The 144,179-nt window shown below is 33.0% G+C and overlaps 4 protein-coding genes across 8 annotated transcripts; 1 reads left to right on the plus strand and 3 right to left on the minus strand.

The window, feature by feature from the left end:
* The first annotated feature begins 5,400 nt into the window (after positions 1 to 5,400).
* On the plus strand, positions 5,401 to 117,817 carry LOC143064432 (UPF0415 protein C7orf25 homolog). 2 transcript variants are annotated; one of them, XM_076237251.1, is made up of 7 exons: positions 5,401 to 5,519; positions 11,147 to 11,311; positions 104,905 to 105,160; positions 111,884 to 112,741; positions 114,041 to 114,225; positions 116,184 to 116,264; positions 117,481 to 117,817. In XM_076237251.1, exons 1-7 carry the CDS (start codon positions 5,406 to 5,408, stop codon positions 117,577 to 117,579), a joined length of 1,758 nt encoding a protein of 585 aa, XP_076093366.1. In that variant the 5' UTR covers positions 5,401 to 5,405; the 3' UTR covers positions 117,580 to 117,817. The 2 variants fall into 2 exon arrangements, with proteins under 2 accessions (XP_076093366.1, XP_076093368.1); XM_076237253.1 differs by lacking the exon at positions 5,401 to 5,519 and adding an exon at positions 6,664 to 6,786.
* Positions 53,066 to 55,201, minus strand: LOC143064434 (uncharacterized). The gene has a single exon (XM_076237255.1). The coding sequence runs from the start codon at positions 54,261 to 54,263 to the stop codon at positions 53,244 to 53,246; it is 1,020 nt and encodes a 339-aa protein (XP_076093370.1). The 5' UTR covers positions 54,264 to 55,201; the 3' UTR covers positions 53,066 to 53,243.
* LOC143064433 (uncharacterized) lies at positions 68,489 to 71,289 on the minus strand. The gene has a single exon (XM_076237254.1). It carries the CDS (start codon positions 69,730 to 69,732, stop codon positions 68,692 to 68,694), a length of 1,041 nt encoding a protein of 346 aa, XP_076093369.1. The 5' UTR covers positions 69,733 to 71,289; the 3' UTR covers positions 68,489 to 68,691.
* A 17,613-nt stretch (positions 117,818 to 135,430) lies between the features above and the next one.
* Positions 135,431 to 141,765, minus strand: LOC143064435 (uncharacterized). 4 transcript variants are annotated; one of them, XM_076237259.1, is made up of 5 exons: positions 141,692 to 141,765; positions 140,955 to 141,032; positions 139,196 to 139,336; positions 136,884 to 138,398; positions 135,431 to 136,805 (listed from the first exon to the last, which is right to left on the minus strand). In XM_076237259.1, exons 2-5 carry the CDS (start codon positions 141,007 to 141,009, stop codon positions 135,721 to 135,723), a joined length of 2,796 nt encoding a protein of 931 aa, XP_076093374.1. In that variant the 5' UTR covers positions 141,010 to 141,032; positions 141,692 to 141,765; the 3' UTR covers positions 135,431 to 135,720. The 4 variants fall into 4 exon arrangements, with proteins under 4 accessions (XP_076093374.1, XP_076093373.1, XP_076093372.1 ...); XM_076237258.1 differs by having other exon boundaries at positions 135,431 to 136,820; XM_076237257.1 differs by having other exon boundaries at positions 135,431 to 136,853.
* Between the last annotated feature and the right edge of the window lie 2,414 nt (positions 141,766 to 144,179).

The raw sequence follows: 144,179 nt of genomic DNA on the forward strand, positions 1-144,179 counted from the left end.
CTTTTTAGAATGCTTACCCCAGAAATTCTTCACTTAACTTGTAGTACTATTGAACAGCTATTCATTAGGGCAGCATCTATAATTCTTAGCCATAAATTACTACCGAGACAATGGGTCGGAAAGTGGGTATCAACAGTGCGTATTTGATCGCATCTGGATTTCTTTATGTTTTGGACGAACATTTAGGCATTTAGGAATGCTTACCCCAGAAATTCTTTCCCCTCCCGCTGCAGTACTATTCAATAGCTATATATGAGAATAGGGTCTATAATAAAGCCTCGCCATACAAACTGCCAAGGCAGTGAGTTTGAAAGGGCGTGACGACAAGCGTTTTTCCCCATGATATATGACTTTTTTTCTGTTTTACGGACGAAATTTTAGGCCACAAAGAATGCTAACGCCAGATATTATTTACCCTCACGTTGTCGTTTTATCCAACAGCTATTCATTAAGTCAGCGTCAATAGTCCTTACTCATAAATAACTACCGAGACAATGGGTCGGAAAGTTGGTGTCCCAAATGCGTATTTTCTCGAATTTGGCTTTATTTCTATGTTTCGGAAGAAATTTTCGGCTTTTAAAAATGCTTACCCAAATAAATATATTACCCTCACGATGTAGTAATTTCCAATAGCAATTTATTAGGGCAGTCTATAATCCCTTGCTATACAGAACTGCCAAGGCAATGAGTTGTAAAGTGGTTGACCTGAATGCGCATTTTATCAAATTTGAATTATTTTCCGTGTTGCGGACGAAAATTTTGGCTTGAAAGAATGCTTACCCCAGAAATTGTTCACCCTCAAATTGTAGTACTACTGGACAGCTATTCATTAGCACAGCGTCTATAATTCCTAGCCATAAATTACTACCGAGACAATGGGTCGGAAAGTGGTATCAACAGTGCGTATTTGATCGCATTTGGATTTCTTTATGTTTTGGACGAACATTTAGGCATTTAGGAATGCTTACCCCAGAAATTCTTTACCCTCCCGCTGCAGTACTATTCAATAGCTATTTATGAGAATAGCATCTATAAATCCTCGCCATGTAAACTGTCAAGTCAGTGGGTTTGAAAGGGTGGACGCCAATGCGTTTTTCCCTGTTTTACGGACGAAAGTTTAGGCCATAAAGAATGCTAACGCCAGATATTATTTACTCTCACGTTGTTGTTATTTCCAATAGCAATTCATTAAGTCAGCGTCGATAGTCCTTACTCATAAATAACTACCGAGACAATGGGTCGGAAAGTTTGTGTCCCAAATGCGTATTTTCTCGAATTTGGCTTTATTTCTATGTTTCGGAAGAAATTTTCGGCTTTTAAAAATGCTTACCCCATAAATACTTTACCCTCACGATGTAGTCATTTCCAAAAGCTATATATTAGAGCAGTCTATAATCCCTTGCCATACAGAACCGTTGATGCAATGGGTTGGAAAGTGGTTGACCTCAATGCGCATTTTATCAAATTTGACTTATTTTCCGTGTAGCCGACAAAATTTTCGGCTTTAAAGAATGCTTATCCCAAAAATGTTCCCTACTCATGATCACACTGTATATAGTACTATTGAACAGCTATGCATTAGGGCAGTGTCTATAATTCCTAGCCATAAATTACTACCGAGACAATCGGTCGGAAAGTGGGTGTCCCCAATGCGTATCTTATCGTATTTGGCTTTATTTTTATGTTTTGGGCGTAAATTTAGGTATTTAAGAATGCTTACCCCAGAAATTCTTTTACAAGACAAGACAAGACAATTTATTACAGGTCTCCTCCTATAGTACCTACCCATACAAAACTGCAGAGGCAGTGGGTTTGAAAGGGGTGACCCCAATGCGGGTTTTATTCTTCAAATATGATTTTTTTCCCGTTTCACGGACAAAATGTTTGGCCTTTACGAATGCTCAAGCCAGATATTCTTTACTCTCACGTGGTAGTTAAATCCAATAGCTATTCATGAGGGCAGCGTTTATAGTCCTTAGCCATTCAGAACTACTGACACAAAGAGTCGGAAAGTAAATGTCCCCAATGCGTATTTTCTAGAATTCGGCTTTATTTCTATGTTTACGAAAATTTAGGTATTTAAGAATGCTTACTCCAGAAATTCTTTACCTTCCCGCTGTAGTGCTATCCAATATCTATTAATTGGAGCAGAGTCTGTAATTCATAGCCATACAGAACGTCTCGGTAGTGGGTTGGAAATTGATAGACACCAATGCGTACTTTATCAAATGTTACTTTTTTCCGTGTTGTGGACGAAATTTTCGGACTTTAAGAATGCTTACCCTAGAAATTCTTTATCCTCACGTCAGTAGTAATATCCAATAGCTATTCATGATAATAGTGTTCATAATCCCTAGATAACAGGGCCGTAACTACATGGAGGCAAATGAGGCATGTTGGAAAAAAAAAAAACCCCAAAATGAACAAAAATATTGTCTTCATATCAAATTGTTTTCACGGAAAATGTCTTGCAAGAAGCTAGTTCTCTTAAATCTCTGATGTCGCCCCTCAATAACAGAACTATCAAGACAATGGGTTGGAAAGTGGATGTCCCAAATGCGTATTTTATCGAATTTAGCTTTATTTACATGTTTTGGACGAAGTTTTTAGCCTTTAATAATGCTAACCCTAGTAATTATTTACCCTCCAGCTGTAGTATTATCCAATAGCTATTTATTAGAACAGAGTCTTTAACCCCTAGCCATACAAAACTGCCGAGGCAGTGGGTTAGAAAGTGGGTGTCCCAGTTTCAACTAGATGTTGTATTGTCGGTCTACCATAAAAAAAAAAAAAAAAAAAAAAAAAAAAAAAAAAATTCACATCAAAATTCTTTATTTTTAGTCGATCGTTAATGTCATCATGATTTTTTGTTTTTATTGTAACTTGATGCTAATTACAAAAACGTTAATATATGAGTTAGAAATCTGCAAACTAATTTAAAAGCTAGCATTTTGTTAATGGGATATGAAAATCTTTAATTTTCTATATGAATCTTGTTTTCGACAAAAAGAATGATTTGAAAGAAAAATAAAATGGTCGCTCAACACGACAAACAATATATATATGCAAGCGAAATCATAATTAAATCATGAAACCAATATTCAGAGACCTTAAAATTGTCTTGGTTACAACAATAATGTAATTTCACAGTAATTTTTTACTTCTCTTAAAAATGAAATACCCTTTTAAGTGTGATCCAATTCCATATCACCACAGCCAACAGTTATACATAAGCAGTTAAACAGGAACATTTATATTGACATGTTATATATAACCATCTAACATTGTTGGGTTATGTTTAGACGAGTTATATATAACATACTGTTCCCAGGTTAAAGCAGGGACACATTTACGTGTACACATATGTCTCTGGTTAAACCTGGGGCTATCATAGTCCCAGGTTAAACCAGGCGCGTAGCTACGTTTACGTCAAAACGCCCGGGCGTACACTTGAATTTGGAGAAGAAAAAAATATTTTAATTTAAATAAATTAAAAAGAACTGGTTAAAAGCACATCAGCCTTGTAAATCTCTCCTCAGACAGTAGCTTTTAATTGCAAATAAAACTGACGACATTTACTTTTCAATCAAATGCCTTATGGTACCGTTTTATATTTGTTCATTTTCCTGTCAAGGTCCGAATCTACTGGGTATTGTACTTTGTTTCCTTTTGTTTAAAGCATTTCATTATCTGCTGAGTTCTACAATGTATATGTGGTTTGCATTTTTATCGAGCCTGCGACATCTATGTCGCGAAATCGAGACATAGCAATCGTAGATTTCGTTGGCGTCGTCACCATTTACTTAGGTTTAGTATGTGGTTAAAGATTTTTTTAAATATCATTACTTTTGTCAAACCTTCATGAAATTTTACGTAAGTTGGACAGAAACTTGTTGTGATCAAAAGACAAAAAATTATATATATAATATTTTTAATTTTCCTGTATTTAACTGATTAAAAGGAAAACCTGTTTGAAGTTAACAAGTAGATACAGTCTGTGGTAAAAGTTTGTTACACACCAAATACTTTGTCAAACCTTCATCGATTTTTATGAGTCTTTGGCAGAAGCTTTTTTATGATTAATGTCTGAAGTAAAATTTTGAAGTATTTTTTTTAACTTTTCAGTTGACAGACGAACTTATCTTTTCGCATTTAACAGACGGTCTGGGATTATTATTTTTTACATGGTAAATTTGAAAACCGTTATAGATTGTCATGAAAATCGGACAGAAGTTAATTTCGCGGGAATTAATCCCAGGCGAGAACCAGCATTCCATGGAACCCTTTAAGAATTTTCATAATACACCTGAACATCTATGCAAATTAATTACTTCATGTCATTAACGAAATTTGCACACACAAGGGGTTTTGATCGAGTGCGGCTCCTTTTATATATATTTTAAAGTAACTGCTTTGGACATTTTCTCTTAAACCACTGACCATTAGATTCCAAATCAACACAATGAATAAATTAAACACAAGAGATAAACAAATTAGACTCCAAAGTATGTTGCTATTGATGAGTTTTTAATGACGGGAATGGTATCTCATTCTCAATAACTCGTTAGGTTCAGGGGGCCTCGGCCTCTCGAACCCACAACCAGTTGATGATTTAACCTGGACCCGATTGTGGCTCTCAAACCTCTCGTCGAGGTTTGGGCGTACACTTGAAAATAGCCTAGCTACGCCACTGTAAACAAACTCATACATGCTAGCTACAGATTGATTTTTATGTAAAATATGACTCTATATATGGAAAGAGACACTGAGTTCATTGATTTATTATACGCTTGTTTACAATTTGTGTTGTGAAAAAATACAATGTCGTGAATTGAATGAAATTATACATAGATGTAACACACAGGCACTTGTGTCGATGTAACACTTTCGATGTATTTCGGAAGTTAGAAATAGCGGCGTTATCATGGTTATTCGACATTCCGATATCTAACCGGCTGCTAGCAGTCTTTGATATTCAAAATGTGTTTACTTGAAATCATAGAAAATTCAAATATTTCATCACATTCAAAGCATGATTAATCATCTTCAATGGGAGGCAATACCTTTTTATGTTAACCTGTTTGGCCTTTTTCAAGGCAGTGTTGTGTTAAAATCTGAGATAAATTTAAACTGTTAAATGTTTTCAACCCATTATGCTAATTGTTTTCAGTATTCTTGAATTGTTGTTAACTGTTTTGGCCAAAATCAAGGCGTTGTTATAATGTTAACGGACCCCCTATTGCCCTCTCCAGAGACATATATATGTCTCTGCCCTCCCTCATTTTCGTACATTCGTACATTGCAAAGAAAAATTATATGTCGATCCCGGAATCAACAATTGACCCTTTTCGGTTCAACTTTTATAAATTTGATTCTGTCGACTATGCGTTTGACATTAGGTAAATATGCCTTTTGCAGAAAACCTTCTGTCTAACATCTGTGAATGTTGCAACCAAAACATTTTGACTGAAGAGATAATTCTTTTTACAATTTCTGGTTCTCTTAAGGAAAAAAAACAAGTATATATATTGACTTTTAAATTTCAGTGAACCTCATTTTCAAGTTTGCTAAAACCTAAGGCATGTCACCAACGCGGAATGTAAACATAGCTTTTTAAACCTTGGCCTTGCTACATAATACTTTTATATACAGTTAACTCTCGTTGTCTCGAACTCGGTTGACTCGAAATATCAGATGAGTCGAAGTTTTCACGTGGTCCCGAACTTTATTCCATACAAAAGTAAGTAATTCGACTCCTAATGAGTCGAAATTGGATGAGTCGAAATTTCGGTTGAGTCGAACTAAATTTACGGTCCCAAGGTTAACAAAATCATTCAAAATTCATTTTTTATCTCGAACTAATACACATATGTCAAAACATGACCTCCAGGATTTAAATGGATTGAATAGCTAATCTGACTTACACACGTGTGTAATTAAATTTCCGGTCACTGACCGCTGTATTGATTTATGACATGCTATTTCCATGAATTTTTACCTAAGATTATCTTTTATAGAATTTTGACAAATAATCAGTGATACATTGTTAATGTTCATGAAAAAGTATTTAAAATGTTTACAAAACAATTAATTTGTGATTTACACTAACGAGCTTGGGTGTGTATCAGGTGAGGATTATGGCTTCCGTTGATGATCACCTAAAAACTACTCAAACTGCGTCTTTAATCTTGTTATATTTTCTTTTGAAAAGAAAGAGTGAGATAAAACAAAATGAATAGAAATCAAAATTTTCTTAAATCTCTTGTATCCGAGAATAAACAATTTTGTCAGCTATAACCGACCTGAATAACGAAATTATCGAATGGAAATTACTCTCTTGGAAAAGCCATAGGATTTTTTTTTATTGAAAAAATTGAATAAATAAAAGTAATGTCATCATAATAATAAAAGACTGTGACATACAAATACATCGATCTGATACTAGAATATCGATCCCCTTGCCATATTCATCCGGATTTATTTTAGCTTTACCAAGCTAAGCAAGAGTTGTGTCCCTTAGATTGTCGAACTTCCGGTGTTTGTTTGAGTCGAACTACGTGTATCTCGAAATATTTCTCTGGTCCGGCTGACTTCGACATAACGAGAGTGGACTGTATAATCTAATTTACAGTGATCTGGAAGGATTTTTTCTCAATGGGCCCAGGACCCCCCCAAAGATAATTTCAAAGGGCCATTTAAAAAAATGATGGGCCATGTTGTCAAATGAGTGGGCTATTTGAATTGACTACAGTAAAAAAAAAGAGTATATTTCAGATAAGACAAAATGTAAGAGGTGGTGGTACTTACCTTTATGATAATAATTAAGATTTTGTTCCTGTGATTTTATTAGGGCCCCGCCGACTAAGGCGGGTCGCCCTATAGTGATCAGTCTGTCCGTCCGTTCGTCTGTCCGTCCGTCCGTCCGTCCGTAACACTTTAACTTTGTGTCCGCTCTATATCTTAAAAACCGTTATGATTTCAAAGTTTATACTTGACATCCATTTTAACCAACACCAGAGGGTGTGTCATGATGTATGTAAAACTTCCTAGGTCAAAGGTCAAGGTCAAAAACTTGAGTTTCAGTTGACAACCCTGTGTCCTGTGGTGAAGATCGTGTCCGCTCTATATCTTGAGAACCGTTATGATTTCAAAGTTTAAACTTGACATCCATTTTAACCAACACCAGAGGGTGTGTCATGATGTATGTAAAACTTCCTAGGTCAAAGGTCAAGGTCAAAAACTTTAATTTCAGTTGACAACCCTGTGTCCTGTGGTGAAGATCGTGTCCGCTCTATATCTTGAGAACCGTTATGATTTCAAAGTTTATACTTGACATGTATATGAACCAACACCAGAGGGTGTGTCATAATTTATGAACGACTGCCTAGGGCAAAGTTCAAGGTCAAAAACTTTGGTTTCAGTTGACAACCCCATGTCCTATGGTAAAGATTGTGTCCGCTCTATATCTTGAGAACCGTTATCATTTCAAAGTTTATACTTAACATGTATATAAACCAACACCAAAGGGTGTGTCATAATTTATGTGCAACTGCCTAGGTCAAAGGTCAAGGTCAAAAACTTTGGTTTCAGTTGACAACCCCATGTCCTATGGTAAAGATCGTGTCCGCTCTATATCTTGAGAACCGTTATCATTTCAAAGTTTATACTTGACATGTTTATAAACCAACACCAAAGGGTGTGTCATAATTTATTTACAACTTCCTAGGTCAAAGGTCAAGGTCAAAAACTTTGATTTCAGTTGACAAACCCATGTCCTATGGTAAAGATACAATTTTTTAATGCACATTATTCACAGCGGGGCCCACAGAGATGGCTCCCATCTCAATGATATCTAGTTGATTTCAATTTCAATGAATATACAATAACTTCTTCCAAACCGGACAACATTTAATATAACCTTTGTTTACAATGTTAAAACTGGTACTGTTGCCTTGTTCATGTTCTTGTTTTTTTTTACATTAAATTTGGATCTTCGTCGATACCATACTTATTTCAGACGCTTTGTATTTAGAGGACGTTTCTGGCATTTCCTCTGCACGTCTTGTATTATTATTACTTCATCACGATGACAAGAATAACAGTAGAGAGTATCATTAATTGATAGAACAGAACAATAATTCACTGAAGGCATGGTTACAAAATGTCAAAACGAGCCAAAGATAAAAAAAATGACAAGAACAGTTAAGCTCCTTTTTTGAAGACAAAAACTATATTCATGAAAAAGCTTTTGGGTTTTCAATCGAAATAATAGTAAGCTAAGCTAACTTAAATGATTATGATTAGAGAAAAAATCTTGTCTGTACTAGCCAAATTTCAAATTTTAAAGTTGTTCATCAAAAAATATATCATGACTGATGGTTAATTACGTTTTTTTGATAATCACTTATACTGCATGGTTCTATTAATACCATAGAAAACACCCGTGACGTCCCAAAAATATATAGGTGCTCCTATCATTTGAGGAACATTACACAGTTGTGTACACACACATGGCGGCACGGAACATAATATAGTACGATAGGAAATACATTTGACAGTATCTAAACGTTTTGAAATGAAGTGAAAAATATCTTGCACCACGTGGGCCCTTACATTGGTCACTCTATGTGCCATTTCTGGTCGATATGCACTACAGGCGCAAGGTGCACGTCCTTCCCGATCACTGAATTTAGCAATTAACGTTCATCATAAGGTATTGAAAAATATGGCCGTGTTTACACATCAAAATTTACTATGAGTACAGACAAACTGGTACATCTAGTAAAGTTTAAATGCATGGCAGGAACTAGATATATAAAAGTTATATGTAGAGTGGGGCGCACATATTCGCCGGGGCACAATTTCGCTCTTTTATGATTTTGAGGTGTAAAAACATCAAAGGATGACTGAAATGGAAGAAATATACCGGTAAATCATATTTTTATAACAAATATGATTATTTTTTAAACTGAGACAAAATTGCGGCACCTACCGAAAATTTTTTAAGGACCGAAAAACTGACAACGATTTTTCGGCAAATTTCCTGAAAAAAAAACAAGATATCAAAGAAGTATTTCTAAGTGATTCTTTGACTTAATGCCCTAAAGTTCAAATCTTTAAAATGTCTGCTATTCATCTATAATGAAATTGATTTGATAAATAGTGTTTAAAGCTGCGGTTATTTGGTTTTAAATAGATGTGTAAAAATGGCGAATATGTGTGTCCCATTGACAAAACATCATGAAATTTCAAACACTCTTTAATCTAACTTTTCAGATGATTATTTTCAAACAAACACGTTCATGACGTTTTCAAGCTTAAAAATATTTTGCATTTGAAGTTATCTTCATATAGAAATATCAATATACTTCAAAAACATTTAGACCTGAACATAAACTTTAGAAAATATGGAAAGATGTGGCGAAAATGAGCACCCCACACTTTAATCCATTTATTGCATTAAAAATGTCGTGTTCCTTTCCAAATAGCTTGTCAAAAATCGTTTATTTTTGTAAATTTTCATGCAATCGTCCGCCATCTAACTACCGATCGGTACCGGACCAACTATGACCAAAATCCGTATTTTTACAATAATAACTACGGACGCATGGATGGAACAGCTGACAGAAGAATATTGATCTTAAAAGTGACAACTATGCATTCCACGGGCATTAACAGACTTTTGGTTACATCTAATTGATTAGTGTATATAATTCCATATAATTTATTTTTCTTTACTCTGAAACTATAATACTAATTTAATTTATAATGGTCCAGCTTAACTTTGTATATATCGTTTGATGAGAAACACTAAATTTCATACACAAGATAGTTTTTAATTAAATTGTAATTGATATATCATAATTTCTTTACCTTTTGACATAAAGAAAATAGTCTTTTTAGTGCTAGATATTTAGTTGGTAGTTTCTCACAAGAACCTAAACTTAAACAACTTTGAATTTGAACTGTTACTTTAATTGTATACTCAGATATGAATTGAACACTATAAAAAGAACATTTTTTACATATGACCCTTTATACTATAGTAAAATCCAAGCATTGTTGCCCAGCACGCGAAGGAGAACTTCTCTTTCAAATCACTCCACTTCTCCCCATCAGTTTCAGAAAGAGAATTCACTTCTCCCTATGATTCTGAAGTAGTGTTAGCCCTGCTGGTATCTATGATGAGTTTAATTATAACGTCCCAGATGTATTCAATGGTTCAATGATGTTTGTTGCTATCTGTCAGATTTTATTTTATTTGTTTTATCATTTTGTCATGAATCAGGCTATTCGTTTTATCCTTGTAATTGGTCAACAATTTTGTCATGTCTATGCATTTTAAAGCTGATTGTACAGTATAAGTTTTCTCATTGAGGGCAGTACAGTGAACTAAATGCTGAAATTTCATTTGCACTTAATTGACTTAATAGCAATCTTTATTTTTACAGTATTTTTTTTTTACTGACATCAAACATTGCCCTTTTATTGTTCTTGCCAGCAGCACTAATGATTTTCAATTAACGTATATTTGTAGTTTAATACTTATTTGTTTTAATTTTAAACAGACAAATATTTATTTGATATCCACAATTCAGATTGACTTACATCATGTACATGTATATATATTTTCTATTTTCCATGTCCTGTATATACATAAAATATTTGCCACTGGAGATAGTGAAAAAAAATGTCTACACTCTACAACATGTACATGTATATAGACATACTTGTTTTTGTACTATACATGTACTCAAATGACTGATCATGCTGATTAAGGTCTTAAAGTTTCCATGATATAGTCAGCAAAATTGCTTTATTAGACTTCAATTTGATTTGAAATTGGTCAAATTAATGATTTAAAAAAAAGTCTTTTGGCAACTGAATTATACATGTAATAATTATATTTCTCTTTTATTTATTTGACATGTTTAAACAACATGATATTTGTGCAAAATTAGTAACCTTCTTTTTTTCAGACATACTACAAAAAACACTACAACTAATTCGATTTCTAAAAACATTGATAAGAAACTTTCCACAGCACCTCACATCTTTGTTCAATGGAATATCAAATAGGGTCAGTGCAGAAATTAGTTATTCACCTTACCTATTTTAATTTTATTTCTTGTGTATATGTTCACAGATGGCTACAAGTATTGTCCCATCATCTTCCACTGGCATAGAAGAACTACTGGATATTTACATTGAGAATGCAGAAAGTTTGATCACACAGTCCCAGCAACTTGATGTAAAAGATGCAAAGAAATTAGAGAAAAAGTGTAGATCTGAACTGAAATATCTTCACTCGGTAAGTCAGATTTTTTTTCACATAGATTTACATACATCCATCTTGTCTGAAGTAAAAATTCATGTGTATGCATGTACATGTCTTGTTTGAAAGTCAGGATTCATTCAATGTTTGAAAGTCATAATTCATTCACATATATATCTTCATTCTGAAAGTCATATAGAGTTTATTCACATACATCATGTACATTGTTCATATACATTTTTTATTTGAAAGTTAGAATTTATTCACATATATCTGACATGTGGATATCCCAAAAGGGTTACTCAGAATATACCATTGAAGGGACTTTTTCCCATATGAAAATTTGAAGATTATTATTATAAAAAGAAGGTAAATGATATACATGATATAGGCAACTACATTGTACAAGTTTAAAGCTGATTTAAATATTTAGGAACTTGTTATTGATTAGATTTATCTCCCATTGAATGGCTATCAAAAAGAAAATACCAATATTAAAATGTTCAGATACTGGACTGTTTTATAATGGTATTTTTCACTTATTATATCTTGTCTGCAGTACAAGAGCTATTAACAGGGTTGTTGTTTAAAAAGATGTGATGATATTAATCACCATACAGACATACACAGATATATATCTACTTATAAAATGAGTTATACAGGTAGTTGTGACATTGGAAAACTATCACATCAGTATGATGTAAATGAATAAATAATAATAAACACAGCACTTGGCAGAGGGCATGGCTATACACACACAAACAAGAAAATTAGAATTGTGTTCTGAAAGGCATGGTGAAATAAGAAATATGCATTGCATGATGTAGGAATGTATCTTATCACAGGTCAGGAGTTGGTTTCACAAAACAACTTATGATTGAGATTGATCGAAAGTCATGAACAATTCAGTATACTTACGATAAATCTTAGTTGTAAAATGTTTTGTGAAACCAACTCCAGAAGTCTAGATTAGATCAAAGTTGAAAGTTAAAACTTTATTGATGCTATACAGACCATTTGACACAGCAAATCTTCATGAAATAGTTTATTTAATCATCATTAACATGATTAAAAGTGGTGAATTTGTTTTTAAAGTCATACAATTTTGGTCAAAAGTGTTCTAGAGAAAATTATAATGGACATTATAGCTTAGCTTATATATAATTAATAGCTTTGATAAGTCATTAAATAGGTATGGATTGGCCAATCCATGAGTAGGTAGAATTCCACATGGTCTGGATTGTTTCCCCATTACCATCTTCAGGTTTTTCAATAATGATGATGGAAGCCATGTTTTTTTTTTTAGTATAGATAAGTATTTAAGATGTGAACAATCTTAAATTATGAAAACTGTTAAAGACCATGAAGACTGTAGAAACAACTGTAAACAATCAAGATATACCAACTTGACAATTTTTATACGACCGCAAAAATTTTAATTTTTTGGTCGTATATTGCTATCACGTTGGCGTCGTCGTCGTCATCTGCGTCGTCGTCGTCGTCCGAATATTTTTAGTTTTCGCACTCTAACTTTCGTAAAAGTGAATAGAAATCAATGAAATTTTAACACAAGGTTTATGACCACAAAAGGAAGGTTGGGATTGATTTTGGGAGTTTTGGTCCCAACATTTTAGGAATTAGGGGCCAAAAAGGGCCCAAATAAGCATTTTCTTGGTTTTCGCACTATAACTTTAGTTTAAGTGAATAGAAATCTATGAAATTTTGACACAAGGTTTATGACCACAAAAGGAAGGTTGGGATTGATTTTGGGAGTTTTGGTTCCAACAGTTTAGGAATTAAGGGCCAAAAAAGGGCCCAAACAAGCATTATTCTTGGTTTTTGCACCATAACTTTAGTATAAGTAAATAGAAATCTATGAAATTTAAACACAAGGTTTATGACCATAAAAGGAAGGTTGGGTTTGATTTTGGGAGTTTTGGTCCTAACAGTTTAGGAAAAAGGGGCCCAAAGGGTCCAAATTAAACTTTGTGTGATTTCATCAAAAATTGAATAATTGGGGTTCTTTGATATGCCGAATCTAACTATGTATGTAGATTCTTAATTTTTGGTCCCGTTTTCAAATTGGTCTACATTAAGGTCCAAAGGGTCCAAAATTAAACTTAGTTTGATTTTAACAAAAATTGAATCCTTGGGGTTCTTTGATATGCTGAATTTAAAAATGTACTTAGATTTTTAATTATTGGCCTAGTTTTCAAGTTGGTCCAAATGGGGGTCCAAAATTAAACTTTGTTTGATTTCATCAAAAATTGAATAAATGGGTTCTTTGATATGCCAAATCTAACTGTGTATGTAGATTCTTAATTTTTGGTCCAGTTTTCAAATTGGTCTACATTAAGGTCCAATGGGTCCAAAATTAAACTAAGTTTGATTTTAACAAAAATTATATTCTTGGGCTTATTTGATATGCTTTATCTAAATATGTACTTTGATTTTTATACGACCGCAAAAATTTTAATTTTTTGGTCATATATTGCTATCACGTTGGCGTCGTCGTCTGCGTCGTCGTCGTCGTCGTCATCGTCGTCGTCGTCCGAATACTTTTAGTTTTCGCACTCTAACTTTAATAAAAGTGAATAGAAATCAATGAAATTTTAACACAAGGTTTATGACCACATAAGGAAGGTTGGGATTGATTTTGGGAGTTTTGGTTCCAACAGTTTAGGAATTAAGGGCCAAAAAAGGGCCCAAATAAGCATTATTCTTGGTTTTCGCACAATAACTTTAGTATAAGTAAATAGAAATCAAGGAAATTTTAACATAAGGTTTATGACCACAAAAGGAAGGTTGGGATTGATTTTTGGAGTTGAGGTTACAACATTTTAGGAATTAGGGGCCAAAAAGGGCCCAAATAAGCATTTTCTTGGTTTTCGCACTATAACTTTAGTTTAAGTGAATAGAAATCTATGAAATTTTGACACAAGGTTTATGACCACAAAAGGAAGGTTGGGATTGATTTTGGGAGTTTTGGTTCCAACAGTTTAGGAATTAAGGGCCAAAAAAGGGCCCAAATAAGCATTATTCTTGGTTTTCGCACAATAACTTTAGTATAAGTAAATAGAAATCAAGGAAATTTTAACATAAGGTTTATGACCACAAAAGGAAGGTTGGGATTGATTTTTGGAGTTGAGGTTACAACATTTTAGGAATTAGGGGCCAAAAAGGGCCCAAATAAGCATTTTCTTGGTTTTCGCACTATAACTTTAGTTTAAGTGAATAGAAATCTATGAAATTTTGACACAAGGTTTATGACCACAAAAGGAAGGTTGGGATTGATTTTGGGAGTTTTGGTTCCAACAGTTTAGGAATTAAGGGCCAAAAAAGGGCCCAAATAAGCATTATTCTTGGTTTTCGCACAATAACTTTAGTATAAGTAAATAGAAATCAAGGAAATTTTAACATAAGGTTTATGACCACAAAAAGAAGGTTGGGAGTGATTTTTGGAGTTGAGGTCACAACAGTTTATGAATTAGGGGCCAAAAAGGGGCCCAAATAAGCATTATTTTTGGTTTTTGCACCATAACTTTAGTATAAGTTAATAGAAATCTATGAAATTTAAACACAAGGTTTATGACTATAAAAGGAAGGTTGGGTTTGATTTTGGGAGTTTTGGTCCTAACAGTTTAGAAATAAGGGGCCCAAAGGGTCCAAAATTGAACTTTGTGTGATTTCATCAAAAATTGAATAATTGGGGTTCTTTGATATGCCGAATCTAACTATGTATGTAGATTCTTAATTTTTGGTCCCGTTTTCAAATTGGTCTACATTAAGGTCCAAAGGGTCCAAAATTAAACATAGTTTGATTTTAACAAAAATTAAATTCTTGGGCTTATTTGATATGCTTTATTTAAATATGTACTTTGATTTTTGATTATGGGCCCTGTTTTCAAGTTGGTCCAAATCAGGATTCCATATCAAGTATTGTGCAATAGCAAGAAATTTTCAATTGCACAGTATTGCACAATAGCAAGAAATATCTAATTGCACAATATTGTGCAATAGCAATTAATTTGCAATCGGAGTTATCTTTCTTTGTATAGAATAGTAGTTGATAATATATGTTGGAAATTTGCCAGACATGACTATGATGTCATTTTCTATTTTTATTTGCCAATAACTTTATGTAAATAACTTCATTGGAAATTTGCCAATATAAAATGTTGCTGATGAAGCTTTTTTTCCTTATCTTATCTAAAATGTTTTTAAATAATGTATGTTGGACATTTGCCAGACATGACTATGATGTCATTTTCTATTTTTATTTGCCAATAACTTTATGTAAATAACTTCATTGGAAATTTGCCAATATAAAATGTTGCTGATGAAGTTTTTTTATTGTTTTATACAATAAACAATGTATATTCACTTTTACTACCAACCAATCTTTACCATTCAGTGATAACAAGCACTTTATTTTACATTTTAATATTTTATGATGTATTTAAAAGAGTAGTTCTTGTTGCAAACTCCATTAGAAATTTGAATTGGTATCAGTTTTGGAAAAAGGGAAACAGGGATGTGAAAATAAAGGGGTTAAATTTTTCTCATTTCAGATTTCATAAATAAAAAGAAAATTTCTTCAAACATTTTTTTGAGAGGATTAATATGCAACAGCATAGTGAATTGCTCAAAGGCAAAAAAAACTTTTAAGTTCATTAGACCACATTCATTCTGTGTCAGAAACCTATGCTGTGTCAACTATTTAATTTTAGATTTAAAAAGTTTGAAGAAGAAATCTTTAATTGATTTGTAAAATCTTGACATTTGTTTTGTGTAAAAAAAACCCATGTAATGTCAAAAATTTGATCACAATCCAAATTCAGAGCTGTATCACGCTTGAATGTTTTGTCCATACTTGCCCCAACTGTTCAGGGTTCGACCTCTGCGGTCGTATAAAGCTGCGCCCTGCGGAGCACCTGGTTGATTATGGGCCCAGTTTTCAAGTTGGTCCAAATCAGGATTCCATATCAAGTATTGTGCAATAGCAAGAAATTTTCAATTGCACAGTATTACACAATAGCAAGAAATATCTAATTGCACAATATTGTGCAATAGCAATTAATTTGCAATCGGAGTTATCTTTCTTTGTATAGAATAGTAGTTGATAATATATGTTGGAAATTTGCCAGACATGACTATGATGTCATTTTCTATTTTTATTTGCCAATAACTTTATGTAAATAACTTCATTGGAAATTTGCCAATATAAAATGTTGCTGATGAAGCTTTTTTTCCTTATCTTATCTAAAATGTTTTTAGATAATGTATGTTGGACATTTGCCAGACATGACTATGATGTCATTTTCTATTTTTATTTGCCAATAACTTTATGTAAATAACTTCATTGGAAATTTGCCAATATAAAATGTTGCTGATGAAGTTTTTTTTTATTGTTTTATGCAATAAACAATGTATATTCACTTTTACTACCAACCAATCTTTACCATTCAGTGATAACAAGCACTTTATTTTACATTTTAATATTTTATGATGTATTTAAAAGAGTAGTTATTGTTGCAAACTCCATTAGAAATTTGAATTGATATCAGTTTTGGAAAAAGGGAAACGGGGATGTGAAAAAAAGGGGGGGGTTTAAATTTTTCTCATTTCAGATTTCATAAATAAAAAGAAAATTTCTTCAAACATTTTTTTGAGAGGATTAATATTCAACAGCATAGTGAATTGCTCAAAGGCAAAACAAAACTTTTAAGTTCATTAGACCACATTCATTCTGTGTCAGAAACCTATGCTGTGTCAACTATTTAATTTTAGATTTAAAAAGTTTGAAGAAGAAATCTTTAATTGATTTGTAAAATCTTGACATTTGTTTTGTGTAAAAAAAACCCATGTAATGTCAAAAATTTGATCACAATCCAAATTCAGAGCTGTATCACGCTTGAATGTTTTGTCCATACTTGCCCCAACTGTTCAGGGTTCGACCTCTGCAGTCGTATAAAGCTGCACCCTGCGGAGCACCTGGTTACCTCATGTATTACCAATGTTATTTCAACTGATTGGGCGGAGCTTACGTTTTAATTTGCATAAGGACAGTCTATTTGAAGATGTGTGTGATAAGGATGATTGCTGTTATAATTATTACTGATTTCTAATCACCTATAGGTGTCATCAAAGGAATTTACAAAACAATGACTGGACACTTCATTGATGAGTTTATCCTAAAACACCTATCTATAGATGGACTGGTTTACAATGAGCGAACCAGTTAAACTCCACTGAGTCAAGTGAAATAAATCGAGTAATAACTTGATATCTATTTGAGCAGAGGTTGAACCACTTTTGATATTAAAAGTTTGATGTAAAAACGATTAAAGGAGTAAGTATAGTGAAGCAGATGTAAAAAATATATCTTATCAAAACTTTACTGTCTTAAAATATGAGCCAATTTTCATTAAATTGCTAATATTTGGACTTCCCGAAAGACCTTCTATAAGCTCTACATACTTTGAATGCCAATGGACATCCAATAAGCACTAGTTACACTTATAGGACATTTAATAAGCACCATGTTTTCTTTTTATAATACCTAAGCTTCTTTAAACTGCTTTACAGATATTTTTGATATTATGCTTGAGTGTTGTTTTTTTTTTGAACTTCAGGATTATAACTAAAATTGGAAATCTAAAATAAACATCAATAAAAAAACACACTAACAATGGAGTATATTGAAAATAGATAATATTAACAGCTAACTTCATAGTACAGACTAGTCACATAGTTTGTGTAGATGATGATAGGATCATCCTTTTTATACGACCACAAAAATTTGTGCACATCGTCAGTGTCGTCCAAAGACAGATGGTTTCTGGATAATAACTTTAGTGTAAGTGAATAGAAATCTATAAAATTTTAACACAATGTTTATAATCACAAAAGGAAGGTTGGGATCAATTTTGGGTGTTATGGTCACATCGGTTTAGGAATAACATACATTTTTTCTAGTTTCAGGACAATAAGTTGTGTACAAGTACTTCAATTACTCTGAAATTATACCACAATGTTCATACCATTAAGTAGAAGGTTGGAATTTATTTTAAGGGTTATGGGGCAAAAAGTGTAGGAATTAAGGCCCAAAAAGGAACCAAAAACAAGCATTTTTGAAGTTTTTGTACAAAAACTTATGTTTAACTGTATGGATCTCTCTGACATTGTACCAAAAGGTTCCATATAATGGAGGGAAGGCTTGGAGTCAGTTTGGGGTTAATATCCCTAAACATTAAGGAATATGGGGCCAAAAAGAAGCTTTTTTTATACGACCGCAAATTTTGAAAAAATTTTCGTCGTATATTGCTATCACGTTGGCGTCGGCGTCGTCGTCGTCGTCGTCGTCGTCGTCCGGCGTCCGAATACTTTTAGTTTTCGCACTCTAACTTTAGTAAAAGTGAATGGAAATCTATGAAATTTTAACACAAGGTTTATGACCACAAAAGGAAGGTTGGTATTGATTTTGGGAGTTTTGGTCCCAATATTTTAGGAATTAGGGGCCAAAAAGGGCCCAAATAAGCATTTTTCTTGGTTTTCGCACTATAACTTTAGTTTAAGTTAATAGAAATCTATGAAATTTTGACACAAGGTTTATGACCACAAAAGAACGGTTGGGATTGATTTTGGGAGTTTTGGTCTCAACAGTTTAGGAATTAGGGGCCAAAAAAGGGCCCAAATAAGCATTATTCTTGGTTTTTGCACAATAACATTAGTTTAAGTAAATAGAAATCAATGAAATTTAAACACAATGTTAATGACTACAAAAGGAAGGTTGGTATTGATTTTGGGAGTTTAGGTCCCAACAGTTTAGGAATTAGGGGCCAAAAAGGGACCCAAATAAGCATTTTTCTTGGTTTTTGCACCATAACGTTAGTATAAGTAAATATGAAATTTAAACACAAGGTTTATGACCATAAAAGAAAGGTTGGGTTTGATTTTGGGAGTTTTGGTCCCAACATAATAAGGGGCCCAAAGGGTCCAAAATTAAACTTTTGTTTGATTTCATCAAAATTGAATAATTGGGGTTCTTTGATATGCTGAATCTAACTGTCATGACTGTGTATGTAGATTCTTAACTTTTGGTCCTGTTTTCAAATTGGTCTACATTAAGGTCCAAAGGGTCCAAAATTAAACTTAGTTTGATTTTGACAAAAAATGAATCAGTTAGGTTCTTTGATATGCTGAATCTAAAAATGTACTTAGATTCTTGATTATTGGCCCAGTTTTCAAGTTGGTCCAAATCGGGGTCCAAAATTAAACTTTGTTTGATTTCATCAAAAATTGAATAAATGGGGTTCTTTGATATACCAAATCTAACTGTGTATGTAGATTCTTCATTTTTGGTCCTGTTTTCAAATTGGTCTACACTAAAGTCCAAAGGGTCCAAAATTAAACTTAGTCTGATTTTAACAAAAATTGAAATCTTGAAGTTCTTTGATATGCTGAATCCAAAAATGTACTTAGATTTTTTATTATGGGCCCAGTTTTCAAGTTGGTCCAAATCAGGATCTAAAATTATTATATTAAGTATTGTGCAATAGCAAGTCTTTTCAATTGCACAGTATTGCGCAATGGCAAGAAATATCTAATTGCACAATATTGTGAAATAGCAAATTTTTTTTTAATTAGAGTTATCTTTCTTTGTCCAGAATAGTAAGCAAGAAATATCTAATTGCAAAATATTGTGCAATAGCAAGATTTTTTTTTAATTGGAGTTATCTTTCTTTGTCCAGAATCAACTTAAATCTTTGTTATATACAATATACAATGTATATTCACTTTTTACTACCAACTGATAAATTAAAATAATTTTTACCATTCAGTGATAACAAGCAGTTTTTTTACATCTTAATATTTTATGATGTATTTAAATGAGTAGTTATTGTTGCAAACTCCATTAGAAATTTTAATTGAGATTAGTTTTGGAATAAGGGAAAGGGGGATGTGATTAAAAAAAATGGGTTCAATTTTTCTCATTTGAAATTTCATAAATAAAAATGAAAATTTCTTCAAACATTTTTTTGAGAGGATTAATATTCAACAGCATAGTGAATTGCTCTAAGAGAAACAAAAATTTTAAGTTCATTAGAACACATTCATTCTGTGTCAGAAACCTATGCTGTGTCAACTATTTAATCACAATCCAAATTTAGAGCTGAATCCAGCTTGAATGTTGTGTCCATACTTGCCCTAACCGTTCAGGGTTCAACCTCTGCGGTCGTATAAAGCTACGCCCTGCGGAGCATCTGGTTCTAGTTTATAGGCAATAACTTGTGTTTAAGTGTATCTCTCTAAAATTATACTACACGGTTCCTTACTACAAATGAAAGGCTGGATTTAAGTTTTGGGGTTCTTGCTCCAAGAGGGGTTTCAATAAGTGAGGGGCCAAAAAAGGGGCCCAAATTAGCATTTTTGTAGTTTTCAGTCAATAACTTGTGTAAATCTCTCTGACATTATACCACAAGTTTCCATACTACAAAGGGATGGTTATAGCGGGTAATGGATCAAACCATTAAACAATTAGGGACAAAAAAGAGGGGAAACAAGGGTTTTTCTGGTTAAAGGACAATTTAGACAATTTAAAAGCAGTGTAAGGGAGGTAATCCAATTCCAATTAAAATTTAAAGGATACTGTTATATATATGTTTGATTACTTGATTCATCCCTTACACTGCTTGAAAATTATGTTAAAGGAAGTGATAATTGTCTTCAGATGTGTAGCTGTAAATTTATTTTTAAAAGTTACTGTTTAATAATTAACCATGACTGTAAGTTATTTTATATTTTAATACTTTATGGTGTATTTAAATGAGAAGTTATTGTTGCCAACTTAATTAGAAATTTGAATTAAGATTATTTTCGGAATAAGGGATTGGGGAGGTGAACAAAAATGGGGAGGGGGAGGGGAGAATTTTTTCTCATTTCAGATTAGTGAAATTAAAAAGATTTCTTTGCCAATTTTTAAAGGCAGTGCTTTAAGGGCTGACTTTCAAGTCATGAGGTACATCTTTTCATACGCAACGTCCAACAAATCTATGTAGGGGGTCATTTGGCCAGAAATAGATCCGGAAATGTTCAATTTTCTCCTTTCCTTTTTATGGTATGATATGGTTTTTGTTTCTTTCATTTACATTGGGAAATAAAGAAACAGTCAGTGTTTATTGTTCGTTATTAATGTGTATTTTGCATTATAAGCAGTCAACCTGATTACAAACTATCATTATTTGTATTCCGTGTGGAAAGAGGTCGGGTCAATTTCGAGTGTTATCTGACATCTAAAGATTTTTTAATCAGTTCAAACGTTGATATAATAATGAAAGGTCGACTGAACATGATTAATATTGCATTTTCTATAATTCAAAGCGGAATTAGGTTTATGAACGAGAAACCGTAAGCGTTTTCAATTCCGTTAGTTATGTATGTTGTCTACGTATTATCCTGGTTCCCGCTACTACGTTCCGGGCATTAGCTATTTGATATATGTGTTACATTACGATCGGGTACCAGTCAATCTACGCGTGTATGTGTATATGACTCAGTTGACAAGAGCAGTACGTTCTACTTTGATGTTGGGAGAATTTTGATTAAACTCTAAATGCTCATAGAATAAGAAATTTAATCTAAACTGATTTTACCTCCTTCTGAATAATTTATTGCAATATAAATATAGATCCCTTTTGACAAGAGAAATATGACTTTTGTCAGAAATATTTTGTTCACGTGTGCAAAGGTAATCTTCTTCTTCTCTGGATCTTTACACCCTTTACACCTAATCACGTGTGGCGGCCATATTGTTTTGTTTACATATTTGTGAAGAAGCCTCTAGAACTATGACCTAAACATAAATAGTCTTCCGAAAACGTAAACTTTATGCAATACTATTTTATCAATCATGATTATTTTCATAAATTTAAATTTGATTATTTAAAGAAATAAAATTACAACAATTACGATTTTAGATTAGAGATTCTACACAGATATGCTTTGATCTATTTATAGCCAAATTAGTTTTTGGGGAAGACGGCTTCAAGCCGTCAATCCCCAATGGGGTTGACCAGAGTGACATTCCCTCACATCATTCATTTTTTTTATAGTGTGAAAAACCCCCCAACAAATCTTACAAAGAATGATGAGATTGGGAGACACAAATGAATAAATTGACTTTAAACACTTTTTTTTACACATTTCCCTTCTGTTTCTCTCAAAATTATCGTGTATTGAGCTCTCCTTTACACTATTTACGTTTCTTTTACAATCCGGAAAAATCAGTATGACGAGATATTCTAAATATATCCAGCCTACATTATATTTTATAGTGACGTCATTGTTGGAATGCCACACTACGCATAAGCAGGGATATCCTTCACTGGTTATTTAAATCATTCTCAAAGATTGTGCACTTATTAAAAAATAGTATTTGTTAAATTTAAACATACTGATGTTTGCTGTAGATGATTCAAACATCAACATGCAATACTTTAATTTGTAGGTCAACAACTTTCAAAGTAAACAGGAAGTCCGAGGGGCTACATGAGATCGGGGAGAGAAACGATCTTTTCCATTTTTTTCTGTAAAACTCTGTTTTGAGAATCTTCCTCCAATTCAGGAGCACCACAATTTTTGAGCTAATTATCCATTAAAATAAACACTTAAAATGTGACATTTAGTATATGATAAGTATCTTCCATTAAAACTAAATTTTGTGTACCAACATAATCATTGTAATAGTTACAAAAAAAAATTACAAATGTTGCATTTTGTAGTTTAAACCTATTTATTCTTGAAATTTTACAAATATTTCAAAATGTAGGATTTGGAAACAAGCTTCACACAGTTTACATCAATCATATTGCTATTTTTATTAGTACCTGTATCCCTGTGATGAGAGATGTAACTGGGAACTTTATCAATGGAAATTTAAAACAATAGATTTTTCAGTCCTAACTTTCTTAAGAAATAAATTAAAAATCTGTACTGTCACAAAAAAAGGAAAATGGCCCTAGCCTGCAGTTCAGTCATACACTATTAAGATTTCAAAAATAATTGTAGTTGTTGTTAAATGACAGAATTCAACTAGTTGAATTTTAGATAATTAAATATCAACTTTAATTGAATGTTTAGATTTAGAAGATGCAGATCTCTTCCATTGGTCTAAATTGAATCCTAAACTAAAGAAACGAAATTACATTAAACAACAATTGATTCCAATAGTGTCAACCTTCCACATGTTCTAGCTGTTGTTTTTTTTCATTCTTTATATGAAGACTATCAAAAGATAACCGCCCCCCTCCCCTGCCGTCTTTCCCCTCAGAGCTTTTCAGCTCTTTGATTTTTTTTTTTTAAATAATATCTTTATTGCAGTTTACCTGTGTGAAAAAGTAAAAATGGATATTAATTTGTTTTATACTAAACAAGTAAAGACAAACTATGGATGGAAGATAATAATTCACATAAATATTTCAGGACATTTGATTTATTTTAATAAATATAGGATTTAAAAACTGCAAGTGCAAACAAATTTAGTCATTACATAATCAGCTGATAATTTTTTACGCAAACATCGTGGTGATAAAAATCACTCCATCAATCCTCCAGCCCTTTCACATATTAAGCAATAGATCTACTTATTATTGTAGAATATTCAATGAATATACATTCATCGTCTAATTAAATATATCGGGTAATCGGATATTTTTAGCTGACATTTTGGGTATCCGATTAGCCGGAGTCTACTTTCATGACTGTACTACCATAAAGATAATAAATAGTATTTTTTCCACTAATTTATTGACATAATACTTGTTGTAACATATTATATTTTTGTATGCTATTAAATCATTTAAAGGACAATGTTCTATTTTTTTTCACAAAGACCAACAAACAGGTTGTGCCCATTATGAGTGGTGTCCCTTAAATGAGGGACTGTGCCTAAAACAAGTGGTCATTTTAATGTTGAAAAAAAGAAAGAAAATTTTAAAGATTTTTAACTCAAAAGTGGGAAAATTCATTATATTTGGAACAACTTTTGTAAATAAGGGGTCAAATTAATAAAGAAGATTATATATAAGTTTAGAAACATCACAAAATTCTTTTGACATGTTTAAATTTTTGACCATTTAATACTTAATAGATGCATAGTTCTTGGGGGAAAAGTTTCATCAAATAATATGAATATAAAGGTGCTCATTTTTTACAGTTGGTTGTAATGTTCTTCCAATGAGGGTTACCCCTCATTTGGAGTGTTGTTCCCAACCTGTTAAAGGTCCATCTTTGTGCATAATTCAAAATTGGAAATTTGAACAAGCATCTAATATTCTTACACAAATAAATAAACCCTGGTCTGCTAGCTACATGTTCATCTTTTCTAAAGATTGAATTACTAGAATCATGCAAACAGACTTAAGAAAAAGGCATGTAAGTTCATTATACAAATATGACACTTTTTCTAGACAATCCAGTTCGTGCAAAATACTTAGCTAAAAATGTAATGTTTAAAATTGTTGTTGCGCACTAAAAAAAAAAACATGGGAACTTTCAAAAGTTGGCGGGTATCTATGTAACAAGTCTATCTTTATGTCCCATTTATGGGCATTATGTTTTCTGGTCTGTTCGTCCGTCCTGCTTCAGGTTAAAGTTTATGGTCGAGGTAGTTTTTTTATGAAGTTGAAATCCAATCAACTTGAAACTTAGTACACATGATATGATCTTTCTAATTTTACTGCCAAATTAAAGATTTTACCTAATATTCACAGTCCACTGAACATAAAAAATGATTGTAAAGATGGGAAATCCATGACGCATTCTTGTTTGAAGAAAAAAAAAATACATCATAACAATAATGGAACAAAGCAGCCTGTGTTAGTGGGGCTTCTTTTATGGTAATTCAAGTTACCTTTTATTCACCTTCTTCCACATCAGAGCTATCAGCTCTTGGATTTGTACCTGTTAAGAGTCATATACTAAATTTTATTTTTATATAAATAAATTTGTATTAGATCGGCGTTGCATCATTTTCTTCTATTGTCATGATTGTCTTAATTGCAAATATGGGAAGTGGTTAAAATGCTAATGAGACAGCTATTATAAATGACCACCAGATGTCATTGTTTTCTTAATTAAAAACTCCTCTTTCATTCATACCAGTAAATTAGTTTATCATGTTTATACTGAAAAATAATTTTGCTTGGAGTTAGAAAAAATATGGTCATCAAAAGAGTTGACATGTTACTATGTACATTTACCATTATGTTACTTGATGCTCTTGCAATACACACAGTACGGTGACTAGTCAATCTTTGTGAACTACTTTTCATAGGATGGGAGTCATTGAATATGCGTATATAATCAATAATTAAAAATAGTCTACTTATGTTAATAAGGAAAGTTCTTTTATGTCTTAAAAATGCATTTCATGGCAAGGTACAGAAAATATACTGAAACAGTAGACTATGGGTGACTATAGGTGAACTAGGTACAAGAGAACTCTTAATCTTAAATACTACAAACCACCTCTGTACTCTGGAAGATAATGATATAACTGGACTAGAAATACACACAACCTGTAATTAACTGCCTTTACAGCGCTTTTCCGCTTTGATTTTTTTGAGGGAATTTATATTCAACAGCAAAGTGTTTTGCTCAAAAGCAAAAACAAAAAAATTAAGTTCATTAGACCACATTCATTCTGTGTCAGAAACCTTTATAATGTCAAAAATTTGATCACAATCCAAATTCAAAGCTGTATCAAGCTTGAATGTTGTGTCCATACTTGCCCCAACTGTTCAGGGTTCTACCTCTGTGGTCGTATTAAGCTGCACCCTGTGGAGCATCTGGTTAGATTGTTGTTATTACAATTAAAAAAAGGCAATGTTTCATTTTGAAACCACTGTCATGTTCATTTTTCTTTATTTCATTAGCTGAAAGGGTTTAAAAGGCAGTATTCTCTGAAAAATTTCTCCTTCACATATTTGTTTTGGATCAGTTTTCTTTTTAATGCCAGTTTATGTTCACCAAGTGTAACATAGAAGCATTGCCATTTCTTTATGAATTGATAAGTTAAATGCATCTGTAGACCAATTGATTTATTAAAAAGATTAAGCATTGTACCTTCTGAACCATATTGGTTATACATAATAATTGTATAATATGATAAGGATGGTAGAAAAACTGATTGAATCATATTAAATGAATGTCTACATCCCCAAAAAGTCTATTTTATTTACATATTATTCATCTTTAAACTTATTCACCCCCTTTCTAGATGGCACTGAGGCTGATGAGTTTCTGTTAATAAACAATATTCAAGTGTGAAGTGTCTCAAATTAATTGAATTACACTGAATATAATCTTGCATGGAATTTGTGATCAAGTTTCAAATCCTGTATGGTTCAATTTTTTTTCTAGATCCAGAAAGTCATCTGTAATGAACAGTTTGTTCACATTGGTATGACTAAGAGTTAAGATAATTTTAGGGATTTTTTTTTGAAGCATAGCAGACTGAAACTAACGATAATCATTGTATTACAAATTTATTGGAAATTTATTCTACTGTTGGTTGTCATTTTGATTTTTATTTCCAAATTTGCTGATTCTTTTCAAATGTATTTTTTAAGAAAATGTTTTCATATGAAAGAAGATATTTATTTTACACTTTGAAGCTCTAGCAGTGCAGTTTATATAAAGGAATAAACATGATGATGCTATTGGTATGCTTTGTTCATCACAGGGTTTCATTACGGTAATAAGTACATCTGTAATAATGCATTATGAATTTGTTAGATTGTTAAATTTGTTAGCCATAGCTGTGGTTCGAGTTCTTTTTTTTTTGACAGCAATAAGTAAAATCACAAAAATACTGAACTCCAAGGAAAATTCAAAAAGGAAAGTCCCCAATCAAATGGCAAATTCAAAAGTCCAAACACATCAAATGAATGGATAACAACTGTCACATTTCTGACTTGGTACAGGCATTTTATTATGTAGAAAATAGTGGATTGAACCTGGTTTTATAGCTAGCTAAACCTCTCACTTGTATGACAGTCGCATCAAATTCCATTATATTGTCACCGATGCGTGAACAAAACAAACAGACACAATAGGTCAAAAAAATGGGGTACAGCAGTCAATATTGTTACGGCCAGAAATCGCCTTTAAATTGTAGCCAACAAAAGACACAAATCAATAGTAAAATTTAACAATATTTATTATACAAAAGTTTACAAAAAGGTATTACACAAAATTTACTGTTAACTTAACTGTCAAAATATGAGTCCAATCTGTTATCTTTATCTGTATCCGGAAATCTTTCGGAATCCAATCTGAATATTATGTTCACTACTAAGGTCACAATCCAGTATGATGTTGTTTGTAGAATAAAAGTGTCAATCCAAATGCTGTGAATACTAATGTCTATCAATGTCTATGTCCAAGTTTAATTATGAGAGTTTAACTTCAGTGTCTGTATATATAGTGTTGTCATGGAAAATTCTAGAACACTCTATAATGGAACATTGTGGAAAATCCTGGAAAGTTACAACGGAAGTTTCTGGAATAACGTAGAAGTTTAAATTACGCATCTTTTATAAGGATCATTCTAGAAAGTTCCAATCATTCTGTGATTGTTCCAGTGATTCCTAAACTGCACAGTTATAAGATTATTTGGTAAACAACTATCAGGCCACACAATACAAATCAGGCCAACATAAATAAACATAATAATTACAATATCATAACACCTCCCCCCTTAAAAGAAGTTTTAGTGTAACAAAAACTTATCATGAATAATATGAACAAAAATACATAATATATACAAAGTGATTTAATAAGCTCTAGATAAAGCATCAGCTATTACATTATCTTTACCCTTAATATGTTTTACAATTACATCATATTCCTGTAACAATAAACTCCACCTAGTCAACCTCTGATTCTTGTTTCTCATTTTATGCATGAAGGTGAGAGGATTATGATCAGTATAAACAAGAATAGGATATACAGTGGGATTCAAATATACATCAAAATGTTGAAGTGCTGACAACATTGCAAAACACTCTTTTTCAATAGTTGAATAATTTTTCTGATGTTTATCCAATTTCTTAGAAAAATATGATATAGGTTTTTCAACATTATCATCTGTCTCTTGATATAAAACAGCTCCTATTCCTACATCGCTTGCATCAACGGCAAGTTTAAATTGTTTTTCAAAGTCTGGAGTAATCAGAACTGGACTATTAATTAAAATTGATTTGCTATTTTCAAAAGCGTTTTGACAATTTTCACTCCATATAAATTTAGAATCTTTTCGTAAAAGATGAGTCAATGGTTGAACCACAGTAGCAAAATTTGAACAAAATTTTCTGTAAAATCCAATCATGCCTAAATATCTCATAAGTTGTTTTCTATTTGTAGGAGGAGGAAATTTGGAAATAGCTTCCACTTTAGCCATAATAGGTTTCACTTGACCTTGGCCAACTGTATGCCCTAAATAATCAACAGTGGCCTGACAAAATTCACTTTTACCAAGATTAACAGTCAAATTTGATTGTGACAATCTATCAAAAGTATCATACAAATGTGTTAAATGCTGTTCCCAGCTATCACTACATACAATAAGATCATCAATATAAGCATAACAACAGTCTAAATCTTTTATAACATTATTTATCATTCTTTGAAATGTAGCTGGAGCACTTTTCATACCAAACGGCATTACAGTATATTGAAATAAGCCATCTGGTGTAACAAAAGCTGATATTTCACGAGCTCTCTGTGTCAATGGAACTTGCCAATAACCTTTCAACAAATCAAATTTGCTCACAAATTTTTCTTGACCAATGTTGTCAATACAATCGTCTATCCTTGGAATCGGATAGGAATCAGATTTTGAGACTGAATTTACTTTTCTGAAATCAGTCACGAAACGAAAGGTTTTATCTGGTTTTGGCACAAGGAGACAAGGAGAGCTCCATTCACTGTTACTCGGCTCAATAATATCATTGTCAAGCATATATTTAATTTCTTTTCTCATAGCTTCAAGTTTGAGTGGATTGAGCCGGTAAGGATGTTGTTTAATTGGAGAAGCATCTCCTACATCAACATCATGACAAACAGCAGTGGTTTTGTTTGGCACATCTGGAAAAAGATTTTTAAAAGAAAATACCAAAGCTTTTATTTCTTCTCTACGATTAAAAGACAGATGTGCAAGTTTTGAATCTAAATTTGACAAAATTTCTGAATTTTTCAATCTAACTGTCTCTTCCATAGTTTTAGAACTAAAAGGTGGTTCAATTACATCTGGTTTGTCACGATTGTTCTCAAATTTAACCATGCCTAAAGTGGCAACTGGTTTACTCTCACATTCATTCGTACGCTCAAAATATGGTTTTAACATATTAATATGACACACTCTGTTTTGTTTACGCCGACCTGGAGTTTTTACAATATAATTCAAATCATTAATTTTATTCTCTATTGTATAAGGACCACAATATTTAGCCTGTAAAGGATGTCCAGGGACAGGCAGAAATACAAGTACCTTATCACCAGGCTCAAAAACTCTGTCCCTGGCATCTTTATCATACCATATTTTCATCTTGTTCTGTACATTTTTTAAGTTTTTCTGAGCAATTTGACAAGCAGTATACAATTTTTCTTTAAATCTAGATACATAGTCTAAAAGATTCAAGTCAGTATGTTCAGTAAGACACTTTTCCTTAATCAATTTTAACGGTCCCCTTACAGTATGACCAAATACCAACTCAAAGGGACTAAATCCAAGGGATTCTTGAACAGCCTCTCGAACCGCAAAAAGTAGAAAGTGAACTCCATCATCCCAGTCTCTGTCAAATTGAAGACAAAAAGTTCTAATCATGTTCTTCAATGTTTGATGAAAACGTTCTAAGGCACCTTGAGATTCTGGATGATAAGCACTTGATCTGTACTGAGCAATCCCTAACTGGTATACGACTTGCTGAAATAAACCTGACATGAAATTTGATCCCTGGTCGGACTGTATAGACTTAGGAAGTCCTACTAATGTGAAAAATTTGATCAAAGCTTTGACGATAGTAGGTGTCTTGATATTTCTGAGCGGAATAGCTTCAGGAAAGCGGGTAGATGTACACATGATTGTCAATAAATATGCATTTCCAGTCTTGGTCTTTGGTAAAGGTCCAACACAGTCAATTAGAACTCTGCTGAAAGGTTCGTCAAAGGCTGGAATAGGCAGAAGTGGTGCTGGTGGTATTTTCTGGTTAGGTTTACCAACAACCTGGCATATATGGCATGATTTACAGTATTCTGCGACATCATTTCTAAGTCTGGGCCAGTAGAAATGTTGCAATATTTTTAGGCAAGTCTTCCTTATACCTAAGTGCCCAGCCAAGGGGGTGTCATGGGCAAGACCAATAATTTCTTGCCTATAAACTTTAGGCACCACCACTTGGTATAGCACTCTCCATTCCTCCTCTGGGGTGGCATCAGGAGGCCTCCACTTCCTCATTAAAATGCCGTCCTGATGGTAATAGCATTCGGCCACTTTGTCTGCTTCCTCCTGTGGTTGAGCTCTCTGGCTGAGCTGAAGAACCTCAGGGTCTTTATGTTGTTCTTCAGATAAATTCTTTCGGTCTAATGAATGGCTGTTAACGTCTGGCCATGGCATAATAACATTCTTGTTAACACTAGGTGGTCTTGTAATGGCCTTTTCTGAGCTACCAGGACCTTCAATGTCAGCTATAAAAGTGTCAGAAAGGTCCATGTAATCAAACTTGTCTTCTTGCAAATTCTGATTTTGTTGTTTTCTAGCCATCGCCCTAGTAACAACACAAGCTGGATACAATTCAGCATCATCTTCAGGTGATTTAACATCCACCACCGGTTCACTGGTAACAATTGGTTCAGCAACCACTTTGTTCCTAGCTAGATCATTTCCTAGCAATAATGTAACACCCTCAACAGGGAGATTAGGACGAACACCTACAACAACTGGTCCAGTTATCAAATCTGACTTCAGATAAATACGATGGAGAGGAACATCTATACAACCTAACTCTACACCTTGTAACAAAACGGAGGCACCAACAGAAGTATTCTCGGACAAAGGCAACACACCTTCTAACAATAAAGTCTGAGAAGCTCCAGTGTCCCGTAAAATCTTAATTTAAGGCTGAAGAGTGGTATCATCAACAATAGAAACAAACCCATCAGACATAAAGGGTTTGTATTCCTCCATGTAATCACAAAAACTGGACTTAAAAGCCTGACGCGCAGGGCATTCCAATGTACTGGTATTATAAGGTGTCGTACAAGCACTTGTCTTCGGCTTATTATCTCGTTCATTCTTCTTCTGGAGTCTAAAACAATCAGCCATCAGGTGACCAATCTTCTTACAATAAGCACAAGTCAGTGACTTCTTCTCAAAAGTATCAAATTTTGGACTAGACATATTATAACTGGACTGACTCTTATTCTGTGCAACAGACTTACTATCAGTACGCTCATTGCTTTGATTTTTGTAATTTCCACTGGAAGTATTGACATTTTGACCCTTGAAACTTCTTTTATGTGAAAGAGTATAATTATCTGAAATGACAGCTGCATCATGTATCGACTCAACAGTTTTGTCGTCTAAATGTGTTTTTAAGTCTAAATGAACACATTGTTTGAACTCTTCTAATAACATCAATTGTCTTAGGTTATCAAAATTGTTATCTGTTTTCTTTGAAGTAAGCCATTTATCAAATAGATCTTCTTTTTCCCGAGCAAATTCCACATAGGTTTGCGAATCAAACTTTTTATAAGATCTAAATTTCTGTCTATATGCTTCTGGTACTAGCTCATAAGCTTTCAAAACTTCCTGTTTCACCGTGTCATAATCGGAACTTTTTTCTGATGGAAGTATATTTCAGCGGCCTTTCCCTCAAAAACACTTTGTAGCATTGTAGTCCAATATGCCTTTGGCCAATGCAAATTATGAGCAATTTTCTCAAACTGTGGAAAATATTTATCGACTGTTTTTTCACAAAATCTGGGAACCAAACGTATATTTTTTGCTGCATCAAAATATTCTGATTTCGGCTGGACTTTATTGTTGCTTTCTTCCTTGACCATTTCAATTTTCATTTTCTCCATCTCTAGCCTTTCCTTCATTTCAAGTTCTTTTAATTTAAATACATCTTCTTTTTCTTTTTTATCCATTTCCAACCTTTCTTTCATTTCCAGTTCTGCCTGTTTTAATTTAAGTTCATCTTCTTTTCTTTTCTCCATCTCTTTCATTTCCAGTTCTTTTAATTTAAATTCATCTTCTTTTCTTATCTCCAGTTCTTTTAATTTGAGTTCATGTTCTAATTCCAGCTGTTTTAATTTAAAGGCGTCAATATTTTCAACCTTAAGTTCAAGAGCCTCTTCACCTAAAATTTCTGCGTCAACTAATTTGTCTATAACCAAATTTTTTATAATTTGTTTTCTCATAGATACTCTAAAATCTAATTTCAGATGTTTAGCAAGCAACACTAATTCCTCTTTCTTTAAATTATCAAACCCCTCCAGGTCTGGCGTTTTCAAAAATTTACCAGCATCAAATGCCATTTTGTAGAATTTTGTTGGCTAGTTATAATAAAAATATTAAACAAATTTTGAATAAAATATGTTCAGTATCCCGGACGAGCCCCCAATTTCTGTTACGGCCAGAAATCGCCTTTAAATTGTAGCCAACAAAAGACACAAATCAATAGTAAAATTTAACAATATTTATTATACAAAAGTTTACAAAAAGGTATTACACAAAATTTACTGTTAACTTAACTGTCAAAATATGAGTCCAATCTGTTATCTTTATCTGTATCCGGAAATCTTTCGGAATCCAATCTGAATATTATGTTCACTACTAAGGTCACAATCCAGTATGATGTTGTTTGTAGAATAAAAGTGTCAATCCAAATGCTGTGAATACTAATGTCTATCAATGTCTATGTCCAAGTTTAATTATGAGAGTTTAACTTCAGTGTCTGTATATATAGTGTTGTCATGGAAAATTCTAGAACACTCTATAATGGAACATTGTGGAAAATCCTGGAAAGTTACAACGGAAGTTTCTGGAATAACGTAGAAGTTTAAATTACGCATCTTTTATAAGGATCATTCTAGAAAGTTCCAATCATTCTGTGATTGTTCCAGTGATTCCTAAACTGCACAGTTATAAGATTATTTGGTAAACAACTATCAGGCCACACAATACAAATCAGGCCAACATAAATAAACATAATAATTACAATATCATAACAATATTGTGTTATCATCTTAATCACTATAAAAACAACAAATGTAACGAAGAAGCACAAAAAGGCATGCATCAAAATTAACATCCTCATTTTACTTCTTTTATACGATTTTATTTATCTATGTAAAATGCACTCATAAATGATTGAAGGTTTTAAATGTTATTAGCATTTAGAGTAATTTAGACTCCCAAAACGGTTTTATCTCCAGCATCACTGAAGAAATATCATTTGTCGATATGTGCATCTGGTGCAGTAAAATGATACTGTTAATTTTTATTAGATGTGATATAACCTGGTTCTAGTACTACACTGTACCTTGTGACACCAATACAGTTAATATATCGACTAAATTAACTTTGATTTGCAAAAAACATCTTCTCTGGGTTGAGCTTGATTGATTTTTCCCAAGACATATAATTTACTGAGTAATCCTTCCTTTGCATAGATATTAGCCTGTTTATAGAGGATAGCAATTGATGTAGAGGGATTATGGAAAATATGTTGAACACTATATATATGACAGGAAAATGATGCAGATTAGATCAATACTGTTTTCTGTGTCAGACTATTTTTATATGACACCAAACTTAGTTTTATGATATTGTTATGATTTTATCTGGTGTTATATTCTATTTTCATGCTCTCAGTAATTATTACTAAAGTAAACTTGTTTTAAAACACTTTCATCCTTAAAGTCCTGTGTAAATGAAGAAAACAATTAAAAAAATGTCTTTTTATGATTGATTTTTCTTCTCAACTTAATATTTGTAAATATCAAGATATATATTTGCATATATCAAATAGATGCCATGTATATAAACATTTACATGCTTTGTCATGTTTATCCCTTTATCTTGTTCATGAAAGGCCTTCAAGATCTTTTCAGTGCCGTTGTCTTGATATTGCACCCAAATTTCTGACAGCCTTAGTTTATGTGGTCGTATTACAGTATGGATGTATCTTATTGGTAAAATGTATATACGATTATTTGTTGTCATAAGATGAACTAGCTCCTCTGCTATCATTCTTTAAAAAGGTAATGTGTCTTCAACTGTTTCACTGACTAAGGAATATTTGATAAACTATCATTTTTATATGACTGCAATTTTTTTTTGTGATCGTATATTGGTATCACGTCGTCGTCGTCGTCGTCGTCCAAAAACATTTGGTTTTCGCACAATAACTTTAGTATTAGTATTAAAAGTGAAATTTAAACACAAGATTTATGACCACAAAAGGAAGATTGGGATGGATTTTGGGAGTTTTGGTCCCAACAGTTTAGGAATTAGGGGCCAAAAGGGTCAAAATTAAACTTTGTTTGATTACATCAAAAATTGAATTATTTGGGTTCTTTGATATGCTGAATCTAACTGGTTATTTAGATTCTTAACTTTTGGTCCTCTTTTTAAATTTAAATTTCTACATTAAGGTCCAAAGGGGCCAAAATTAAACTAAGTTTGAATTTAACAAAAAAATGAATTATTGGGGTTCTTTGATATGCTGAATCTGAAGATTAGACTAGATACGATTTTTGATTATGGGCCAAGTTTACAAGTTGGTCCAAATCGGGTTCCAAAATTAAACTTTGTTTGATTTCAACAAAAAATGGAATATATGGGGTTCTTTGATTTGCTGGATCTAACCATGTATTTAGATTTTTGATATATTTTGCCCCGTTATCAAATTGATCCACAATGAGGTCTAAAGGATCCAAAATTGAACTTTATTTGATTTCATCTCAAATTGAATTCTTAGGGTTCTTTGATATGCTGAATAACCATGTATTTAGATTTTGGATATTGGACCATAAATGTCCAATTATTTTTTTTTAAGTTTTAAGACTACATTCATTCTGTATCCGAAACCTATGCTGTTTCAACTATTTCATCACAATCCTAATTCAGAGCTGTATCAAGCTTGAATGTTGTGTCCATATTTGCCCCAACTGTTCAGGGTTCGACCTCTGCGGTCGTATCTAGCTGCGCCCTGAAGAGCATTTTATTTGTTCATTGGTCTGGTTGAGATTTCTTTGACTCATAACCATTTTTGTTTTCAATTTGACTTCGTCAATGTTTGATATATAACATCAAGGATTATATATACAATATAGACATGTAAATAAATATATGATTGAAGTCGTATTGAAGTCATCATTTTCATAGTTTATAGAGTAAATGTATACAACTTTAAACTAATCATGTTAATGTTGTACCCTTTTTGGATATTAACATCTAAAACTTACTTTAGAAATTATGCACATTCAAGTTTGAAAAATGAAATACTAATAAATGACAAGTTAATAGAAATATGTTGGCCTGGAATCTAATAAGAATGTAATCAACTATGGAAAGTCAGTAAGAGCTACCAAAAGTTCAATATTGATTAGTTTATATTCTAAGAAGCCCTGTTGTTATATTATTGAGGGAAATTTTATAATTTAGCTTGATTTCCCTGTCTGACAAAGGATTAACTTCATACAGTTTCAAAGGATTCCACATCTTTGAATTTGGTTAAATTTTGATATCGAATTTAAATGAAATGCTTAGTGATGACCTATAAATATATAAGGATGGATGGATTATTGTAATCCGCCGACTATTTTCAGGTCTGAAACATGTCAATATGATGAATATTAAGCCTGCTTTGTACTTGAAAGTCAGAATGAACTGGAATGTTATATAACTAGTTCACCAGATATCGTTCTGAAAACTACGTTGGCGAATTGTCGAGACTTAAAAGTTGACAAATATGTTATCGTACTATTAATACTCAGTGCTAAAATAGAAGCAGCAAATACTAATGCTGAAGTATTATTATATCCGTACTCGCTTTCAATTCACATTTGTTACTGTAAAGAAAAGAATCGTAGTTTTGTCATGTTATATAAAGTTTGAAATTGAAAAAAATCTTCAACAAACTTAATTACTGACGTTTCATATTTTTTATCAAAAATAACCAGAGGGTTGTGGAAAAGGGACTTCTGTTGTTTGTCTGTTACCAACACAATGCTCCAAAAGTATTTAGCACCATGACTAGTTATAATTTTATATCGATCCTTAAGACTTTGGAACGGTTGTCTGGAATGATACTTGTTACTATTGTATAAAAATAAAACTAAGTCGGAATTCCAGTAAGGATTTGATGATACTCATTCAGTTGTATTGTATTGAGCCAATGGTTTTGATTTTATAATTTTATTACTTTCTCCAACATACTATTAGGAATGTTGCATAAAAACGATTGTGTTCAGCACAATACTGTATCAATACTCGACTTTGGTATTTGCTCAGATTCACATTGTCAGCTAGCTAATCTTTCCACAACAACCCTCCCTGGTACTTAGATACCATGCAATATCTGTGTCACTGAAGGCCACGGATAATTTTAAATAGTCATAGTCACAATCCCGTTCATCTTCGACTTATCAGCGAATTATTTACCATAAGCAATATGAAGGGTTGCATAAGTGGAGCACGATTCTCTGTACCTTCAATGCACCTGGTATACTCCTGTATTTGGTTGGATTCTTGGTACTTCATGAAGTCTTTCAATTTTCTATGTGATGTTTTGTAGAAATTTTTTGTCTACACGCTTATAGGAAAGCTATACTTGGTATATGGGTTTGTTGCAACGTCTACATGTCTGTCAGGCATAATACACCTGACCCAAACACCATTTCATGGACCAATGATCACGGTTAAAGTTATACGTGGTGAAGTCCGAATCTCATATGCTATAAGAAAAATTCAACTAAGTTTGATGTATGAAATGATTTAATATCGTAAAGTTTTTATGTCCGACTGGTACGTTTTATCTGAACTGATGTCAATTTCATGATTCATTTCACAATGTTGACTTTATGATGTTTAGTCTATTTTTCAAATACTATAAGCAACAGGTCAATTATATATAGGTCATCTGTATTTGGTGTAGTGAATTACTGTAAGCTGTGTGTGTCTGTCTTGCAGTGTTCGTATGACCCTGGCGTCATTTTCATTTTCAAGAAAAGAAAAGAAAACACGGTCCGTCTGACTTATATTATAATTTGTATATTATAAAGTAAAATAAGTATGTTAAACTTCCCAAACTTATGAATACGACGAACATTTAAACGTAAAAAGACAACAGAGCATTGGAAACCAACCTTGAACAATCTATTTCTTACTTTAAACCTCGTGTATATAGTTCTGGTATCATTCACAATCCTGTTTGAAAAATTACAAAATGAGGGAACTGTAATGCAGAAATTGTTTTGGGTCCTGATTATTTGAAATAATCTCAAGCAGTTAGCCAATTCATAATATAAGTTATATAGTCATTTTAATTTTGATGGAATACAAATTTTGTCCTAAGAGTGCTGCAACCCTTTAAATCTTTTATCCATGAATGTAGGTTGAACATACCCCTTTACATGTTTAGTACGTGCACAATTCATGGCACACAAAAGTTTAATTTTGGTATCTATGATGAGTTTATTTACACGTGTTCAGAGTAAACATTTAATGACCTGCAGAATGATATACTCCTTTGCATGTACTTTATCTGCACAATCTATTGACTGCGAATTTTTAGATTCCTCAACATGTTTATTATGTTTACAATCCTTGAACTAAACATTGGTATACCCCTCAATGTGTACATTACGTGTACAACCCTTGAACTGAGGATTGATAAACACACCACATATACATAATCAGTACACTCCTTGAACTGGGGATCGATACACACACCTACATATGCATAATTGGTACAATCCTTGAATTAAGGATCGATACACACACCTACATATACATAATGTGTGCACTCCTTAACTCAGGATCGTTACATACACCTACACATACATAATGTGAACACCCCATGAACTGCGGATGATACCCACACCTTCATATACATTAAGTGTACAATCCTTTAATTGAGGTCGATACACACACCTACACATATATACTGATAACACTTCTTGAACTGTAGATCGATACACACACCTACATATACACAATGTGTACACTCCTTGACCTGAGGATCGATACACACACCGTAATATGCATTATGTATATACACGTTGAACTGATGGTCGATTTACACACCAACGTATATTCGTTATGTATACACTCCTTTGTCTGAGGATCGATATACACCTACATATGCATTATGTGTTCAATTATTGCATGATGATTGATGTGTTCCTCTACATGTACAAGAGCTATGGACTGAGAATTAATATACTGCCCTACACTTACATTTTTTTGTACAATCTTGCAGAGCGAAAAATAAAACAAAAGAAAGAACTATACCATTCCTTGGTAAATTCTACTTCATTCGAAGAAATGATTAATCAGATGATGTAATTATCAACCCTGGAATGCAACCTCCTGTAATCAAAAGATTCCTCAGGAGGCCGAGGCCGTATGACTGTTCATAATATTTACGTAACCATCTTATTTTGTTGATACACAAAACAAAAAAGTCACAGTTTAGATAATTGTATGGTACATAATGTTGTTCTGATTATGGATTTAGTTGCTACAGCTGCAGTTGCTTATGTTCACTGAATCAGTTTCATATTTACATAATAGTTAAACATACAGACGTGTTTACCAAAAGTAATAAAAAAAGAGAAAGAAAAATGCGAAGAAAACTTTGCAATACTAAATGTACTGCATTGGAAGGGAAATCAGAATGTTAACTATACAAAAGACAACATTTAACCATGACAATCATGAAAGAAAAGCTAATCAGAAAAAGCTTCATCACGGAAACACAAATAACTGAGCATAAACTTTGACAATAAAGATCGAAATAATAAGGAAGAAGTACACATATCTAATGAATGATAAGAATATCCTTATGTACATATGTATCCTTATTGTTTAACCTAAATACAAGCGGGAGAAAGTGGTAGTTCATTGACCAAGATTATCTCCATTCACATACAAATTACGTTTTGTAGACTTCAGTGTAGATCAAGTGAGCAGTAGGTGAGATTGTCAATAAATTTTTCCCATTACCATCTGTTTATCTTGTTCTATAAGTTATAGGTTGGCTGTAAATTGAATGATTGTACATGTTGTAAGATGCACAGGTCTCCATGAAAGAGTTATTTAACTGAGTATCACGTCACTTCATTTATTTGATTAATTTTATATTTGTGTAAACACATTCAACATAATTCTAAGTGTTGGCTTATTTTGATTTGTTATCAAAAGTTATTATAAGATACATGATTGTTTCTCCTTTAGAGATGTCATCTAATCTTTCAAATTGATTTCTCATTTGCTGTAAATGAGACAAGGCAAAGTTCTGTATTAACAATATGCATGCATAGTGTATCGTTTATGTCCCAGCTTTCCTTAAATCTAAGAGAAACAAGTTTGTTATTTAGTATTTTTTGTGTTCGTGTTAATAACTGGTGAATGTTTTATCCATTATGTACCCTTTGTATGCTAGCTAGTTATGTAACAATTTGCGTGCTTTATTAGACTTTAACACGATATTTTCTGTAAAAGAAGTGTCTACAAGAAACACAGGATACTGCTGACATGTTTATATTTTCATATCATATCATACGTTCATGTTTTAATAGAGCATGATACCGAATACACTTTTTATTATTTCATTTAATCAATGGTACGTTAATTTATGTACCAACATTTCCAAACAAAGAAACTGCTCAGCTCACTGGCTAAAATGAAACTAATTGCATGATTATTCATTACTTTAATTAAAGTTTGACATAAAATGTAAATGACGAGAAAATAGTAAAATGAAACAATAAGAAGATGTGGTATGATTGCCAATGAGATACTTTTAGATTAGTAGATCTTCAATTTTTACTAATATGCTTGGTCTGTATGCCATTTTGTGCTTCTTTGTTACATGTTTTATTGGTGATTAGGCTTATAGCACAATGTTGACTGCTGTATTATTGACATTTGTACCTTTTATGTCTGCTATCAGACCAGGTTCAATCCACCAGTTTCTACACAGGAAAATGCCTGTACCAAGTCAGGAATATTACAGTTGTTATCAATTCGTTTGATGTGATTGAGATTGTGATTTTGCCATTTGATTAGGGTCTTTCCGTTTTGAATTTTCCTCGGGGTTCAGTATTTTTGTGATTTAACTTTTTACATAGAAGGTAACTGTAGGTCGTACGGCCTATCCCAGGCATAGATTACCTTAGCCGTATTTGGCACAACTTTTTAGAATTTTGGATCCTCAATGCTCTTCAACTTTCTACTTGTTTGACTTTATAAATATTTTGTTATGAGCGTCAGTGATGAGTCTTATGTAGACGAAACGCGCGTCTGGCGTACTACATTATAATCCTTGTATCTTTGATAACTATTTACACCACAGAGTCGATGCCACTGCTGGTGGACGTTTCGTCCCCGAGGCTATCACCAGCCCTGTAGTCAACATTTCGGTGTTTACATGAATATAAAAAAATTGGTGAATTTTATAAATTTCCTGTTTACAAAACTTTGAATTTTTCAAAAAACTAAGGATTTTCTTATCCCATAAAATTGAGAATGGAAATGGGGAATGTGCCAAAGAGACAACAACCCGACCATAGAAAAAAACAACAGCAGAAGGTCACCAACAGGTCTTCAATGTAGCGAGAAATTCACGCTCCCCGGAGGCGTCCTTCAGCTGGCCCCTAAACAAATATATACTAGTTCAGTGATAATAAACGCCATACTAATTTCCAAATTGTACACAAGAAACGAAAATTAAAATAATACAAGACTAACATAGGCCAGAGGCTCCTGACTTGGGACAGACGCAAAAATGCGGCGGGGTTAAACATGTTTGTGAGATCTCAACCCTCCCCCTATACCTTTAGCCAATGTAGAAAGTAAACGCATAAAATACGCACATTAAAATTCAGTTCAAGAGAAGTCCGAGTCTGATGTCAGAAGATGTAACCAACGAAAATAAACAAAATGACAATAATAAATAAATAACAACAGACCACTAGCAGTTAACTGACATGCCAGCTCCAGACTTCAATTAAATTGACTGAAAGATTATGATTTCATCATATGAACATCAGCACAATCCTTCCCTTTAGGAGTTTAGTATCATACCATCATAACATATATGAGAAGAACATAACCCGTGTCATGCCAACAACTGGTTTTTAGGCAGTTAAGCTGCCTTATGCGAGCACCCTGGATTTTGGTTCCCCCCTGGGAATTTTTGAAAAAGTGCCATTGCTCTGATCTGGCAGGTCTGGTAGATTCTTTATAACTAATTAGACATTTTTTTTCACACTTTTTGTTATGAAAAACAATAAATATAAGGAAGATTACCTTAAATGATCGTCGATTTTCCCAAAACAATTGATGTTCCCCTTTTGAAAAAGTGCTAATTAAAAAGTTAAGCATAGCTTTTTATCGTCTGTGCTTTTGATGAAGATGTAAGTGAACTATTATAAGAATAATTTCATTGCCGAAAATGTTTAAATGAAGGCATTAAAATTTGCCAAATGGCGCATGGATATAATTTTGCGGCTATTTTTAATCAGTGACGCTGTTGAATTTGGTGGATTCCACCCTAATAAAGGTAAATATTTAAAAGCATTGTCTTACTTCCTCTCTGTATAAGTCTTGAAGGACAAGGTTCACTAATGGCACAAAATGGCCTAAAATATCAACTTTATCATAAAACACAAAAAAGGTCTCAATTTGGTTCGTAAATGGGTCTATTTCAAAAGTATAAATGCAAAATATATCAGTTCTTTTCATAAGACTACAAGATATTCGCCAAAGTAAGCCCATTTTGGACATTTTGTAAAAATATGATGATTTTGTGCATTTTTCAGACCTGAAAGCTTTTGAAACACCTTGGCCGCCACCTACGATCCATAATGTGTTGTAACCAAAAGATTCCAATTTTGATATAGATTTCATCAATATAAAAACTTTTTGGATCGTAGATGGAGGCCAAGGTTAATTATGCCAAAAACAATTAAAATTATGGACAAAAAGTACCAAAATTGACCTTTTAATACAAATTATGCTCATTTAAGGGGTCATTGCTCCATAAATATTAAAGGAAAGTGCCAGAAAAAATATTTTTGTCTTAGTAGTATTATCACAAGTATTTCTATGTGAGATTTGTAATTTTTTGCTCCAATTTAAAAAACATAAAAAAATCAGGGCCAATTTTAACCCTTCGTTGAATTTGGTGGATTCCATCCTAATAAAGGTAAATATTTAAAAGCATTGACATACTTCCTCTCTCAGTCTCTGTATAAGTCTTGAATTTGTAAGAATACTTGATTATTTTATTTCTACATTGTATGAAGATATGTATTTGATTTAATTATTTAATGCAAGCTGATGTTATTATTATTCATCATCGTGTCTCTCCGTACTTGCTATGTATCGTGGAAACCCCCAAACATTATACTCGATCAGGGCCTTTGCAATTTCAATCGGGACCTCATTTGAATACGTATTTATAGATTTTGTCGATGTCAAGGTCATTTCTAAATGTTTCCTTTATCGTGTTTTAGTTAGGCTTTGGTGTTACAGACTGCTACATGTGCTTTGATATAGCCAAAGGCGCTTCAAACAATATTAAGATTACTACTATATTAATAATTTGCTAAAGGACAGCATTATTTCACTTCAAAAGTCGCATATAATTGTAAAATATTAAGTACGAAATTTGTGACGCTTCCCAAGCCGTAATTGATTTGGATTTACAAGCACTTTTCATTTTCAGGAAATGAAAACACATCATTTTTCGATGTTTTTTTTGTGATTTGTTCATATTTAAACATTCGTGAAGTTTTCAAGAATCATAACTTTGCGTTTCCTTCATCAGCTTGATACTGGTAAACCACTTTTCTATGAAATTACTGTGAAATAAAACTCGCATGGTACGAAAAGAAGCTCTGTAGAAGGTAACGTTGTGCGTTACGAAGTTACGTTTTTAACAAGTTACAAACAGTTTTTTTCTTAATTTCTATATCAATTATTTATAGAACAGATATATTATTTTATTATAACATTGACAATGGATGACAGCGAATCCGTGATCAAGATATTTCACTAACAATTTCAAATTAAATTGGAATGAAAATGGGAAATGTGCTAAAAAGACAACAACCTGACCAAAGAGCTGAGAACAGCCGAATGGTCTTCAATGCAGCGAGAACCTCTCAAACATGAAGGTTTGCTTCAATTGACTCCTAAACAAAAGTTACTAGTTCAATGATTATGGACTTCATGTTATACTAAACTTAAGTTAGAATTATCGCAAGTATCTATAATTGAAAATCATACAAGACTAACAAAGGCCAGTTGATCCTGACTTGGGACCCCAGAGAATTTAAGCATTACAAATGTAATTATAAGGGCCTCAATGAACATGGACAAAACTAATACATAAAGATTTTAGACATGAATATATAAAAAAGAAAATGTGGTATGATTGCCAATGAGACAACTGTCCACAAGAGACCAAAATGACATTAACAACTATAGGTCACCGTACAGCCTTCAACAATGAGCAAAGCCCATACCCCATAGTAATCTATAAAAGGCCTCAATAAGACAATGTAAAACAATTCAAACGAGAAAACTAACGGCCTTATTTATATAAAAAAAATGAACGAAAAACCAATATGTAACACATAAACAAACGATTACCACTGAATTACAGGCTCCTGACTTGGGACAGGCACATACGTAAATAATGTGGCGGGGTTAAACACGTAAGCGGGATCTCAACCCTCCCCTAACCTGGGACAGTGGTATAACAGTACAACATGAGAACAATCTATAAAAATCAGTTGAAAAAGGTGAACTCATCAGATGGACAAAAATACAAGTGGAAGTGACCTTGAAGCCTTTATGCTACATTGTATATGTAAAAGTTTTAAAGCAATAATGAATATTATACCTGCTTGTATTTGTTTTTATTTCAGCTTGATTCCAATCTTTGGTAATGGCTAATACAAGAAGAGGCAAGGCATACATGTACATGCATATGTACAATACATGGTTCTCTGTAGCAACTGGATTGTCTATTCACCCCTATAGTTCCACAACAACAATGAAACTCTAGACTACTACATGTATGATGTTATGAAAATATTTACATATACCTACATGTACATCTACATATATGATCAATTTTGAAGATTGTTTATACCAGGTCTAATCATGTCAACTACTAGTACAACAAGGTTTGATTCAGCTTTCTGACAGGAATTATTTATAAACTTGCCAGCAGTTACAACAAATGAATATTATTAATTGAGTTAAAAATTAAGCTCATTTGGACAGTGAAGTGATTTTGACGTGTATTGAAGTAGACATTAAACATGTTAAACGTTTCAAATTGATATCGAATTATGTGTAAAGCAGCATTGATTTATTTAAGAAATTAAGAATAAAGAAATATTAAAAACAGATGAACAAAATATTTGTATTAAATTTGTTGGAATTTTTGTCTTGCCAAAGATGACAGAGTCAAAAAGAGAGGCATGCATGTATATATAGTTGTGTTGTTTTGTCAGCATGGTTAGCATCAACAATGTATTACAAAAATGTAGTTTGTGATTGTGTGATTAGGTCTAGTTTATGGGAGGTCAATGATATTTGGTAAGCAGTTGTGTTAGCATAGGTATATCTCATTATCAGAATATTTAGCCCCACCCCCTTTGTCATGGTTAATTGACTCTGAAACTTAGTTTACATGTATTAGTTTTTGATAAGGTCAGTTATTGAGGAACCACTAGTGAATGGTAAATGATATTTGGTGTGCAGTTGTATAAACTTTGTCACTTTCAATTTCTATTGAAGATATTTGGCCCTGCCCCCTCAATTATTCTCTTTTTACTAGGAAACTTGTGTTACTTTGAAATTTCATAAAGCTTTTGATTATTTTACTATGAGGGAAACCAATCGTCATAAGTCAATGATGATTGCCATGTAGGTGAAGAAGCATTAGTACATTTCAGTTCCATAGAGGATATTTGGTCCTTACCCCTCGGTCATATGCATGATTTATGGACTTTGACTATAATTATAATAGTTTAAGATACCAGTAATCTATGTGTTAAGGTTTGTTTAAAGGGGACAACTTATGAAAAGTCAATGGTATTTGGTAAGCAGTTGTATAAGTGTTGGCACATCTTATTTCCATAGGGATTCTTCAGTCCTGTACAATCAGTCATGGATCATTGTCTTTGAATATATTTTACATGTTAATGCATTTCTATTTTAATTGTATTATTTGCATTATCAAAATAACAAATAGGCAAAACATGTCTCTGTATTAAAAGCTGATTATAGATAAGACATGTACAATTATTATAAAGATAAGAATATGTGGAATGATAGCCAATGCATCATAATGAGACAACTATATATATATCCACCAAAATTCTAATGAAGAAAGTAAGCAATTATAGTTAGGCAACCATACAGGCTTCAAAAAATGTTGTATCAACATCAATAAAATTGAGAATGGAAATGGAAATCAGCATTTATTGTAATATAACTTACAATATACATTACACCACTTCAGATAGTTTCAGCTATGATTTAATGATTGTGCATACAATGTAGGTGCACCAACTGATGCAACTAAAACTGCTAATATGGCATATGCATACTATAGAATATAGTTAAATTAAACCATACACCACTGCTGGGCCCCATTATTGAAATTATTAATCTGATAAGAATATTCCTTCCATGCAGCTTGTAACTATTAGCAAAACCTACATGTATACTGCGTAGTAAGCTTTAAAAGACCAGGTAATTACAAATGTAAAACAATTAAACTACAGCAGCCTGATTTCCCAAATTACTGGGTCCTCAATATGGACAGGCACAATTTTAACTCTTCCCTTACATGTGACAGTGTACAGTATGTGCATAATCGCAAATATTAAATATTAAAAAAAAATAATTGGACATAACTTTTGAAAGTGGCAGGATTGGATAGTGAAAACTTTAGGGTACAAGCATTATTCAATACTTGAGAAATAGCCGAGAAGTCTGCATGTTGAGCTATATTTACGAATGATGTCCTTATACCGATGATAAAATTTAGTAAATGTTTTGACTAGTTTGTGATATCGAAAACCCTGGTGTAATAATTTTTCAGTAATACATAAATTTCTCTCGTTAAAATCTAAAATATTGTTACATACACGAGCGAATCGTACAAGTTGAGATATATAAACACCGTAAGGTGGTGACAAGGGAACGTCACCATCTAAAAATGGATAATTAACGATAGGAAATGAAAAATCATCTCTTTTATCATGAATTTTAGTATTCAGCTTTCCGTTAGTGATATAGATATCAAGATCGAGGAAAGGGCAGTGGTCATTGTTAGTATAAGCTTTATTTAAAGTAAGTTCAACAGGATAAATTTCTTTAATATACATACTGAAGTCGTCATTATTGAGAGCCAAAATATCATCCAAATATCTAAAAGTATTATTAAATTTGTTTATCAGATGTTGTTTCGATGGGTCTTTGCTTATTTTTGCCATAAATTGTAACTCATAGCAATACAAAAAACGCGTCCGCAATAAGTGGTGCACAGTTAGTCCTCATTGGAATTCCGATAATCTGACAATATACGGAATCCCCAAAGCGAACAAAAATGTTATCTAATATGCATAGATTACCTTAGCCGTATTTGGCACAACTTTTTGAAATTTTGGATCCTTAATAAAATTAACGGTACCAATTTTCTTTCACCAGATGCGCATTGCGACAATACATGTCTCTTCAGTGATGCTCGTGGCAAAACAAATATTTGAAATCCAAAGCTTATATAAAAGATGAAGAGCTATAATCCAAAAGGTCCATATAGCCAAATCCGTGAAAGGAATCAGAGCTACTGGCTACTGGCTGGTGATACCCTTGGGGACTAATAGTTAACCAGCAGAGTTAATGCTCTTCAACTTTCTACTTGTTTGGCTTTATACATATTTTGATATGAGCGTCACTGATGAGTCTTATGTAGACGAAACGCGCGTCTGGCGTACTACATTATAATCCTTGTATCTTTGATAACTATTTGCACCACTGGGTCGATGGCACTGCTGGTGGACGTGTCGTCCCCGAGGTTATCACCAGCCCAGTAGTCAACATTTCGGTGTTGACATGAATATCAAAAATGTGGTCAATTTTATAAATATTTTTATCTGAGCGTCACTGATGAGTCTTACATATATGTAGACGAAACGCGCGTCTGGCGTACTAAATTATAATCCTGGTACCTTTGATAACTACTGACTACAACAATAAAAAAAACCCTTGCCGCATAGTTTGCCATAAGACGCCATTTTACAGAACAGTTCAAAGTAAAGGATATTCTTTTATACCAAATTACTATTTATTTTTTTTAACTTAAAAAAAAAAGAAATAAAAGATCACTTTTCATCGTATGAAAATTTTCTTTCCTGTACGTATGCCTTGTCAATTCTTGGTATTTTCCAATTATTGAAATTTTTACCTTCAACTGCGCAGTCAATTCTACAAACAGCTTGTTTTAATTAATTTTTTGACATAATTGTGGTTTTGCTTGAAAAGAAATTTGTTAAATATTAACCTGTTAATTCATCTCGAAAGAAATTACATTCCCATCTAGTTTACAAAATAAGTATGATGAAGGTGAAACACGTTATGTTATCAGACATGCCAAAACATAAGTTCATTATTGATCTACTCAAGGAACTACTAAAGGGTCCCAAATAATTTCGGAAAAATTTGTGCTTTGAGCTGAATCTTGACGTAAAATTATTCACGATAAAAGTAAAAGTTCACCAATGTAGGTGAAGCTAATTGCAATTGCAGCCATATGCTGAGTACATCCGGAGCAACGGCAGTTTACCAAAGTAAAATTAAATAATTTCATTAAGAAGAAACATCAAGCTAAAAATCAAATCGAATGTAACTTCAATTGGAACAAGACTGGGAATACAGACAGAATAAGCTTCTCCTGCTGTGTATTACTCGCCATGCGAATCCATACTCAGTAAAACTTGCCATGCTTTAAATGTTCCCTTTGAAACATACTCAGTATATTCAAGTCAGAAACATGACAGTTCTTATCCATTCGTTTGGGTTCTTATCCATTCTTTTGGTGTGTTTGAGCTTTTGATTTGACCATTTGACAAGGGACTTTCCTTTTTGAATTTTCTTCGCAGTTCACTATTTTTGTGATTTTACTTTTTTGATAGGATACAATCGGTAATTGTACAGATCAGATGACTGTTCTGGTACATGAAACTGCAGATCTTTAAACCACACAATCATGTTGCTTATGATTCAAGAAACAAACACATGTTATTGGTCAACCATTTCGTGATTGTAATGTAACCGTCAAACTTGTGTAGGGCCGATTTATATCGTATCACCGTGTAACGTTGTTAGTTAATTGCTTGTGTAAGGAGAACTCCCATGTGAATAGTGTTAAAAGGGGCAGAAGAACCAAAGGGGAGCATGCCCGATCGTAAAGTATAGGTTGAGACATGTAAACGCCATCAATTATTTTATTAATAATTGAACTCAACCCTGTTTCTAGACTGTATCTGCGTTTAAATATCTTTGGTATAGAATGAACGGCAAGCAAATGTGCCATTCAGATTGAAGACATCTGTTGCTTTAAAAAAGCAAATAGATGAAATCATTCACCATGTTGAAGAAAATTCTCAGATCTTCTTTTTCGTTCATTTGCATTATTAGTATAGTCTTTCATTAACTAATTTCAACTTGCGTTATTTTGATTGTGACTCTATCTTAACTGTCTGCGGGACTTTTCAAACGTAAAATGGTAGATGCTTACATGTAATTAAAAGTTGAAGTTGAAGTTGAAATTATTGCGCGATGTAATTCTTTGTCTATATCCAGTGGAGGTCTAGAATTCTTTCACCTCTCTCTGTAGAAATCGACCATGTTATAATCGCGTTCAATAATGTTAAAAGATTTATAATCAACTGTTTCCTTTCTAAATTTTGCCAGAACGTATTTTATTAAACTATGCAAAATAAACCCTGCTTGACTAGTGACCTTCCAGAAAAAAAAACCCCAGAGAAGTCGTTCTTGAAAATATACATGGTTAATTTCTGCGTCATTTGATCTCTTGTGAAGAGTTGGCAAGCATGCCACATCTTCTTTCTTACATTATATCATAAGATTTCATTGTTGTAACTACTGAGTTGTAATTTGAATGACACTGGTTGTAAAATATCATTTGTGGTATTATAACGGAGACATATATTGGTTATAAATAAAGCCCTAATTACAGTGTTTGCAGGCGGTACATTTATAGCATCGTTACAATGTGCTCTATTTATATTTATTCGTTAAGAAAATATGACCTGGCTTGTTTATCTCTTTTGCTATTAAATCAATCTAAAATCGTTATTATTACAGTGGATTACTGTCAATTATTATTAGTATCATTGTATGGAAGAAGATAATTAACCGTAGATAGAATACTTTGCGAACGTTAAACCCGATCTGATATTGTTATAGAAGTTTAAAGACTTTTCCGATTGAAATGAAATGAAATTGTCTGACCGCAGCATAAACTTATTCCCTAGGTAATAATTGATTATAATATTAAATCTAAAAACTGTCACAGAGTTTTAGTGGTAAAGTTCCGAGTAAAAGTTCGCAATCAAATACGTACACCTTGTACAAACATTTTGTCATACCCCTCTTTCTCTATCTCCAGCGTTGTTGGCGTCTTTGATAAATTTGATTGCGTGTTATTTATTTTTCAGTCAGTTGTGTTGCATGTTTTTGTCGTATGTTTTCACTTTTTTGGCGTTGTATTTCTATGATGTCTGATAGGGTTGATCACCTAATGTTGGCATTATAACGGCGTTATAAACAAATGGGGAATATTCTACTACTAATTATATTGCATTTTCCCCCCTGAAAAAGTCTGTACCATGTCGGAAATATGACAGTTGTTTTCACTCTTTTCGTTGTTTGATAAGGTTTGATTTTTTGGGGAATTTACCTTTGACTTCGGTAAATACCTTTTTTTCACCATAATCAGACATAGTCAAGTTATTGTATAATTGTTCTAATTAAAACTTCATGTGTCATGTGCTGTTGTGAAGTACTTTTTGGTGTCTTAGTTTAGTAAAATACGTTCAACTCACCAAGTGCATCGTACTAACAACGATAACAGTTACATGTTGTTGCATGATAAGTTTGAAGAAATAAATCCTTCATTACAGCGTTATTAATGTCTTAATGCATCATAGGGAAAAAAATACGAACAGGAAGTGATAATACATATTTACTGTAAATATTGCATGATAGATGGTTAGTAATTTAGATATTAATCTTAGCTTAGTATTTTATTTGTATATGTAGTGAGGAAAAAATATTTTGACAAAAGTTAAAGATACCAAAGGGACACTACACATTTATGCCATATACATATGTTTCTTTTAATTCGAACAAATTTAGTTAAACATCTTGTATGATGATTTGGTAGGTTTCATGGTGACCCTATCGTCTCGAGCCCGGAAATTCATTGTTTTATACCAAGGGTGGATCAAACCAAATCACAAACCTGTGTCTGGGACAGGTGCACTGTTGCCTTGTAAACCATCGCCAATATAGGGTATCGTTTGATTACTTTTAGTACAGTTATATCTATATCCAAATAAAATTGTATCGTCTTTGATATACATCGAAGGCTGAATAGGGGCCTTAAGTTGCTTAAATTTAATTCATGTGGACGTTGTTGAGGTGTCTCATTGCCAATCAAACAAAAACTGTAGTTCCATTCCAAGTAACAGATCTATTAAGAAACTGACAAACAGCATAGCCAAAGAGCCACCCACAATACTGTTCACCCAATGTGTTTATGGAATATGGTTTCTGCAATATTTTAACATCAATAATGTGTACCGATACAATGTAACAAACAGGGTTTTCCTCCTACACCATATAAGGCTTACTAGTGTATAGGCGACATTATAGTGATACACGCGTGAATTACACTCCAGTCTACATTCAAATTTTAAAGGATTGTCTTCTGATGGTTCCTTAGACATCATGTCCTGTGCATGAAGCAAGGCAAACCAGTTATGTAATACTGCTAAACAAACCAATGACAATTCGATATGTCATAAACAGCTACTCATCAAAGGTCAATCTGAACCCTATACATGGATAACAGCTACCTAATCAAAATCCTAGAAGATCAAAAATAATTGTCTTTTGATTATAATTGAGAATATTCCGACGGAGTTTTGAGATGGAAACCAAGATGCGTAGAATAAGACAGTGTCACTGTAGCAACTTCAAAGAGGCGAAACTGTACAGCAATGCGAGCTTTAATTAGATTTTTAAAGTCCATTACTTGGGACGGGAAATCTTGTCTAACAAAATATGGAGCATATCACAACATGGAAACACAAGATGAGCTGCAGTCTCACACACACAGTTAAGCTTTCTCGAAGGTTTATTTCTGACAATGGATCACGAAACAGCATGAGGGACAATAGGCAGCATGACAGATATATGCTTATATTTAGCCAAGTTCAATTGAAAAAACATATAATGAACCTTATGCATTTATCCTTTAATGCGATCAAGCTAAGCGGAAATGACTGCGATATAATCATTCAGCAAAATTTATTTGAATAGGAACACTATTTTTCATTGGTTCATTCAAACCGTCTACCTTAAAATAATTTATTCAGTCCTGCTCAGATAAACTGCACATATACGTATTAAATTCATACCCAGTAAAACGAATGTTGATCTGCACCAGTGGGGGTATTAGTTGACACTGTTTTTCAAATCTAAAATATGTAGAACCATAGAAGAAAACAAAAGGTCATTGTTCATACCTAGTTTTATGAATATATTTTTATTTATAGTTTCCATGCACTATCAATAAGAGTATAAGCTTATATCAAGTAAATGCGATTGCACTTTTCATCTCGGACTTTTTTTTTATGTACTAAAAGGCAACACCAACCAAACTTCAACAGACCTTCAAATCATGCGTTATAGTACATTCCAGTTGTTTCTCTGAATAATATTGCTTTTACTTATGGTTTCACAATACAAATGCATTGTTACGCGTTACTATTCTTATACTAGCTTTTTCAGATGAATGTAGCGAAAAGCGCATTGTTCTATACTGTTTATTGATTATATGTTTTTGCTTGTTGTTTATTCGATGCATTTTCTAAGCATGTGGTCGAGATTTTATAAGATATTTAGAATTCATGATGTTTCGATAAAAACTTACGGCAATCAAGTTGGATAATACATGATAAATTGTGCCATTTCTCACCTTTTTAAATTAAACAGTGGACATATTAATTTGGAAAGAGAAGAATTGCTCTTCTATTCATCCACATTCATTTATAGATTTTAAATGCAGATAATATGTTATTTTTGTATGAAAACACATTTAAAAAAAATGGTATTCCAAAGCAACCCGATGCATTTCTAAACATTTAAAAGCAAAATTCAATTGAAAGATTTAATAATGACAAAGGTTAACAACGTTATTACAAAAGAGACCTGAACATACAGGATTATTTCCTATTATAAACACAAAAAATACAAACCATAGGAAAGCACACTGTTCCATGGAATAAATTTGGATACTTAATGAGCATTTTCCAAATTTGAGCAAATAAAAAATCACGCAATATCATCATCGATAGATGTTTCTAAATATGGCCTGACGTCTGGCTCCGGCATATTACTGACTTCTTTCATATCTTGCATTTCAAATTCATAAAATTCCGTTGACGGTAGAATAGGCTCAGTATGAGCATGAGGCATACCGTTAATTTGATAACAGTCAAGTTCCTGTTCTTGTTCATCGTTAGCATGTAAAATTATTGAATCACCGTGCTCATGACGGTGATGATGGTGGTTATGATTGAGATCCTGCATAATGCTAGACTCTTGATGGCTATGGTGACGAATTCCACTATGGGAATGTCCTGAATGAGTACAGTGTCCTCGACCGTGGTGATGGTGACCGGAATGTTTGTGAGAAGATGAAGATGAACCTTTTCGGTGAACCCCAGCAATTACATAATTTGTGTTCCCGTTACAATGTCCATTATTATGAACTGGAAGTTCAAATACATAACCTTCGCTTTGATCTGAAAACATGTCGTCATGACCGGCAGTCATTGTTACACTCTCACTGAAGTCATACAGTTCATCATTAAAGTGAGATGACATACTGTCATATTTTCTAGTCTTTTGTTTCCCTCTCCAGTGTATCGACGATGGCCATCGTAATAACAAAATAACAAACACAATCATGGAAAGAGCCAGCACTGCACCTATACTACTTCCAATAGAAACGGGGATATGCCAACTTCGCGTTGAAGCGTCAACACATTTTTGTAAGGTTGCTGTATCGTTTCTCAACATCATTAAACATATTCTATAATAAGTGTCAGCTACTAAATTGTGAACGGTGTAAGAATGGATAGTTGGTGACAGGTGAGGTCCATACTGGATGTAGGAACTAGCAATCTTCTGGTAATGAACACGGTATCCCAGAACATTTGACACAGTATCAGGATTTGCTCTCCATAGTATTTCAACTGACGAAGTACTTGTTGACGAAACTTCCACTGCATCTATGTAAATTGGTAATTTTTCGGTTGAAGCCATTGTTTCCAATATTTCAAGTATCATTTCACAATAATGTTATAATGTAACGGTTGTTGATTGTTACTCGAATGAAAAGTGAATTATTCCATTCCAATAATATTCAGCATAAGCAATATGCAGTTAATAATCCCTATCTGAAATGTTGCTGATAACCAAAAGATACTCGTATGAGTTTCACGGAAACCAAGTGCTATGCAATTTCTTGATATATATTAGTTATGTTGGAAGAAAGCAAATGTATTTTTAATTGTACTTACGGCGATTATTTTAACATCCAGAATTAATTCGGAAATAAATAGAATCCCTAGATCGTAGATTCAGCGGGAAACAATTATCCCAGCACCATCATAATACATAGATCATGATCTGAATCTTATAATGATTGCACGGACACAGCCAGTCGTCTATTTGATTTATAAATCAATTCTTTCCCCACACATTTTTTAATGGATAACAATACCGAGGTCCTTGACAAAATACAATATTTCCACTAAATACGGAGAAAATATTCATCTACATAGAACATATTAAGTTCATTTGATGGAAATGACTTAGGTAAAAACTTTTGTGTTTCTGCTGTGTCAACTGTTAGATTGTAACTTTTTCTATGAATATCATTTTCACATTATGACGAACATATGAATGATATATATATAAATACGTTTATGTTTGACGCATGTTTTCAATATCAGCATTTCACGTAAACACGATCTTCACTTCATAGCAGCTTATCTGTTTGTCACCAAATATCACAAAGACACTACAATATGCTAAATTAACACTTTATAGATAGTTTGTGTGTCTTCCTTATTGTTTTCAATCTGTTTAAGTACACGTGCATCGATTTTCTCTCTCGCAGTGATGATTAATCCCAATACATCATAAACATTTTATGTTTATCGTCATTAATAATGTAAATTTTTAAAATTATTCCATTGCAAAAATATAAACATACACTTACTGCGTTGTTTCAAGGATCTGTTTATTGGAATAACTACAACAGTGTAGGAAATATAATTATACCAACATTATAGTTAAATTCTGTCGTATTAATTCGCCAGTGTAATAAGAGGCTTTTCTGATCTTAATGAAAAATTCGTATTCATCGCGAAATGGTTTTAAAGAACAAAAGCATCTAAATGTAGTCATTGATTTTAGAATAATGAGTTTTTTCTTCTTCTCTGAAATAACACATTTTGTATTGATAACCGAGTTGAATTGGCCAACTAAAGCGCAAAACAGTCAGGGTTCCTTTTGTTTGTGTATCTTTAAAAAAAAACCATCATAAAACTATTGTAAAAACAAATGAAAGCATATTATGTAAGTTTTATGCAGTGGTAGGGATCTGGACATTTATTGTTTTCATCTTGTGTGCATTTCACTACCCATTTAAACTTCACAAAGGCATACACCAACAAAGGAGCACCTCATAAAACCAATATACAATATTAAATAGGCCATTTATTGAAATTTAGAATCCTGGCATAAAAATATTGTGAATTATACTTATACTTATATCATTTACTATCCATATCAGTCCTGTATGTGTTCTACTCACAGGGTCGTTATCTATCGTTGGTAGTTCGGTTATATAATTAGAAAGTAGAACGATGTTTGCACATAAAACTTTGACACTGCCGATTTCGATGGCCCTTGTGTTAAATGAATTCAGTGGAAATTGGTCATACAATTTATTAAGTTACGCTTAGACATTTCGAACTTTCTTTGCCTGAAATGACGTTCACTTGTAATAAAGCGACAATTCAACCTTTGTAACATATATACCATGTCCAGATATCAGTCAACTAATATCTGACGAGGGCGCTAGATCGTAATGAAAACCAAATTGGGTACACACACAGAAATAAATAAACATACGCCTAAAAAAGTGTACAAAACAACTATATTAAAAAAAAAACAGTAAATAGAAAATAATTAAAATAGCAAAAATAGCATAAACTGTTAGGTTAAAAGCCTAAGACGTTAATCATCTAAACTGTAAGTAATGTACAAATAACTGACATGTAACATTACATATGTCAACAGATAGGTATTTATAATATTACGTAAACAGATGTATATCTTCAAAAATATATACTTTTTATTGTTTTGTTTACCTCGCCCCAGATTGCTATAGTTTTTATTTGTATTTTTCAAGAATTGGTTTGTTTTGCTAGATAAGTATCTTCTAGCATTACGAACAAAATAATCATGTTTTTATCAATAAGAAATATCTATATTTATTTTTCAGCCATTTGAAATGTTATCTTGGTAGAGTTGTTGAATAATTAACTGGTCTTTAGCTAACAGTATTGATTCCCTTTTAATGATTTATTCTAGATATTTTAATCGACATAGAACATAGTTGTTTTATCTACGGCTGAAATAACATGTGTTTTGTAATATTGTCTCTGGCATTCACATCTATTTTGTCTCTTACTATAACTCATTTTTGACATAATACTACTTGCACTTATAACAATGTGTAAGTGGAAATTATATATATAAAATAGTTTAAACTGAATGTCAATCTGACCGAATTGTTTCATTCAGTCATTTATGGATACCGGAGACGCATCTTAATATCCCTGTATAATAATAGATACCCTGGACACATCTAAAAGGGATACTAGGGATACATGTTGGTTTACTTTATAATTCTCGTGTAGTAAATGATATGGTGTGGTCTGCTTCATAGATTGATACCCGTCTAATACATTATACCAGAGATAGATCTTGGTCAGTATCATATCCCCTTAATGATAAATTCCGGAGAAACAGCTTCATCTGTTCATCCCTCTTGCCTTTAAAAGGATATCAGATATACTAGTCGGTTTTCTTAGTAGCTTCTGTGTAATTTAAAGAATACATGCGGTACAGCTTTATCTGCGTCATATCCCCAGTCTTATAAAGGGTACCAGATATACAACTTGGTCTGCTTTATACCTCTAATATAGTAAAGGATACCTGCGGTTTATCTTGATCTGATCTTCCCTCTTGTCTTATAAAGGATATCCATGATATAGCTTTTCTGCTTCATACATCGCTTCCAGTTTAAGATACTAAAGAGATTCAGCTTTGTGCATACATTGACGGCCATATAATAAATGATACTAGAGAAAAGCTAAAAGATATATCTTGGTTAACTTCATATTCATATTATAGTAAATAATACCATGCTCTGTACTCTCTGATATTAAAGGATACTAGATATACTGCGTGGTATATTTTATATCATACTAAAGATAAACTTATTCAAACCTCCAGTGTTACAAAGGATACTAGAGATATATCTTCATTTGCCTCACATTCTCTTTATGATAAAGGATACCAGAAATACAACTCGGTCTGCGTCATACATCCCGTCTAATGAAGGTAACTTGAGATACAGATTAGTCTGCTTTTACTCAGTATAATAAATGATGAATCTTTATCGCATTCATAACTCCAGTCTAATAAAGGATATTGCAGATACAGCTTGGTTTCCTTCATACCTGTAGTCTAATAAATGATACTTAATGTACATCTTGGTCTGATTTATAACTCCAGTCTATTAAAGGATGTTGGAAATACAGTTTGTTCCGATTAATAACTCCATTCTAATAAAGGATACCAGTGATACAGTTTTGTCTGCTTCTCATGTTGACGTACTCCTAATAAGTCTTCTGAATGTGGCAATGAAGACTATAAGAAAGGAGACTACTACAGCATTCCGATTGTGAGTTATCTATTTTATGGAGCACTATTCAAATAGAACTACATGTATATGTTAAGTACTAGTATTCATTTTCCAGTTGAAACGATATACCAGAAATTACGTTTTCTCTCTCAGGATTGCCCCGAAAGATGGTTATAGATGACAAAGAAACGACTGAACTACTGTTTCTTAATTGTTGCTTCGAAAGTTTTTCATCTAGAATTGGAGGCCCATTTCGCAAATACTTTAGTGTGATATATTGCACATGCCGTTAAGGTTATGTTTATGTTTCATTTGAATTGACCATTTTCTAAAAGCAAGCTCAGAAATTGCATGAGTTTGTCAAAAAATATATAATAAAGGGATGTTGTAAGGTTATGAATGATAAAACTATCCAGTAGATTCTAAATGACGTGAACTATGGTTCACTTTCGACCGTTGAGCACAACAGCCCATTCATTGATTTGGTAATTTAGAGAGGGAAAAAAAACCATCAAACATGCAATAATTCAGGCATATATGTTGCACAGCGGCCATCAAAATCGAATATCGGTTATCGGTTATTTTATTGTCAATATCCAAAAACTGAGAAAAAAGAAGAAAGAAAGAAATTGTCTCTGTTTATTGAATTTCCATTATCTAGACAGTCGTTAACAAATAACGTTATTAGGGATACCCGTAATAAGATATTACGTAGTGATCCATGCAGATATTGTTTTATGATCTTATTTAGGTCGAGGTGACTTTGCGATTGCTCGATGTTCCCACTTTAATGTAAACTTTGTTTATGTTTGCTGTTGTTTTACGGGTATTCAGACGAAAACACGATAACATGTATACATGCACGGAAAAGATGAATGGTTGTCAACTGTTTGATATTTTTAACTAAAGAAGGTAATCTTGGACCAAACCAATTGCTCTATTTCAGTATACTTAAAGACAGATCTGGTTCTTTGATATTGATTATTAATTGAGGCTTGTAACTGTTCAAAACTATACAATGTATATTAAACAATACGTGATTATTATGCCTAAGATATTGATATGATATAGTTAAATTACCAATCGGTGTTGGATTTACCTGAAGAATATATTACAGCGTCTTTGTAAATCTGTATTGAGAAATAAAACCCATAGCCAATGTGCATAATTAGCACGTAATTACACTTTGTATATCTTCAAATTAAATATAATAAACGTAAATAGTGATTACGCCACTGTGTTCATATGCCCGTCATTGGTTGTCTCTGATAGTTTAGGAGATAAATGAAAACACGATATGCATGCAGGCCTTTACTCACTTCCTGTAGAAACGCGATTTTCCTGGAATTTGTTTCTCATGATATGGTGTTTTTTCGACACATTGGTAAGGTATTTTATGTGTGGTACCTCTGTGATAATGTGTCGAGTTGAACCCATTTAACAGGCGGTCAGTATAGAAAACCTTTATCTCCTTCCAATCTAGTACTTGTTTTCCTCCCCATACAGTACAACTTGGCAATAGCTTACAGATATTTTCCAACTGAAATTCTTTAACGACGTGCTGCTTTCTCGTTGTAAACATCATGATAAATATTTTTTTCCTCAATGTAAGACAAGATGTAGAGTAAGACCTTCATTAAAAATTATTTCCAAAATTTTGTGTTCCGTGATTGTGTTGATTGTTCTTAGATCTAGAAAAAACCTTCAACATATAATTCGCTCATAATTATTAAAAGAGGCGAGATATGTCAGCGCGTGCACTTTTGTTATGTTTTTTGGAATGATGTGTTAAATAAGGAGCAAATACTTATTGATGTTTATCTTATCTGGTTTAAAGGGCCATATATATATAAATTTTTTTCTTCTAAATTTTGCCTCCGTCGTAGGCTAGTAGGGTAAAGATAGAACTGCAATGCAGGTTACAAATACTTATCATTTGTACATATTTAATTATTACCATTATATGTAAGTATCCTATAATCTTATTTGTTTTTTGAACAAAGGATAATTATTATTGATATCATTATCTAGAAGTAGCAAATATAACAGATATAAAAATGGCTAGGATTTCAAGATTTACACACTATTACACGACTTCTTATAGGAGTGTCGATGTTTACACGTATGTTATCTCAAGAAATGTGTACCTAGTCAGGTAAATAAATGGCTGTTGTTATCTTATAGTTCGTTTCTGTGTATGTTGCATTGTCGTTTTTTTTTTGTTGCACTTCAGTGTTTCTGTTGTTTAGTTATTTTCCTCTAATAGTTGATGTGTTTACCTCAGTTTTAATTTTTAAAACCGGATTTGTTTTCTCATAATTGATTTATGACTTTCAAACAGCTGTAAACTACTGTTGCCTTTATTTGAAAATAGTCATTATAACTGCATCTTTTTGAATCAAACATGTCAGATTATAATAGAGGCTCATTTATATAGGCTTTATTTTCCTTATGTCAAAGTACTTATATTAATAACATTCTCAAACAGACATAAAACTATGTCTATAATTTGGAGTAAGTTGAAATTAATTTGTGATTGACACGTGTTAGTTTGAAAGAAAAAATAAAGACTTAGCTTTGCATCATGCAGACAACTTACGTCAAATTTTCTTTAATGTCTGTCAGATTATTTGGGATTCTTTATTGAACCATACTTCTTACGAGATGCATCAGTATAATTGGTGATATTTAAGATGTTCAGGGTTATTTAGAGCAGTTTAATCAGATATTATTGATCATTTATAATGATAAAAACAAATTGCAAATCATTTTCTGCTAACCAGTTTGACATACAATCAGCAGAAATATGGCGATGGCGAAACATTCATTTATACATATGTACATGCCATTATCCATAGTAACATATGATTACAGTCTTTTTCACCTTGCTTTTTTATACGACCGCAAAAATTTTAATTTTTCGTCGTATATTGCTACCACGTTGGCGTCGTCGCAGCGTCGTCGTCGTCGTCGTCGTCGTCCGAATACTTTTAGTTTTCGCACTCTAACTTTAGAAAAAGTGAATAGAAATCTATGAAATTTTAACACAAGGTTTATGACCACAAAAGGAAGGTTGGGATTGATTTTGGGAGTTTTGATCCCAACATTTTAGGAATTAGGGGCCAAAAAGGGCCCAAATAAGCATTTTCTTGGTTTTCGCACAATAACTTAAGTTTAAGTAAATAAAAATCTATGAAATTTTGACACAAGGTTTATGACTGTTGTAAATACGGCGCGAACACAACGCGGGAACGTCACTTATGTCTTATATTGTAACGTCAAGACTTTGTGACGTGTCACTTGTATACTTGGGCATTATATAGATCGATTACATTATTAGAACATGCAACGTTTTATTCCTTAATTCACGTATTCACGACATTGTGGTGCCGTGTCCAATGGATTTGAATAAGCTGAAATCGATAAGGAAAGCGAACAGAAGTGTAGTTACAAGACATTTGAGAAAAAAATCGACGATTTGAAAAACGAAGCGGAGTTAGCCAGAGTAGATCTTTTAGCAACATTCGAAAGTGTGAAACAGAAGAAGAAACTTTTGGAAGATTTAGATCAAAAAATTATAAGTGCAATCGATGCAGAGGATATTGAAGAAGAAATTCTCAACACAGATGAGTATACTTTAGATTTAGAAACTAAACTAAAACACTTGCGTATATTCATACAGAGTTTAGACAATTCGATAAATCATAAAAATCAGCAGTCTACTTCATCATATCAAACATTAAATTATGATGCACAACCTTTTATTCCAACTTCATGTATTGAAAATCAGCAACACAGTTTTATCGCACCGTCACTGTCAACACTTAGCAATCAAACACACCACCTTCCGAAATTAACTTTGCCCAATTTCAGTGGAAATATTATTGAATGGCAATCTTTCTGGGATTCTTTCGAATCGGCAGTACATATGAACCCGAGTCTACCAGATATTCAGAAATTCAACTATTTAAAATCACAACTTGGAGGTGAAGCCTCGCATACAATTGATGGGTTCGCATTGACAAACGCTAATTATAAGGAGGCAATTAACGTATTAAAAGAAAGATACGGACAATCGAATAAAATTATACAAGCACACATGAAAGCCTTGCTAGACATCACACCCGCAAATAATGATTTAGCCAGTTTACACGTATTTTATGATCGCATAGAGGCATCCGTACGCGGATTGGAAACGTTAGGCCAATCGCAAGACACTTACGGCACATTACTAGTCCCAATAATTTTGAGCAAGCTTCCCGGAGAAGTAAGGCAACATTTAGCGAGAGATCATGGATCAAACACATGGATTTTATCCGATTTACGCAAATCTATTCAGAATGAGATAAATATTATCGAAGCAGGTCAGGATTACGGTATCCGACAAACGCCTATATGTACGTTTCTCGTAGAAACGAATGAATCTTACGAAAAAGAATCATATACGCCAAGAAGAGTCGAGTATGTAAACAGTTACCAACGTGTTCTAACCGCGAGACCATGTATCTACTGTCAAGAAATTCACGCACCGGTGAACTGTACACGGATTACAGACACAAACGAACGAATGGAAATCGTAAAACGCAGCAATCTGTGTTTTAATTGTCTCGGTACGCACCGAGTCAATGAATGTAAATCTATACATGTATGCCGTCATTGCAAGAGAAAACATCATACGAGCATATGCTATGAATCAATGGTTCGTAAAAGAAGTATTTATGTTCAAAGTGGAAATTGCATGAATCAAATCGTAAATCGTATCGAAAACGACGAGCATGAACACGAGCATACTACTGAATTATCACAATCCTTAAATGTAAACATTGTGAATGATAAAGAGAGAGAAACAGAAGACGACACAAAAGTTCTTCACACATCGCACAAGAAAAATTCTACCGTACTATTAAAAACAGCATTTGCACCCGTTTGGTCCGATCGTATAGGTATCGACGCAAATATATTTTTTGATGAAGGTGCGCAACGTTCGTTCATAACAGAAGATCTTGCTATGAAACTAAAACTGAAAGTTGACAACACAGAAAGTATACAACTTTCATGTTTCGGAGACACTGGCAATACTATACAACACCTTGGTAAAGGTACATTACTGGTCGAGACAGAGACGAAACAGAAAATACCAATTGATGTACTTATCGTACCGAAAATAGCCGTTCCGTTCAAAAATCATATCCGCAAATTAGACTTCACTGAAAACAAGTACATGTATTTACAAGGATTAAATCTAGCTCATCCGATCACAGACGAAAGTATATTCGAAATTGACGTTTTGATAGGAGCAGATTACTATTGGCAGTTTGTTGGAGACAAAATCATCCACGGATATGGACCTACTGCTGTTAACTCGAATATAGGCTACCTTCTATCCGGTCCGTTAAAGGAAACAAGTATCGTGAAAGCTTATGATAACACAATAAAGAACAAAGAGCATAAAAGTTTCGTTGGAAGAATTGAAAACGAGGGATGTAACAGAAAAACAAAACAATACATACCACACCACCGAGTTAGAAAAAAGAAGATGCGTGTGAACAAAGTACCGTAGAAGATAATCGACCGTCGAAGACTTCACACAAGATAAAAAAAAATTGGCGAGGATGAATCTGCCTTCAAATCGAGATGATAAAGAACGGCTGTGAACTGTTAACTACCCCTTTTTATATGAACTGTGAATCGTAATTAAAAGTGTTAAAGTGTCAAATTTAAATACCACTATACAGAGACAGTAATTATTTTCTATACTATAGAGACTTTAATTTTCAAGCGTAAATATTATTAATCTGAGATTGTATTTTATATTGAATTTTATCATTTTGCGGCCCCCAGAATGTTGTAAATACGGCGCGAACACAACGCGGGAATGTCACTTATGTCTTATATAGTAACGTCAAGACTTTGTGACGTGTCACTTGTATACTTGGGCATTATATAGATCGATTACATTATTAGAACATGCAACGTTTTATTCCTTAATTCACGTATTCCCGACAATGACCACAAAAGGAAGGTTGGGATTGATTTTGGGAGTTTTGGTTCTAACAGTTTAGGAATTACGGGCCAAAAAAGGGCCCAAATAAGCATTATTCTTGGTTTTCGCACCATAACTTTAGTATAAGTAAATAGAAATCTATGAAATTTAAACACAAGGTTTATGACCACTAAAGGAAGGTTGGGTTTGATTTTGGGAGTTTTGGTCCCAACAGTTTAGGAATAAGGGGCCCAAAGGGTCCAAAATTGAACTTAGTTTGATTTCATCAAAAATTGAATAATTGGGGTTCTTTGATATGCCGAATCTAACTGTGTATGTAGATTCTTAATTTTTGGTCCCGTTTTCAAATTGGTCTACATTAAGGTCCAAAGGGTCCAAAATTAAACTTAGTTTGATTTTGACAAAAATTGAATCCTTGGGGTTCTTTGATATGCTGAATCTAAAAATGTACTTAGATTTTTTATTATTGGCCCAGTTTTCAAGTTGGTCCAAATCGGGTCCAAATTAAACTTTGTTTGATTTCATCAAAAATTGAATAATTGGGGTTCTTTGATATGCCAAATCTTACTGTGTATGTAGATTCTTAATTTTTAGTCCCGTTTTCAAATTGGTCTTTATTAAAGTCCAAAGGGTCCAAAATTAAACTAAGTTTGATTTTAACAAAAATTGAATTCTTGAGCTTTTTTGATATGCTGAATCTAAACATGTACTTAGATTTTTGATTAGGGGCCCACTTTTCAAGTTGGTTCAAATCAGGATCCAAAATTATTATATTAAGTATTGTGCAATAGCAAGAAATTTTCAATTGCACAGTATTCAGCAATAGCAAGAAATCTTCAATTGCACAGTATTGTGCAATAGCAAGAGATTTTCAATTGCACAGTATTGCGCAATAGCAAGAAATCTTCAATTGCACAGTATTGTGCAATAGCAAATATTTTCAATTTCACAGTATTGCGCAATAGCAAGAAATATCTAATTGCACAATATTGTGCAATAGCAAAAAAATTTCAATTGATTGGAGTTATCTTTCTTTGTCCAGAATAGTAGTTGAATCAACTTAAATCATTGTTTTATACAATATACAATGTATATTCACTTTTACTACCAACTGATAAATTAAAACAATCTTTACCATTCAGTGATAACAAGCACCTTTCGTTACATTTTAATATTTTATGATGTATTTAAATGAGTAGTTAAAAGAGGGACGAAAGATACCAAAGGGACAGTCAAACTCATAAATCTAAAACAAACTGACAACGCCATGGCTAAAGATAAAAAAGACAAACAGAAAAACAATAGTACACACGACACAACATAGAAAACTAAAGAATAAACAACACGAACCCCACCAAAAACTAGGGGCGATCTAGTTAGTGTCGCAAACTCCATTAGAAATTTGAATTGAGATCAGTTTTGGAAAAAGGAAAAGGGGGATGTGAAAAAAAAGGGGGGGGTTAAATTTTTCTCATTTCAGATTTCATAAATAAAAAGAAAATTTCTTCAAACATTTTTTTGAGAGGATTAATATTCAACAGCATAGTGAATTGCTCAAAGGAAAAAAAAAATTGTAAGTTCATTAGACCACATTCATTCTGTGTCAGAAACCTATGCTGTGTCAACTATGTAATCACAATCCAAATTTAGAGCTGAATCCAGCTTGAATGTTGTGTCCATACTTGCCCCAACCGTTCAGGGTTCAACCTCTGCGGTCGTATAAAGCTGCGCCCTGCGGAGCATCTGGTTTATTTTTGATTTAAGCAACAAATGTTAGGAAATTTACAGAATAAATTCATACTCTAGAATTGTAATAGGTTGAGGTACGTCAATTATAAAGCGTTCTTATTGTTCTGTATGACATCTACACGATGTGTCTGTGTCTACACCGACTGAAGATATCTGATCATATCTAAGATTATGGTTGTACACCTATGTCGTCGGTCTGATAATTATCGAACGTTACATTTACCAGAAATTTGCACTGCTATACGACTTTTCTCTGTATTTAAACATCCAATATTCTTGTAATTAGTTATGGTTTTTTTTATATTGTGTTATGTTGTGGTTTTAATATTGAATTTTAAGTTTATTTCACAAATGTCTCATTTGTCAGAATACTCTGGTTAATTTCCAATTTCCGTGGATTATTTATTGTGTTACTCCAAATAATTATTACTTCGTCACAGCATTAATTCAATATAACCTCTCAAAACTATCATATTCAGGTTGATTATTTGGACTAGTATTCTGAAAATAATTGGAAACTTCTATATCTCATTTTTATATAATTATATGAATTTTAAGATTATATGTACGTCATGAAATACATCACTGTTTGTGGTGTTCTGTGCTGTCGTAAAAGGAAATTGTCTTTTGCTATTCTACTGTTTAGAATTTTTGAAATACTAAGGCTTTTCTACATCAGGCATAGAATACCTTAGCTGGATTTGGCAAAACTTTTAGGAATTTTGGTCCTCTATGCTCTTCAACTTCGTACTTTATTTGCCCTTTTTAACTTTTTTGGATTCGAGCGTCACTGATGAGTCTTTTGTAGACGAAACGCGCGTCTGGCGTATATACAAAAGTTAGTCCTCGTATCTATGATGAGTTTCTTTACATGTTGAAATATCAATACGTGGTAAAACCGAAATATGGAACGTTTGAATTGTTGTCCTTCATCTTCAAATCACCATGAAGCATTCAACGATGGTCGATATTTCTCATAACTGGTAGTAAGTTCTAGTTGACCCTTCGCATTAGTTTGAGCAGAATTCATGGTTATATATCATACAAAACTACATTCCTAGTTTTATGACTGTTTGTTAAATTTCACCAAAACCGAATAGAAATGACAAATTATGTCTAAATTGAGAGGAATAATTTCCGTCACAAAGTTCAAGTCAATCTCGTTGTGGAAGTATGTCATAGCTCATGAGATTTTGTTCTTTAGTTAGATGCGTCCTTTATAACCAATGGGTCCTGATATAAATAAGGCAATATTGACCTAAATTTCACAAATGAGTGACTTATTAAAGTTTGCGTTAGAGTCCATATCTGAGATATAACTCGTAGAGAAAATAATAGGTTGTCAGTAGATGTCTGTAAAAAGTAAAATCACAAAAATACTGAACTCAGAGGAAAATCAAATCGGAAAGTCCATAATCACATGGCAAAATCAAATGACAAAACACATCAAAAACGAATGGACAACAACTGTCATATTCCGGACTTGGGACAGGCATTTCTATTAAGTCAGAATCGAGGGAATGAGTAAATGAGGTGAAAGGCTGCTTTTAATATAAAAAAAGAAGATGTGGTATGATTGCCAATCAGACAACTCTCCACAAGAGACCACAATGACACAGAAATTAATCGTGATAATGGAATATGTAGACAGCGTTTTCACAAGCAAAAGTCATATCTGAGATGAGGAATACAAATATTCTGTCAGTAGACGCAACTTTGATAGTGACGGGTTTCAAAATCAAGTCTTGAAAATGAATAAGATGATATTCCATTTCATCAACTGCACTTTAAAAACTTAGATTTTCATCAACTGCACAATTAATAATATCTTATAGCATTATCAGAATTAATTGGATTAGAACAGTTCTGGCAATTTAGGATTAACGTCATTTCAACATACAGATTGTTTATACAATACTTTGCCTCTTTTTTTTTATACCAAACACCTCCATATTTCCGGCCCGAAAATTTGGTGCGTCCACTAATTAACTCTCTTGTATTATTTCTAGATGCGATTTTCTGTGCTGCGTTTTTTTTTTTTTTTTTTTTTGTACTGTATTCCTGTCACGTAGTTCTGTGATTTTTGCGATATTTGTTAACATTGCCATATAAGCGAGAGGTTTGGCTAGCCATACAATAGTGTTCAACCAACTATTTGTTTTCAAATAGCCTGCTTCAAGTCAGGAATATGGCAGCTGTTGTTAAATACTAGTAGTCCTTTTCCATGTATGTTGGCGTTTGTTTTTGTTGCACTTCAATGTTTCTGTTGTTCTGTTATTTTCCTCTTATCATGCTTATAGTTGATGTAACAGCAGTATACTACTGTTACCTTTATTTTAGGTTAATAAACAGAGAAAAATACGTTTGTTAAGACCATTAACCTTTTTAAAAGATTTAAAACTCTGTGGTATCTTTCGACTTGCTTTTTTAACCGTTTAAGATTTTACATAACTTTTACCCAGAAAAAGAAAATGTTTTGACATCATTATATTTAAGATTTAATTATTGTCATCTATATTGATCACTTTTAAATTAGCGGCAGATTTTCTAATTGATGTTATGCAGAAATAGAATCCGATCTATTCAGATAAAATGTAATTAAAGAATCTGCTGAGCAAATTAAATTATTACCGGAGAGTTTGTTTACACAGTCGAATGAATAATAATAATAAGATGAAACTATTATCTTTCTAGCATCCAAAGTATCAAAATAATCCCCAAACCATAATGATATCTTTCTTTCTGCACAACTGAATTTAACCATAAACCTTGTAGAGGCATAAGACAATGCATTTGAAATCAATATTTTAATGGGTATTTTCCTGGTGTAGAATTTTCTAACAATGAAGTGGATTATTCCTCATATATTTTTATTATTCAACAAACTTTTCACGTTCTGCTTTTGTTGTTCGACTAATAAAAACACTTGAAACGTTGTAAAGTGTATATCTAATCAAATACAAAATTGAAAAAAGGCCTAAAATAGATTATTACAACCTTATTTACAAACATTACCAGCGTCAAGCGAAGTCTGAAAATGTTTTTTCACTGGGTACTTCATGCGATATGTCTGTCATTTCCAAATCTTCTGCTGTGGAGGTAGAACTAGAATCTGCATTTGGAAATGTTAGAAAAATATCTGCTTGATCAGAAAAAGTATCTTCTAAGTCATTTGGTTCTATTGCACTATGATTAATAATTTGGTCATTATATTTAGTACCAGCACTTTGATGTGATGATTGAGTCTTTTTATCCGGACTTAAATTACCATGCACATGAAGAATTATTGCATTATCATGGTAATGATCATGGTAGCTATTTGTATATGGTTTAGGAGTATTGTCTCTCTGCTGTACAAACCCATTCGGATTTGAGCCATAATATTTGTCCTGCATACCACAGTTACATTCGAGACTATGCTTTGAATGACCATGGTGTTTTGGTCGTACTTTTGGAATAGCACCAGAGACTGTACCATCTTGGTCGTGTACTGTATGTGGCTTCTGATCGTTTACTTGTAAGTCGTTTTGTTGTTCGGCATCATCGTCGATGTGTGTTTCACTAAAATTAAACACATTATCATTACAATGTGGGGATACCGTGTCGTAATCACTTTTATGTTGTGTCTTTTTACATCGGAGAATAGATTTACATCGGATCATCAGAATCAATAACACTATCATAGCTAGAGCAAGAACAGCCCCTATACTGCTTCCGACTGATACAGGAAGGTCCCAGCTTTGTGTTGATGCTGTTACACATTTCTGGTAAGGGGAACTGTCATTTCTTAACATTGACAGACAAATCTTGTAATAAGTATCTGGTACAAGATTATTTACACTGTAAGAATTATCTGTTGGTGGCAAACGAGGTCCATACTGAATATATGAACTGGCAATCTTCTGATAATGTACTCTATACCCAAGAAGATCAAGTGGACTTTGGACAGATGCTCGCCAAAGTATTTCAATAGACGATCTTTTAGATTCCGTCACCTGCAGATTATCAATAAAGATATGTGATGTATTTTGCAGTGATGACATAGTAGATGTCAAGAGCATTACAGTGGTTTTTATCTGTGTATTGGGAAATCCGATTTAATGTACATTTATACCTCTGATTGATTTTCTGATTGTATTGCTCTATTGCGGTATGTAGATCCAAATCAAACAGCAGCAAAACAGATTAAGTATTGAAATAAAGGACTGTCAACTTTGATATGTTTTTCCGGACTGATGTTCACGTTTTGAATTGCGGATTGACTAAGTTGTACTTCCGAACACTTGCTGATCTGTACTATTAATGAATACTAATACATTTGTTTGATATTCCAATCACAGTTGTATAGACGAAGTTGGTCTTGACACATGTTTGTAACAAGAATTCATAAGTATCTGAACGTGGTGTTATTACTCTTAATTATTCCGAAGCATTCATTTATCGATAGTTAAAATAAGTCACAAAATTTCCATCTTTATGATAAAATTGATTATTTGCGTCTTTCTTCATTCACATTAGAGAAATACACAAATGCTTATTTATGACTTCATATATTTAACAATTTTAATCTTTTTATTTCAAGGTATTGAAAAAAGATCAAGTTGTTGTTTTTGTATTTTGGAGCCAATAGGGACTGTCCACGCTGTAATAAAGCTAATTTGATTATTGTTCTTAACTATCCTTTGAGCGAAAATGTCGTAGACATTGATAGATGTAAAATTAAAATTGATTTGATACATTCGTGAAATGTACATAAAATGTCAATATGAATTATCCCAGAAAACATTCTCTATGAACTAATCCGTGCAAAATAATTGATTTTCAAAAGTATACTTAAAATACTGAATGTAATATTTCTGTTTTAACATGCATTCTTTATCGAGTAAAATACTAAATTGATCATCCTAATGTCCTGTATGATGGATTCCAGATTACACGTTGCCGCCAAAAAACAACAATATTATATCAGTATAATACTGGCACTATCAATTATAAAGTATAATCGTTCTGGTATACAACTAACCACTAGTAATTATTTCCACAAGCTGATCGCACCACTCTTTTATTTTTTCACCCTTGTGATGCTCGAAACTTGATTTTTCTGTCCTAGGAATTCTATCCGTCTCCAACAGAAGTCATTTCAAATAGTAACAAAACCAACTCTGTTCTATTTTATTCACCCTTGATATACTTGAAAGTTGATTTTTCTGTCCTAGGAATTCAATCCGTCTCCAACAGAAGTCATTTCAAATAGTAAAAAATACGAACAATAATCAATGTATAACTAATTAGCCAGTAAAATTGTCACAGACTAATCATTGTTGTTGTTTATTGATTCCAGGCTATCAATTTCATCCAAATCAATGAAGGAATTAAAAAGTATATGTCTTCTATATCCTTATGAAATATTCTATATCCTTATGAAATATCAACACGCAATTTCCAGCAACAATGCAGCATTAAAATTTAAGATTTTAACATTGACATGCACATATTTTGATAAATAGCATCAGTATTCCCGTTTTGATTTGAGGTTTGCCGTTACTTATTCCTATCCACAGAACTCTGCCTGTGATGTAGACTTTGATAGCTATCTAAAAAAAAATCAAATGACTACACAAGTGAATGACGATATTCTTTGACAGTATAAATTCTCTTCTCGTTTATTTGAAATACAGTTTTAAAATAGCATTTTTCAATTTCTCAGATATTTCTTTGAATTGACGTAACTCGTAATCCTAGTATTAAAATTGAATTTAGTTTTAAAAATCTTTTTTTAAGCTTTGTAGCTTCTTTGATTAAAATTAAATTAATTTTACTCTTTTGATTATTTGCTACATATTATATGTTTTTGTTATTACATTTTGAACTTACAAATTTTGTATCAATAACTTCGTTTCGTGAGTTTCTATAACCAGTTCTTAAGTTAAAAAAAAAGAAAAGAAAGACGGTATGTTTTTGTTCAGCTACATTAATGTCTTTTGCCAATGTTGTAGATTATCCTATCTCTGTTATTGCCTTTCGTTGTTCTTCAAGTACCATTTACATGTAAACAACGAATATCTGAATTTTTAATACGTCTTCAAGTCACTGTTACGATAAAAAAAAAGTCTTAAATAGTACAGCATCAAGTGCTTGAATACTAGATGTATGAAAACCATTTTTTTCGCTCACATATATTCCAACATTTCTGTCAACGTAATATTCAAAACTTTTCTGTCCGACAATGCGACTGTTTATTTTCTAAACACGTAATACTTTGTCTTCTAGTTGAATAGTAACTGGATCCATGTGTTTATGTTATCTCTGTACCAGTCTTACACGTCTCTCGTTATGATTTGGTTTGCTAGTCCTGTCTACTCTTGCTGTACTATCAAACGTCTTGCATAGTATTTCATCTTTAGTATTATAAGCCAAAATGTTATTTATGGAACGACTAGAACAATTATTCACGTCCAAAAAAAAAAAAAAAAAAAGTTTCTGTATCATATCCTTATACTTTACTTCCCAAAGTATTCGAGTGAATTAAAACTGTGTTTACAATGTCGAAAGAGCTTCATTTATACGTCCGAAAATTAGATAAAGATAAATTGCCTTTTACCTGCAAATTTCCCTCTTAGGGTAATTTGTATTCCGAGATTTATCGCCAGCAAATTGTTAATAATGGTTTTCAGCAGGACGCGATATGTTCGAGTAATGATTTAAATAATGAGACAAAAAATCATTAATCAGATAAAACCCTTCATTGACCAAGCTTCCTTCCACTGAGATGCCTTCGTATTATTACCCATCACATCGTTAAATAAAGACTTGTTTATTCATTAATATCAAAACAAGACTTTTATTATATCGTCCTTCGAAAGGGAAATTATAGCTCTGCGCTCATAATTATTTTCTTGAACATTTTTACCATTATACAACATAAAGTTTAGGGAAAAGAAGCCATTACACGATGATCAGAGAGATTGAAAAGTATTATAATCAAGAAAATGTATCTTGCGAGAACATTTCTTATTTCATATTCGTAATTAATATAAAGATTTCTTTTTGCCATTCGAGAAATGATATTGTTAAAAATTACCAGTAGAAATTTATTGAAGGAGAAATTGCCTGCGTCAATTTTCATTTATTCAGAATAATTGATAAAGTTCAGATGTCTATTATTTAATACGACAAAAGAACGACAGGATCAACAATGATGTTCAACATAATCACACTGTTACTTCAATATCACATCTCAGTTTGGATAAAGCCAATCTTTCCAATATTGCAGCATTTTTGCAGGAAATTTGAACAGTGGTATTTCACTTAGAAAACAATATAGTCACTAACCAAACCAAAACACCAGTAAACAATTCATTATCGGAATGAAAGTGAATTGTTAGTAAACTCCTAAATCCGATGCACAACATTTAGAAAAGGATATCATTGAAACACAGGCTATGTATGTTTTGCAAGCATATTGAATTAAACTTCGGTTCTGTATTATTTCAGTTCTATACTTCATATCTAAAGGTCTCTATGGCCTTTAAATGGTGTCAAATCAACAGGCTCTTTGTCAGTGAAATTAACACAATCATAAATACATATTGCAATCTCGGGCAACCTTCCAAGATATTTGAACAGAAAAGTTTAAATTTTTTTGAATGCTTAATAAATAGTTTTACCCCGGCGCTTGTTTCCTATGTATACCAAGAAGGTACAAATAATTAATGGAAATTCGAACAGCGACAATACATGCAACTCACATTTTCGCCGCGACAACAAAAAGATAAGAAGTATAACTGGAATTGTAAAGACAACGCGATATGACAAACAACGCCCTGATCTCACTAAAGAAAGGGAAACACAGGACAAGATCATAGTAAATAGTTATCAAAGGTACCAGGATTATAATTTAGTACGCCAGACGCGCGTTTCGTCAACATAAGACTCATCAGTGACGCTCATATCAAAATATTTTATAAAGCCAAACAAGTACAAAGTTGAAGATCATTGAGGATCCAAAATTCCAAAAAGTTGTGCCAAATACGGCTAAGGTAATCTATGCCTGGTATAGAAAATCCTTAGTTTTTCGAAAAATTCAAACTTTTGTAAACGGGAAATTTATAAAAATGACCACATTCTTGATATTCATTTCGGTGTTGACTACTGGGCTGGTGATACCCTCGGGGACGAAACGTCTTACAGCAGTGGCATCGACCCAGTGGTGTAAATAGTTATCAAAGTTACCAGGATTATAATTTAGTACGCCAGACGCGCGTTTCGACAACATAAGACTCATCAGTGACGCTCATATCAAAATAATTATAAAGCCAAACAAGTACAAAGTTGAAGAGCATTGAGGATCCAAAATTCCAAAAAGTTGTGCCAAATACGCATAAGGTAATCTATGCCTGGTATAGAAAATCCTTAGTTTTTCGAAAAATTCAAACTTTTGTAAACGGGAAATTTATAAAAATGACCACATTCTTGATATTCATGTCAACACCGAATATCTAAATAAGAAACTGCATTTTACACGACAAACACTTTCGATAATTACCGTGTTATATAACAAACAATATCATCAAGCCATTGAATCAATTACCTTAAAGTTATTGACAACATTGTCTTACAACAGAACAAGCACTACTAAAATAAGAAGGATTGAAAGAACATAACATTACCATCAAATCACGGGAAAGTAATTACAAAAGAAACACAGCGGCATCAGTGTGTTGCATACATATAGCCAGCCGTTCAGCTTCATGGTGAGATATATTGTTTATCTTTTGTCTTGCCAACATTTTTGAATCATTATTTTATGAAGATTTGACGTTTTTGGCGTTTTCACCCAAAATAATTGTTAATTTTATTTCAATGAGTAATCGCGATCGTGTGTTTTTTAATTATACCATGAGATGATATGTAAACTGAGGAAAAAATAAGAAAAAAAATCATCTGAATACTCTTGCATTCTATTATGGAGTGGGATTTTAAACGGTTTTTTTTTACAAAATGTTATAATGACTATTCAATCAGAAGGATTATGCACCGAAAAAAATTAAAACGAAACAAATAGGAAAATTATTTCCATTTAGGGTTCGTTGTATGGTCAAGATGATTGAAGTATGGTGAAAATAATCTTCAAATTTAAAGTTCAAAAGCTTTATTTAAAGACAAAATCAGTATACAGAAAACATAAGTTCTTAGACTATATCGTCTTATTACAAACAAAACATTTTCTAATTTAAAAGTGATAGACCATAGCGCTGTCATCGACATTGTCGGTATTAGTTATATAAAATAATGTATTGCTCTTCAACTTTGTACTTGTTTGGCTTTATAAATATTTTGATATGAGCGTCGCCGATAAGTCTTATATAGACGAAACGCGCGTCTGGAGTACTGAAGTATAATCCTAGAACCTTTGATAACTCTTATTGCAAAGATTATTTCAACGATGAAATCGGTCAGCATTCTTTTAATACATTTACTTAGTTTTATTTTATCAATTATAATTCCATTTAACAGAATGTAGGGTCGGTTTCATATATTGCTGCGCTGCATTAAGACAAGTGTCCGTGTTTATTTAACAAATCAATATTGCTATTATGATCGGCATTGTGTAAGTGTCAGTGGCAGTGTCTGTCATTGATGTTAACATGTCTGTCTCTCTGTATTGCCATTGGTCTTGTTTAATCTTTCCCAGGGATCTTATGTTTTACATGTAGTTGAATTGTTTAATTACAGGGAAAGCATTGTAGCTGACTATTTGGTATATGCTTTGCTCATTGTTGAATGCCGTATGGTGAACCATTTCTTGATGTTTTTTTCTTCGACCTTTTTTGCCTTTGTATAGTTTCATATGTTTTACTGTTAACAAACCCTACATATGGCGAGATAGTTACATTCGTATATGATATTTATACTTCATAGATATTAACACATTAAAACCTCGCATCTAAACACGTTTAACTATTTAAATTGTCAGCTAACACGCATTTAACTTTCACACCTTACATCCATTTATAAATTCTCATCTATCATTTGACAACTAACGAAAAATACACAAATGTACCTCTTAAAAACAGTATCAATACGGAAAAGACAAGTAAGAAAATGTATGAACCTCTTTCATACGAGTAGGAGGTTACGCTAGATGTAAAGCCATGCAGTTTTAATCCATCATTTTCTCTAGAAATGCCTGTACCAAGTGAGGATTATTAAAGTGTGTTCCCGTTGCTTTAATACTTGGTATAATCAAGCGGTTATTTGTGTGTTCCCGTCGCTTTAATACTTGGTATAGTCAAGTGTGTTCCCGTCGCTTTAATACTTGGTATAGTCAAGCGGTTATTTGTGTGTTCCCGTCGCTTTAATACTTGGTATAGTCAAGCGGTTATTTGTGTGTTCCCGTCGCTTTAATACTTGGTATAGTCAAGCGTGTTCCCGTCGCTTTAGGGACGACATCAAAAGTTCAATGAAGGATAAAAAGCTTAATTCACATAGTTTTTTTCACTGACGCCCCCCAACCCCCTCTTAAATTAATTTGGGAAAAATTGATTGACTCATATGGATATATGTAAAAATCAATGTCGGATAACCAAATCTTGCAGCCGTTCAACCCCCAACCCCAAACTATTTGAATTAAGTTTTTGATCTTACATTGATCTTTTGATGTCGTCCCTTAATACTTGGTATAGTCAAGCGGTTATTATTGTGTTCCCGTCGCTTTAATACTTGGTATAGTCAAGCGGTTATTAGTGTGTTCCCGTCGCTTTAATACTTGGTATAGTCAAGCGGTTAAAGTGTGTTCCCGTCACTTTAATACTTGGTATAGTCAAGCGGTTAAAGTGTGTTCCCGTCACTTTAAACTTGGTATAGTCAAGCGGTTATTTGTGTGTTCCCGTCGCTTTAATACTTGGTATAGTCAAGCGGTTATTTGTGTGTTCCCGTCGCTTTAATACCTGGTATAGCCAAGCGGTTATTAGTGTGTTCCCGTCGCATTAATACTTGGTATAGTCAAGCGGTTATTTGTGTGTTCCCGTCGCCTTAATACTTGGTATAGTCAAGAGGTTATTTGTGTGTTCCTGTCGCTTTAATACTTGATATAGTCAAGTGGTTATTTGTGTGTTCCCGTCGCTTTAATACTTGGTATAGTTAAGCGGTTATTTGTGTGTTCCCGTCGCTTTAATACCTGGTATAGTCAAGCGGTTATTAGTGTGTTCCCGTCGCATTAATACTTGGTATAGTCAAGCGGTTTTTTAGCTCACCTGGCCGAAAGGCCAAGTGAGCTTTTCTCATCACTTGGCGTCCGGCGTCCGTCGTCGTCCGTCGTCGTCGTCGTCGTCGTCCTGCGTTAACTTTTACAATAATCTTCTCCTCTGAAACTACTGGGCCAAATTTAACCAAACTTGGCCACAATCATCATTGGGGTATCTAGTTTAAAAAATGTGTCCGGTGCCCCGCCCAACCAACCAAGATGGCCGCCATGGCTAAAAATAGAACATAGGGGTAAAATGCAGTTTTTGGCTTATAACTCAAAAACCAAAGCATTTAGAGCAAATCTGACATGCGGTAAAATTGTTGATCAGGTCATGATCTATCTGCCCTGAAATTTTCAGATGAATCGGACATTCCGTTGTTGGGTTGCTGCCCCTGAAATGGTAATTTTAAGGAAATTTTGCTGTTTTTGGTTATTATCTTGAATATTATTATAGATAGAGATAAACTGTAAACAGCAATAATGTTCAGCAAAGAAAGATCTACAAATAAGTCAACATGACCAAAATGGTCAGTTGACACTTCAGGAGTTATTGCCCTTTATAGTCAATTTTTAACCATTTTTCGTAAATTTTAGTAATCTTTTAGAAAAATCTTCTCCTCTGAAACTACTGGGCCAAATTTAACCAAACTTAGCCATAATCATCATTGGGGTATCTAGTTAAAAAAATGTGTCCGGTAACTCGGCCAACAAACCAAGATGGCCGCCATGGCTAAAAATAGAACGTGGGGGGTAAAATGCAGTTTTTGGCTTATAACTCAAAAACCAAAGCATTAAGAGCAAATCTGACAGGAAGTAAAATTGTTGATCAGGTCACGATCTATCTGCCCTGGAATTTTCAGATGAATCGGATAATCGGTTGTTAGGTTGCTGCCCCTGAATTGGTAATTTTGAGGAAGTTTTGCTGTTTTTTTGTTATTATCTTGAATATTATTATAGATAGAGATAAACTGTAAACAGCAATAATGTACAGCAAAGTAAGAACTAAAAATAAGTCAGTATGACCAAAATAGTCAATTGACCCCCTAAGGAGTTATTGCCCTTCATAGTCATTTTTTAACAATTTTCTTAAAATTTGAAGGTTTTCAATAACATTTTCCACAGAAAGTACTGTTATAGATAGAGATAATTGTAAGCAGCAAGAATGTTTAGTAAAGTAAGACCTACAAACACATCACCATCACCAAAACACAATTTTGTCATGAATCCATCTGTGTCCATTGTTTAATATTCACATAGACCAAGGTGAGCGACACAGGCTCTTTAGAGCCTCTAGTTTTGTGTTCCCGTCGCATTAATACTCGGTATAGTCAAGCGGTTATTTGTGTGTTCTCGTCGCTATAATACTTGGTATAGACAAGCGGTTGTTAAGTTTTTATCGACTTCCCCATTTAAAATTGACCTTTTCGTTTTTGTTATGACATTTTTGATATTGGCCTAAAAGAGAGAATATGAATGCATGTACTCTGGAAGGGTTGACTAAAGATTGTGTGTTCAAAAGACGACATGATTATTATTTCTTTACTTTATCTTGCGTATAATTATATTATTAATGTCTTATTTGCTGTAAGGGTTCATACTTCTTTTGTTTCATACAAGCTATACAATCTGTCAATTTATCTTCATTTTGAGATAATTATTGATATCATTAATATAAAAATATGATTCACAGCCATTCCCCAAAACATGTTTTGCTATTAGATGACTTATGCATAGATATTGATCACTGTGTATCATCGTACAGCGGATATAGGTACTAACCTAGCGGGCGTGAGCGATTTTGATTTTACACGGTAACGAAAATCTTTGTTTTGTTCACATACTTTCAATGTGTACTTCAATCTAAACTTAATTTCTGTTTTAAGAAATTATTTGGTCGTAGGTTGATGATAAGAGATGTATCATTATTTTCCCAAAACAAGAGGGATTACTAAAACATTGTACAAGCATGTGCAAATACTTGTCAAAGAAGTTGGCCCTCGTCTCATCCGATATAATTATATATTCATTGCAACTCTTTTTCTGATAGAAGGTCAATGTGTGTGTGTAATAAGTATCAATAATTGACATTGAAATCTTTCATACCTATGTTATTTTTCGATATTTTATCCCTAAAGCGTTGTGTACGGTGTTTAGCTGAAAACATAAATCCGTATGTACGGTGCATAGTAAAGTTGTCGTTTATTACCCAAAACGTTTCAAGGAATGAGTAATCACAGGTAGGTTTATGATTGGTAACTATTACTTTTGCCCTGTATTAGTTTTTTTTCAGATAAAACATGTAAATGTCTCAACAACTGTATCGAAATTGAAAGTTGATGTTGACATTCATAGTTATTTGCGCATGTACAAATGTTCTTATTAGAATATCAAAGTTGTTTTTTTGAATAGGAAAAAATCGATGCGAAAATTATTTGGGAGCAGGAATTTCAAATGTTGAGAAATGAACATTGAATATTGATAAAACAAAGATTTTCGTTACCGTGTACGGTCAAAATCGATCATGTCCGCTTGGTTAGTACCTATATCCGGTGTACTGAGGATACACGGTGTTGCTGTTAGTGAAATATATTGGTACTGTAGTTACCACTGTGGTTCATATTCACGTTAATAAATGTAGATACATACATGTTTGTATACTTACTAGTATATGTATTCATTTTGACATATTGAAATAGTATTTTATCCCATTCATTTATTATAAAAGGACATGATGTTGAAAGAATTGATTAGAAAGGATTGAAAATTTTACTTCGTTGCACTTTCAGAGGTCAAATGATAACTCTTTTAATCATATCGTCACTTTTATTGATATGAATATCTGGTACAGTTATCTTCCTCTAATAGATTTTGTTACAAAATGATAAATTGTGTATCATTAGAAAATCTCATTCATAACAGAACTATAAAGGCCAAATGCGATGTAATAATATTCCCTTATGAACAATAAACACATTATTGTGGCTTAGGTTATACCAAACAGCAATTTGTAAAGAAATAAGTTGATCTTCCAACGTTATACATAATTTATACATTAAGCTGTATAACAATAATGTCCTTGTCCTAGGATTTGGTTATACACTTATTTTGATGAATTTTCAGGCTTTCAGCGTCATTAATCTTTTCTCTCTTGCGTCGTTAATATAAAATTGTATAGAAGGTACAAACCGGATAAAGCTTTTACAGTTCTCTTTTGATGTAGCATTTTGTATAATTTGTGGAATAAGATATTCAAAAATTCAATATTCTTGTTATTATAGTAAACACTTTCTCTTTTTTAAAAATCCGTAATTATTCAAATGCATCAATTTCAATTACCTACGAAAAGACCTGAGTTTAGAAATACATCACGAACATATTTTGTTTTAAATCTAATTACATTCTGGAAGCAATGAGTTGTTGTAAGCAATATTTAATGAGAGAAAAAAGTTTTACTTCTCTGCATTTCCTTGTGATTTGAAAGTAATTATGCTCCTTTACCTTTGAAGCAGCAATGTGGTGATTTCTTGTAGTGTTGCTGTCAGTTCTATTATAACGATGGTGATAACATCAACCAGTGTATAACTCTTCTGGTGCCATACTCTAATTAAAAGTAAGACCTAAGACATTTAGAACAACCAATACCGTATAATCGCGGCTTTAAAAGACCCACACATGAAAAACACGAAACAATTAAATTGACAAAACTAATGGCCTCATCTATGTTTTTTTTTTATAACAAAACAATATACGAAAAACAAACATGTCAGACATGAACCAACAACAACCACTGAACTATAAGCTCCTGACTTGTGGGAAGGTAAGTAATGCTTATGGCAGAGTTTAATATATCTGTGTTCCCCCAAACACGTAAAAATCAGTTGCTCAAAAGATCATTCAATTTACTTCTATTTGATAAGATTGTGTGGTAGTGTTGTGTACAGAGTGGAAAAATTCTAACTGTCACGGACTATCAGATGATAGCTCCTGACCCTTAACTGAAAAAAATATCAAGTCAAAGGTCACGGCTGTAGATTTTTGTCAATGTAAATGACAGCTGTTTTTGATTAAATCTCGGATTCTGATCAGGGCAAGAATTTTATCAGAAAATGACTTTAATGTAGTAATTGAAATATTATTTAAACTCAATAAAAGAGATAATAAACGTTATAACGTTATCTTTTTGTCATCAACGTAAAGACAAATGATAAGGGAATAATGGACTATTACAGTAATTAGTTTTTCTAAATACTACACTTAATCGGTCAATCAAAGGAATTATTTATCGAAAATTGCGTAATATACATCATCTACATGTGCAGGTTAGATTTATGGTATTTTTTCTTATTCGAGTTTTTAAATTAAAAGAAAAACGATTCAAGGTGTGTTCAGAAATACATTAATGAAGTTCAGATATTTTTGGCAAAAATTCCGTAGATGATTAAAAGACAAGTGAAATGAAATTAATGGTTGATTGGCAGTATTCAAATATCTAGTTTTCTTTGACGTCAGTATGCTTTGCATTGCTGGATTTGTCCTAGAGGCAGCTTCAATATTAACTATTTTACATATAGATTGAACTTCCTCAATACAATGAAGTGTTTTCATTAAAATCAGAAGTTTTTTTATTTACAATTTGTGACGCCATTGTATATTTTTTACTAAATTAGATTTTTAAGCCTGTTTCTTTAAGAAAAATGTGAATCATGCGTTTATTGTATAAATGTGTTGTAAATGCAAATAATTCTCGATTCTAGATTATTCGAGTGCTGATACTTAGTTTTCAAAAGTAGATAAGGGAATATGAAAGTGCCGTTTTATTTGTAAATCGAAGGAAGCATTACACTAGGAAGATTGTGTATATGAAAATTTTATTCGAAGGATGGTAGAAAGTAATTAAAACTCCACTTTTAGTAAAAAAAAAACTATTGAATGACATATACTATCACATCCATATGAACTGAGTATTTGTAGAGAAATAAATATTGCATTGATGATATACTCCATGTGATATCAACCTTAAAGTATGGTACATGTATTTCAAACTGTAAAACCATTTTCCCAGCGTTGTCCTATGTAATTACCATCGGGATGATATATTTGTAATTTTTGTCTGGTATAATTTCCACAGAGGTGGTTCAGCTGTCAATGGACTTTTGGATCATCATGGTTCCATCCGTCCAATAAACAATACTACTATGATAACACCATTTTAACGTGCATTATCGGTTTAAAGATACACGTAGTTGTTCTAATAGAAAGACTGAAACTCCCTAAGGCAAACCTTACACACGTTTTGCTTCCTCTGTTTCGGATTATCAGTGAGATGGACTCTCTTGTACTTGGTTAAGATTATTCAAGCCTCAATTATCGTTACTTTTATATTAATTATTCATTGCCTATATAACAGTTTATGTTTGCTCTTTATGATGAATTATTAATATTTCGTTTCTGAATATTTGATCATGTTAATTTTTGAATTCAAATACAATTCATTTCCATTACCCTGTTGCAATTACCTAAGTAGCCAAGAGGAGCATACTAAAGGACCCTTTGTAACTTTCTCAAACCTGTCCAGAGAAAACAGAGGATATATTTAATCATGTTGGTACAAGTAGAGACTCTATACATGTACACAACAGTCATTTCTGATAAAGGTTCGCCCATATGTAAGTGATAACAAAAAGATGATGTGAGGTCATTATTATCCCTACACCTTTTTTTGTTTTTTAGATCCCTTAAATGTTAAGAATATATAAATAAGCCTATGTATATGGTATGTCATGTATACTAGTTTTAGATACGTTTAATTGGGAATCGGATGGTTAACCAATACTTTTACAATTATTTACAGAAAACACTTAAAACGATTGTACCTACAACACCGCTGAATTTCCATCAGTAGTCTGATCTGATATGTGCCATTTATAGGACACAAGCTTTCCTTGTAATTGTATTACAACACAGAATATATCATTACGGTCAACATGAACTACAATTACTATAAATATTTCGACTAAAATCATTATATATAAAGATTGTTTTCTTGGTGATTTAGTAAATGTCTTAGGTTTGTAACTTCCATTGTTGGATTCATTGCTGTTTATCCCACTGGCAGGTATATCTTCTGTTTAATGCTTTATATGCTTTCGAGTTTTGTAATATTTAATATGTTCAGAACAAATATATGATGGTGTCATTATTTTTACCGTTTTGGAGTTATGCCTCAACCAAATGTTATGAAGCATATACACAATGCTTATTACCACAAAATTCAGATCAAGTATGAATTTTGGTATCATCACTTTTATAGTCATGTGTCCTCATTTATTTTAATTTGCCTTGAAGTTATACTTTTCCTTCCTAATTAAAATTATATTGCATATTGAATTTAAAGAAAATTTACCCTTTTATTAGAGAAAAGGCAAATTTGACTCGCTAAAGGTGAAAATTTTTTCAAACACTTAAGCTTTTACCAGAAAGAAACATAGATCCAAAATATTCTACAGCGGAAGCAGTTTGCATGTATTTAAAGAAATGTAAAGACAATATCGTACATGTGTGATAACGTAAGTATTTTCTTTCCCAAATAAACAATCACAAAGTTAATAAGTATGGTATTGTGGCAGTTGTTGTTGGTATTAAAATGTTTTTATACGACCGCAAAAATTGAAAATTTTTTGGTCGTATATTGGTATCACGTTGGCGTCGTCGTCTGCGTCGTCGTCGTCGTCGTCCGAATACTTTTAGTTTTCGCACTCTAACTTTAGTAATAGTAAATAGAAATCTATGAAATTTTAAGACCAGGTTTATGACCACGAAAGGAAGGTTGGGATTGATTTTGGGAGTTTTGGTCCTAACATTTTAGGAATTAGGGGCCACAAAGGGTCCAAATAAGCATTTTCTTGGTTTTCGCACTATAACTTTAGTTTAAGTGAATAGAAATCTATAAAATTTTGACACAAGGTTTATGACCACAAAAGGAAGGTTGGATTGATTTAAGGAGTTTTGGTTCCAACAGTTTAGGAATTAGGGGCCCAAAAAGGGCCAAAATAAGCATTATTCTTGGTTTTCGCACAATAACTTTAGTATAAGTAAATAGAAATCAATGAAATTGAAACACAAGGTTAATGACCACAAAAGGAAGGTTGGGATTGATTTTGGGAGTTGAGGTCCGAACAGTTTAGGAATTAGGGGTCAAAAAGGGGCCCAAATAAGCATTATTCTTGGTTTTCGCACCATAACTTTAGTATAAGTAAATAGAAATCTATGAAATTTAAACACAAGGTTTATGACCATAAAAGGAAGGTTGGGTTTGATTTTGGGAGTTTTGGTCCCAACAGTTTAGGAATAAGGGGCCCAAAGGGTCCAAAATTGAACTTTGTTTGATTTCATCAAAAATTGAATAATTGGGGTTCTTTGATATGCCAAATCTAACTGTGTATGTAGATTCTTAATTTTTGGTCCCGTTTTCAAATTGGTCTACATTAAGGTCCAAAGGGTCCAAAATTAAACTTAGTTTGATTTTAACAAAAAATGAATCCTTGGGTTTCTTTGATATGCTGAATCTAAAAATGTACTTAGATTTTTGATTATTGGCCCAGTTTTCAAGTTGGTCCAAATCGGGGTCCAAAATTAAACTTTGTTTTTTACTTCATCAAAAATTGAATAATTGAGGTTCTTTGATATGCCAAATCTAACTGTATGTAGATTATTAATTTTTGGTCCCGTTTTCAAATTGTTCTACATTAAAGTCCAAAGGGTCCAAAATTAAACTAAGTTTGATTTTAACAAAAATTGAATTCTTGGGTTTTTTTGATATGCTGAATCTAAACATGTACTTAGATTTTTGATTATGGGCCCAGTTTTCAAGTTGGTTCAAATCAGGATCCAAAATTATTATATTAAGTATTGTGCAATAGCAAGAAATTTTCAATTGCACAGTATTCAGCAATAGCAAGAAATCTCCAATTGCACAGTATTGTGCAATAGCAAGAAATTTTCAATTGCACAGTATTGCGCAATAGCAAGAAATCTTCAATTGCATAGTATTGTGCAATAGCAAATATTTTCAATTGCACAGTATTGCGCAATAGCAAGAAATATCTAATTGCACAATATTGTGCAATAGCAAGAAATTTTCAATTGGAGTTATCTTTATTTGTCCAAAATAGTAGTTGAATCAACTTAAATCATTGTTTTAAACAATAGACAATGTATATTCACTTTTACTACCAACTGATAAATTAAAACAATCTTTACCATTCAGTGAATTTTTCTCATTTCAGATTTCATAAATAAAAAGAAAATTTCTTCAAACATTTTTTTGAGAGGATTAATATTCAACAACATAGTGAATTGCTCAAAGGCAAAACAAATATTTTAAGTTCATTAGACCACATTCATTCTTTGTCAGAAACCTATGCTGTGTCAACTATTTAATCACAATCCAAATTTAGAGCTGAATCCAGCTTGAATGTTGTGTCCATACTTGCCCCAACTGTTCAGGGTTCAACCTCTGCGGTCGTATAAAGCTGCACCCTGCGGAGCATCTTGTTGAGGTTTTCCACAGTCTGTGATATAATAATGAATAATTGAAATGAACATAATTGCTTTTTCTTATAATAGACTAGCAATACACATGGGACCAATGTGAATATTGATGTTCGGATTTATAGTTAAGTACATAAACATGAAGCCCGCTTTATTGTAAATGAAATGATTTTTGTTTTATTCTGAAAAAAGAGAGAGTAAAGGTAACCTGTTCTGTTAACACACGTTTTAAATGTACATTTTAGTAAGATTTAGGTAAAACAATCACTTACATTTAAGGCTTATGATATAACCTTTTTTCTGTCGACATTCTCGAAAATGTATTTTTCTCTTCCCGAAATCCCAGTCCAAGAACCTAAAATTTGATACTAATTTAAGTTATTATTTCAATGTGTAAACACTGTCAGCTCTATAATTGAATCGAATTTGTTTTCAATTATGTTTGAGGCAAAATATCCCTTGCAGTCAAAATATCACGTGCAAGTTGACACCACTAATTCCTCTACAATTATAAAACTCGATCTAAGGATACGTTTTGGACGTATATCAGCTTCCAACAATGTTGACCTACTTATTACGCTTTTCTGAATTTAATCCAGTAGTTTGCATGCGTTTATCATACAGTCACATAGCTTGGTGAAAGGGTATGTATGATGAGTTTATTTACAACCATTGGGTTGATAACACTGCTGGTGGAGTTTTAATTCCCCGAGGGTGTCACCAGCCCAGTAGTCAACACTTGTAGTTATCATTAATAGAATTTTTGGCTTATAGTCTTTCGTTATCAAAAGATTTTGCAAAAAGCTTGAGCATTTCAATTAAACAAATGGTTCCACATTAAACCTATCTGTCTCATTTACAGAATGACATAGAAATGGTGGGCGTGACAAGAGATAGAAATTTGTAATAACTCTAACTAACAGGATGATCAAATTTGAGCTTTCATTTAGAATTTTGATAATAACTATTTTATAACTAATTTTGACTGTATTGAATTCTTACTCCAATAAACATGTAGGTGCAAACAATGATTATGTTATTATCAGAATACTACTTTTAAACAGTATTGTAGACGTTAAAGGAGACGTGACACAATTTTTTTTTTTTTTTTTTTTTTTTAATTAATTAATAAATATTGGTCAAATAACATATTGTAATATTTTTTTCTTGTCAAAACCTCATTTAACGGCCTTTTAATGGTCAAAGAATCCAGCGCTTGTCGTAATCTTTGATTTTTAATGAGATACCGGTCACGTGATCGTGATGACGTCAGTGGATACAATCTGAGAAAATATCTCAAAAAGGACGAAGTCGATCATAATCCTTTAAAATTAAACAATGGACGGTGTTGGCAGCAGTTTTCAAGGCAAGTCTCAAACTTTAGATATTCAACCGTATCAGTTTGAGCCGTTACTTGTTGAAAATAATCAAGTAGAAGATATAAATTCGTCATCCGACATTGACGATCTTTCAAGCAATGCCGATATAATATATCAATAATTAATTTCACCAAAAATAAAGAGATATTTCTTAAAAATGTTTACGTTTAACAGGTAATTGAATTACATTTAATAATACAAAAAGACAGGTCATAAATAATGTAGGACAGAAAGTCACAGGACAAAAAGTCACAGCCAAAAAGTCACGGACAAAAAGTCACAATTTATTTTCGAAATTATTTTTCATATAACAAGAAAAAATAATTTAAAAAAATACAAAATTCTTGATCTATTATATATTAAGTAACTTTGTTACTAAAATTTATTCAAAATAGATATCAATAATGATCAAATAATTGTTATAAAAACAACATGTCAAAGTGGCTTGGTATCTATAAATGGCTTCATTGTGGCATGAATTATATCCTTTGCATGATTTAAATTTAAATTTTTTTCATTAATTAATCAAGCTTCATGAAAAATTTCCTAAACTCGAAAATGAATAAATGTAATAAAATAAAATATTTCAAGATCACTCTCTTATAATTTAAAAACAATTCTCAACAATCGTCATAAATTACCTATCACCTTACCAAGAGTGTTGGGTGTAAAATTTGAATTACTAAAGCTGCCCCAAATAAATGTGTAATAAGTATGACATAACAGGGGGGGGGGGGGGGTATTATAAATAAGATTTAAAGAAGTTTTAAAACAGTAATATATATTCATATGTCTTTTTCTCCTCCATAATAATCCCATTGAAAATGTTCTATGAGTACTGGCTTATTTTTTGTGATATTTTTTCCGTGTGGTATATCGATCTCAGTCTATAAATTGTTTTGTATTTTGTGACTTCTCTTCAACTTCGACAAAGTTTGGCATAGGGGCCTTATATGTAAAATGAAAGCTTATGGTATTGACGGAAACTTATTGAATTGGTTTCAGGATTATCTACACGACAGAAAACAGAGAGTAGTAATGCATAACAGAAAGAATTAAAAAAACGATAGGCCATTATGTAAAATTGAAACGTTTCATTTGTACGGCCCAAGGAAATTGAATATCATCTAACGCAATTGTTCCCCTTCATTCTTAAACAATGATCTATTTAGAGCTAATATTATAAATTTATAAATGATCCTTCTTGTCATTGTGGGTCAGATATTGATGATGTCTACCATTACTTCTTTGTTTGTCCAAAATACACATTATGTAGAAAAACCTTATTCAATAATCTCAACTGGCTATCCGAAAACATTGTTTTAAATACAAAACTATTAATTTGCGGACACATGGAACTTTCGAATGAACAAAATATTCAAATTTTCAAACATGTTCAAAATTTCATAAAATGGTCAAACAGATTTTTTATGCCTTGATAGAGGTTATTGTTACTGGCACGGAACATCATTGTCATCATCAGTACACACGTCACCGTCACAGAATCATATGACTTTTCAAACTTTCTTTTTCTCTTTTTTACGTATGAAAGCTAGTATCATTCTATAAACTGTTTTCCTTATATGCATGTCCATTATATCATACTATTATTGTAATTTTATATTGTATTATGGAGAAGACTTCATAAGTATGATTTACTTGTGTCTAATCCTTTTTGCTTTAATTCAGCAAGTAAAATATGTTTTAACTAACTCAGTCTATACTTATACATTATCTACTACTCCCAGGTCCGTATCAATTGGATTTATCTGCATTATTTAAGTTAAAACTATGTTATTCATCTCCATGTCTTATGCAATATAAAGACTTTCATACATTCATGTTCACTAGCCAAAATATTTGTTTCTCATTCAAGTCACCTTTGCATATAATTTTTCACCACGATAACCTTGCATCAATGGTCTGTCATTTTAAAAGCATCACTTGATATCTCTTCACAATTTATTTTTTATTAAGAAATAAAATGATTTTTAATAAATAAATAGAATAGGTAAGTACTAATAACTTATTGCAATACATCCTTCATACCTGCTTAATTTTTATTAGAAAACTCAGAAGGAAATTTATGTACCCACTACAGGTTATGTATTAGTTATGGGGACTGACAGGCTTTTTTTTTTTTATTTTTTATTTTTTACTTTAGAAGCATTTCTTCTTAATTCTCTATTTATTTTGCTTATCTAATATTATTATACTCCATTCTTTACTAAGTAAATTCACAAACACATTATTTTGTATCCGCCCCTTTTTTAAGCTGCACTGTCAGTCCTCTTTTCTCTATTCTGTAAACCCCCATATCCGACAGTAAGGTATTGACTATTGTTTATTCAAACAGGTTAAACAGATATGCATTACGTAACTTATATCTGTAACCATTGCTCTAGTATATTTTCCAACCTCACCTGTGCACCCAGCAGGTGATCATGGATGTATCTATTGCGATTATTACCCAAGGACAGATATTACATATCTAAACTTCGATGCTCGAATTTGAAGTTACCTATTGAGACGGGTAGATGGGCGGGGATCGCGAGGGAAAATAGAATATGTACATTATGTAATGAGGGAATAGGGGATGAGTTTCATATATTGTTTACCTGTAAAAATGCTGATGTTTCTGCTCTTAGATCAAAGTTTATACCAAATTACTATGTAATGAATCCAAGCAAGAACAAATTCACTGGCTTGTTGTCTATATGTAACGTACAAGTTCAAAGGAAATTATCAATTTTCGTGAAGAAAATCATAAAATACTTAATCTAATTATACCAATTGTCTTTTAAAATATACTATGTATTTGTGTTTCGTTTGTCCTGTCTCGCTATGTATTATCTTAATATGTTTGTATATATTGTCCTCTTGTACACAAGTATGTGTCTGAGGTTATGAATAAAATCTTGTAATCTTGTAATCTTGGATGTACACAGATTCGACGCATGTTACGCAATAGTGCGTATTGCCGATGTCATATATATATCACCACCCGGGGGCATGACACCTGTAGCTTTCAACTTCAAAGATAACCCAGCACTGCAGAGAAAGTGTGCCGCATACCTGTAACTTCTGATCGATGTTGATGACTTTTAATTTATTATGTCCAATTTCAGTGTACACACCTGCACACGTGAACAGGTAGTGAGGTACACAATACCAAATTTTAAACATTGAGATATATTTGGCTGTAAAATTATACACAAATATGACTAAACTATTAAAAAAATTATAAAGAAGGGACGCAAAAAATATTTGCAAAGAAAAAGATTTTTTCTGCCTCAGCCATTCTCCGCTTCTCACAAGCTCCCCGCCTAGGTGGGGCTCAGCTGTTGTTGGTTGTGTCAATGGAATGTCAGGTACCGCATTTGGACGAAGTTTTGGCTTCATGGTAGGACATCCCTCGAGATTCTTCATAACTTCTGGGTCACGATCGTAACATGCATTTGTAAAGTGGGCGAAACAAAGTCTATGACTAGTGCTTGGTAGGAAGTCCTATCTCTTCCTGTCTCCGGGTTACTCAGAAAACGGATTTTTTTTTTTATCAAATTGTCCTTATGCCTATTCAATTTGTTGCATCTACTGGCAGAACACCGAACCATTTTTAATCACTGTCATGGGTTTTGTTGGAAGATATTCGAATATGAAATTGCGCTTATTATGCCTTTACACCCGTCAGTCAAATATGATTGATGTAACCACTGACGTCACAGCCTCGTTCTGAGTGACTTCCGGGATTGAAATATGCATAATTAGTATGTCGACAGATCGATACATTTAAATTTATTTTTTATCCATTTAAACGATAATTATATTGTTATCGATGTTTTTTGGGGGTAATTATGTATAAATAAATATTTATTTAAAAAAAAAAAAAAAAAAAAAAAAAATCATGTCACATCTCCTTTAACATGTAATTCTGTGAGGCAATAAAATCAAGACGTGTATAAAGTGGCATCTGATCCAAAATTAAATCTTTAATCTTACATAAAATCTTTAGAAGTTTCTGAATGTTTTATTAAACACATGTTTGTTTTATTGTGTTTCGTGAAAAAAAGTAGACTTATAGTCATCCTACATTATCCAAGCTAGAATACCTTGGAGAAGTACATTTTTCATGTAATGATCAAATAATGACATGTACCAGAATTTTTATCAGAATTACAAAAAGTAACGGTTCTCTCAACGTATATTAAGAAACACACATTGACACTTTATGTGTCTTAAATGGGTATTTGTTGCCAAATGCATTACCATAGACTTGACTCAAACTCTTTAATTTGATTTATAACATGCTTAAATATTTACCTGAATTGAAGTTTTATAGGAAGTAATAAAGAAAACACGAAATCGTGATAAAGTATCAACATTTCGAGACCAGACGCCATCAAATACAACACTGATAATCACCTTGGAAATGGTTATATATGTCACTTTATATAACACTACATATAACATTATTTTAACATTCTGCCTGTTAGATACGAATACGAGTACGTAAATTTAATTTGATTCGGTTCACATATAACAATTAAACAAACGTAAGCTCTTGAGAGATTTAAACCGAATATAGATAACACATACATAACATTAAAACACAAAGCAATCACATAAAATATATATTAAGCAGATAAATGTTTGAACTATATTTTATTTGAACTTGCGGTCTAAGTGGTAGAGTCTGTCCTTTTAAAGACACTGGATGCTTGCAGGACAACCAACTTAATACTGTGTACTCATATGAATGGCTTTGTGTGGCAAAGTTTTGTATACAGGCTTCTTATATTAGTAAAATTTTGTCTAACCTTGCAAAAACACTATACAGCTTGTCTCACTCATACATAAACGTTTTGTCTTTTTATAAGTTTAAACCATATTTTTTGTTATAAAACTTAATAACATCTACTACTTGTACACATAATTTACAATGAAACTTCAGTCAATTTATTTAACGTCCGTTGACATTTTTGGGGTAGTCAACCACATCGATGCCAAGTCATATCAAGAAAGGGTAATTAGATTTGAGAAAACATTTACAGTCTGAAATAAAATGTTGTCCGCAAATGTCGAGATGGTGTACATATTTAGTGGTGTTCGAGTGAAGGTTGAAGTAAAATCAATTTAACATTAATGTAACCCTGTAGTTGATTGACGTGTTGATTTACTAACGTTAGACTCCAGTATTGACAAAGAAACACATTTGACAGTTCAGTCAATCTCTCTTTAGTATAGAGATAAATATGGTTTGATATAAAACTTATAAATCAAATTAAAGCACTTGATTGCATGCTATATGTTCTTTTGCTTTTTTGCTGAAGCTTCTCAACACCACAATATTTTACTATCATGTTGTCAAGGAAGTTTATGTTATCTTAGCAGTAACATTGTGTTACCTAAATTGATAACTTTTGTTTCTTTCACTGAACTTGATAATCAGGAGGAAATTATAAAGTTTCTTTGTTTTTTTGCAGACATTTCCAAAAAAGGCTTATTTGAGCTTTTGCCATCACTTTGCCAAAATTATAAGTAGGCAAGTGATAGGAACAATTGTTTTTTTATGAAAATTTCAGACTCTTTTTAACCGTTTGTGGTTGAACTACTTTGGTTGGTTCGTTTTCCTAAGTTAACCCCGCAACTAATTGAGTATGAGCCTTTATAATCATGTTAATCGCAGTTTATTTTTAGTTTACTTGATTATCTGTCATAATTTAGATATAATGCCACATTTCGTTTGAGTGGTCCTTCATTTGAATTGTCAACGCATACAATTAAGAATGAAATCAGCGATGATAATATTAATATAAGAAGCAATGCATTATAGGTTGACTGATCTTGAAATAAAGCAATCGTTCATTTGACTCTATGATCCACCTCACCGACTGGTAAATATTCTGTATGTGTTTGATTTAAAACCTGTAGTTTTTTTTATGTTGATGAACTTTGAATATTCCGGGGTATCTTCTTCTAAGACTTTGGTGCTTTCAATTAAAATAACGTACCAAATATATTTTGGATTTTGAAGCTCTTATAAGCTCTTAAAGATAAGAGGTACAAGTAAAAAGATTTCTCACCATCTTCCCCAAACTGGTTATCTAGTTTATCACAACACTTTAATAGAATAAACTTTCAAATCGAAAGATTGTAATCATATAAATTAAATGTCAATTATACATTGTAGACCTTTTTTTGAGTCTTATAAATGTTTGAATTTTCTCGAAGATGATTGATCGAGACAACACATTCATGAGAACATATCACATTTAATATCATTGTATTTACATTCTCTTTTATGATTTTAAAGTCATATGAAACGAGTTTCTTGTAATTACAGTGTATTTTTTGGAAAATGACGCTTTCAGCGGCATGTTTCGATACTATTGAACTGAACTTCCATTACATTTCTCTGCCTACCGCTCTTTGTTCGTATTTACTTTCCATTACATTTCTCCGTCTATCGCGCTTGGTTTCGTATTTACTATTTTACATACAAACTGGAATTTGCTTGTATTATCATTTTTGTGTAGTAATCAATCGGGAACCAGTTTACATACCTCCGGTCCTTCTTATTACCAAAAAGATCGAAGTGTACCAACCAATGGTGTTAAGATACTCATAAATCTATTTTTATACTTTATTGATTATGTGAAGTACAACTAAAACATTGTTAAAACATTAAAGATATATAATTAATAAGGGAAAACTTGATAGTCTTTTCTTTTTACAAACAACTGCTTTTTTATAAGAAAATATAATGTGTCCGTGTTGGTCGACTTTCTACTGGGTATAAGACTGATCGAAGTACCGGAAATCCGACTCAATCTTTGTTTACAAAGTTAAGTAGAGTCTGTAACAGACTGTATCTGTATGACATGTGAATAAATTGTCGATATCGATGCTAGATTTAATACAACAGTTTTATTGGCGGGGCGGGAGAACAGATTTGAAGCTCTCTACGTTTGGTGCGTGCATAACAGTGTCGTCTGGCTGATTCGACGCGATCACTGTCTTACTTATAGGTGCCGATTTGACTTTTTCTATTGGTGGCGATTTGACTTTTTCTATGGGTGCCGATTTGACCAGGTACCGATTTGACTTGTATCCTAAAGTGAGTTTGAATATTGTACGGTGTTTTACTTGGTGGGATGTCAATACACTCACAGTAAGAGTTATTCTTTACTTGCTTTTCCACAGTAATTGTTGCGTGGTATTCTTTGAATTTCTCGGCAGTGATGGTTCTCTTCGGACATGCTATTAGGAGGAGTTCGTCTGGTTCAATAGTGTGAATCAGCCCCTCAACTACTTTGTACATAAATACTAACTTTGGCTTCAACGCCTTGTTCGTCCTTGTCTGGAGATCTTGTTGTAGTTCCAGTTTGGCAAGCATTTTGGAGACTTATCCATCCTCTCTTGACTTGTAAGGGAGCTACCATTTTTAGAAAAGGGGGGGGGGGGGGGCTAGGATGAAAAATTTTGTCCTACTTATTTTTATACGACCCCAAAAATTGAAAAGTTTTTGGTCGTATATTGTTATCACGTTGTTTTTTAATTGTAATCTCTATCCTGCCTTTTTATTTTTTACTCTATTCGGTCCTGCCTTTTTTTTACTAGTTTATCCTTTTTTTACACAAACTATCATCCTGCCTTTGTTTTACCAAGTTGCTCATCCTGCCTTTTTTTTATACTTAAGACTCCTGTCCTGCCAATTTTTTTCAAATTTCATCCTAGCCCCTCCCCCATAAATATCAAATGGTAGCTTTCTGGTGATAAATTTTGCCGCTTGACATGTTTATTTTTGTTACCGGGTAGGAGTCGCATACTATGGCTCCATATTAAATTATGAGATCAATTCCTAAAGGTTTATTTCATTATCCAATCTGACACAAATTTCAATAACTGGAATGCCACCCAAGTTGAATATATGGTGACCCACTTAAACAGCATAATTACTTGGAATTGTGTTTGATACGTATTCCATGATGGTTCAATGGCTTAAACTTAAATGGAGACAGAAATTTGACATGAACTAAAAACTAGCTTACTATGATATATGGCTAAAGAATGAATATCAAATTATATGAGTCATGGGCAGAGTTGTTATAAAATATCAATATGGCAGAGAAGTGGTTTCAAGTTTCATATAAAGGGACCTGACTGACATGAAATAAAAAAATCAAAGGAGTATCCCTATTTGTCTAATCTTCATTGTGAAATAAAACAAGTATAACAATATTGTATAAATAGAAATAGAATTTGCTTCAAGTAACAGAAATAACTATGTCACTAGTAATTTATTTAATGAGTATGAGGGTAATTAGTCCTATAACACATGACCTCAGGAGCATTATTTACTATTTCTATTTACTGTTCTGATATTTTTTTTTACTATCAATGTGTCACACTTCGCATTCAAAAATTAAAAAAAAAATGAAAATATCAGTATAAAAACGTTAAAAATTGAATAAGAATGCGAAGTCATATGTTATAGGACTAGTGGTGTATAAGAGCTTATTACAACAGGCTCTTCATAATCATTTGGTTTGAAAGGCTACTAGTTGTCTGTATTCTTGATTTAGAAAAATGTAATTGCAAGAACACAATTACACATTACATATAATACTTAAGATCATTCAGGTAGTCTTTATTTGGTATGTACAAAAGAACAGCCAGAAGTCATTGGATATTGTAGATCATATAAATAGTCTTGACCTATTTATTAGTACAAAAGAACAGCTAGTAATCATTGGATATTGTATATCATTCCAGTATTTTTGACTTATTTATTTGTACAAAAAAACAGACAGTAGTCATTGGATACTGTAGATCATTCAGGTAGTCTTGATCTATTTATTTGTACAAAAAAAAAAAAAAAAAACAGCCAGTAGTCATTGGATACTGTAGATCATTCAGGTAGTCTTGACTCTTGACCTATTCATTTGTATTAAAAAAAAAAACAGCCAGTTGTCATCTTCAATTCACACACACATATACGAATATCAATTATATGCTTATGAGACATGTTGCAATGTTCAACTTATTACGGTATGTGAAAACCAAGACTTGCATAAAAAATATCCCAATACTAGAGGCAGTGGCGTCATTTTTCCTCAGAGCTATCAGCTCTTTGATTAACCAATGCATTTATATATACTAAACTAAGTTCTGTATATATACACGTTTTAATAATTACTACGAATCTATAACTTTTTATCGAAGAAAAAAACATTTCATTAAGGTATTTGTTGATCGGAAGCTAATTGACTCGTGTATGTTGTCGAAATAATCAATCAGCACAGAGCATCTGCAGCACGTACAAAACAAGTGAATTGATAGAGCCATGCTATTGTTGTTTTTTTTTTTTTTATATATATATTTTTCGAATTAGAGTACGGGAAGGCTATGATTTAAAAGCAGTATATTGAAGATGATTTTGAGAAGAAAGGGGATCTTCTGTTACAAGAAGGTTCACGTACACTTGTTTTATAGTAAAAATAGCCATTCAAGTATGTGAAACATCCCAACTTCATGTGAACAGATAATGAGGTCCAGAATTAAGATTTCAAATATGGCATACATTTGTATGTTAAAAGATAAGTATAAGTTCATTTTACAGTATTTCATGACAATATCGATTCAAATTGGTTGGCACTGATCGGACATTAAGAACGTCAAAGGGGATAAAAGTTGATGAATAAATTGACTTCGGAATGACGATCTGTTTGTAGTTTTATAATACTTCAGTGATTATTCAGTTGGGGTTCAATGTTTTGATACGATATGTTAATTTAAAACTATTACAGTAACATTTCGTTTTGACAATAGAAAAGTACATAAGAATTATTTAAAGAAGATGAATTCCTTATCATATCAGATCATAATAAAGGAACATTGCACAAACATTTATACAATTATATATTATATTTGAATAATGGCATGCAAAAACAGGTTGTAAGAATAAAAAAATAAAAAAAAAGTAATACAAATCAGATATTAAAACGAAGAATAAGCCGCCACAAGATCACCCTAGACATTTAAATACATTGCACTCTATTGCAGCTGGCCTGTATATATTAAACGGCTTCTTTTACTAGTATCGTTTACAAGAAAAACATTCTAAAATAATACACCTTTTCGATATTTCATCATTCTTAAAATACATTGGATGTGCACTAATTGATATTTTAGTCTTAGCCACACGACTTTTTATTAGTTGTGTTGGCTTTGAAACTAGTTAACAGTAACGTGTACTCTTATATCTGTACTTTGTGTCTTTTGTGTTTTTGTCAGGGTTTGTATGTGCTTTGAATCAACCTGATAAGTTACACCCTTTTCAACTGAGTTTTATAGTTTGTTCTAACTGAGTTTTATAGGTTTTTTTTATTTTGTTTCGTTTCACCACTGTTCCAGGTTAGTGGAAGGGGTTGGGGGTTGGCGAAATCATATTAAACATGTGCAATCCCAACACATTATGTATACAGAATGTGCCTTTCCCCAGTCAGAAGCCTGTAACTCATTAGTTTTCGTTTGTTGCTGTATGTCATATTTGATTTTCGCTTAATGTTTTGTACATAAATTAGGCCGTTAATTTTCTGTTTGAATTGTTTCACATTTGTCATTGTTTTAGTTCAGTTTGTGTTGCTCTGTCAGTATTTTTACAGGTTCAGTTTAAAAAAAGAAATACGATTGTTTTGTCAATTTGTTTTTGACTTCTAGGTTTGAATGTCCTTTAAGTATCTCTCGTCTCTAACATTTTTTAAATCATGTGTTTATGTCAGTTTAAATCATGTGTTTATGTCAGTTTAAATCATGTGTTTATGTCAGTTTAAATAGAACCATCAATGATCAATTAATGGTACTATCAGTTGGTATGCAGTTTTATTAACATTGGTTGTTTTCATTTCCAGGGTGCTCAGTCTTCAGTCATGATGTGTTGTCTTTTAATATTTTACATAGTTTACATATAAAAGAATCACCAATTTAGAATCACTATTACAAAAAGGCAGGACATATATGACAACAGTTAATTGTTTTTTGAAAATACTTCCGGTTACCCGAACCGCTATTTATTCCATAGCCCTGGCCAACAACAATGAAGACATCTTAAGATATCAGTATTCGCCTGGTCTCTCTATGGTATTACATCTGTCTCAGTCTAGAATTATATTTGATTGTATCTGATTTATTACCGAATAATGATAGAAACCTCTTGAATAAAGACATTCAACTAGGTATTATTGTCTGATTTATCATCCGCTTTGTGTACAGACGAATAGATTGGTTCGATATATTTAAACATACGCAAAACGTGTACCGCTACATTTGAAACATATATAAATATTCAAACAATTCTTGGAATTGTTTAGCAAATACTTGTAGTCGTTATAGTTGAATTGATCATTAGTTGTTTTCTGTCGGGTATTGTAAACAATGATGACTCTTTTAAACACCTTGAATTAAATTTGAATGGCCGGTAAATGACATTGCATCGAGCATCGCATCACCAACTGAATTCTTTAAAACTATTAAACATATGCATAATCTTTTATAACTCATTACATGATTGTTATGTGTCTAATCTTCAACCAGCCGTATATCATTTGAAATCGTTGATTTATAACCATGTCCTGTATGATCAGAAAGGTCTGTTAAGTGTAGGTAGTTCACGTATTCTAAAATTATGTGCCATCCTTATTTATGGTAAAAATAACGTGTTGCGCCTGTCCCAAGTAAGAAGCGTATGGCCTTTGTTATTCTTGCATATTTTTTTTTAGTTTTACTATGTTCATTTATATGGAACAGTTTAACGTGACGTCCATTTTCATTGAACTAGTACACATTTTGTTTAAGGGCCAGCTGAAGCCCGCCTCTAGGTGCGGTATTTTCTCGCTGTGGTGAAGGCCATTTTGCCGTCATGGGCTGTTTTGTGCTCTATGGTCGGGTTGTTCTCTCTTTGTCACATGATTTTTTGGTTTGCTTGTTGGTCTGCCTCATTTCTTCTAACCGTCATATCATTTTGATGGTTCATTGCTCAAATTTACGTTTTTGTTTTTGTTTAAATCTTTCTATCAGATACTATAAACAATAGATTAGTTATGTTTGGTGTATGCAATTGTAAGATGTACAGGGTTTGTCTGTCAGGGCTCATATAACCTGGCCATGTGTAATGTTAAGTTTAATTGATACTTCTAGTAAATCATCCATCTTCAAGACTTTAAACACAAACACAATCATGACAAGTGAAGTAGACGAAACATTTCAGCGCTTGCACTCTTGTTTACACTAATTCACAAACGGACAGTCAATAGATTTGATCGAACATTTATTGATTGAAATTACATGACATCTTGCTTTTAATATTATCTTTATGTTTCCCGATTTTCTGTACCAAAACAAAGAGTTATAAAGTTCTTTCCTGTTTACGTCATGGGTAGAGATAGATATTTCATGCCAGCAACACTTCCTCGTAAAGTCCCCTATGAATTCTTGTGGTATTTCAAGTTTCCATTTATTATTTTTGTGTAAACGTTTTCCATTTCAAAAGAAAAATGTTTATAGTTTTCTGCATCTATAAAATGTTGTCTCACTTCCGAAACCTGGTATCTATAATGAGTTTTGTATCTACAGTATCCGACTGATTGATTATGGCATTAGAATAAAACAATAGAAATCTAATTATATTGCCTTCTTTTCTCTGCCTTCAACAAATTTAAAAGGACATTGATATAAGGTTTCCTCATGGTAAACATTACAATATGGCAGCTCCAGGAATAATATTTTACGCAATAGATAAAGTTTCACAAATAACTCCTTGTTTTCTGACAGTATTGTTATTAGAATGTTTTGTTCTGAATCAATTTGTTGATATCTTCTGTCTAGGGAATGTTAGTAGTTCCAATAAAAGTTTATTTTATGCATCTTTATATTGGTATATGTCTATCACAAGTTGTTTTCAGTTAATCAGCCGCCACACACAAACACACATAGACTTACATTGAGTATATGTCGTATATGGTTTAACTGCTACGAGATAGAATCATTTAAAATCAGGTTACTTTCTAAGAGGTTCTTGAGTTTTAAAAACGACTGACCATTAATAATTTGTTAAATTGTCCAGGTTTCGCTCGCATAATAATTACTACTGTTTGGAACATGGACATACCGATCCTAGGGAGGTATATATATTGCATGAACCCTGAGGCGGTCACGCAAAAAGAGTGTTATAAATGTCAGTTTGAAATATGTCGATACAGGTCTCTATTAGATATGGGTTTTGATGAGACGACACATACTATATTACTTAGAACCAGCATCTGTTCATCTGTTTTGTGTTAATTTATATCGCATACGAATGATTTGTTAAATCATCATTAAAAAGGATGTAGAATTGTACTTTTCTGGTTTTTTTTCTCTGTTTGTTCTGTGATTGTTATTTGTTTTTTGTTGTTTTTAGGAGGGAGTGTCTTTGGCTGTATTCGGCTGTATTTCTTCAATCTGCAAGATGTTAAATTGTTAAGTGCACCAAGGTACTGTTTGTGGTTACTAACGGTGTCTGGCAACACTTTTTATGTATTAAAAAAATCTGTTCAGTTCAGTTTGTTTTGATACTTATCATTATACCGTATACTGTATACTGTATAATGTTTATGTTGTTTTACATATATAATATTATAGCAAATAAAATACACTGCTACTTATGTGTCTGAGTGCACAAACACAATGAAGTAAAAACTTAAAAGTATATGTCAGCTCTCATTAAATTTTCAACATGCCTATAAACTATTGATCTAAATATGTTTTGTTGCAAAAATATTTATTATTAGAAGAATGAAAAATGTACTGCTAAGAACTTGTAAAAGAAGTCTTAGTGTAATAGATTTGATTCTATTTATGGGTACACAATATCTATGAAGCATTACTGCACCATTGTCATACTGTCATAATGACAGCTCGTGGTAATATGTTGGTTAATCAATCTTAAACTGGTCACCTGCGGCTTCTCATTTTACAATTAATTTTAGCTATCGCACAGTAAATGAAGCATTAAAGAGGAAATAACGACTGAGTTCTCAGAGTGAACAGCTAATCCATTGTGTTGTTCTCTTACTAACGGCAAATTGGAATTTAATAGTTTGATATCGATATAACTAACAGTTTTTGTAATCGTAGGCTAGTGTACGTAAAACAAGAAAATCAATCTTTGTGTTTTTGCGGAAATAAAAGCGAGGCTTGGAAGATAAAAACGTTTCTGTACTCTTCATGATCTTTGACATGTATCTTGAAAGTATAAATGATGAGAACAGTGGGTGTGTTTGACTGCCGTTAGGGGTGGTATCCCATATGTCTCCCCATATATGTTTCTACTAAGCTTTATATTTCAAATTAAAAAAAAACCAAATCAACCTTTATCATCTAAAATCAGCAGGCTTTTAAAAGAAATTAGTAAAGGGCAAATACATGTAATAGCATTCCAAATAGGTGCTTTAGTGTTAAATCTCCTAGACATTTGAACTATTAAAACATTCGTATAATCTTGACAAACATGTACAACATTTCAGCTTCATGAATGTGCTTCTAAGTTTTGTCTCGACTCATTCTAATCAAAATGTATACCTGTCATTTCTTTATCTTTTTATATACGATCACGCAAGTCGTGATAGAAATGAATTTTAATCAGAGTTTCTCACGACTGCTTACTGTTACGAAGGTCGCAGAATGAAAAAAAAAAAATAGGGATTTCAATCCTGGGGCTGCAGTTACAGCGTATTTACTATTTGTAAAAAAAGCTTTATATTTCAGAAGGATAAAAGCATACCTAATATGTAGATGCTTTATGCTACGAAGTTTCAATGTGCTATATGTTCTTTATTCTATGTCTTATTTTTATTGTTCTTGAAGAAGAGAAAATGTAATGTGAATTACTCACTTATGAGTTACTCGTTTGTTTTTGTTGTAGTTCAGTGTTTCTGTTATTTCGTTATTTTCCTCTTACAGTTGATTTGTTTCCCTTGGTTTTAGTTTATTACCTGGATTTGTGTCCGCTTAATCGAGTTATTGAACAGCGGTATATACTTGTTGCCTTCATTGATAGATTTGTTTGGTATGATACTAGCAACCTGGTATTGTATCATTGCAAAGCCTACATATCTGCCAGACAGGGTTCATCTGCACATTGCCATCATATTCATATGGTGCATTGATCAATGTTAGGATTTTGTTATTTGTATGTTGTTAAGGAGCTGTAAGAAAAAGTATCAACTATATTTATGTAAATGGATTGATTATAATATGTACATGTCTATCTGGCATAGTTCATCTGACCTTGATCTCAATTGCAAGAACCATCAATGATAGTTATATCATATTTATAGTAAACGTTCATATTTAAGACTTTCAACAAAACGTCAATCATAAGTTAATTAGGCGAGCCATTTTTTAAAGTGGTCTCTTTCTTGTCTTTGTTAAGTGCTTTGGTTAAATACTAATGTGTTGCATAGTCATGAACAAACAATACATATGCATTGTTCTTGAAATAAATTGATCTCTCCGGCAAGCGTGTTAGTGTTAACTATAATCTATTGTGAAAATATTATCGTGAATATGACAATATGACAGTTTTATTAGAATTGGAAAACAAGTATATTTTCATTTTTACAATTTCCTCGCCACTCTGGCAAGAGTGTTCGAGTAAATTTAATATCGTCGAAAAAATGTCTTTTAATAGATGGTCAGGATAAGTACACTAGTATTCCACATTCCAAACTAAAAGACAAATTGAAAGAGTTGGTATTGCTTTGCTTCGTAAAAAAGAATGGCCAACGTAGATACAAGTATCTTGTCTTAGGGAGGGATAAATCCTACTTTGTGAAGGATCACTCTGTTTCGAACAAAAAATTCTCTGAAACTGATATTATCAAGATGCTTGATTTCTTGATTGACAACATATTTGTTACGTTCGGAGGACGTGTTTTTCAACAGACTGTCGGCATTCCAATGGGAACAAACTGTGCCCTTCTACTTGCCGACTTGTTTCTTTATTATTATGAGGCTGACTTCATGCAGGAACTTCTTAGGAAGAAAGATAAGAAGTTAGCAATATCCTTTAACTCTACTTTTCGCTATATAGATGATGTTCTTTCACTAAATAATTCAAAATTTGGTGACTTTGTGGAACGCATCTATCCAATCGAGCTAGAGATAAAGGGTACTACAGATACAGTTAAGTCGGTCTCATATCTTGACTTACATCTAGAAATTGACAATGAGGGTCGGTTGAAAACAAAGCTTTACGACAAAAGAGATGATTTCAGCTTTCCAATTGTGAACTTTCCATTTCTAAGTAGCAACATTCCAGCAGCACCTGCATACGGGATATATATCTCCCAATTGATACGATATTCCCGTGCTTGCATTTCCTGTCATGATTTTCTTGATAAAGGGTTGCTGCTCACAAGGAAGCTATTAAACCAAGAGTTCCAAATGGTGAAGTTGAAATCATCCCTTCGTAAATTTTACGGACGCCATCACGAGTTGGTTGACCGTTATGGGATAACCGTTTCACAAATGATATCGGATATGTTCTTTACGTCGTAACTACAATCCCCTTCCCTTTCATGAATGTGACCTACCGAATAAGACTATTTACCGGATTTGTTATCACATAAGCAACACGACGGGTGCCGCATGTGGAGCAGGATCTGCTTACCCTTCCGGAGCATCTGAGATCACCCCTAGTTTTTTGGTGGGGTTCGTGTTGTTTATTCTTTAGTTTTCTATGTTGTGTCGTGTGTGCTGTTGTTTGTTTGTCTTTTTTATTTTTAGCCATGGCGTTTTCAGTTTGTTTTAGATTTATGAGTTTGACTGTCCCTTTGGTATCTTTTGCCCCTCTTATATAAGTAAGTGTTTATTGATTATGTAGGAAAGTATATTACCGTTTGATTTTCTTTCCATTAACTATGAAGCCATGTAGATTGCATGTGAATTGCAGGTAAAGTAACGAATGGAAATTAGGAAGATTCTAAAATGAATTATCAGCTGAATTTTACACTAATGAAATTATTTAAAGAATCAATCGTGTAAAGTTAATTGAGGTCGTTTTATAATGAACTCCGTAAACTTCCTCATCATGTTATTAGCTGATGTATATGATATTTCTACTTTCGATGAAATACTTTGATTATATGTAATGTGTTTAAAATGTCTAATCATGATAAAACTCTTTGATATTGAAAGTATACTTCCAAAACTTAACATTATATCACGGTATATCAGGGGAGATTACACTTATTCATGTCTGTCCTATCTCTTTCTCTTTCTAATAATCTATAAACTTTATACTTATACATGAACATCCTTGGCATTGATTTTTTTTTTGTATGAAGGTATAACCAGAAAAACACTTTGAACGTAACTGAGTTATAAAGTGTTATTTCATTTATACTACAAAACTCGTCGCCACGGTATTATACTAACTGCTAAACACTAGTGTAGCATAACCATGAGTGTAAACAGTTAGATATATCCGTATTATTTTATCAGTTTTTGTATTATTTTAATTATAATATGCATATATTGCTGCTGCTTTTCATTATATTTGTTTTTGTTTCTTATCAGTTAATACATGAACAATCATTTAATTAAAATTTTAAGGATTCATAATATTAAGGTTTCACTAGTGGTTAGTGCATCGGACTAACACAAAGGTTCCTGGTTTGATTCCCGTTTGAGATGAAAATTTCAGGGACTGAATTTTCGGCTCTCCCTTGACACCATCTGCGAGTATGGTCTTGAGAAAACACGTTAAAGACACCCTTGTAGATTTCGAAAAAGAGCAGGCTAATGCCGCTACTAGGCAGCACTCGCACCCGCAAAGTGGAAAGGGATTAATATGAGATGCAAAATTTGTTTCCCAATCCACTATAAATAAATATGTTTAAACTAAACTAAAAAAAGAGAAATGGACTTGTAAAGCATATGAAGAATAATGATATTGTTAACGTTGATTTTATTAAGAGTATTAACTGTTGAAATTAATTTTATTTTATTTCCAGCTGAAGGAACGAAAAAAAGCAGTAACCGATTGCGAAATTAAGGTTCGAGAACATGATTTAAAAAGCAGCAACCTGAGTCACTTTTCTGCTATTATCCATGCTGCTACCAACTTACCGAAAGTGAAAAAGATTCTGCGTCCATTCAGATCTAAAGATAGGACAGACAGTCTTGTTGTTGATATTGTTGCTCAAAATGGTCGTATTTGGGTCAAAGTGATAGCCAGAAAAGCACAAGCTCTTCATCTTATTTGGGCAGGTTAGTCTTACAAGTTTTCCAATCTCTTGAAAGATCAAATCGATATATTAACATATGAATATGCACATATTACGAAGAATTTTAAATGCCAAGAGCTTTGGCATTATTTCTAATAGCAATTTTATCCCATCAAAAGTCAGCACAGAAAAAAAATCCAACTAACATAAAAAATGAGATTTAAACCTGGAATGTTTATCGATTCTGACGAAACATATTGCTTCCAAACGGTTATTTATGGACTTTATTCCTGATGATCTAAGATACATCATTCTGAATATTCTCTTTAAATTGTCCACGTATAATCTCATCCGGGTACGAGGCAATATAATTCAAGATTGACATATAATCATGTTTATACTAAGCCATGTCAGCCATGTTGGTTGGTATACGGGATCAACAGACTCAAAAATACAAGTCTTGTCTTTCATCTTGAAAACTGCTGTTAATGAGAAAATCTAATCGTGGAGAATGGTTCATATCTTAAAAACTATAATTGGTAGCAATTTGCGAAAAGACTCTTGAAGACAAGATTTGGAAATAAATCAAATTTTGCAGAAATCGTTAGTAGCCTCTCTGTAGGAGTTATTGCCTGCCCTTTGTTTTGTGTTTTTGGCAAAAGCCAATGAAACTAGAGAGAAACTGTAAACAGAAAAAATATGATCATCAAGCTTGACATAGTGTGTAGATATTTTTCATTGTTGAAAATTGAATGTTGCGGCAATGTCCATCAGTTTGCTCTTGTGTTTTTTGTTGCTCGGTTACAATGGCTTATGACACACTTATACCAATTCGAAAGTTGTTTTTAGTAAGGTATTTTTTTGCTTTTTATTTAAATATGAACTTCTTCATCTTATATTTACTTGTATTTTACACTGTAAATCGACACATCGCTGCATAACCTACAATATCACCTTAAATTAATACAATTATAATTTATAAATTCCATTAATACACCCATAGATTAGCACATCGACACATTTACATGAAAATGTACACTTTATAAAAGCTCACTGCCATACATGAAAATACTGTTCATTTCTTAAAGGACAAAAATAAATGAATTATTAATCGAATATTGGATGTGTAAGCCAATTAAACAAGACAGTCGAACGAATACCTTTCATCTTCTCCGATGGTTAATTGAAACCCGGGATGTTTGCATTAGTGTTCACCGATATATCAAAGCAAGATATTTGCTGTCACGGCGTCAATGTAGTGCGATGTTGTAAAGCTTATATTTAAAGGATGGACAAATCATTCTTAAAGGATAGTCTCGTGAATTTACATGTACATGTATATAATATGTATGAGGCTACATATTGTTGACTGTTGTTTGTCTTTTGAAATGCAGTTTTTTGTCGAGCCTCCAACTTTTGTTGCAGAAAGCTCGACATAGGGATAGTGATCCGGCGGCGGCGGCGTTAGCTAACTTCTTAATAACTTTATATTTTAGAAGGTGGAAGACCTGGATGCTTCATACTTTGTATATAGATGCCTCATGTTACGAAGTTTCTGTCAGTCACATGTCTAATGTCCTTGACCTCATTTTCATGGTTCAGTGACCAATTGAAAAAAAAGTTCATAATTTTTGTAATGTTGTATTCTCTCTTATTATAAGTAAATAACTAAATTTGGTATGTGCGTACCTTGCTAGGTCCTCATGCCCGTCAGACAGTTTTCACTTGACCTCGACCTCATTTCATGGATCAGTGAACAAGGTTAAGTTTTAGTGGTCAAGTCCATATCTCAGATACTATAAGCAATAGGGCTAGTATATTCGGTGTATGGAAGGACTGTAAGGTGTACATGTCCAACTGGCAGGTGTCATCTGACCTTGACCTCATTTTCATGGTTCAGTGGTTATAGTTAAGTTTTTGTGTTTTGGTCTGTTTTTCTCATACTTTATGCAATAAGTCTTCTATATTTGTTGTATGGAATGATTGTAAGGTGTACATGTCTAGCAGGCAGATGTCATCTGAACTTGACCTCATTTTCATGGTTCAATGTTTAAAGTTCAGTTTTTGAGTTTTGGTCTTTTTATCTAATATTATATGCCAAAGATCAACTATATTTAATGTATGGAAATATTTTATGATCTATATGTAAGTCCCGCAGGTTTTATTTGATCATGACCTCAATTTCACGGTTCATTGCATAGTGTTAAGTTTTTGTGTTTTGGTCTGTTTTTCTTAAACTATAAGTAATAGGTCAACTATATTTGTTGTATGGAAGCATTGTTAGCTGTACATGTCTGCCTGGCATGGTTCATCTGACCTTGACCTCATTTTCATGGTTCATTGGTCTTTGTTTAGCTATCTTGGCTAATGTTAAGTTTATGTGGCAGTTGTAATAAAGCTTTATACTTAGGACTATCAACATGATATCAATGATTAGTTAAGAAGGCGAGACATTTCAGTGTGTGCACTCTTGTTTACCATTTTACTTAATCTCTTTTGATATAAAGACAAAGTGTCATACTTAGGTTAAAAAGTAAAACCACAAAAATACTGAACTCCGAGGAAAATTCAAAACGGAAAGTCCCTAATCAAATGGCAAAATCAAATAAAAAAAAAACCAAACGAATGGACAATAACTGTCATATTTCTGACTTGGTACAGGTATTTCTAATGTAGAAAATGGTGGCCTGGACCTGGTTTAATGCGCTAAACGTCTCACTTGTATGACAGTCGCATCACATTACATTATATTTACAACGATGCATGAACAAAACAGAATAATAGGTAAAATAGTAAAAATAGGGTTGTAGCACTGATCACTGTGTCACAAACTCGTGTTCATTTAGTTTGATTTAAGCCAGATTTTATTGAAATATATTAAAATGAACCATCTGCAAGTAAAATATAATTGTATAATTTAATTTATTGATTGATTATTGGTTGCTTAACTTCCTATAATTTGATACAAGGCTACCTGGGTATTAATAGAACCTCCCATACAAAGTACGTCTGCTAACTTTGATATAACCCTCTTTCAATTGACGTTATAAATTGTTATAAATCATATATCTTAGAGCAGTTACCTGATACCTTATGAAATACAACCACATAACTTGGTTTAATTGTTTCGGAAAGATTAACATCTTAACACAAACATTATGGCAATGCAGCCTATATTTTAGACCTCATTGAACTACGTGTAAAACGGGATTTACGTCCATTAAATACACAATACTAAATGAATCTGGGTAAGACACAATATATGTTATCTTACGCTTCAATATTTAGCCTAATAACTAAGTTGTAAAGCCGTTCAGTTTAAGAATCTAGAAGCCCACATTCATATATCATTGACAATGGTTCTAAGGTCTCTTTCTTTGATTCATGTATTACTAGATCACACCCGCGAAATCGCGGTCATACACAGTTGTAAACTGTTGTAGGATGAATTTCTGTAAAAGATATTATGTCTGGAGAATTTCATAAAAGGTACCAAAAGCCCTTCCGAAGTTCGTTATCTGTTTCCTTTCTGTTAAATTTAATTATTTTCGTGTTTCTGGCCTCAGACTATAATTTTTCTCCCCCTTTGCTACAATAGATATAGAAAGATGTCGTATGAGTGCCAATGAGACAACTCTCCATCCAAATTACAATTTATAAATTAAAGTAAACCATTATATGTCAAGGTACGGCCTTCAACACGGAGCCTTGCCTTTTTTTGGGTAAGAGTCACTGAATAAAATTAAAATTTTGCACCGCTTCAAACAGGAAATAAATGTAACTGCTGGTAGAACATTTGATAATTTATTATACTAATAAAATATGCGTTTAGGACAATCCATCAGTGCTTTTTCTTTTGAGAGCCCTATTAACATGACAATGGTAGGATTTGAATCATGTATAAATGACAAAGGCTAATTTAGGGGTCACGGGTTGAAGGGGCCTGATTCCGAAATCCGTGGCTTAAAAACATGAAAACATTTAAAGAAATTCATATCCCGAAATTCGAAAAAATATTCCCGTAAGGATCAATCCCAAAATCTCCACATTAAAACACACGATCCCGATGTCCCGAAAAAGTCCTTCCTCCCTCATAACTCTACCCTACTTTCATTTTAGCCAAATCACTACTTTTACTTTCAACTATAAATTTTTATGCTCCATTTATGGGCATTATGTTTTCTTATCTGTGCGTCCGTTCGTTCGTCCGTCCATCTGTCAGACGGCTCTAGGTTAAACTTTTTTGTCTAGGTAGTTTTAGATGAAGTTGAAGTCCAATTTACTGGAAACTTAGTAAATATGTTCCCTTTGAAATAATTTTTTTAATTTTAATGCCAAAAAAGAGATTTTACCCCATTTCACGGTCCACTGAATATAGAAAATGATAGTGCCGATGTGGCATCCGTGTGCTATGGACACGTTCTGTTTCCCATATGTTTTACTTATTTCAATATATATGCAACTGGTATATATGATCCCTTAAATAGTCATTTCAAAGAAAACAGTAAACAGAATAGAGAAAGTCTCTATATATTATAGTAGTATTATCGTTGTTTACATGCAGATAAACGCGAAAAATAATTGTCCTCTCTAAGGAGATATAGTAGTTGTGGTTATTGCAATCTAAAAACCATGATATCGATAACGCTCTGATTGGCCTATTTATTTTTCATTTGTGTTATCCATCATACGATTGGTTGTACTTGTGATGTTTAAAACCGGAAGTTTATCTATGACTAAAAGTCAGTCTGCTGACGGAATTAATTTCCGGACAGTTTTTTTGTCGTTTTTCTCCCAAAATAACTCAATCTGAATAATCATAAGAATGGATGACAAATGCGACTATGCATGTTACCTATAGGACACAGAGGCATGATGATTTATTTATTGTGGAAGGAAGAGAAACAACACACAAAATGAGGTCTTCTCGTTTAATAGTATAGATTAGAAATTTTATCCCATTTCACGGTCCACTAAACATAGTAAATGATAGTGCCGATGTGGCATCCGTATACTATGGACACATTCTTGTTTCCACATGTTTTACTTATTGCAATATATATATGCAACTGGTATGACCCCTCATATAGTAACTATTTCAGAAAAAAAGTAGACAGAATACAGAGAGTCTCGGTATACTATAGTAGTATAATCGTAGTTTACAGGTGGATAAACGTGAAAACACAATTGTCTCTAAGGAGGTATAATAGTTGTGGTTCTTGCGATTTAAAAACCATAATATTGAGAACGCTCTGATTGGCTTATTTTTTTTTTTTTTTCATTTTTGTAATCTATCGTACGATTGGTTGTTCTTGTGCATGTTTAAAACCGGAAGTCTTATCTATGACTAAAAGTCAGTCTGATAACGGAAACAATATCCGGACACCTATTTTGTAGTTTTTCTCCAAAAAATAACTCAATCTGAATAATCACAAGAACGGATGACAAATGCGATTATACATGTTACCTAAAGAACACAGAGGCATGATGGTTAATTTATTGTGGAAGGAAGAGAAGCGACACACAAAATGAGGTCTTCTCGTTTAATAGTATAGATACACAATAAGTCAACTAAATGATAAAATTGGTGTATGGAATGATTATAAGCTGAGATGTCTATCTGGCAGGGTTTTTCTTATCATGAATTTTTTATCATTGATAATTGATAATGTTAGGGTTATTTCATGCTTGCAGTTAACCTTTAATTTTACCTTCATCCTTAAGACTTTCAAACTCAAATCATTGTCATTAACGCATCCGAGACTTTTCAGCGTATGTACTACTCTTGTTTTACTGTTAGTTTCCTTCAGGATGTCTATTGGTACTCTTTATTTAATGGAATTTTTGTATCTTCTTATTTGAGTCTGTTGTGCGTATTAAATTTTAAAAAAAATATGCATAATAAGGCATGTTGGAGTTGGTTGTGCGAATTATTACATATGTATGTCTATAACTTAATTTATTTTGATAACATAGAGAATTGTTTATGATTTTCTATTTGGAAAATTTATAATGCTATTGATTTATAGTTCTTATTAAAGGTGGGATTTTCTGGACAAAATATTTCTCTTTACTGTAGATTATTCATAAAAAAACATTGATTTACTTATAAAAAGATGTTTCTGGAATGCTTTTAACTTACTTAAATTTTATGTAAGATTGTTGATATTTTACTCGATACACTTTGAACAGCCAGCTGGTATGTTTCCGTTGTATCATGTAAGACAGTGCATACCCGCGCACTCTTAAAAATGTGTTTGAGAAGTTTGGAATGTTTTGGATTTCTTTCTATAAGAGATATCTTTATTTACTGTCTTTGATATTCATTACGTGTATATGGAAGGGGTAGAGGACACACGATTATTCAAGTCCTCAATGAAACACATATATATATACTTATCTGCTTAGATCATAATAAATCATTGCTTTAATAAGAAATAAATCATGGCTTTAATAAGAAATAAATCATGGCTTTAATAAGAAATAAATCATTTCTTTAATAAGAAATAAATCATTATTTTGAAAAGCATATTCCCATGTGCTTTTGTAAGAATAGAACAAAGCGATAACGTTTCACATCTAAATATAATTTTTTCTCAACATCTTAGTTGTTACAGTAAATCAATTGCAATAATTGACAATTTTGTATATGTGCATGGAAAATACAAGAATACGCTCTTATTAGGTCCATGTTTACGGAGCTGTTCCAATTGTTTTTGAATAGATTTTTGTAAAATTGAAATAATAATATTTACTTAAACATTAGGTAGAGGTCAGTATGGAGACCGTGATATTGTGCGCCAAGCTGAAGATTATTTGAAATGTGCAGCTGAACATACGATCAATTTTATCGTACCTGAAGTACACTATGCATTTTACAACGAGGTTACTGATGACATGGCAGCTGCTCTTGAAGATATTGGTGTTAAAGTTTGGGGGAAAAGAATACCAGTTTCCTCTGACATTCAGCATCTAGTTGAGATTTCCGAAAGTTACTCTGACGATGAATATGACGTGAACAGTCGAATAAAGAGTGATTCGGACGAGGAAGATGAGTACAATGAAGAGGATGATGATTTTCACATTCCAAGTGCAAGTGAATTTAAATCTTGTTATAATAGATTAAAACACTTAGAGAAAATCGAAATTACTCCAAAGCAATCTGAAACTGAAGATCTGTCAAATGACAAGAGTAGAGATGTTGGTCTGATTGAAAGTGAAACGACGTGTATAGAGAATGGAAAATCTAATAATATTAAAAGTACGTCATTAACAATCCAATCCAATCACGGTAAAACTATCTTAAATGTGTCCAATATCAATGACATATCTCAAGAATCTTCTACAAACTGTCTCAATAAACAAGATATACTGCTACAGATTTTGGGAAGTGCACCAACATATAGTTTTGCAGATACTGTTATACCGGAAGTGATACAAGAAACGTCCGATAATGTCGTGGAAACCAAAGGAGTCAATCTTGACATAACAACGATGATCACGCTAGTATCAAGTATATCACACGGTGGTTGTAACTTCATCTTTCGGGAAAACATACTCTCGCTTCAGGCCAAAGAAGAAAGAGAATGCCCTGTACTCCCAGCCTTGCAAAAATATTTAAAAGGTAAATGTACTTATAAGACAAAATATCTTTCATGTATGTGTACCGATAATGATGAAAAAGGTAAATGTACTTATAAGACAAAGTATCTTACATGTATGTGTACTGATAATGACGAAAACATGTTGGTTTTATCAGTATCATTAAAGACATTGCCTGATTGGTAGTCTTATTCCTATTCCAGAATGTTAACAGTTTCCCTTTCTCAGTTGATTATGTTCTTATCGTCTGAGAAATGATGTTATCACCCTTATACTTTGTTTTTAAAAACACAAGTCATTAATACTTGCATACTACTGGGTAACCATGAACTTATAAACTACAGCCGTAAGTCACACAATAGTGATTTTGTAAATTACGAAAACATGTATTATTAATGGTTAGACAAAGGAAACATTACCCTAGTTATAATTTTAAAAGGTAGTTGCGTTAATATTTTGACATTGCCATCATTTTTGAAACGCTTATGTAATGAGTCATTCTGAACATATAATCAATTATAATAAAATTCTTATCATTTATAGTCAAAACAAATTGTATGACATGCTACCCAGATTCTTCTGTTGCAAACACACTTAACCTAACTTGACTTTTATTACATGCACCATTTTGTATTTTGGATCAGCTACTACATCTGGTTGACTTAATCATCAGGTGATTACAGAGTTAAGTGTCGGAGGACATTTAAAGTATACTAGTATATACATGTCTTTTGTTTTTGCCAGATTAAAACAAAACTAAATAAGTTTGTTTCCTATTTATGTACAGTTATGAGTACTCATGATCGTATATTATGCATTAGGATTTCAAACGGTCATGTTTGTATGTTTTTAACTCTTAAAAGATGTACTGATTGATACTTTAGTCTGAGAAAACATGATTTATTTATCAGTCGTAATTGGCTTAGTACCTGCTTTCAGTAAATGTGAGTACTCTATTTAGGTTCTGAATAAAGCCATTTCAAACTGAATTTTAGTTCATACAGAGTTCTGTAACACCTCTATTCCAGGTAAGTGGGGTTGAGAGCTTGCAAACAATACACTATTACCAGTCTTGAAATGAAATTTTCGACACTTTTTCAGGAAATTTTGCCTTGTCTCAACTTTTATTTTTTTCGCAATTACCCCTCCTTGACTCAATACTGACAGTGTCTTTGTTATGATGTCAAAGATAATTGGTGGCGTTAAAGTACATGTATATAAATGTTTACTTTATTCACGTTTTAATTGACATCTTGAAGTACGACTATTTTTTATAACTACAATTTTTTTTTGTATAAGTCATCTAAAATATAAATTTCAGGTAAGGAAATGTATGTGTGTAAGACGGCACTAGATGACTTCCAGACGATTCTCAATACTTTGGGTGGTGAAAACGAGAAAAGTAGAGCGGCTGAACTTTTGGAAACATGTAAAATGGTCCCAGACCAGCCTTCTGTGAGATCGCAGGATCTCCCAAAGACTGGAAAAATAAGAGACAGATCCAAGGTACATTGTATTACTGATTTTAGAAATATGATATTTGTTTACACATTGAATTTCCAAATTACTCGTAAAGGAGCATACGAGCGTAATATATAGAAATTATATTAATTGTGTTTTCAGCGAGTCAATCTATTTTTCAACAACTATATTTCTGAATAAATCTTCGGTGAGCATGACATTGAAAACAAAAATACAATATAAGAATTGAATTCTTCTTTTTGTAATTTTATTGGGGTGTAATAGTGTTGACCGAAACACATTTTGCATGAGGCGCGGAAGTGCTTAGTTCTAGAAATGTGCACACAATCAACGCTTTAACAACCCTCTAAAATTACTAAAAGGAATTCAATTCTTGTACTTACATTTCTATGTTAGGGTCATGGAAATCGATTTCTATCATTTATTTCTTTATTAAACCTGCGTACTTTATCGTGATGGCATGTTACAATTAGTTGGGACATAAAGGTTAATTTATAAATTTTCATAAATGTAACCTACTAAATTAGACTATTTTCCGGATTTGATATCTCATAAACAACACGACAGGTGCCACATGTGGAGCAGGATCTGCTTACCCTCCCGGATCACTTGAGATCACCCCTAGTTTTTAGTTGGGTTCGTGTTGTTTATTCTTTAGTTTTCTATGTTGTGTCATGTGTATTATTGTCTGTTTGTCCTTTTCATTTTTAGCCATGGCGTTGTCAGTTTATTTTCGATTTATGAGGTTGACTGTCCCTCGGGTATCTTTCGTCCCTCTTTTAAGTATGACGCGCAAACGTTGTTATACAGTCAAAATAACCGATTTTTCTGAAACAGACATGTAATGCAATTATTTTGATTTTAGTTTTCTGATAATGTTATAACAACAATACCGATTTCCAACGTATTTAATTCAAAAAATCTTAAAAAACTGAGAGAGAAAAAACAAACTTAGATTTGTATAAACCAGCCGAATAAATAGAAACAGCTGTCATATTCCCGACATCGAAAGACATTAAACAGCTGTCATATTCCCGACATCGGAAGGCATTAAACAGCTGTCATATTCCCGACATCGAAAGACATTAAACAGCTGTCATGTTCCCGACATCGAAAGACATTAAACAGCTGTCATATTCCCGACATCGAAAGACATTAAACAGCTGTCATATTCCAGACACCGAAAGACATTAAACAGCTGTCATATTCCCGACATCGAAAGGCATTAAACAGCTGTCATATTCCAGACATCGAAAGACATTAAACAGCTGTCATATTCCCGACATCGAAAGGCATTAAACAGCTGTCATATTCCCGACATCGAAAGACATTAAACTCAAACAATCATCAGATAAAGCTGGTTTTATATTTAGCCTCACATTTGTATGATAGCTGTTTTTTGTTCCGTTATATTGTATCAGGAACACCCAAAGCCAAAACCAGGATAGCTAAATGCATTAATACCGAGTCATGTGTAGATCCATGATACGAAAGAAACAATAGTCTATAGACAATATAATTGTAAAGTTGATAAAAGTAACACTTTAGCTCAAAGCTCGAGACTACCGGTATCTTATGTTATGTTTGAAATAGACTTAGGTCTTGATACTTTCCTTTGAACTTTTTGTGAAAAAAAAAACTGTAAGCTCTTTAACAAAACCCTGGCGCGTTAATCTTTGGCTCTATTATAACGTTCTTCTATAAAGTCTGAGTGGCATCCGCCTGTTCTTGACTATCGTATGAGTTGAAAAATATACTTTATACGCGAAGAAAGTTAATATATTGATTGCTGCTATGCTGCTAATGTGAAGTTTGTGTTCGGACCTTGATCAGTGACATAAAAAATCTTAGGACTAAAGTTCATCTTTTAAGTCATGAACAATTAAGTATACTTATGCTCAGTTTTATTTCTAAGATTTTTGAAACTGATTACTGAAGACCAACGATTCTTCATGATATACTATTTTGGGAATATTTTGTAGATTATATTTGGAACTGGTGACCAACTGAAGTGTGTAACAGTATCTGCTAATTCAGGATTTGTTCGAGCAGCAGAGCACCAGGTAAGTTCGTCTGTGAATTTGTTTTACCTAGAATTGATTATGAATAGATACATATCCATGTGCATTTACTTCACTATACATACTGAAAACAATATACATGTCATTGGTGGTAAATAAACTCAGCCATAAGTGAATATTTACACATTTTCTTTTTGGCAAATGCATAATCCTAATCTTTGTTGCCTTTTCTATATTAAAAGTAAAAATAACAAAAGTACTTCATGGAAAACTCAAATCGGAAATTCCTTTGCCAATTATTGTTTGTTTGTTTATTTTTTATCATTGTGATTTCTTTTACAAGAGGTTTATGCAAACAGCAAACATTAAAATTTAGAGCACTAACTTTGGTGTCTGCAGACATTAAAGCTTGCATATATGTCATATTGTGATCCAAAGTGATCATACAGTGAATAAAATGATAAGTTGTGGAAAAACGAACAGAAATAACCCAATACCTGAACAATATGAAACTATTACACGTATGTGCAAACTAGTTGACATAGAACCAATATCAGATAAAGATTCCGGTCATATTCTTTACCATGATGTACTTGTTTGTTTATATTATTAATAAAGTCTCTATATTTTATTTGCATTCAAACATATGGAGGTCTGGTATGATACAAAATATATATTATTTTAGTATCATTTGTATATAATTTAATTTTGGATGCAACACGTCTTTTGATTGGCTGACATTATTTTGTTATTGGCCCATAGACATAATTTAGTCATGTGACCGTGACGTCATCAACGTTTTTTCTTGGTTTTCTACGGTTAAAATGGAATTTAAAATTAAATTATAAGAAATAACTGTAATATTTTTCTGTCTATTCGAAATAACATAAAAAATTCGGTGCACACTGTTAAATAACCCGCTACACGCGTTATTCAGTGTGCACCAAATTTTTTATGTTATTTCTTCATAGACATAAAAAATATTAGTCATTCCTTAAATATAGGGAACTGATTTCTGTTTTATATAGAGAAACTCATCAGTTGTTTCGTACTTATCAATGAGAAAAGAAAGATAACTTTGATATGCATACAGCTGTAGCTTTAACTTGGAATTTTCTAATTTTTCTTAGACTAGGACCAGTATCATGCATCCTTGGAATTAGGTATATAACTCGAGGATGGCAATAAACCAACAACACAAAGAAAAACTATTAAATTCAAAAACAGTTACTTTAGGTTAGTTTATCTTCTATTCCAGGGCATAGTTTTTGCAGTCTATCTTCACCAGTCTAGAGCACTAACAGAAAAGAAGGAACGTACGGCTGAAAAGGTCACAGATATAACTAATCAAGATTGATATAATGAAATGGTTGACGATGGCTAATTCTATGTTGACTCTCTGTGAGAGGATATTTGAATAATTTTATTAACTGGATGGCAATGATTTCCCACTTTCCATTAAATTCAACCAGACGTCCATTACTCAGTCTAAGTAATGGGCTTCTGGTTCAACAATATATTGCTTTTCGGTCATAGGAATCAATTTGAGAATATCTCTCTGTGATACTGTTTGCATTAAAACATTCATAATTGGTTGTAGAATTGTTTGTCATTTTTTTTAGTTGAACATACTGAACTGCCTCATTGATTAACATTTTCATTATGAATTATGGGATTCACACTATTTAAGTAAAAAAGCCCATATTTGATTTTTGTTGCTCAATATGGGGAAATTGCTATGAGGATGGATATAAAAAAAATTCTTATGCAGAAAAGAGCTGCAAGGATTATACTTGATGCACCAATATTAACACCTAGTATAAATTTATTTAAAGAGCTAAAGTGGTTGAATTTCAAATCTAGAATTTCATATCATAAACTTATTCTTGTTCATAAAATTCTTAACGATAAAGCACCTGATTACTTAAAGGAACTCTGTTGTCCAATTGTTAACCTACATACTAGAAATCTAAGGTCATCTGCAAATAATAATTTAGCTGTTGTACGACCGAATACAAATTCAATGAAGAAATCTTTTGCATATAGCTCATCTATACTTTGGAATAAACTACCAAATAAAATAAAATGTTGTGAAAACCTGGATACTTTTAAACAAAAATGTGTTGATTTCTTGATATATATATATATATGAATTTATTTTTCTCTTGTTCTACAGACAATTTATAGTTAGTATGAATAGTGCATTTACATAATATGTTAGAAACTGTAAGCTTTGTAATATTTGTACTGTTTGTTCTTTGTGAGGGCCTCAAGGTAGATTAGCGAAAGCTAATTGAGTCACCCTCTATAAATAAAGTCATTACTTACTTACTTACTTACTAGACATAAGTATGCTGTTTCCGCCAGCGGCGGCGGTGTCAACAATGTATTAGATTGTGATTAGGTTTAGTTTATAGTGAACCACAAGTGGTAATTCCATGATATTTTGTATGCAGTGTATAAGCACTGGCACGTCTCATTTCCATGGCGATTTTTGAGCCTTTCCCACTTAGTTGTGGTCAATTGACCTTTCAAATCTTTTCTTAGTTTACATTTATTAACCAACTAAGTGCATTATTGCCAAAAGTGACTGTTTATTAAAAATTACATATTTTCTGTAATGGCCCTGTTTTTCTGTAATGGCCCTGTTTTTTTCTGTAATGGCCTTGTTTTTCTGTAATGGCCCTGTTTTTCTGTAATGGCCCTGTTTTTTCTGTAATGGCCCTGTTTTTCTGTAATGGCCCTGTATTAATGCCCAGTTTGTCTGTATTAAGCCCTGTTTGGGTTTTTTGATAAAGTTAATAAAACTAAGTTGTAAAGAGTATAATACCTTTTTGTATTTTATTTAATTTAGTAACCAGCAACCAACATTAAAGAACCATATAAGAGGATCACTGTTCATCCTGTTTTTTAACACATATCTCTTTCAACTTAATATCTTGGATATTTGGTATATTTAAAGCTTTATAATGGTGAAGTACAAATTATTTTGTTCAAACTAAACTGTCATTAAAAGAGTAAGACGGTACATCAAGTTAGCAGCAACACATACACTTTTGTTCAGTTGGTTAATAAATGTATTAAGAAATGGGTATTTTTATAATGGCCCTGTTATATGTCCTCGGTCAGTAAGAATGGCCTCGGATGTCTGTAATAGCCCTCGGCGTTGCCTCGGGCCATTACAGACTTCCTCGACCATTATTACAGACCTTGGACATATAACAGGGCCATTATAAAAACACCCATTCATTAATACCATAGTATCAGTTTGTAATAAAGTCAGTTTATGGGGAACCACTTGTGATAGGCAATGCTATTTAGTATGTAGTTGTATCAGCATTAACAAATCTCATTTCCATCGAGAATATTTTGCCCCGCCTCCTCAGTCATGGTCTATTGACTTTATACAAACATTTGCGTAGTTTATATGTTTAAGGCCGTGTTCACACCAAACGCCATGTACAGTAAACTTGTTTACAATTAGTTCAACGTACTGGCCATTGGTTTCACATTAAATTTGTTCACATTTGTTTAAATTTGTTTAATTACCTGTACATAAGATTTGTTCACATTTGTAAACTCTATGTCATTTAAATGTTCATTACGTAGTACCGAATGTAAAGTTTTCGGACAACTTTTCTAGCAGTAAGGAAACGACCATTTGACTTCAAATCGGGGGGGGGGGTGTATCGATGAAAATATTCCGAACCCCAATTGGGTAAAAAAAAAAAGGTCCCACAGATGATACAAAAATATTCTAAATCAAGCGTTTCCCCATACATTATAGTGTTAAATGTTGAAAAAAAAATTGATTACAAGCATCGAAAAAAGAAACGGAATAAAACGTTTGCGCGGAAAAATTTCTGGCTCCGATAAATTATCAAAATACCCCACCCACCCTTTTCCACCCCCCCCCCTTTTCCTTTTTTAAAGTTAAGTGGTTGCTTCTTTATGAAAGCCATTTTGCTGATTTGCAGTAGTTTAAAAATAATAAAGATGGTTCGTTTAAGCAATAGAAAACGTAGGCTGCAGCAGCGTGCTTACAGGCGAAGAATATATATTTTTATTCTCATAAAGCCAATGCATTACGTCGGTACAGAGATTACGGTACAGAGATTGAAGGAGAAGAAGGAATAATATATTAGGGATCACTATATTCCTATTTGTTCTGTTTGTTTCAAATGGTATTTCTTCTCCAAGGAGTATTTTTTTTTTTTTTTTTTTTTAAGGTATTTAACGGATCCGAGATAGATGTACTAGACAAACAATACATTTACCTCACACTTTTTAAGTAATGCATTTATGAGTGAATCGTTGTTTGAGTAGACCAGTGGCAAACATTTCTGTGCAAGTCAAGTCGATTCGGAAAGAACTTAATTTTCAAATGAATTATGTGTTCGGCAATGATGCTGCTTAGAGTCTTGATAAGGGCTTAATAAAGCTTGGTTAAGTTTAAAAAAGAAAACAAATAAATATATCAAGTTTAGACAAATATTTCCGTAAAGAACTTTATTAATAATTGTTATAAATATCAATCTTATTCAATAATTGTTTCTTCCTTAAATATACACGGTGAAACTATAATGTTTTAAATGCCTAGTTTTGTGTACACTTAATCTACACAAGGCCTACATCGAGTATCGACTGCATGTAGACAAAACATGTTTTACACTACATGTAAACATTGAATTTTATCAATGGGAACGTAATTTTGTTTAGTTTACGTGTGAGTTACACTTACACAACACCGAGGTTAGGTCAATGTGAACACGGCCTAAGTTTGTGATTAGATCAGTTTTTGCTTATGTTAAGTCAATTGTACTTGGAATGCAAATTTATTGGCGTTTGCTAGTCTTATTTCTATAGAGATCATAAAACCCTTCCCTGTTTCATTGACATTGAAACTTTTACGTATAGTTTACAAGTTAATGTTTGTGTTTACTAGGTTTGTTTAAATGGAATGACTGATTTATAAGTCAATGGTATTTGGTATGCAGTTATATTGAAATTTGCACATCTATTTTCTATGAAGACTGTTCAGTCATATACCGTCCGTCATGGTTTATCGACTTTGAATATTTGCATATCTAACATGTTATAGTATTGCAATTTTAATTGCAACATGTGCATGTTAAAAATTACAAAAAGGCGAGACATATCTCTATGATAAGAGTTTATTAGCCTGTTGTAGCCGACAATGACGCAATACGGTCGTTTTATTGTGTAGGCAGTTCAACTCGTAGTGTTGTTTTCTAACCATCAAGCATACTGCTTCCTTGTAAACCATACTTCTATGAATCTATCTTACTCAGATTGATATTTTTAATAGTAACGATAAATTTAAATCACTTTTATACCATTTTGATTTTTCATATTTTGCTTGTGTTTTGACTATTGACACTTCTATATGTTTAAAAACCCAGTAAAATGTCTAGTATTTTGTCAACATTTCGAAGCAGTCCTTTTTTGATATGTGTGCTATGAGACAACTTGAATTATCTGTAAAGACCTAGGACAGAGGTGTGAATATTATAGGTATGCAATAAGCAAAAATCATGAGATAAAGTTAACTTTTAAAGAACTACAACCTTATTTATAAAACATTATGACAAAATTCGTTTAAATTTTATTTGTGTTTCGTAATTGCTGCCTTTGTGCATTAAGTTATCGACATTGGCACAAATATATGTATGTTTACTGGCAACGTTCACTTACTATCCATGTCCCTCTTGCATTTTTCAGAATAAGTTGAAGGACATGGGGAGCAACTTGCACAGTGTTAGTAAACACAAATATTGGTACAAGCGTTGACAAATTATTACTAATAGAGAGGAAATACGAAAACAAAAATAACATTACAAAAATATACATATTTGCTAACCGAGTGTCTGTGGTTGAAACTGGTAAAAACTGCTTCAGATTGAGAGGGCTAAACAGCAAATTCGGTCGGTTACTGGATATATATTCCCCCCTAGTCCGTCTAATCTCTAATACGAATTCTAGAGAACTTATATTTTGAGTAATTTGGCTGCCGGCTAACCGTAACTTATTTCAACCAAATGTTATGTAACTTATACACAATGCGTATTACCACAAAACACAAATCAAGTATGAATGTTGGTAAAGATTGCAATCAAAACCCTATGGTATTGACTTGATATATAAATCTTCCAAGGCTTATCACTACCATTTTGATTCACAAAACATAGTGCATTGATCATAACATTCTATACATCATATTCATGTACATTTCCAGAAATTTATTAATTTAATATATGCTCAGATGTTCTAGTCACAAAATAATGTTACACTTGTCAAAAAAACTTACATAACTTTTACAATCTGTTCAGAATATATAAATGATGTCATTTTTAAAGTCATCTAAAAAATTGGAATTATCTTCCTTTGTCTAGAATTATAGTTGAATTAATTACAAAAACAATGTTTGATACATTACAATATTTAATTATACTGATAAATTATAGCAATCATCAGTGCTTATTAGTACTTTGATTACCATTCTATGGTTGTACCTCTTTACAAATGGAAAACTTTTCCCTTCTCTAACTTTAGTTTATCTCGAATAAATGTTATGAAATGTATATATATAATGCTTATTACCACAAAACTCTGTTTAAATTCAAATTTTGTAGTGTCTTTTTTTTTTTTTTTTTTTTTTTTTTTTTTTTTTTATACAGTTTTTGAGTTTTCTCCCTTTATAACATTATATGTGGGAACATCATCTGTGTCCAAATGGACACATTCCCCATTTATTTCTATATCAAATTGTGATTTAGTTAGATTTATTTACCACCAACTATTGGTTCAATGACAGAGAAGACAGCTTTAGGAACATGTTCCCTTTCCCTGTTCGCTGAAAAAATGTGTTAAATGAATCATCGCCATAGCTATTGGTCTTTTCCGAGTACATATGTCCATCTGGTTGCATATTCTGTTATAAACAATACAACGCTCAGCATCCATTGCCAATTTGACACCCGGCCTGACCAATGTGAACACTGATTAACTCATGGTGAAAAAAACACTATTAAACATTATTAAAGCAAAATTTTAAACAAATTGAATGTTCATTATAGAAATGTTAACATTACCTTTGAAACTATTAACAAGAATTAGAGCATCTTGATTTATACAGTTTGTTTACCTGCTGTGGAAAATTATAACGTCAATACAAAAAACGCAGTAGGTCACTTAACTGTTATAGTAAACAATCTCCACTTCGATATGTGGTCTACCATGTTTCCAACTTTGTCCAAAAAAAAACGGAACTATAAATTAACTGTCATACAAGTGGACGGTTTAGCTTGCTATAAAACCGGATTTAACATCATTTTCTTCGGGAAATGCCTGTGTCAAGTCATGAATATGACAGTTGTTATCAACACGTTTCGTTGGTTGATAACGTTTATTTCCCTTTTTGGTCCCATTTATGGGCATTATGTTTTCTGGTCTATGTGTCTGTTCATTTGTCCGTCTGTCCCGCTTTTGGCTAAAGTTTTTGGTCGAGGCAGTGCTTGATAAAATTGTAGCTCAATCAACTTGAAACTTAGTACACGTGTTCCTTATGATATGATCTTTCTAGTTTTAATGCCAAATTAGAGTTGTTATCCCATTTTCACGGTCCACTGAACATAGAAAATGATTGGGCCGATGGGGCATTCGTGTATAATGGACACATTCTTGTTTTAATTTACATTATAGGGCGGTACTTTTGATATACTCCTTTAATGTACTTATAATAAAGAAGTAACATTATAATAATTTTCGACTTATATGGTTTTGGAGTGAAAAATATTCGAATCGTTAAAGACATCTGACAAGTTTTTAAACCGATGAAAGATCTATACAATTGCTCTTGAGTATCATAGTTATGATGAAATATTTTCAAACACAATTAGTATAGCTTTCTTAAATTATTGTTATTGTTTTTATTTAATCAAACAAAATATAAATATGTAGACTCGTCTCGTTTTACAACTCTGTACTATCAAGATAAATCTGGATTGACTTCTCCAGTAAATTTAATAATCATGAAGTGATTTGTGTCTACAAGACACCATTAATAATCTGATGAATTATTTCACATAAACAAATAGACTAAGTATTTTACTCAGGAAAACAAAACCAACATATGCGATACGACAGAAAAACGCACAAGCGACATAACAATCGACAGGTTACGCTAGAAAAAAGTAAAATAACAAAAATACTGAACTCCGAGAAAAATTTAAAACGGAAAGTCCCTAGTCAAATGGCAAAATCAAACTGAAACACATCAAACGAATGGAGAACATCTGTCATATTCCCGACTTGGTACAGGCATTCTCATATGTTGAACATGGTGGATTTAACCTGGTTTTACAGCGCCAAACAGTGTATGACAGTCGCATCAAATTCTATTATATTTATAACAATGCGTGAACAAAACAGACTTAATAGGTACAATTGTCAAAATAGGGATACAGCCATCAATACCGTGTCAAAATCTAAATCAAAACAAAAACAAACCCAAATATCTAACAAAGAAGCACAAAAAAGGAAAATTTTTATAATTTGTAGGCAAAAGGAATAAAAGTGGTCTGCCTTGCCTTCCTTCACTGGTTAATACAGTCTTGGATTTAATTCTAATGAATACATAACCAGTATACATTTGTTACGTCATATATATAACAATCTATATCATTTAGTGTAAAACATGGCTAAAACTTATTTTTGCAAAAGTAAACACAAGCTCCATTGAATAGCTTTTAGCGACCATAAAAATCACATGAATAAGCGACAACAGAGGTTTTATGCAACTGATGCTCAAATCAGTCTCATTACATCACAAACCAAGGTAGACATAAAACTGAAGTCCCACATGAACTCAAAAAAGAACCAGAACGGATGTGTATACACGGTATGCATCTCCTATTATACAGTCATTACCTGCCATTAAAAATTTACATTCAGACACAATTGCATTATCGATAAATTTACATATTACTTAGTGAACGACTATTCTGGTATCTAAATATCTAAGACTGCAAAAATTATGTGGTTATTGTGTTCAGATGCAGGCGCAGATCGTTCATTTCAATGGTAATGTTTTGTTAAAACGTCTATAGTATAAATTTAAGTCTTTATTACTATTCATTCCTCACAATATTTTGGATCAGTTATTTTGCCAGGAGCTCATCACACCCCTGATAATGATTGATTGATACTATTTTGCGAGCAATCCAGTTATTAGACTACAAAGACCACTCGGCCAACGAGGTCCCTAAAATTAAAGTCTGTATAGTAAACTTGTACATGAGCACATTAATAAAGAGGATGTGGAGTATGCGGCAACCCGACTACAGAAATAACCAAATTCATCTAGAGATCAACAAACATATACCGTATTTACTAATTTCTTCGCATCACTGTGAGGAGCTTTTAGTTTCAGTAGATATACACGCCATATTGAAATAATTACTCATCACATCTAGATTCTGGTTGGTTGCTTTATATTGCGACTGTGATACAGCAACAGCTATTGGCTTAAATGAGATAAGGATAAGACATCAAATACTGGAAAATTAACTATGTGCAGTTCATTCCGATCAACTGTCATGAATTCCTGATCGTTTTATTAACCGGATTTTCAACGAAAATATCGGTTATAATTATTTGGGGATGTACGGCGGTTGGGCGTGCACCAGCCAAATGTTGTCCGTGAATTTACTCACGAACCGTTCAACCAACGCATTTAAAATTCTGATAAGTTGTTACTTACAACAAAAATGGAGGTGAAGTTCAATAATGACGATTTTTACTTTTATTACCCAGGAGTTATGGTTCTTGAAAGACTGAAAAATGACGTTTCCAGTCGTGTCCGTGCATTTTATTCATGAACCGTTCAACCAATGCTTTTCAAATTTCAATATGTTGTTACGGATGACAAAATGGAGGTCAAGTTGTTCTATATTAACTTTTCCTGTTAGGGCGTTATGGTTCTTTTTGTCTATACTTGAACAACTGTTCAGGGTTTGACCTCTGCAGGAAAATCCGGTTTGCTGTCTCTCTGACAGCCTCTGGTTGTGCATATATTGGTTTACCCACTGAAATTCAATATTGAAATATTGAAAAATCAATTCTAATTCTAATTCTAAGTACGTGTTCTGTTTGTTTTGTTAATCAATATACACGATTTCTTTTGCTAAATAATGTTCCTATACAATGTTTACAAAAAGGCAATATAGGTATTACATATAGATTTCGATATTTTGTTATTTTACTTTTACAAGTATCATGCCAACTGCAACATTTCCAGATAGTGAAACTCTGAAATGTTTACCATGTCAAGATCTAGTTATCATTTATTAAGACCAAATCTGGCTGACGACTCCATTTGCGTTAAATTGGCTTTTATCTATAGAAACTATCTTCATAGATACATTGAAACTGTGCACAACAACATTGTTTAGCAGAGCAAGATCTCAAATTAATTCAACATACCTACTCAAAATGTAGTTTAAATCGACTGTCGAATCTTAGTGTTAGTAAATACCTTTGAAAGACGCATTGGACTATTTTGTGTGTGTAAACTATTATAATAGATAGAGAAAAGCTGTGAATTGCAAAAATGACCAACAAGACGAGATATACTATTTAGTCTTATGATAGTTATCAAAGGTACTAGGCTTATAATGTAATACGCCAGACACGCGTTTTGTCTACATAGGACTCATCAGTGAGACTCATATCAAAATAGTTATAAAGCCTAACAAGTACAAAATTGAAGAGCATTGTGAACCTAAAATTCCAAAAAGTTGTGTCAAATACTGCTAAGTTAATCTATACCTGGGATAAGAAAATCCTCATGTGTCTAGGAGTTATTTTTCTTTGAAGACGAGTTTTATCTATTTTCTGTCACTGACCTAGTATATTGAGAGAAACTGTAAACAAAAAAGTGATAAGCATGAAAAGACAGCTTCAGTATTTCAAACTGTCCTTGCATTCACTTATTATTGACATTGTTGCATGGCTTGTTTTGTGATTCACACATTGAAACTTGAAGATTGACGCCGAAGAAAATGATATACAACCCCCCCCCCCCTCCTATGGGACAGGTTATAACGGTACCATACAATTTATAATTCTACAATTGTTTCTCTTCCAGTTGGACAGATCACAACGGTACCAAACGACGTATAAATATATAATTGTTTTACCCCTGTTTACAGCTGATAATTACGAAACCATACAACGTATAATTATACAATTGTTTTACACATGTTGACAGATGATACTAACGATACCATACAACGTATAATTATACAATTGTTTTACACATGTTGACAGATGATACTAACGATACCATACAACGTATAATTATACAAATGTTTTACACATGTTGACAGATGATACTAACGATACCATACAACGTATAATTATACAATTGTTTTACATATGTTGACATATGATACTAACGATACCATACAACGTATAATTATACAAATGTTTTCTCCTGTTGGACAGATCATAACGGTACCAAAAGACGTATCTATATACAATTATCCCCCTGTCCCTGTGGGACATATAATTCATTGTACTATAACGTGATCGCAAACCGGCGAGACCCGTTCTAACCAGCCAAACCAACAATCAGATAAGACAGACACAAACAACGAACAAAAATAATTTAACTGGAAATGTGAACGCTCAAAATAATTACTAAGACTGCTACTGCATACTGTAAATCACACAAATATAGTTTCTGGGTCATCGCAGTCTCCTTTTTGTGTGTGTGTAAGACGGATTGTACTTTTATATGTAATGCTATAAAGGATCACATTAGTGACTAGAATTTACGTTGATGTTCTGAATGTAAACACAATATAGCTCCAAGTATATAACAAGTTTTATTCACCAGACATAATATAAATAACAACTGGAACACGAATTAAAAGATATAAATCTCTTAAAGCTGCAATCAACAATTAACAATATCCTGTATAGATTAAACTAACAGATAATACTCTAAAACAGCTACACCAAAAATCAACAATTCAAGAAACATCGATTCTATCAGCAACTCTCCATATAAATGCATGTTAAATACTACACAAATAAATAAGTCACAATTTTTGTAACCTTTTTCTATATTATAAAAATATTAACAGCAACCCCACCATTTGAAACAAACGGACACTTTGCCGACTTTTCACACCTTTATCCTATTTAAAGTTAAAATTCATTATTTAACTTTATTCTCAAAACTTATAATATCTAGAAAACAAGAAAACTATTAAATGTCTGCCTCCGTTCAAAGCTGGAAACTAGAACAATTATATGCACTGCATAAATAATTATATTGCATAATTATATATTGCATTATACAGGAACTTAAACTGCTGCTTAAGATAACTGTACCTTGAAATTTATGAGACACGTAAATTAAGCTGCCAGCAGGCGGTAGGGACAAGCTGGAACTGACATAAAACACTATAAATCTTACGCTAGCGTTGTTATTACGAATTCCAAATATGGGTAAAATCTATGACCAAATAAGGAAACTTTCTTATAAGGCAAATATATTTGCACTTGACGTCGATGGAAATGACATCATAACAGCCCTATTACTGTAAAAAGGTGCGCAACGTCGGTGCAAAAATATATCATAAGGAGTTATTACTTTAATCTAAATAAAACTCCCCTCCACATAAACTTTATATAAAACACTTTAACATTTATCCCTATTTTGAAAAACATACAAAATTATAACTACAACATATTCAGTATAGTCTAAAAATTATACGACTTCTATTGAAATTATATTTATAAACAATACCCGTTAATATAAGCGAAAGTGAAAGTAACGTACAATAATCCATTTGCCAATTACCGATTTGAGTCTGTTATTACACACTTTTTAAACAAGTTATTTCCCTTTGTTAATCTGTAGACTGGTTCCATACCGGACAAAATTGGCTTTTGTCAATACAAAGCATGATGAATTGAAAGTGATTTATCGGCGGTTTAAGTTTTTTTCATGAAAAACAATTTCGGATATCATAAGTATTAAGCTTAACAACAAATTAATGTAGTTAAAAGATTTGAAAACCTTAAAGATTACTCATATTACGCACAGATAAATTTGCTCTTTCTGCTAGCTCTCCATTGCAAATAAAAATGTGTGTCCCTCAGAAGGGAGACAATTAAAAAAGGGTTCTCTAATTACCGGGTCAATTACATGAAAATACGGATTTTTTTGTGTGATTACTTTCACGGATTTTGCTATACATTTTGGACATTTTGGATTATAGCTCTTCATCTTTTATATAAGCTTTGGATTTCAAATATTTTGGCCACGAGCATCGCTGAAGAGACATATTTTGACGAAATGCGCATCTGGTGCAGGATAAATGGTACCGTTAATGTTATTACGGGAATTGGCAAATAGCTGTCGGTCAGAAAACACACGTTTTCTGTCATTCTGGAACATACAATATTAAAATGATTATACAATATATAGGTAATAATAAAATTAAATACACACATTTACTATTATAATAAAATAATACAAATTCAATTGGCAGAAATAGACAAAACTATGTAGACAATATCAATAAAAATTTAGGCACTGCTGTCTGTCAAAATCGTCATAGTACCATAAAACGTATAATTATGCAAATGTTTTCCCCCGTGCGACATGTAATAACGGTACCAAAACACCTATTATTATACAATTGTCCACCTATCGGACAGATAATTACTGTATTATACAACGTATTATTATGTAAATGTTTTCCCCTGTGCGACAGGTAATATCGGTACCAAAAGACCTATTATTATACAATTGTCCACCTGTCGGACAGATATTTACTGTATTACACAACGTATTATTATGTAAATGTTTCCCCTGTGCGACAGGTAATAACGGTACCAAAAGGCGTATCATTATACAATTGTCCTCCTGAAGGACAGATATTTTACTGTACCATACAACGTTTAATTATACAATTGTTTCCCCCTGTTGAACAGATCGTAACGGTACCATACAATGTGTAATTTTCCAATTGTTTCACTTCCAGATGGACAGATGATAACGGTACCAAACGACGTATCATTATACAATTGCTCCCTGTAGAACAGATAACAACGATACTATGCAACGTACATTGTATAATTATGCTATTGTTTCCCACCTTTGAGAGAAAATAACGGTACCATACAACCAAATTCCTAACGATTTCTTAAATGATGACTATGCTCAAGAAAAAATTTACCAAACTATAAACATAAAAGAAAATGCACTGGCAGATAGACGAGACATTAACAAAGAATATAGTTTCAATTAATTAATAGTTAAGTTATCTCAAAAGTTGGACAAAAGAGTGCATATGATGATCAGCATAAAATATCTAGTAGAAAGTCAAAATATAAACCATACTGAACAAAAACCTTCAGGATCATTGGAACAACGCAGGTGAACAGAAAAAAAAAATAAGAGTCCACCGTTTATCCCTGGACGATGGATCATTGTTAACACAGGGCCCCTTGTGTATACTTCCCTGGGTTATGCAAGGTAAATTGTATTCAGGTGATTTTCAATAAATGTATTTCAAGTCTTAAAAAAAAATGGTTTAAATGTAGGGTATGTGGACACAAAAAAAAAAACGTCTTAGAGAACATTTCGTTACAGAAAAAAATTATTTTGAAAACTTCTTCGAAAGGAAAAATGTATTTATCAATTACGTCAACAAACAGAACTTGTTGAATTATGAGTAAGTAATACTAAGGATTTTTGGCGAAAAATAGGAAAACTAAAAATCGCAAAGGATAGTCATAATACAATATCAACGTCTATCAAACGGTAACATCAGCAAAGATATAAATACTGTGTATGAAACCTGGAAAAAATGAATAGGAACATATGTATAACAATAGCGATAGGGAATACGATGAGAGATTTCTTAACAATTATTCAACAACAAGTAAACTAAGCATAACCTAGAGAACAACATTGAGAATAACTCGGACACATTAAACTCTCATGCTGATATTTCATATGAAAACGTGGAAAAATACATGTATATCGTGCAAAATTGAATAAGTCCACCGGGTTAGAATAGATATGCGCAGAATTTCTTCGCAACAATTCATGTGTTAATTGATATGATATTCAAGATAATTACATTTTCATTTAATAAAGAAGTTGTACCGGAAACTTGGAACCAAATTTTGATCAATCCTATTTTAAAACCATAAATACAATCGTGATTCTCTGGGGGTATAGAGGAATATCTCTTTCGTCAATTTATTGTAAAATATATGCTGACATTTAGAATGTACGAATGTCATTTTGCTTGACTGTATGGAACATCTTAACGCTTAAACAACTCTAATTACAAATAGGAACAGAAAAATGTTGTGGAATACATTGATGGCACTTTGTATAAATGGAAAGTTCTCGAAAGGATAACAGTCACTGTACGTAGATGTTCGTTATTTAGTAAAAATCAATGAGTACATGACAGATATGTTTAACGTTAATTTGGGTGTGAAACAAGGATATAAGTTATCCAAGACGTTGTTTTCAGTTTATTAAAACGATGTGGCAGATGATATCAACTCTTTAAATTCGGGTTTACCAATATATGCAGATAGTATGCTAACGATATTGTTATACACAGATGACATTGTTCTATTGACGGACAGACGACGAATCCCTTCATCAAATGTTGGATATTATCATACCTTACATATATTTTAACAATTCTATTGGGTGAAACGTTATCACTTGACATGGAATAATTCAGTTGTTTTTCATTCAATTGCAAGGAAGGACGAATAACCCTTGAAATTTTCACCAGCGGTGAATAACCCTATTATTCACTGGTGAATAACCTTTACAGTTTGTTGATTTGTACTTGAGTTACTTCCCATGAAATGACGTCACAGACGTAAATAAACAAAATGGCAGCGTTCACATTACACTGGAAGCCCACCGAGAGAAGTGGAAATAAGGCAGTGGACATGAAAAGAGAGACAAGACAGCAGCCGTTTCAAGGCCATCAATATTTTACAAAAATATTATACAATTACTGTCTTTTGATGAGGTAAATGTGTAGTTTTATTGACTTTTGAAAAACTGATATTCACTGAGGCCAACGGCCGAAGTGAATATCAGTTTTTCAAAAGTCAATTAAACCACATATTTACCGAAACAAAAGACAGTAATTGTTTTATTCCATATTCCGAGAGAAATGTATGTAATGGAAATTATTAACCAAAACCAATTGTACATCAATCGTTTTTTTACCAAAATAGTGCAGGTAAAAGCACGCGACGTTATGCGCGGTGAATATCCTTTTTCCGCAGGTGAATATGCTTATTTATTCAAAATCCCATTCATATAGAAAAACCTACTAAAGTTTTATCAATATGGAATAATCTACCTTAGTTGTACATGCGAGAAATTCTAGAACACAAAGCCGTTAAAGTTATTTTCAGCTTGTGTGTTTGTGTTGACTGTTGTGTAAAGTCCAAAGAAGCGTTCGAAAGGCCTTTCCAATGTTTGTTTGGTATAATAAAACAATTGTGGCCCCTTAGAGTCGCTGAATATCCAAAATTGTCAACCCTTAAAATTATTTCACTTCGGGCTGCGCCCTCAACGAAATAACCTTCTCGTGTTGACAATTTTGGATATTCACCTCTTCAACGGGCCATAATTGTATATTTTTCATAAATTGTGTTCCAAGTAGAGACTTTGTATAAATTTTGTCAAAACTAGTGTAGTGCATTTCAGATGTGGATCATCACTACGATCTAACTTTGATTTTCCTTGTGGTAATACCGTTGTGAAATACGACAGCAAATATAGGTATATTTGTATGTGGATAAAGGAACACCAAGCCTGGAAGTTTACGGTGAGAAGTAAGAAAATCGGCCAGTCGAGCTTTAACAGCACTTTATACTAAATGTATAGCCTGTGGCGGCTTCGACTTTGATAGATACGAAAAATTAAACGAAAACCTTGTTAAATATGTTTTGATGTATGAATCAAGTATTTGGGGTATATTGGAACATAAGCAATGAGAAACTGTGCAAAATAAGGCATGTCAATATTTTAGTTAGGACTATCCATGAAACTAGTAAGTCATAACAACGACCATGGCATTCACGTGTATTAGTTTTACCGAGAAAATATGAATTAAACTTAACAACCAAACAATAAACTACAAACGGCTCAAAACAAATTAACAGCTTTAGATCAGGAGAAATTGTTAATTGGTGTCTGTGACGATAAAAGTTCTGTGAATGAAAACAAGCTAAAAACATTCATATTGGCCGAGGACAAAGTCCGATTGTCAATATAATCTAACAGGTCCATATAACATATTGACTGAGTGAAAGTACTTAATTTCTCTATTACATAAATTATGTAGATAATGAATGAGGAAATAGCGTTCAATGTTCTTACTGTGTATTTTTAAATTGTATTTTGCAAGAATAATAACATGCTATTGCAAATATCAATAGATTTAAACAACTTCATAGCTTGTTTCATTAACTTTCGTGTATTCATAGCGTCTGCATTTAGTATAAAATTCTTGAAAAATCCAGTGATAAACTTGCAAATTTCCTTTTTTTTTTCTGCTGCGGCGCTTCCTATGTGGTTGTTATGTGTGACTTCATGACGTCATAAATCAAAATTTAGCAAACAAAATTATATTGACCACCAATATACTGACATATAAATAGAAACACAGCATCGAATGTACGTACAAATAGAAACAAGGCTACAGATATGTAAAATAAACTTTGAAAGGCGTGATCATTATATCCAATGTAAAAAGTAGAATGCTGTACAATATGCAACCATTGTAATGTAATATTATGATGTATGTTGAATATCTGGAAATACGTTAATATGATTGGTCGAGAAGGCTTCCGATAGCGGCTGTTTCTCTGTCCCATTTGTATGTAGTCCTGTCATGTAATGTTGTCATTTAAATGTTATAATTATCATTACCATTAAAGCGGGAGGTTTGGCATGCCACAAAACCAGGTTCAACCCATCATTTTTTCTTTAAAAAATGTCCTGTACCAAGTCAGGAATATGGTCATTGTTATATTATAATAGTTCGTTTCTGTGTGTGTTACATTTTAACGTTGTGTTTCTTTTGTGTCGTTTGTTTCCTCTTATATTTCAGTGTGAATTCACATTATTATAAGGCGTGTCACGGTACTTTTCTATCCCAAATTCATGTATTTAGTTTTGATGTTATATTTGTTATTCTCACCGGATTATGTCTAATGCTTAGTTCGTTTCTGTGTGTGTTACATTTTAATGCTGTGTCGTCATTCTCCTCTTATATTTAATGCGTTTCCCACGGTTTTGGTTTGTGACCAGGATTTGTTTTTTCTATCGGTTTTTGAGTTTTAAACATCGGTATACTACTGTTGCCTTTATTTATTTAAGGGATATCTGGAGGATTTTTTTTGCAAACGATATGTGTATTTATTGGCTTTTAAAATCTACCGAAAAGATTATCAGTTTTTCAAAAGTCTATTTAACCACTTTGATAGAACAAAAAAGGTTATAGTTGTTTTAATCCATAGAGAAAAAATGTGTATTTAATCGAAATAATTTACCAACTATAAAAAAGAAGATGTGGTATGACTGTCCACAAGAGACCAAAATGACACAGACATTAACAACTATAGGTCACAGTACGGCCTTCAACAATGAGCAACGCCCATAGCGCATAGTCAGCTATAAAAGGCCCCGATAAGACAATGTAAAACAATTCAAACGAGAAAACTAACGGCCTTATTTATATAAAAAAAAATGAACGAAAAACAAACATGTAACACATAAATAAACGACAACCACTGAATTACAGTCTCCTGACTTGGGTTTGGCACATACTTACATAATGTGGCGGGGTTAAACATGTTAGCGGGATCCCAACCCTCCCCCTAACCTGGTACAGTGGTATAACAGTACAACATAAATACGAACTATAAAAATCAGTTGAAAAAGGCTTAACTCATCAGATGCACAAAAATACAAGTGGACGTGGCCGGGTACTTGTACATCCCGACAAAAAAAGAACCAATTATACATGTAAATGCACGGCCAGTATCACTTTTATTTAGGTTAATTGTTGTATTTTTCATCGCAAATTCGTATAGAAAAGTTTCTAAAATAATACCAATATGGGATAATTTTATTCATTTATTATACGAAAATATTCGCACAAATAAAACAACACACAAGGCCTTTGATTAACAACAATAAATACATACAAAAATCACAATATTCTGTAGATCGATGTTTATCCACAATAATGGATTGCTTCATTAACTATCGTTCAGTTATATTCTCAAACATTGTTAATAGGGACAGCGAGACCAGTGTACTCCGTAACAAACGGATTTGACTATTGAATATAATTTTAGAATTGTAGAGGTAAATGATAACATGAACATCTATGGTTACTTATTTAGAATTTTCATATCCTGAACTTTTTGAACTATCGTCTTTATAATAGTCATAAGCATACAATTTGACGCCATTGTTAGAAGTATCATTACTTCCATCATTATTGTTGGAGCTACCACTACCTCCGGAACCACTACTTCCGGAACCAGATCCACTTCCACCTCCTACTCCAAAACCTCCAGCACCAGCACCGGCTCCAGCACCAGCTCCTGCTCCTACACCACTGGCAACCAACCAGCCTCTCAGATTAGCGTTTCTTGCAGCTGCAGCAGCTGCAGCAGCGGCGGCGGCAGCACTCGATGAACCACCATCATTACCACCACCTCCTGCACTAGCTCCAGCACTGGCAGATGCGCCTGCAGCAGCTCGACCTCCAAATCCTCCTCCAAATCTTCCTCCTGCTCCTGCTCTTGCTGAAGCTGCGGCAATTGCAGCTGCTGATGCTGATGATCTAGAAAACAACAAATTAAGAAGTTTTGCTCTTCTAGCTGCAGCGGCTGCTGCAGATGCAGCAGCAAAAGCTTGAGCTGATGCTCCTCCTCCATATCCACCAACTCCACCGAAATTGCCTGCACCAGCAGCAGCGGCAGCGGCAGCGGCAGCGGCGGCACTAGCACCAGCACCAGCACCAGCACCTCCCCAACCGCCAAATCCTAATCCAGCTCCTCCTGCTCCACCTGCAGCTGCTCCTGCACTGGCACCAGCGGATGCACTACTTCCAGCACCACCTAATCCTCCGGACATCAAAAGTCTGGTTAGAAGCTGAATAATTATTTTGGCTGCTGATCGGAAACTGTCATCACTCTCGCTTTCCTCGTCATCATCGTCACTTGAGTAATCACTGTCGCTACTTTCAGAACTTTCTGAAGTACCAGAACTATCGGAATCACCATCACCATCTGGGTCTGAACCAGAGTCAGAATCCGATGCATCACTTCCAGTGTCGCTGTCTGAACTGTCAGTATCATTATCAGAGTCAGAATCAGATCCTGAGTCTGAATCTGAAGATTCGCAATCGCCGTCTCCACCAGCTCCACCAGCACCGGATCCATCAGCACCTCCAGCACCAGCACCTCCAGCACCTCCAGCACCAGCGCCTCCAGCGCCTCCAGCACCAGCGCCTCCAGCACCTCCAGCACCAGCGCCTCCAGCACCAGCACCTCCAGCACCAGCACCTCCAGCACTAGCTCCAGCTGAAGCAGCTGCTCTAGCGGCAGCACGTCTTGCTATCAACCATCTGATTAAACCTGAACGACCTCCTGCTGCAGCGGCAGCAGCTGCAGATGAAGCACCTCCAGCTCCACTTCCTGCACCTCCTGCTGCTGCTGCTGCTGCGGCTGCGGCTGCACTTGCACCTCCTGCTCCACCATTTGATCCACCTGCTCCAGCTCCAGCTCCTGCTCCTGCTCCAGCTCCAGATCCTGATCCTGCTCCACCTCCTGCTCCTGCTCCAGCACCAGATCCTGCTCCTGCTCCACCTCCTGCTCCACCTCCTCCAGATGCAGAGGCAGCTGCAGCTGCTGCGGCACTTGCTGCTGATTGTCGTCGAGCTATTATTCTAGAAATAAGCCTTTGTCTTAAAGTTCCACCAGAACCACCTGCAGCAGCACTAGCACCGGCTGCTGCTGCTGCCCGTCTACCTGCAGCTGCGGCTGCTGCGGCTGCAGCTGCTGCACTTGAACCACCTATTCCACCAGCTCCTCCTGCAGCAGCTGCTGCCGCCGCTGCTGCTGCTGCACTTCCACCTCCAAGTCCTCCGGCAGCTGCTGCTGCGGCTGCTGCTGCAGCTGCGGCACTTCCGCCTCCAAGTCCTCCTGCAGCTGCTGCTGCTGCTGCTGCTGCAGCTGCGGCACTTCCGCCTCCAAGTCCACTTCCACCACCTAGACCAAGAGCAGACAAAACTGCAGCATCCTCAAGATCAATGGTATCAAGTCCACCTAATAATTCTTCAAGATCTCCTAAATCTATATCTAATGCTCCACCATATCCATAACCAAATCCATCTCCACCGGATCCACCAGCTCCACCAGCTCCACCACCTAATGATGCAAGAAGCTCATCAATATCACCACCTCCTAGACCGAGTTCAGCTGCAAGTTCGTCATAGTCCTCACTACTGTCACTTGAACTGTCATCTGAACTAGAGCTAGAGTCATCTGAACTAGAACTAGAGTCATCTTCACCATCGCCATAATCACCGCCTTCTCCACCGTCTCCACCACCTCCACCACCACCTCCTCCTCCGCCACCTCCGCCTCCCAATAATCCTCCCAGTCCTCCTCCAAGTCCTCCTCCAAGTCCTCCAAGTCCTCCAGCACCACCAGCACCAGCACCAGCACCGGCACCACTTCCACCTGAGAGAATTGCTGCTAATCTAATATCTTCTGCGTCAAGTCCACCAAGACCACCAGCACCAGCGCTGGCAGCGGCAGCTGCGGCAGCAGCAGCACCACTTATGGCTCCACCAAGGTATGAACCCAGATCTAAGGCTCCACCTCCGACACCACCACCACCTCCTACACCAACACCACTTCCTACTAGGAGACCACCTCCGACTCCGACACCACTTCCAACTCCAATTCCTACACCGCCTCCAACTCCACCTCCACCTGCGGCAGCACCTGCAGATGCTGATGCACTTGCAGCTGCGCCTGCTCCTGAATAGCCTCCAAAACCTGTTAAAACAAAATTTAGTTTTTAAAGCTAGATAATGGTATGTCGGTTCCTTATTATAATTTTTCCGCAAGCAGGATCAATTTGAAAGTTCTCGATTAATTTTTAATTATATCCACAGATAAATGAATCAGTCATCAATGAATTATAAATGGGTTTCCGTTGCAATTTTGACATATATTGGCACATTTTGAGTATTTTAAAAATAATTTGACCCCTGTGTTCAATCACTCAATATTCTTTAACTTTCTAATTTGGTCAGATTCTTTTAATCATATACATTTATAATTCGCTTTGTGGAAACATTAGACAATTTAACGGTTGTTCCTATTTATTATATTTTATTATAAATTTGAGTTCAAACTTGTGTATCTTTTCTTTTTGTTGACGAGTATAATTATCAGTAATATGTAAGGATTTGTAAAAATTTAAACCGATTTTATTAACATTTCTATTAGAAATTCTTTTTCGTTAGTCATCATTTTTAAAATTCCATCGACGCTGTCTTTTCTTTGCTAGTGTTTTTTGCTAGTAACTGTTTCTTCATAGTGAAATACATGTGCGATATGTATATATGTATATAAATAAAAGTGTAAAAATTTGCACAACGGTACTAGTATAAGATGTTCACTTCTCACTTCTACGACAAAACTGCAGATTTTTTATATATCTGTGTGTGTTAGTGTGTGGGTGTGTGTGGTCGTCGGTTTTTTTTACAGTATGTGTACACTGATGTGAGTATTGTTCGTATATTCGTGTATATATATATATATATATATATATATATATATATATTTACCGCCTGATACTCTGATTGTACAGTCGCAATCTTGATCACTAAAACCAGTGCCAATTGCACACCACATGTCCTTCCATCCGACGCCATTTACAAATTGTTCATATTTTCGTATATCGCCTTTTACTTTACGCAGTCCACAACCTAGAAAAATAAATAGTTCATATGTGGAAATTGAACACAGCGTGTCTGTCTATTATTCGAGAATATTTCGTCCGTCCGATATATCCATGCATTTTATTAACATATAACGGGAAATTTAATCTTATTAAATGATTTCTGAGAATAAATGAATTATGATGACACGGCATTGCTCGCTTATGATGAGGTCGTCAAGTAAAAGTTAATGCATTAAAATAGGGACTAATAGGTAAGGAAGAGACTGATTGACAGCTGAGGCAAACTAAAACATTATTAAAGACTTGTTGACCGCTTTTTACTATTGAATTTAATTAAGCGGGTTTTGTTTTAAACTTGCGGAGGCACACTATAACGTGTGTGCTTAAATGAGTATAATTATCAGGAATCCAGCGAGATGAATTATTTTCAAAACGGCAATGTTCAGAGCCAATGCAAACATATGTATAACATGCATAACGGGACGAACAAATATTCTGAAGGCATAAAGAAAGAAAAAAAAAACACCCACATTACTGGAAAGTTACATAGACACATTGTATCATGTACCGCTAGTCAGTATGTGTCAAAGTAAGAATTTACTTATTGAAGCATGTACCGCTAGTTTATAGTATGTGTAGAAGTAAGAATTTACTTATTGAAGCATTTACCGCTAGTCAGTATGTGTAACAGTAAGAATTTACTTATTGAACATGTACCGCTAGTTCGTATGTGTAACAATAAGAACTTACCTATTGAAGCATGTACCGATAGTCAGTATGTGTAACAGTAAGAATTTACTAATTTAAGCATGTACCGCTAGTCAGAATGTGTAACAATAGGAATTTACTTATCGAAGCATGTACCGCTAGTTAGTATGTGTAACAGTAAGAATTTACTTATCGAAGCATGTACCGCTAGTCAGTATGTGTAACAGTAAGAATTTACTTATTGAAACGTGTACCGCTTGTCAGTGTATATAATAGTTAGAATTTACGTATTGAAAAATGTGCGTCTAGTCAGTGTATATAACAGTCAAATTTACTTGAGGTATTACGTATCGCTAATCAGTGTATAGAGTTATAATTTACTGATCGAAACGTGTACCGCTAGTCAGTTTATATATCAGTTAGAATTTACTTATGGAAACATGCACCGCTAATCAGTATGTGTAACAATAAGTCGGAATTTGCTTATTGAAACTTGCCCACATGTCAGTACTTGTAACTGTTAGAATTTACTTATTGAAACATGTGCGTCTAGTCAGTGTATAACAGTCAGACTTTACTTGAGGTATCAAGGATCGCCAGTTAGTGTATATAATAGTAAAAATTTACTGGAGGTGTTGGAATTTGCATAACCATACAATACTATAAAAGTATCAATCCGCATAAACTGTTATAGTCCGAATTTTTTTTTTTCAACCAGAGTTGTGTTTTACCATTATATGTGTACTTTGGGACTAGGTATACTCATCAACTTGTATATATTATTCAAATTCACTAAATAAACAATTTAAAAGGTATGCTTTAGAAAAATCTTGATATGTTGATACCTTTGAGTATATATGTTGAATTGTTAAAACAAACATCTTCGTATACAAAGTAATATAAAGTATATCATAAAGTTATTAAACTGCACTTACTTTGTGAAGATAGAGAGACTAGCGAACTCAGAAATAGTAATTGAAGAAGCATCATGTAAAACCTCTTCACCGAAACGACTGAAAAAGAATACATTTATAGCATTAATAATTCAAATCAAAGCAAAACTTTTCACAGTAATATTCGAAAGAAAGAAAAACGGTACAAGAACTGTTATAACTGGTTCAAACATCTTAAAAGTAAAACATCTTAATAGTAGAGTCAAATATTTTGTACAATAAGTTATAACCAAAAGCAATATTCTCTATGGAACGTTTCGCAATTTCAGTCTTGAATCAAAAGACAAGTGAGGGAAGTTAATATTATGTTTTGTCATTTCCCAAAGGCTTGCTGTTCCTTCGCAGAAATGTTTTATCTTTCGTAGAATTTTTAACTGTCATTTAAAACTAGAGCCATTATCATTTACTTGGGACTATATTATTGTGTAATATAACCCCGAATTGCTACTGAATACCTAAATTGTCGCGTTTTGTATTATAATTATCATCACGATCATCATTACAATTATTATTCTTAATGCAAACAATTGAAGTTGAAAATAAAACAATAAATTAAATGTACGCTAATATACTAAAAAAATATATTCAATAATCAAAATTTCATTCATATACTCCAAATGTTATTTATTCAAACCATTTTATGAAATAGAAGTTATCGAAAATATTTTGTTTGTTTCTTTTTCGTTTCCTTTTTAGAATCAAGTTAAGCTATGACTTACTGAGTTCCTGTGAAACAAGGTTTAGAATATTCCTGGCGAGTGCCGATATCCAACTTGGTTCTGTGTTTTATAGTGTTTACGCCTTACCCTGTCACAAAACACCACGTCAGAGTCAACGAACATGACCAAACCCACCTTAGATTCATGAACAATAAAATAAGTGAAATTTGATTAATTACATCATTTACCATATCTAATTATTATTTCTAATTATAATTATAATTATTCACATATCTTAATTTGTCTTGTTATTAAGATATATAAATTAATTTTCGCTATACCTCAGCTACAAGGTCACTCATTAGAAATGACAGTAATACGAATTCAGCAGTCAATGGAATACAAATTGGAAAATAGAGGAAATAATCTTACATAATTACTGCACATTTACCTTACCTTTGTTTTTTTAATTAAAATTAATAAAGATCGTTAAGTGTTCAAAATATGCATGTCATAAATTATCATAAGTCATCTCTCTTCATTTAGAACAATCTTGAATGTATTAACATGATGCCCCAGTACAGTTCAGATGTGGTTTTGGAAATGCTCCAGCTAGATTATTTCCCTTAGAGCATTACTAACACAATTGTTTCAAACTGAACACAAGTCATCATTCTGGCTTAAAAGAAAACAAAATGTTTCAAAGAGTCAGAAATGTTTCAATGTGTCAGAAATGTGTCAGGAATGTGTCAGAAATGTTTCAATGTGTCAGTAATGTTTCAATGTGTCAGAAATGTTTAAATGTGTGGCGAGAAATCAATTAAAACCACTTAATATATTTAACCACGATTTTCAATTTTAAAGAATTGGGATTTCAAAGAACGCTATATTTTCATCTCGAAAACAATGTCATGCGTCCGATAATTGTTTTTTCTACAGTTTGTAGACCAGAAGTCACTAAGCCCTCTTATTTCAAAGGTAACATGTATAGAATACCACATTTGTTTTGGAATCAGTGAAAAGTATCAGTTGACAGCAGAAGTACTTTATGGTATCGTTTATTTCAAATAGGTGGAAAGACCATCAATTAACAGTCTCCGTGACAAGTTTGCAATTCCTCTGAGTGCAAAAGTTGTCACCTTAATTTTTGGATTGAAGTCAAAATGAATTCGATAACTTGCTTGGTATTGGTTCCCTCATATTTGTCATAATTGTTTTTGGCTGTAGTACCTCTGCTGAAAAAGTTATGCCCTTTTTTCAACAATTTCCTCAGAGGAAAAGTGGTTTTCCTCAAATGAAATCAAATTTTCCTAAGGGTAAAAGATTTTTCCTCAAGTTAAATTGTTTTTTCCTCAAGGGCAAACTATTTCCCTCAGGGAATTTGCGGCATAAATATTTCCTTTGAAGAAATTTACTGCTTCAAAATTTCCTTATAGGAAATACTTTTTTCTGTGAGGAAATTTGTGGCCTCAAATTTTCCTTTGAGGAAATACTTTTTCCTGTGAGGAGATTTTGTCAACAACAATTTCCCTTGAGGAAATTTTTGACAAACACTTTTCCTTGAGGGAAAATTCAAGACTGCAAATGTATCTGAGGAAAACTTTGTTCTTCAAATTTCCTCTAAGGAAATTTCTGTACATCAAATATCCCCGAAGAAAATAATTTCCCCTATTTTTTATTATTGAAATTTTCTTCTCTATACAAACAGTATAAACATAATTTTTCATGACTGATTAAATGATACAAATGATATTTAAAACTTTGATAAATTTTTGAATTCTCTGAACAATTGAGTTTTAAATCTGTGTACGGAAAATTTTTAAATGAGAAAAAATAGATGACCTGTCAAAACAAATCTGATACAAATATTTAATAACACGTTTAGATATAGGATGATATTTTGGCTCTCATTAATGACGACTTCAGTTTGTATAAACTAAAGAGATTTATCCTGCTCAACTGACTTTAACTTCTAGTAGACCTTTGTTGATTTATGTATCTATGTCATTTTGCTTAGTTTCTTCTTCTGTTAGCTTTTCTGACATCGGACTCTTGACTCCCTTTCAGCTGAGAATTACTATGCGTAATACCGTGTGTTGGTTTATTATATACATTGTCTAAAGGTATAAGGGGAGGGTTAATATCTCACAAAACATATTGTTTTAATCCAGCCTCATTTTTGTCCCTGTTACAAGTCAGTAGCCTCTGGCTTTTAATAGTCTTGAATGTTTTTTTTTAAATTGTAGTTCATCTATATGTTTTGGAGTTAGGTGTGACATCCATTTACACTGAACTACACAGTGTGATACCCATTTTTTTTGTTTACGGACCACCTGAGGCCAGCCTGTGTGTGAGGGATTTTCTCGCTTTGCTGAAGACCCATTGCATTGATGGCCTTAAGCCTGTTTCTATTTCTTTAGTCAAGTGCTTGTCTCTTTGACACATTCCCTATTTCCGTTCTCATTTTTACAGACATGAAAATTAGAAGGACCTATATTTCAGTGATATGGATAGCTTACAATAAGAGTTCAAGATACATATATTCGCT

Source organism: Mytilus galloprovincialis, chromosome 2 (assembly GCF_965363235.1).
Source record: "Mytilus galloprovincialis chromosome 2, xbMytGall1.hap1.1, whole genome shotgun sequence".
NCBI lineage: Eukaryota > Metazoa > Mollusca > Bivalvia > Mytilida > Mytilidae > Mytilus > Mytilus galloprovincialis.

Bases quoted from the DNA above. Each gene is read 5' to 3' on its own strand.
- LOC143064432 (XM_076237251.1), top strand. From the start codon at position 5,406: ATGCCTTTTGCAGAAAACCTTCTGTCTAACATCTGTGAATGTTGCAAC. The intron at 11,312-104,904 runs GTAAGTCAGATT...TTTTATTTCCAG, and splicing joins AACTGAAATATCTTCACTCG to CTGAAGGAACGAAAAAAAGC. The intron at 116,265-117,480 runs GTAAGTTCGTCT...CTTCTATTCCAG, and splicing joins TTCGAGCAGCAGAGCACCAG to GGCATAGTTTTTGCAGTCTA.
- LOC143064434 (XM_076237255.1), bottom strand. From the start codon at position 54,263: ATGATACTTGAAATATTGGAAACAATGGCTTCAACCGAAAAATTACCA.
- LOC143064433 (XM_076237254.1), bottom strand. From the start codon at position 69,732: ATGCTCTTGACATCTACTATGTCATCACTGCAAAATACATCACATATC.
- LOC143064435 (XM_076237256.1), bottom strand. From the start codon at position 141,009: ATGATGCTTCTTCAATTACTATTTCTGAGTTCGCTAGTCTCTCTATCT. The intron at 139,337-140,954 runs GTAAGTGCAGTT...TTATTTTTCTAG, and splicing joins AGTCTCTCTATCTTCACAAA to GTTGTGGACTGCGTAAAGTA. The intron at 138,399-139,195 runs GTAAATATATAT...TTGTTTTAACAG, and splicing joins TACAATCAGAGTATCAGGCG to GTTTTGGAGGCTATTCAGGA.